Genomic DNA, 144,179 nt, shown 5'->3' on the forward strand with positions numbered 1-144,179 from the left:
GTATGCAGAAAATCTGGGATCCACTTATCGATCTCCTGTCTGAAGAAACCGAAGACCAATGACTTTCTGGACAACATACTTGCTTCTGGACCTTTGAGTGCTCCATGGACGTTTTGGATTGTGTTGTTTCACTTTGAGTAGCAATACAGTGTGTATTGCATTGTCTCTGTTAGAGAGCTTATTCCTTCACTCTCCCACTTCCCTGGTCCTTCTCACAAGAACAGAGAGCAACAATACCCGAAGTCCGAAGGTGCAAACAATTTGATGTTTATTGGGGTGAACTTCCAGCAAGCTTAAATCCAAGTTCCTTTTTCCTTATTTTCGAATCCCAACTTACTTCTGGTTTGCCCCTAATTTATATAGTAATATTCTTAGCTATACCTTAACCAATCATTCTACTGAAGTTTAACTAACCAATCCTAACATATTGCAACATGATTAGCTAACCAATTATATCCCACCACCTTAGTTTACACCCAGCAAAATTAATTATACAGCAGACAGAAACAATCACAGAACCAGACAGAGACCATACCAATAAACAATAGCAAAGTGGGAACTATAATGACAAAACAATACAGAAGTGAGGATTTCACGACTACATCTATAAAGACATAAGGGTTTCCCAACTGTGTCTATTGATAAGTGAGTTCTTACCAGACAGAAGACTATCAACTTAAATTTCTTTTTACATCTTCTAGGCCCTTCCCTTTCTCTGGAGGTGATAGATCGGATCACCTTCCTCACAGTCCCATATTGACTAGTTCGGAATGCGAGGATGTGACCGCTCGCTTCACAGCTTATGGCTGCCTCTGCTGCTTAGCCAAAGGTATTGGCCTAAGAATGGACTGTGACAGTGAGAGAAGGCCCTTACACAGATTCTTTCTTGTATCTAGCTAAATGATAAACATATACCTACATTCTTAGAGTATAGGCCTTTACAGACAGGCCTGAATATGTATATCCTAACAGTCTCCTTTGCATTGCCTTTTACTGTGAAAAGCTTACAGTTGTTCACAGAGTCTGGCTCCTCACTGTGTTACTCTAACTTCAGTCTTGTGTCACTTCATTGATTTCAATGGCCTGTTGAGTTCCTGCACTCTTACATACATATAATTCCAGTGATTTCAATGGAGTCACATGAGCAGAGAACTGGAATGCCACAGTGGTGAAATCAGACCCATAGATTTCTTATGACTTCTTTAAAAATGTGGGGTGAGGGGAGATTTATTCATCAAAACATTTTAATTGACTATAAAAAAAAATGTTTTTTAGTATTCACAGGGGATTTCCAAAATCACTGACTGACTCACTGCCCACACTAACCATTTAAACAAAAAATAGGAGATGCAATGACATCCACTGTGATTTATTTTCTGTGGATGAGCAGCAGGGAAACAGGATACACAGGACATGCACTAACTTAACTCTCACTTTCCTTTGATGATTAGGACTGAATTTTCATTATGGATTTAAGTGTCACTCTAAATAGCAGGTGCTTTACATCCAAATCAAAATGCAACTTTCAAAGTCAAAAGTTCAGGGATCCAAAACTGCAGGGTTAGCAACAGAAATAGAATGTTACGATTGCATGCGGAAAGGAAAAAGTCCCAGTAAGGCTAGCGTTGTAACTGTACAGAAGTAGAAGAGTACAAAATGAATGTTCTCAGACCAGCCTGGTTTGTACGCACATTACTAGAAGGTGTTAGAGATAGTTAGAACCGATCTACTGACCTGTTGGAATCTATAACAATTGATTAACTGTTTAATTAAACATCTAACCAACTAACTATTTATAAATGTAACCTTTAAACACAAAGTGTGACTGATTATTTTATTACATGGTGACTGGGCACATCAGGAGAGGAGGACTGAATGAGTGGACGTAATTAGGGCTTACACTAATCTCAACAAACTACTAGGTCTACATTGCCCAGTAATGGAATGTCATTAGTTCATAACATAATAATTCTTAGCATTTATATAGTGCTTTCAAGTATTATCAGCATTTTACAGGTGAGGAAAATGAGCCAGAAAGGTGAATGACTTTCAAAAACCATTTCTCTTTGGCTTTCAGAGTATACCTGGCAATTATCAGGCCAAATTTTTCAAGCAAAAAAGTTATGGGGGGGGGGGAGGGGGCGGGAGATAAAATAAGGCATTATCATGGTCTCCTGCGGCAACTATAGTATGAAAAGGCTACCTGCCACTGCTTGAAAATATTTTTCATTTCTTCATCGAATTTAAAGTGACTCAAGCAATAGAGCTTCCACCACTTCCACTGGGAGACTATTCCACAATTTTGTAGCTCATCGTTACGGATAGTTTTTGAGGGTAATGAGCACCACACAGGATCAGGCCATTAGAGAGCTCTTCAGAAAGCGACAGCAATACATTGATGGGTTCCTAAACAGCTCCCATCACTTCAGCACTTGGGCAACTTAAGATAGTTTAAATACAGAATTCACAAAACATAGCCGTCTTTATTCTGTGTAGAACCTGCACCTAAAATAATACACTTAAACTCTTGACCAAATAGATGTATCATACTGCACATTGAAACTAGCCAAACGTGTTTCTAGTGGACCAGTGGATGGAGCAGACGTGGGCCCTCCACTGAGAAAGCCCTGATAACTGGACCTGGAGAGTTCACCCACTGACAAGTGGGCCCTAGAGAATTGTAACAGTCATGATACAACATAGGGTCTGACGCATTATCTCAGATAGCTGGGCTCAATACGATGAACTGCACCCAGAAGCAGACAGGTAGTCCATGCCAACTCACAACAGTTATAAGCTCTTAACTGCTCACCTATTTCAAGAGATTAATTGATGCATTTATTCTCCTTGCAGGAGCTTTGCAATGGTAGCCTCAAAGCTGCATATTCAGTTAACCGTTCGTGACCAGCTCAAGAATGAGTGCTTCTTTGTTCAGTGCTTTGTGATAACTGGGGAATCTATATATGAAATTCAATTGTTCTGTATTTTAATCTGTCCAGAAAAGGTGCCAAGTCCAGATCTGGATCCAAACCTCCCCAATGTTTGGAAGCATTTGCATCCCAGGTTTTGGTTTGACCCATCAGGAAATCATGCACATAGTCCAAAGCTGGAAAGTCAATTCCTGCATCTTTCAGATGAGCCAGGGAATGTTTAAAAAAAAAAGGCTAGGGGGAAGAAAGAAAACGCTGAAAATTTCTTAGCCAGACACTGGCACACCACAGGGAGATAGGACGGAGAAATGTTCCTTGTTTTCTTTCCTTGGCACAAAGAATTAGGATTGTCTGTCACTAAGTGCTAATGCTTTAGAACCTTTCAATGGGAGCTCTGGATTGCTCATGGACGGCTATGGGTTAACCAAACATGAGTCCGATAATCCCCACACACAATTTCCACACTGGAGTATTTCATATCATAATTCCCAGCAGACACAGATAAATCCCTGTTGGAAGGTTAACACAAAAAATCATTCCAACTGAGCAGACGGTTTGTGTCCTGCCTACCGTCATATCCAGATTGAATAATACACTCGGAGGATGCCGCTACTTCAGTATCTTCAGTGAATACCCCACTAAGAGGCTCAGTGGAGATTCTTACATTAGACAAAGTCCTGAAGGTCCCTCCACTACACATGAACCAGGGATAATTTGGGTCTTCATTGGTATGGGCATTCCCTACAAGTCCACTGCATCCATGCGGTCCAGCTAGTGTCAGACTGCTGCTTTCCCTGCCCTCTATAACTCCAATATACCCTTCTCCTCCCTGTAAAAAGATTCCCTAACAGCTCGGACTCTTCCTTGCTGGGTCTGCTCCTCAGTGGAACCCCAAATGAAAGCCATCCCACTGCCAATGCTGTGCCCCAGTGGAACCGTGCTAGTAGGGTGACCAGATAGCAAGGGTGAAAAATCGGGACGGGGTGGGTGGGGTAATTGGCATCTACATAAGACAAAGCCCCAAATATTGGGACTGTCCGTATAAAATTGGGACATCTGGTCACCCTACTTTCTAGCTTCTCTAACAGGCCCTTTGGAACATTTCCCCCCCCTCTGACAGCATCCCCAATGGCTCTGATCCCTGGGACACCTCTCCTGAGATGGCTCAGCTGTTTCCTCCCCACCTCAGGTTTCCTTCCAGTGAGTCCGCTTCCCATCATGCCAAGCTGGCTCCATTCTAAGGAGGCACAGGAAGCCAGCGGTTTTTCCTTCTGTGATGATCCCAGCTCTGCCTAGTGGGGAAGAAGCAGTAAGAGTTATAAGACAGGGAAGAGTTTAGGGGCAGATGCTCTGCTGATATAAATGGCCACTGACGTCAACGAGCTAAGGAGACAATAAATGATGAGTCTGAAAACTATTTGGGGATATTTTTGGGCATCACTAAGAGCCGCACTTATTTGTCTCAGCCTAAGGCCCAGCTTCCAGTACTGCTGCAAAAGAATCAGTTCAGGTGGTTTTTGGAGAGAATGGAAGGTGAAAAAGCAAGCCAGCTGAAATACATGCTTTGTAAGAGTCCCATCCATCTGCATGATTTGTGGATCACGTCGCTTGTAAAAGTTTTATAACAGAGTGCTGTCGAGCCCTGAAAGTCTCATTTGACAAAAAAATTGTTGATTTAAATTATGAAATGTCGAAGGAATTTCAGGAACAAGACAGGATTTCAAGTCAAATATTGACAATCCCTACTAAACATGCCAGAAAAACTTGTTTGTTCTTTTCCTTTCTTAATCATTTTCTGCGCAAAGTGCACAATTAGACTGTTTAAGACAGAGCATTTCTGACAGATTACTGCAATTGCAGGGGTTGAAAGCTCTTGGCCTTCAGCCTCGCGTCTCACAACATGCCTCGGGCCTCTGATAATCCTTCAGAAATACACTGTCCATCAAGTCTTGCTGTTTGATTAGAAACATATTATGTGTCTGTCTGCTTTCCAAAAATCTTTCAAGACATCCAACAGTTGAGTGGTGAGCCACTCAAAACACAGGTGGGTGCCGGGCTGGTAAACAAGACAGAAGCAGAAACAAGAAGGAAAGCCCACAAACATCTACTATACATCTTTATAATTACAATTATCTCTTCCTCTTGCCCTGACTTTCTTTCAGGCCTTCACCAAAGAGTAAAGTTTGCAAAAGCATCTAAGTTCCATTGAATGTCAGTGAGATGTAGGCTTCTATTTCACAGTGGCACTTCAGAAAATTTTACCCAGGTCACTTCACCTCTTTGTATCTATTTCTCCATCTCTACAGGGACAGGTGCTACTGACCTGCTTCATAAAGAGTGTGTGGAGATTATTTTTTTATTATTATTTTTAACCATAATGGTTCATATTTGATCATATTTCAGGGATTAGCAATAGCTTAACTGAAATTACAAAAGGTAAAAAAAATTCATACAGAGAATACAATTGTATTAAAGTCCTTGCACTAATTTGGACCCAGACTAGAAAACTATAACTAAGGATTCCAAGAAACCAGCCAAAGAGAAGAATGAAAAGTGTACCACAGATTGACTGGCTGTAAGACATTTTCAGGCAGGTATAAAGAAAAACCACCACCACAACTGATGACTCAATGGGAGGGAGAATAGATGCTGTCATAAGAGTGATTCTAGGAGCCATGCAAAATCTCAGAGGTGGTTTATGTATAATGAGTTTGTATTTCTGCTACCCAAACCTTCATGTTTGTTTCACCCACCTGTTGCACCGCCAGTCATCCTGCAGGGAGAACAGTGTCGCTTCCCGTGAACACAGGAGTCCACTCACATGGAGCTGACAGCAGGATTGTGAGAGTTTTGGGGTAGGGATGGTTTTATTATATGTTTGTGCAACACCTAGCACAGTGGGGCCCTGGAATGGTCGGGGCGTTAGACGCCATCCTAATGTAAGCAGAGTCTGAATGAGCTCTCCCCTGACATCTAATGATGAGCCGTGGAAGAGGACTTCAGGAGCTGATCTCGTTTGCATGGGCACACCCACTCTGCCTAGGTGCTCCGCATGATGGGATCGCTTGCCCAAATGGTCACTTTGGGCTGGTGTTGGATTGGTGTTGTTCTAAGTCAGCCATAAAAATGTTGGCATACTGTGGGGCCATGCAGGTACCCATAGCAGTGCCACTGACTTGAAGGTACAAGTTGTCCCCAAATCTGAAATGGTTGTGGGTGAGGACAAAGTCACAAAGCTCAGCCACCAGGTGTGCCGTGGCCTCATCAGGGATACTGTTCTTGACAGCTTGTAGTCCATCCTCATGTGGAATATTGGTGATCAATATTGAGCTCCCTGCCCGGCTTCTAACCAGCAACTGATCAGTTGACACTCTCTAATCCACACATACCAAAAAGTCCAGCCATCAGCTGCAGTGAGGTGACATAAGAACAGTCATTTGTTGATGCTACAATTATCACATAACATTTCCCAAGGAATTTCAAAATTTAAATAAGCCCCCTTTCAAGCATTCTCCAGTGGGTTATGGCAGAGGGACAGAAGTCTCAAAGTAATGAGAATTTTGTGGTTCCCAACTTTTCTTTTGTAATATGGCTAGTACATTTACTGTTTCAGTCTTTCATGGATTTTAAGGCCAAAAGGGACCATTATAATGATGATGAGAGGGCCTTTCCTTTTCTGATTAACTCCCAGATCAGTCTATGGTATTGACATTTCTCAGACCACCATGTGACAGGGCGCTCACGTAGAGGAAGCCAAAAGTTTTCTAATTCCAAAGTTCCAATAAAATGTTTAAATCAATGAAACTTTAGCAATTTCTCTCGTTTGATCATCTCTATGTGCCAGTCTTTCAGTGGCCTCTGCAGGAAGCCCCACACAGCTACAACACAACCCACCCCTGTGGTGCCTCTGAGAAGAAGGCCCATCATAAAAACAGCCATACTGGGTCAGACCAGTGGTTCATCTAGACCAGTATCCTGTGTTCTGACAGCAGCCAGTGCAAGGTACTTCAGAGGGAATGAACAGAACAGATGATCATTGAGTGATCCATCCCCCTGTCGTCCATTCCCAGCTTCTGGCAAACAGAGGCTTGAACTTTTGGAGTTAAATCCCAGCAGGGAATTTTAGAGGGAGCTTAGGGAGGCACTCTGGAAAGTAACTGGGTACTGGTGACTCTAGTTAGGCTCAGAACCTTTAAGAGATTGGTCTCCTCTCAGGAAAGAGAATGGAGTTGCTGGTTAGAAGCCAGGTAGGGAGCTCAGATTAGGCTGCCAGTGTTTAGGTGTGGTTCTGTTTTTTGGAGTTGATGGAGATCAAAGCAGAACCTTCCAAGAGGCTGAGAAGCCACCATCTTTTTGTCAGCTCTCAAGCTACTCTGTTTCCAGATGTAATTGGATGGTGTTGAACCTTTGCGTGTTCCCAGGCCACCAATGCATACACAAGACAGATATGCAGCTTAGCCCAAGAAATGAAAACTAAATTAACCCATTAGTTTCTGGGCTACATAACATAGTGCCAAAGTACATATCTAACACTAACTTCTTGCATTTTTTTCCAGCAGAGTTGATACTAATCTAGTGTCACAAAATACATAATCTTCTCCAAATATAATACTATGCACCATTTATTATCCTCTGCTCTATGTCAAGGTGCTGGGATCTGGGAAAAAAAAGGATTGCACCACCCTTCTTCCTCAATGCCTTCAATACTCTTCCTGTCTTATTGTCAGCTCCAACATATATCATAGTCCTTCCATCACCTTTCAGTGTTGCCAACTCTAATTATTTTATTGGGAGCTGATGCTGCCTTAAAACCCCAATTCCTGGAATCACATCATTACACAAGAATCTCAGCTTTCATTTTAAAGAAGAAAGTTTCTAGCCCTCACGATTGCACAGAAAAGCTTGAAACTGGGACCCAAATGTACACTAAAGGATCTAAAGCAGAAGACAGACAAAAAGAATCCAACACTTTAAAAAAAAATTAAGGCCATCTGATTTATTTTTGATGCCTGACTCATAATTTTTGAACACTTAGGGTTGGCAGCACTGCTAAAGTACCTTCTCTGTGGGACTCAATAGGCACTCATTTACTACTGTGATGGGTGCCATAGAAATGGCTCTCACTAATTCTCCCAGTGTCAGTGGATTATCCTCACTACCTAGCACTTTAGGTAAGAGTTTTTCCAAAGACTCCTCAAGCACCTTCAGGTATTTGGTCTTCATGTATTTTCTCCCCCATCTCTAGTTTTCTTACCTGGGAACCTGATCCAAAGCCCAATGAAATCAAAGGAAAGACTCCATTAGCTTCAGTGAGCTTTGGATCAGGCCCTAAGGTACTACTATTGCTCTGGTTTATATAAACAGAGAAATTTACAAATCTAATTTGGCTGCCATCGTTTATGCTGGTGGTTTATGGTTTTCATTTCAGAAAACAGGGAAAGTAAGGCTAGAGTGGTCAGTTTCACTTTAATTTCCAGTTCTATTCCATTTAGGTTCTCACACTGTATCCATTCTCTGCATGCCTCTTGCTTTCATGTTCGCATGCATTAGCTCACTTTTCTCATGTCTGCGTTAGCAACATTTAAATTGTGTCCCCTGTCATTTTCCATGAGAATAAAATAAAGTTATATTCGTGTTCTGTTTTGAAAGACTTCCCCACTCCCAAATTTTAGGTCTAAATGATATGCCCCTTTAAATATTAGGTGCATGTGTGAAGCAAGGTTATCTATATACTACCTCGTTATTATTGTTATTGGAAATTAAGGACATTCCCTTTTCTGAGTGACAGGTCAGATCTAAGGGTGTGTAATGTGCTAAGAAATTACAATAAGAACTTCACTTTCTGTTGTGAAAATAATGGCTCAGTTCTGAAGGTTTGGGACCTTGACCTTGGCTGACTGCGTGACAGTGCCGAAAACTGAGGCCACAGAGATGATGTGACTTGGTCAAGGTCACCCGGCAAGTCTGTGACAAAGTTAGAACACAGCCCATGCTTTTAATCTGTAGCCATCCTTTTGTAAGTCATCAGACTCTAAGGAGCTAGTAAGGTGTATCTGTGCAATCACTCGGTGTATAAACCATACACTTGCATTCTGGGGCTTCATTCTGAGATTACGTAAGGCCCCCTTACATAGAAAACGTAGCGTGAACCCCTCATGCAGTTCAGCTGAAATTGTAAATCACTGGTAGGCCTTACTCACTGTGCAACCATTCACTTTGCAGGGTGAGGTGGTGTGTCTGGAAAGGCAGGAAAGGGGAGGGAATCACTTATGAGCCAATACATGTATTTTAAAGCAAACATATTTGAGAATCCGTTTCTTTTTCTTTGCCTGCCGAGAAAGAAATCCTGGTTCAGGATTCTGTGTCCTTCTGCTGCAGCTGATGATATTTCAGACACGTAAAACAGCATTTCCTAAGGGTATTTCCAACGCCATCACCAACCCCTGTGCAAGCCATTCCTCTCAGTCTGGTTCTTTTTATAAACTCTATCTAAACACAATGCGCTCGAAAGTCTGGATATCCTGGGAACTTTCTCTCCAGTTTTATCATGCCAGCTGGAACCAGCTATGCTTCCCCCTCATCTCCATGCACATTCCAGAGTCACTTAATACAGCAGCTCAAAAGAAAAAAAAAAGGGAAGGAAGGAAAGTAGACAAAGAGCAGGGATGTACTGTACCGAATACCCCATTCAGATTCCCATCCAAACAAGGAACACTTCAACTACTTGACAAACAGCATAGAGGATTAGACACAAAGACAAGCCTGCCCTGAGAGAACATCTATTCACCTCTGATGGGTCCAAGAAGTGTATGTAGGTGACCAGATGTCCTGTTTTTAAAGGGACAGTCCTGTTTTTTGGGAATCTCTCTTATATAGGCGCCTATTACCCCCCATCCCCTATCCCATTTTTTCACAGTTGCTATCTGGTCACCCTAAATCTATGGATCAGGTTCTGAATTTATCTAAAGTCCAGGTGTGCTTGGGTGTGGTTTTTTGTTTCAAGCCCCTCTCTAGTGCTCTACAGTTTATTTCTGGAAATCAACTGTGATTCAATAAATGCCAACATCTAAATACCTCACACACTCTCCATTGCTTTTCCTTCCTTTGCTGGACAACCGAGGTGCAGCTGCATCCTGATCCTCAGAAAATATCCAGTTCAGCAGCACCTAAAGAGATAAAACTGGGATTGAACTCGCACCACGGAAAGCATTTGCTCTTCTGGCTGCTGGGGCAGGCACCACAGGAAAAGGTTAAATCACAAGAGAGATGGACAGAGCTCTGTAAAACTCAAACCAGAATTTTGGTTTATATAGCACTGTCATGGGGAGCACTCACCTCTACGGTGCCTCCTCCTAGCAGCTCTAAGGATTAGCTCCTTCCACGTGTTGCGTCCTCTTCTGGTGGTCTCTCCACCCATCATCCTCTCCACGTCCAGGGACTCATTCTTCATGACTTGGCCCTCCGGCCAGGTCACTATGTGTGATTCCCCCATTCCAGGGTATCAAAAAGTCTTCCATCCAGCCCAAATTGTCCCATGCAATCCACTCTCCACTGCCTGGTCTGTGCCACTTCCCCACTGGCTGGTAGGAGAACCCAGCCCTGTCCTCTTCTGCAGGTTCCAACTCAGGGCCCATCTCATCAGCAGCCAAGGTCTTCCCTATCCTATCCGTGCTGCTTTTCCCCAGAGCCTTTCCCACCTTTCCGACTCTCTTTACAGGGTTTGTCAGCCCAAATACAGTCCTCCCAGGGAGTAACTTTGGACTACTCTCTATAGTCCTAAACACAGCTCCCTTCTCCCAGGGAGTGGTAACAGAATCCTTCCCTACAGCATCCCACATCCTCAGCTCCTGGGCTTTATACAGGCCCTTCCTGTTCCCATCCAGCTGAGTCTCAACAAATTAATCCCTGCTCCCTGGCTCCTCCTCCAGGTGCAGCCTCTACAGTTACTTGGCCTACCTAGCTACCTTGACCCCTTCAGGCCTTGTGCAGTGTGTACACCCCCTCCCAAACACCTTGCATTCTCAAGGTAGCTAAGAAAGCAACAGTTTAAACTTTAGACACTAGTCATTCGGAAACTACGGAGACAAGCATTAGTGCACACCACAGCAATTGTTCAGACCCTGTTCTGGAAATCAGAATCTGTTTCATTTACATATTCAGGCTCTCCCATAACGTATATAATATTGTGCTGTGTGCCTGCAAAATGTATATTATAATAATTCCTCTAAAGCATAGAGAATGCATCAGAGAGCACAATGGCATTGAGCTTCCTGGAGTTCACACTCAATTTACAGATACATCACCTAATGCATGAATGTTTGCAGGACTGGATCCTAAATGCCGATCCCATGGGGTTTAAAGTTATAATATAGTTCTAGAATGCCAAGTGCTGTCCAACGTGCCAGTCTCAGGTGTATGTGTGTGTGTCACTTCTCAATCTGACCCTTTCCGCTTCCACTGTTATTCCAAGATCAGTGTTGGTATTGTTGTTAATTTAGAATTTTGACAAGAAATAATATTGGGGAACCAGTCTGGGAGTCTGGAAAAAGTAACTAATTCTAATGCAAACATGAAACATGAAACAGCTGTTGCAGGCTTCCAGTCAGACTGATGCTAGCCCAGCGTGCTTATAAACGGGCAGACAAAAAGCATGCAGTTTATTTCACTTGAAGCACGCAGTTAACACTTAGCTCATAAACTTCAGCAATAGAGAAATCTGAAGGTGATCACACTTTGATCTTACCAAGTCTTACTGTTACTGCACTAATAAAAACGGCCTGGGAGGAAAAAAAAAAAAGCAGGGGGAAAAAGACCAAGGCCAAGGCGAAGGCCAAGGCAGAAGGAGAGAATAGAACACGGTGTGTTGGGTTCTCCTCCTTGTGATTACCAGTGTGCAGCAGGAGCAGATCAGCTATCGCAGCAGGATTACAGTGCAGGAGATGGCAAGGCAGAATGAGCGGAAATCCAAGGATATCAGCCAAACTAGTCTTTCTGTGTATATGAGCCTACTGCTATGAGGAGGAGAGAGACTTCAGGCCAAAACATGGTGCCCATATTTTAAGAAGCTCCCATGAAAATGTATCCATGTGTGATGAGAGCCACATCCCACAGGTACTTGTACTCACAGAAAGGCAGGTTGGGGGTGGGTGAGTCACTTTCATTTGATTTCCTATTTAAACAAAAATGCTTTCTTATAAACCTAAACAAGGAATGAGGCAGCATTCTAGGCGAACAAACTTATGCTAAAAGCATATGTGGAACGGGTTAGATTTTGTTTCCAGAAAGACAATCCTGAGTATTATAGTAATAGCAAAGCATGGAGTTCATTGTGTTTAATCTGGCATGGAGGCAGAGGCAAGAAATGAAGACCTTGTACAGCATCGATGGTTTTCCTTCCCTAGAAGAATATTTTGAAAACATATTGGAGGCCACAGCCTCAGCTTCTGCAAATGGTCATCGCTTCATTAATGCCGGGGTAGCTATGACCATTTATCCCAAGTGAGGATCTCATATTTAGTACAACCTGGAGAATTTCAAAAGCAAAATAGTTGCTCTTAAAAGTTTGTGTGTGCTCAGAGGATAATAATCTGCCTTGGAGACAGGAGAGCAGTATCCAGGGGAGTTAGAGAATCCTCTCACCCGTTTGGTGGCAGAATTACAATAAAAAGTGCCCTCTTCCTGCACATCCCTGCCCCAGAGTGGAATAGGTAAGTGACAGTGATACATAAATTTTCTCTCTCTCTCACACACACACACACACACACACACACTCGAGAAGTTCACCTGAAAAATAATTCATTCATCTCATTTAAAGCACTAAGACTTTTATTCTACACTGTTCCTGATATTCTCCATAGTCTCTTGCGTGCTTTCTTTAGCTGTACTGCTGCATTTTGCTTTTGCAGCTCTTGGGTAAGAGGTTCCTTTTAAATAGAGTGATCCTACCCCTCAAGAATGCAGAGAGATTTAGCTAGGTGGCCAAATCTTGGAATTTTGTAGGGGATATAACTTTTAATCAAGGAAGTGATACGTTTCCAGATATTTTATTCCCCACTGGTCAATATAACTACTATTTCCTATTTGTATTATTCTACCTACTAGGGGCCCCCAACCTGCACCAAGCCACACTGGCACTAGCAAACGTTGTAAGATAAAAAACCTCTGCTTTTCCCCATACCCACACATGAGAGTTTAACTCTTGCCTGTTTACTCCAGTTCAACTCCATCTGCTGGTCAAAGCCACAGACTGCATTTTGGAACATTCATTAAAATACGGGTTTAAAACGATGGGAGAACTATTTCCCAGGAATTGTGGAAATTACTTACCTTGAACAGATGTTTCTGAAGCTGGAGGAACAGCCTTTTCCTCTCAAAGCAGCAGTGTTGTTCTTGTATGGATAGAGGAACTAGTCCAAACCTTATCTTTTGAAGGCAATGACAACTAGAAAGGCCAGCCCAAGTCCAGTCTAATCTGACATATTCCAAAAGCGGAAGAAATTATGGTGATCAGCTAGTCAGAACTCCTGTACAACACAGACCATAGAACATCCCCCAAATCATTCCTAAAGCAAATTTTAGAAAAATCATCCAATCTTGATTTAACATTTGTCAATGATGGAGAATCCACCACAACCCTGGGTAAATTGTTCCAGTGGTTAATTACTCCCACTGTTAAAAATGTGCGCCTTATTTCCAATCTGAATTTGTCTAGCTTCAACTTCCACCCATTGGATCATGTTACACTTATCTCTGGTAGGACTGACATGCCCATTATAAATATTTGTTCCCCATGTTGATACTTAAAAGACTGTAATAAAGTCACCCCTTTACCTTCTCTTTATTAAGCTAAACAGAGTGAGCTCCTTGAGTTTATCACTCTAAGGCATTTTTCTGATCCTTTAATCATTCTCATGGCTCTTTTCTGAATCCCCTCCAATTTATCAACTTCATTCTTGAACTGCAGACACAAGAATTGGGCACAGTATTCCAGCAGCAGTCGCACCAGTGCCAAATATAGAGATAAAATAACCTCCGTACTCTTACTTGAGATACATAAACAGGGGTATCCCAGGATCACATTCTGTAGGCCATAGCACCAGCCTGAGCTCATGACTCCCAAATCTTTTTCAGAGAGTCACTGCTTCCCAGGACAGAGTTCCCCATTCCGTAAGTATGGCCTACATTCTGATGTGCCTTCCTAAAGAATGTCACTAGCGCTGAGACACAATTTGGGGAATCTGTCTATGTACAGCTTATGAATTTCAATTTGAAATAATAGGCTTTTGTATCCTCATTTTATGACTCTTACTTGTGCACCTTGCACTAAGACGTGCTGGCAGCACTTCTCCCTATCTGTGAACCGGCTAATTGTTAAAGACTATCAAACACCTGAATAGATCTTACCTGTGGCGAACAAGAGTAACTGTATCCTAGGGAAAAATCCATTTTTCCCCAGTAACTTCTCTGCAAGGGTCTGAACGTGGAGAGCGTAAAGTGCCCAGAAACAGAACAAAAGGAACCAGGTGTTGGTAGTGGGACTTACAAATTCAAAGAACTCACAAAGCAAGTGAGCAGGAGACGGGATCAGAGGATTATGCTTTTGTAGGAGAGGGGTCCTGTTTAACTGTAGTACCAGCCGAGGTCAAAGGAAGCGAGAGAGAGCAGAGAGAAAAATTGAGCAATGATTCAGAGAAGCTATGAGCTGCAGGAGGATCCAGGACATCCAAGAGGGCTCTGACTGTCCTTCCTGAGCAAGCTGTATCCTTCTATACCAATATTCCAGTCATGCATATTAACCCACCAGGTCTCGGTGGATGCCAACTATGTCATAGTTGTGTTTATTTACTAGCATTTCAAATTCTTCCTGCTTATTTCCCATACTTCTTGCATTAGTATAGACATTAAGATACAGATTTGATTCCCAGCCACCTCCCACCAGTTCTGTCTTGTCTCTCCCTTATCCCTGCTAAAACAGCTCATGCTCCCCCCAAATTCCAACCCTTCTCCCATGTTTTTGACTTACCTGTAGGATTTTATCTATTTTGACTTACCCTATTTTGATTTATTATTTTTGCCTTTATATAAAGTAATGGTGTTTAGTATCCTCTTCAAAGCTCAGCTGTGTCTGAGCATTTCACCTATCACATGCCCCTGAAAAGGTGAACTGTGAAGCCAAAGTGCTCACATGGTGGAACTTCAGGGAGTGGGTGTACTTGAACTACAGGAGATACTGGGCAAGGTATGTGAGAGAAAGCACAGGTCCACCTAAGGCAACCAATCCACATGGTCCCATATCTGTGAAGGGTAACAGACAGAGACCAAGCAAGGCCAAAAGCCAAGGAAAGAGACAGTGCTGAAGTCTACTGAGATGCAGGGAAGCTCAAGAGCACAAAGGTTTAAGGGTAATGGACTCCACCACAGCAACCATGTGAGTGCCCAGCAACCTTTATCAGAGCTATGTGAGAAAAGCTAATACTCACTTTTCTAGGGTGCTTGGCTGTAGAACTCCAGTAATACATCTGTAGCTGAGATCACCAGAACTTTGATTATTATTTATTTATATTATGCTGCCATCTATAGGCCAGGCTCCCACTGTGCAAGCACTATTCAAATAAAGAGGCAGTTCCTGCCCCAGAGAGCTTTCTGTTTCCACTCACATCAGAAATATAATTTGACCAGATCAATGAATAAAATGTCCTGGTTGAGGTCTGTCTGGGTACCAAAAAGTATCAGTGAAATTAATGGAGAAACTAGACTGATCTACACTTCTGAGACCCAGACTGCTGTCCAGTTCCAAAAGCAAAAGTCCCTGCCTCAAGAGGTCTCATGTTTTCTGCAATTGCAGTGGAGGTTCCTTGGCTGTCTATCAAGTCTGAAGTGCCTTCTGGGCCAGCAGCTGACTAGGAGGAAGACTTCAGCTCTCTGATTTCCTCTTTTTCCGGATCCTTTATGTCTTGGGAAAAAAATTCATTTTTATTGCCAGAGAAGCTCTGACCTCTGGTTACTCCCTGATTTTGGAAGCGATACAAAGAAACATTCATGCTTCCTTCATAAGCAAATATCTACTAGGAAATGGTTCCATGTCCCCAGAAGAAATTTCTGGAGGCACATATTGAGAAATCCCATTCAGGGGTTAACCAGACAGATGGTATCTAGCCACTGGAGATAACCTGCTAGAGATGATCACTGCCAGGAAATGGCTGAGGCAGTGAAGATTTTGTTCTTTGTTAAAATCTTTTAACCAGGGTTGTAAAATTGTGGTGAGAGCCATGCCTGCTTTGAGCACTGAACAAGTAATGCTCCTGCATTGGGTTCAAAAGTTGTAGAGTAGCCTGGTTGGACACTTGTGGGTGAAGGCATCTGTGCTCAGGAAAAGATTATCCATTTCCCTTGAGAAGTACAGGCTTGAGCGGGAAATTTGTCAACTTCTTGGTTACTTGTATCTTTCTGATTAAATACTTCTTTAGTTAGGGAATAGTTCTGAATAGTCAATAAAGTGCCTGATCAGGCAGTCTTCTTTCTGATTTAAACATCCCCTTTGTGGAACTGGCTTCATGGACAAGATATGAGACTGCCCAATACACAGTATACCCATTATTTCAGAGTGGAATTTTGAGCTTGTGGTCCCATCTCTCAGGTTTTTCAGGCAGCATACTAGCATTGTAGTAGATTGCAGAAGTCAACCCTGAAGTCATTGCTTGAAACTAATTGTCAGCTTCACTGCCCTTAGCAACAACATTTATTCTCCCCTTCCCCCACCCTCTACTTTTGAGAGTCTCAACCCCCTGATCTGTAAGATGTTGCACCGTACGCTCCCCATGCCAAGAGGCTTGCATCAGCTATCTGTACTCAAGTTTCTTTTAGCGGGGTACCCTCTCCTTCCTGGTTCACCATTTCAGTTACAGGAACGTGTGTTGAAGAATGCCGACATGCCTCTGCATCATGTCTGGTGAGTCATTCCAGATTCTCAGTAGGTTCTTTTGGTTTCATGTGGAGCCTTATCTGTGGTACAATATCTATTTGAGACTAGCAGTCCCAGAAGTTGAAGGCAGAGATGTATCATTGACTGTTGTCTTGCCAAGATCTCTACTCTCAGGATCTGCAACTTCTTAAGAATCTTTTCTGTGATGGGATCTCTGTTCACTCACAGGTGGGAGAGTTTCTGAACTGACTGGAGTGAGCACTCCATCAGATAGACTATGAATCTGTGTGCTGGGGGGGGACAGAAACTGAATGGGAACGTCTTATACTGCAAATGAGTTTGTGTGAACAAATATTAGGCAGTGACATAGCCTTATGGATATGTAGAGGTTAGCATCCACTAGATTCACGTACAGTCTTAGAGATATCACATCCTGAATATCCCCAACCTGAAGCAAATACCCACCAGCAACCACACAACACATAACAAAAACACTTAACCCAGGAACCAAACCCTGCAACAAACCTTGTTGTCAGCTCTGTCTGTGTATCTATTCAAGGGACACCATCATAGGACCTAACCATATCAGCCACGCCAGCAGGGGCTCGTTCACCTGCACATTTACCAATGTGATAAATGCCATCATGTGTCAGCAATGCCCCTCTGCCATGTACACTGGCCAAACCAGATAGTCTCTATGCAAAAGAATAAATGGACACAAATCTGACATCAAGAATTATAACATTCAAAAACCAGTAGGAAAACACTTCAATCTCCCTGGACACTCAATAACAGACTTAAAAGTGGCAATTCTTCAACAAAAAAAAACTTCAAAAACTGACTCCGACGAGAAACCGCAGAACTGGAATTAATTTGCAAACTGGACACCATCAAATTAGGCCTGAATAAAGACTGGGAGTGGATGGATCACTACAAAAACTAATTTCCCCCTGCTGATACTCACACCTTCTTGTTAATTGTTTGAAATGGACCACCTTGATTACATTGGCCTCATTAGCACTACAAAAGTCATTTCCACCACTTCTTGTCAACTCTTGAGAATAGCCCACTTCCACCTTAACTGAATTGGCTCATTAGCACTGACCCCACACTTGGTAAGGCAACTCCCATCTTTTCATATGCTGTATATTTATACAGCTCTACTGTATTTTCCACTCCATGCATCTGATGAAGTGGGTTTTAGCCCACAAAAGCTTATGCCCAAATAAATGTGTTAGTCTCTAAGGTGCCACAAGGACTCCTTGTTGTTTTTGCTGATACAGACTAACTCTGCTACCGCTCTGAAACACATCCTGAACGTGACTTTCACCATTCATTTGTTCAGTCGCTGTAGGTCTGGTATTGTTGTTCTTACCCCTTCTCTTATTTTCTGTAGGATGAACAATATGGACTAAAGTCCAAAGAATTTTTCTGTGAATGAAATGGTTTCTACTGCTCGTGTGTGCAATTTCCTTCTTGATAATTTCGTTTGTCTAGGTCCCTTGCTATCAGAGATGAAACGAACAACAGATGGGGTTTAGAAAACAAATCAGAAAACTCTCCAGTACCCTCCCCGTCTGTGGTCTAGTGGATCCAGGTATTTGTGAGAGACTTTGCCCCCTAGATGGCTTTTTGGCTGCTGACACAACGTGCCCTACTTATGCAGACTTTTGGAGCTGAAAAGATGCAGTAGGGATTATTATTATTTTGGCATGGGTGTTTCCAAGGTTCAAGAGTACTGCTTACTGGAGCACGAGGCATCCTTTCTTCAATATCTCTTAATTCGGTAGAGTAAAAAGGAAAGTCTCTGTCTTAGATGATTTACAAATTTTTAGAGTCCTCTAATAAGGCTTGCCAGTATTTTCTCCTACTATTTCATCCAGTTTTTGGTTCAGCATTTGACAGCCTGTGAAAACGGACGCACACAAATTTAGTGTTTTTCTGCTGAGTCACAAATGGCATCTGGCTACAGAATTTGATACTTTTGTCTAAGCTGCAATTTGCACGGCATCCACTCTTGCATCATGCAAAGGAAAATAAATGGGAAGATAGATGTATACAGAAGAGAATGAGAGACATTATTTTGCCTCCTATTTCCTATGTGCAGCCAGATCCTACATGTCTACAGTCTTTACCTGGACTGATGGAAAGGGAATCCTGTAAAGAGAAGACAACTTCAAACAGCACATCTGAATTACAGCCATAAAACCAACTGTTTAATTGAAGCTATTTAAAAAAACAAGAGAGGCAGTATAAATGATAAAATTATAATTAGGAAGGAATAGCTAGCACTTTTCAAAAAAGCTTTAAAACAGCAACAGGACACTTTACAAAAAGATTTGTAGGGATAAAGTTTTCAAACTACAGGTATTGTATAAAGGTAACACAGGTATCTTATAAAAGAATACAGCAACAGAGACAAAATGGGTACTCAAGCTCCTCTGAAACTAATAATCTTCCGGTGGTCTTGGTTAAAATGTATGTTCAAAAACTATTTTAACAATGACTAAATATTTCAGATTTTAATTTACAGCTCCCCGGTGTAGGCATCACACTATACACATCTTCCAAGCAAACTGGCAATACATTTCCATTTAACCATGAGTAGTATCATCTTCCACAAAGTCTTTGGCCATCTCTGCTGTGATCACATCAATATGACTAACCTAATGGGGGGAAAAATATATATATATATTAAAAGTAATGTCTCCTAGATAGTGAAGGCCTCACTTTGAGAAAGTGCCAAATGAGACCCAGTGATGGGACTATAATAGTGTCAATTGAGATGAATGGCTCTAGAACACTGAAGACTGGGATTCTGTGAACTGCAGGTTTTAACTCCTTTTAAAAGAGACTGATGACAACAGTCAGAACTGGTACTCTTCAAGCGCAGTCACCAACAGCTCAAATGCATCTCTGTTGTGAATGTATTACAGACATACAACAAATGAATCCTTGCTATTTTAATCATAATTCTGTCATGCAGAAAGTGGAGACTTCCAACCATGCTGCACAGTCCCAAATCAAGCAGCGGCTATGTGATGTGGACACAGATCCACTAGACACTGAGTAGCCTAAGGTCTCTGTCTACCACTTGTGACTCTAAACAAAACTGAAAATTTAATTTTCCACCCCACTGGGTTAACTTAGTCTCACCTAATGTTCAATATCAGCAACATAATTTTATATGTTATGTTTATTTATATAGACATATTTAAAAAATGTTTACCTTGTTTCTGAATTTTACACCATAGAACTTATCCGCTGACTCAAGCAGTTCAGGCCTAAAAGTTGTTGTAATAAACTGGGCGTGTTCAGCTAGTTCCATAATCATATCTGAAAAATAAGGACATCCTTAAGCCAGCTATCTTTTCAATAAACAGGCCACAATTCTTACTAAGAGGCAAATAACAGCTGCTCTTTTCTTGATAAACAAGAGTGTCCAATTTTTATTAGATTTTACATAGTAACATCAATTATGTGTTACAAGAAATACCACCATTTGGTGTACCAATGAATTGACCCTTTATGATGAGTCACGGGAGTTTGATTTTGTAAGCATTTACTCCATTTCAGTCATAAGATACGCATGCTGCAAAAAGTTGGATTCAGAAAAATCTGTTTTCTACAAGTAATTTGCCAATTTCAGAACCAGAGTAAAACTTTTCCCCAATTGTAATCTTTTAAGCTGATCTTTTAGAAATTGTATGCTATATGTAGACATTTCCTAAAATTAATTTTGCAGTGACTTTTTGAAGATAACACAGCCAAAGAAATACAATTTATATTCTGTATTCACTGCACGCTGTCAAGTACATGGAAACAATAACATATGTCCCTTTACTATGAAAAAAATATTTTATTTAAATATGAAATAAAACAAACAAACATACATCATTTTAACCAGTTTATTCTTTATTGAGGAACAAACAAACAAAACCTTTACCTGAAACAGCCTTTCTGTGCTGAGCATCCAGAGCTTGGTCAATTTCATCGAACAGGTAAAAAGGTGCTGGATCACATTTCTGTATAGCAAAAATCAGGGCTAGGGCCACCAAGGACTTCTGTCCACCTGAAAGTTGCTGCATTTCTCTCATTTCACCCTGTTTTCCTGTAAATGACACCTAAGAACATGCCATAAAAGGAGTTAACTCTACCGTATTAGGACATCAAATATTGCTGTATGGTGTTTGAATTTAATTATTCATTATAACTGCAGTTTCTAGAGCTCATTTTTAGAAATATAATTACTGGTCTACTAAAAGAGTACCACAAATATTGAAATGCAAAGATTTTCTTTACCCTAATCCCAACTCCAGTGAACTGGTCTACAGATGGCACACTGCTCTGAGATCCAGATCCCCTCTCACTTTCAGCACTGCCTTCACCCTCATCCTGGGATTGACTGCCCTCCACATCTCCTTTCTTCATCACTAGCGTGGCTTTGCCACCAGGTACTAACTTCTGGAACACCTCACTGAAGTTTTTTGACACCTTGGAAAACAAAAAAAGTCAGTGTCAATTCAGGTTCATCTATATGCAAACAGATACAGTCTAATCTGAAAAGCAGATTAGAACAGCTATTTTTACATATTATGACAATAGATTATCCTTAAAGAACAGAGATATGCTTGAATACTATAATCTATAGCATTTACTGTAGAAATCCAGTCAACCAGAAAAATTGGCTTTTTAAAGTTTTTCATCCTTTTTGGAAGGTCTATGGAAAGGGACAAGACTCATAATATTGTAAGACAGTAAATACCATAGGATAAACTTGCGGCTTCCCCAGGGCACGATCCAAAGCCCAGTGAAGCCAATGGAAACTCATGGATGTCAATGGGCTTTAGAGTAGGCCCAAATTAAACAGGGTCTGGGAGTGCTGTAGAGAGAGTTCACCTTGCATTGTATGCAAAGTATGCCCTCACATCCTTGGCCAATATTAGGAGCAGCTTTGATGAGTTCCAAAAAGAATCTTACCCAGTTCTAAGGTGAATTCTGAAGGTAGAGGATTTAAACTAGGGGATTCTCTATAGATGGCTCTTATTCGTAGTACATAATGAGGAGTACGAGCCAAAAAGAAAAAGGTGTTTTAAAGTGCTCTGAGAATCTTACTGGCTCTTAACACACTCAAGCACTGATCTATTCCATCCTACAGAGCTACAGCATTGCAAAACTAATTTTCTTCTGACTTCATAGTCTTTATCTAATGGTTTCCAGTATTACCTGTTTGAAAGTAAGTTGGATAGCTTCATATTTTCTGAGTTCAAGGACATTCATCAGCTCCATAATAGATTTGTAGCCCCTGTCCAGCTCCTCCTGTCTTTTTATCAGCTTCTCCTTCTGCTCTGAGAAGTTAACAAACTGGTCTAAAGCTTTTTTATTGACATGGCTGTATTTTTTCAGCTCTGTGTTGCACTGCTCCAGCTTACGGAATAACTGAGGAAAAAACAACAAACACATCACAATGACTTTGGGTTCTGTTCCAGTTTGACATTCAACACGTGTGGCGCTACACTCCCAGGCAAGATCATGTTATGCTTTTGCAATAAAACCAAGCACACTTGCTACCTGTTTTAAACTCAATGTCTGATATTTTTCAAAGGCCTCCTGTGGAAGTGAGCCCAATTCCCTGATTTTCTTCATGCATTCCTCCTTCTTCTTGAGAAGCATGCCTTGCCGATTGGTCATCTTTTCAAGTTCTTTTGTGTCATGGTTAATTGCATCCATGTGTTCCTTCTCCATGTTCTTCCAGCGTTCCATACTTTTTTGGAGATCTTTAATCCCTGCTTCTGTTTTGTCAATTGAGTTATCCAGATCTGAGATGAGAAAAAGCAAAGTGGAATATGCCTGTGTAAAATTAGCAGTTATCCAGCCACTGACCTATTAAAAAAAATAATCAGAAAGCCCACAGAGTAAACATGTTTTTTTGTGGTTGTTGGTTTGTTTTTTGAATATAAAATTACCCATGAGGTTAAAAAGTTGAAAAAAGAAAAAAGTTTCATGGGTATTTTATATAATTAAAAATCTCAGTGAAGAAAGTATACAGAATTCTTAGTCAAAATGAACATACTATGGGACTATTTCTTACATTAAAGAAACTCTAGTGTAAGGCTGTGCTAAACTTGGCTATTTGGCTTCACAAGGATTTATGGGGGAAAAAATCTTCAATTTTGAGCCTTTGGGGTTTAACAAACCCAAAATCTTGGGATGAAAGCAGATTAAATCGATGAATTCTGCATGAAAACCACTGAGATCTGTGACTGTCACATGACTTCATGCAAAACCCTAAGACAGACCAGGTTTGCCTGAAATGAGGTCATGATCACAAACCTTAAAAGAGGCACACAGTGTAAGTCAGGACCCAGGTTAGACCCTTGAATCATTTAAGTACAGTATCCTGTCTAACACTGGCTAATATTATATAGTTTAGGAGAACATGTCAAGACTCCATAAACAATTACGCAAGAATGTGCCCATAAGGAAGGTTTCTTCCCAACTCCCAGGAGTTAGTGGCTGACTTGTCTTTAAGTCTGACAGCTGATATCTCCTTCACAATTACTTACTAGGATTAAAATATCATACACATTTTTATCCTTTATTGATTACTACAAAATTATTTGCTTCAATAATATTTTGTTAAATGAGTTCCCCAGGTTAATTATATATTGTGTAAAAATGTTCTTTTATCAGTTTGAAATTTGTTTCAATGTTATTTGTTGACTCTTAATCTCATGTTATGCTCAATTCTTTAACCAAAATGAATACCATTGTGATGTTACACCCCATATTCTTCATAGAAATATAGTTATGGCATATTCATATCATAACTAAGATATACTTTATGCAAGGTGGCTCATGTAGGATATCACTGGAAAGGTTATGATTTAATGAATGTGATTATCCAATCTGTATGCATGTATCATATTCTGTTAGGAATATTGACTATGTAACAATTACAAGTGTGTGTGTGTACTTGGGGGAAAACACCCACCAGACAGTAAGCAATCATCCTAAATGACCCATTTAAGAAAGACAATAGAACTCTGAAGATCCTAATCTCCCACTTTCCTGAGGTGCTTCCTGGGATGCTGCATTGACACAACAAGGTCAGGTGATAATGTCACCCGATGAAAAATACCCCCCTTGGACACTGCAGGTACTTTTCCACTGTTGGGGGATGAGGCTCAAACAGAGGATTCCCCCTTATGTAAATACTTTTTAAAGGCTGGAGAGGTGGTTGATCTGGACTGTCCTTCATTGCCTACCCAAGAAGACAAACTGCTGAAAGTACCTGAGGGGAAAGGTAGGGATGAGTCCAGACTGAGACAGGGGTCCAGTCTGTAAGAAAAGGTAACTGGAACTCTAATCTACAGAAACTCTGCATCCTGCCTAATTCAACATTTAGGATGAGAAATTGCATTTTGTAACCTGTTTCTTTAGTGAATCAAGCTTGTTTTGTTTTATTTGCTTAGTAATTTGCTTTGTTCTGTTTGCTATCCCTTATATTCACTTAAAATCTGCCTTTTATACTCAAATTTGTTTTATTATTAGACCCAGTTTGTGTGGTTTCTGGGGGTGGGGAGTGGCAACAAGCTGTGCATACCTCTTTTCACATTGAGGGAGAGGGAGAATTTGTATGAGGTTGCGCTGTGCATATTTTTCTATACAGCGCAAGACAGTATTATTTTGCTGCAAGAGGCCAGAGAGCCTAATTCAGCAAAACAGGGAGAGGGAATCCAGGCCAGTGGAGCAGAAGGGGCATCTCAAAAGGGGGGGAGGGAGGGAGAGTCCAACCCATTACAAACACATTTATAAGTACTGTAAAGTGTAGGGTATCTTCATTCCAAGAATCAGTATTACCAACCATCTGATCGTGCCAGGGTATCCTTCACTCGTTTGTTGATGGCCTCGAGTTCTGATGTTGTGGCAGTAAGAACAGTGCCCCCTTCTGTCTCTCGTAGCTCATTCAACTCCTATGGGACAAAAAATAAAACAGTAAGAATAACCATAGCAGGGAATCAAAGTATAAGCCCACACTGCAGATGACATGGGTTAGTTTCTACTACACTGGTCAATATGTCTGACTATAGCCATTAAAATTCTTTTCATAGAGGAACAGATTTTGTTTTAAATTAAATCTAAACCCCCAAAAAATCCACAGCCAGTGCTGTACAGTTCTGTTATAATGTGAACTTGTGTTTAATAATATACACTGTACTTCTGCAAGCTTGGATACACTGTCAGCCACACCTCAAATACATCCTTAAAAAATTCTGCTTCAATCCTAAAAAAACCCAAAAAACCATAGCTCAGGTTGCATGTTGAATAAACAGACGTAGAAAAGCTATATATAATTATCAGCAGTATATCCGGTGCATATTTAAGAGAAGAATAGTCTGCCAAATCTCTGAAGGTGCAAGGCAAGAATATTTTACAAAATGGATCTAAGAAAATCAATAATCTTACTTGTTCCACTTGGTCTAAGCGTTTTCTGAGATTCTCATTGAGGTACGTCTCTACTCTTGTGATGATGCCTTCCAGTTTAATCCTCTCATTCAAAAGCTGTCTATTTTCCTGAAAGTAGGAGAGAATCTTAATTGTATCAAACAAAGGCTCCCAGTGAAGGTTCTTATTTTTTGTGTGAAGAAAACTTTGTAGAATACCAAAAAAATGAAAATATTACACAATTCCTTACATGCGTGGAATTATTTTAATATGTAAGAACGTTTAATACTTAATATTTGTACAGCTATCTAGAATCAAAACAGAGCAAACAGAACCCAACTTTTACACTATTAAACATGGAAGGCTATGTGAAACTTTAGCCTTGTCCAATTCTTTACCAAGACCAAAACAGTTCCAATATTTTATGTCCTTAAAACGTCATGTTCTTTCAACTGATCCAGATGAAACAAAAACTGAGTTGGTTTGTTTATTTCATAGCACAGTTCTGTCTCCCCACACCCTGCAGGGTTTGCTGAAGGAGATGCTGCCCGTTTCAAAACCAAAGAATGGGAACGAGTCAATTTTAACATGACGACTGCATAATAAAAGGTCTTATTGAAAAGCAAAATACACCTAAGTTAAAGAAAAAGTCTAGACAGTATCTGAAAAAAGCATAAATATAGAACATACAAATATATAGCACAGACAGCAATTAAACAAAACATCTCCCTCATACCACGCAAAGATCACAGATCTACATAGCTGTGGATTATCAATGACACCTCACTTTTCCTACATAAGAAGAAAAAATTTCAATTAAAAGAATGTCTTCTCAGTAAGAAATTTTCCATGTTTAGTGTCATGACATCTTTCCTCTTAGTTCTCCTTACTTGTTGCAGTTGTCGAATCTCATCATTAAGTGCATCCACTCGTTTCTGATCATCTAGGCTGAGCTGAGACAGCAAGTCCGTTCCCAATTCTGCTTTTAACGATTCTCGAGTTGATTCCATGGCATGTAAACTTGCCTCCAAGCTTTGCAAGCTGCGTTGCTACAGAACAGATTATTGTATTAAATTGGATCATCATTCATATAAAACTGCAGGCTTCTCTAAACTTGTCTTTCTACTTGTATGGAGTAAATCCAATGTGGTAGTTTTACAGACAACATGAACAGTCCAGGCAGACCAGTCCAACTTGTAACCTGTCAGAAATGCCAGACTACCAACTCTTTTCTAATGACACTTCTATCAGCATGCATGCTACAGTCTCCAATGAGAAACAATTTTTAATTTTTTTAAAATACAGCTTATAGAAAGGAGAAAACTTCATTTTTAACTGAAAATCATCCCCTTTGATTGCCCCTCCTGAGCCCTCCATGATACTTTCCAACATATGGTTAACTAGTGCATTGTGTGTACCAATTTTTTATTTGTCTACTCAGACTAAATTCTTTGGGACAGGAAGTATGTCTACTCAGACAATAATACAATAACAATTAACTAAGAAGAAGTCACTAACAAGTTCTTACATATGCTATATACCTTTGGCATAAAGGTTTTTTCAGACTGCTGCCTCTTCTCTTTCAGCATTTTCATCTCTGACAAGATGCTGTCCCGGGAAGCTTTGAATTTTCTCTGTTGGGTCTCAATCTGCTGCATCTGATTCATCAGTTGGTCAATTTCATTATTAATCCATACAGTGGGCTAAGGAAAATTCCAAGTTTTAAATATAAGAGGTACTTTAAACCCACACTATTACTGCAGTTTCTCATTTTTGCTCACTTCCCATCATACCACAACTTCCATAGATATAGAACCAGTCACATTCAGCTGCTCTCAGAGGTCAACACAAAGCCTTCAATTGACCGGAAGAGATTAAATAGGTCAGTTTAGACTCTTGTGGTGCTTTATCCCATTTCCTCTCAGATGTCAAATATGTTGCCTCAGCAGCAACCCCAAGACAGACATATCAGTAGCAGTTTTATAGCACTGTAATCAGTAGGCTCTAGAAACAAATGCAAAGAAAAATTAGTGTGCCTGATTTATTAAGTGCTATTAGGATTAGGCCAAACATTGATGGGGGACAGATTATCCAACATCTGCCCGTTGTAAGGTTTCTTGCAACTTCCTCTGAAGCATCCGGTGCTTGTCAATGGTCACAGACTGGAATATATGGACCACAGGCTGATCCAGTATGGCAATTCCTATCTTCCTCTGCCTTAGATCACAAGGATGAAATCTTGACCCTACTGAAGTCAGTGGGAGCTTTACCAGTTTTAATGGGACCAAGATTTCACCTACGTGTCCACATTACAAATGCTACCATTTGTTAATCAGAGAGAGAGAGGGAGGGGGTGCCCAAAACAAAAAGACCTTGGAAACATAACTAGACTTTTTGATCCCAGAAGAGGTCCAACACTTTGGTCAGGAATTAGGAATACAGTAGAGAATTTTAGCGCTCTTGAACAGGGCCAGTATTAATTCGTCTCTTAAAAAAAAAAAAAAAAACCTTTTCTATAAACTGTAGTGTGCTAGTCTGGAATCTGATGCTGAAAGCAAGTGTGGGCAGACTGGGAGTCTACACATCATTAGAAGCGGGAAACACTGAGCATTAGAAGTTTAATCTTGCTAAAGCTTTTGATTCTACTCCAAGTCTTTATTTATGGCATTTCCCATGAAACTAAAAGTTTTTAAAAACTTCTTCAATGTTGCCAGAGGTGCTACTTACATACAAATGTTATTTACAAATGAAAAAATTAAGTCACAATTATTCACTCTGGCCTTAAAAGTCTCACCAATTCCTTCTGAAATCCTCCTTCAATAGCTACAATAGCATCCATGTTGTTAGTCATGTAATCTGCATCAGTTGACATATATTGAGACAGCTTGATAACTCTCTATTCTACATATCAACAATTTGAGAAAGCTATAATTTACCTGCTTATAAAGAAACAGCTGTTCTGTCATGACTAAAGAGGTTTACAAAAAGCTAGTGAAATACAGAGATTTAGAAAACTAACTTCAACTTCTCCCCTTTTCCATATGATATTCTTCTGTATTTTAAAACATCTTACTGCTATCCACCTACATATTAGTTTCCTTTCTATTATTTTAGACACGTATTACACATACCCTGTTAACAACTGACCTAATTCTATATTTACCTTACGGGTGAACAGAATATATATCTTGGCTAAATAATTACTAAAATCAGAAAAGACAGCTATCTCAAAAGCTTATTTAGAAGAATGCAATAGACACCGAAGGAGAGAAATAATTAAGGGTAGCACAACGGGGTAGAAACAGAAGAAACTGCATGAGATTAAGAAAAGACTAACTGTCAGAAAAAGCTTCCAGACCATGACATCTAGCAGACAACGAAACAGCGGGATGTGGTAGAATCCTCGTTACTTTGTGTAGTTTAATCCTAAATGCCCTAACACTAAAAATAACTCCGTATGGAACAACCTTGTAGTGACTATGGGATACATCTCAAGAGTTAACAGACCCTTCCCAGCTCTAATATCTATGAGCCTCTATATAAAATAAATAAATAAATTATATAATTCAACATAGGATTGCTTTTACTTTACAGCACTTTGCTATAGCAATATCCTTTACAATGTTATAATGTTGCTATAAGAAGCAGAGTTATGAAAACTTCACTCCAAGCACTGAAAATACTGAGGATTCTCAAAACTAGACTAAAATATTTTATTAGGACTACAATATTATGCACACAGCTTATGGTTTCAAGATTTTTTTTTTAACAATTGTTATAATCTAGTAGAGATGTTCAGAAAACAACTTTACTAATTTTTCCCCCTTTTAAATCTCAGGATGCTAGAGCAATAGTAATATTTTCTGAAAGGACATCATGCAGCTGTCTTTAAGATCTAGTCGCTAGTATCTAATAAAATTAACCTTGCTGACATTTTTTTATAGTATAAAATCATGTTTTAAGACCTAGAGATATTGGTCTCTTTATATTAAAAATACAGGTATAGTTTATAGAAAGTTAATAAATTGATAATAGAGGACAAAAGCATGTCAGACATGAGCAGTATGTGTTAAAGGTGGTTATAACTATATCAGTAAAGGTGTTATAAGTAACCTATTGACCTGTTGGTGTCTATATCACTTAATCATTTATTAAAACATCTCCTGAGCACTGACTAATGTCAAACACTATTTACAGATGTACAACTAATCAAGCGTAATTGAGAGACACGTTATATTAGAAATTAAATTCTCCAACAATATAAATCTGGCATAAAATTTATTAACAGATTCATTTATGTGGGCTCTGTTGCATTTTTAATATAGTAATTTTCCTGCTTTGTTTTTTTTTTAAATGTTGACTCTACTCTCATTAGAGCCTCTATACCAGTATATAGAAGAAAGCCTGCATAGGCAGCAATTACAACTAATACCACAGAAAATAGACAATCTGTAAAAATAAAGTATTAAAACAATTTTTCATTGTGTAATGAAGGTGGGAGAAAATAGAAAGCTCACGAGGCCTTATTACCATGCAACTTTTTCCACACAACATGCACAAATACATCAAAAAGGATATTTTCAATGTTTCTGCGCAAGTTTTCATTGAGTTTTGCTTCAAGTTCACCAAGTTCTTCTTCTGCCTTTCTAACATCTTTTTGTAGTTCAAGCCGAGACTTTCTTGTGTCATAATAACCTCCAGTCAGAGCACCACGATGGCTGACTTGATCACCTATGAACAGAACACAATTAAAATGGTACTTTTGTACTGCACACCCATAGGACATGTTGTTCAAAGCAATTCCTAGAAGCTAATGATTATTCTGCTAATATGTACTTTAAGTACTGTCAATTTCCTAGAGAGATTCTATACAATTCTGAGGAGTCATGCATGCATGTAATGTTTGCAATTAATTTACAAAATGTCACTTTCAAATGTTAACAAGGCAAAAAAAATCACATTTATTTTTGTAAAGCTTTTAAAAAGTGTATTTAATGCCTCAAGACTAGCAGATTCCTAGTATGATGAACTGCCTTCTCTCATCATCAAGCAGTTCAATTTCTTTTAACAACTTCTGAAAACATGTAATCTACATGAAAGTCAATTTATACGAACAATGGGGACATCCAAACACCATATCACCACCAGTTTTTTAAAATGCATCATGGTAGAGCACTTTTGAGAAAAGTGGCCAAAACAGGCAGACACAACCAAGGCAAACTGGGCTAACCTGAAACAACTAGTGTGCGCTCTATTAAAACACTCCACTCAAAAAGGAGCAAGATCCAACCTTCTCTTAACATTTGCTGTTACACTGCATCCTTTTTACCAAGTCTTCTGCCGTACCTTAATCTGTAATTGCCGGCCCGGTTGATCAAAACCTTAGTCTGCTTTAGGCCTGACAGATCTTATGGTTAACTGTTTTGCCCAAGAAACGTTACTTGTCACTAACTGGGATTCTTAAAGAACTGCCTCTGAAGATGCACTCTGGATGAAAACAGCAACAATGCTGCTGGACCCAGAATCTTCTATAATGCAATGACTGTTTGGGTCATGCAAGTAACATGTGTGGATCCTAACATTTGGACTCCAGGATATAAAATGGACTGTGGCCTCAACTGCCCTTAGTTTGTTCTTACACACTGAAAGATTCATTAAAGTACTCTGGAAAAATACAGGAAAGTGACAGAGTGGATTTGCAGAAGACACCCCACCACAAGAACCAGTTATTGTTAAATAATCTTTTTCTCTCAGAGTGGGTATCTGAGGAACATCTCAAAGGAGAGAGAACCTAGCAGCGTAGCCCATGGGGAGCCACTAAACAGAAGATTGCTCTCCAAAAAACAGGCAGATATCTTGTCAAGACAGACATGTGTCTAGTATACCAAAGTAGCAAACTGCACTTTGTAGTCATTAAGCGGTACATAAGCATGCCATGGAAGTTGTTTTAAACTGAGTGGAATAAGCTTCTCAATTCCTCAGGGACATCAATACCTGATAAAATTGGATACAAGTCTAATCCATTTTGTAAGTCTCTGGGATGAGGAGAAATTCCTACTGATTTGTCACTCAAGTCACAAAAAACCTAGAGAACTTACCATTTAGTTTGTTTCATCGAGCTTACCCAGGTAAATTACCATAGCATCAGGTTTTGCAAAGAACACTAGGAAAGTAATAGACTGGTTTCAATGAACCTCAATCTGCCAAAGACCCTGTTTTTCCATTAAATTCATTATATAATTATGATACATACCTTCCAAAGTAATACAATCCATAGTGAAAGCTCTGGCCAACTGGGTAGACACCTCCATGCTACGACAAATGAGTGTCTTTCCAAAAACATGTTTGAAGGCTTTGTCAAATCTGGGATTGTATCTCAGTTTACTGATCATAGGAATAGCGTCCTAAAAATGTAGCAGTCACATCAATAAAGCAGTACATACCAACAATAAGAACAAAAAGTTGCACGAATGTGTCACACATAGCCTGAAGCATCCTGAGTGCACTGTGCAATTGCCAGAGAAAAATAATTTACAGAGAACCTTTGGCAACCCAACAAAAAGAACAAAATAAAATAAACACTCAAATTTACAATAAGAACTTTTGTAATCTTTTGTAATGTAAACATTAGGAACAGGTCATTCCTATGTACTGAAAATTAATGAAGCAAGTCCATTTAGAACTGTGCATGCCATCATAATTTACATAAATGTCTGTGACTGTGAACCCAAATTACTGTCTCTGTGTATGGCCATGGTGTTCTTTAAACTGTTGCACAATCAATTCGGGGGTATCTTATTACAATTTCCCAGACACACCACAAAATATTGTACATGCAAGTTAGGCACAAATAATTCTGAAAATCTGAAGGGACTGATTTAAGGTTTGATCTTACTCTCACTGGAGCAATGACAGGTCTGCCAGTAATTTCAACAGGAACAGGATCAGGTGCTAAGTAGCAACTGAGTGAGTTTAAATGATTTTTGTTACTGTAACTGTCAATTTAACCTTTTCTGTACAAGGAATAAGATATTGTGGGTGCCACCAGAAACAAATGTATTTCCAAAGTAAACGTGTGTGAAGAATCGGGTTATTCCTATCATTTATGTTTCATTGTTTATGCAAAATTAAATAGACTGTGTAAAAAGTCTACCTGACCTACCTCACCATAGGAAATCAGTAATTTTCTAGCCTACAATTTCAAATAGATATTTACTGTTAGTATATATTTACTAGTGGAAATAATGGTCTTAACAAAATTTTCATAGTGGCAATAGAGCACAACTTATTTCAAATAATAAATTTCGCTGTCTTATACTACGTCATACTATCCTCTTGTCCAGGTCTTGTAAAAAGGCTGCCTTCCAACTTGAGGAAAGTACATTTGACAACTCTTATAACAATTACCATTTCTATTACGATAACAATGAAATTCTTCCTTTCATTCTCACCTCTGTATCTTTTTAAATGCATGAAGTTTAACATTACTGTTTTGAATCTGCCAGGTGTTAGAGATTCTTGAAGAAGTGCAATACTGAAAAAAATATTTAGTTGGACATGGCCAGCCTGAAGAAAATGGCATTATAGAGTAGCACCAGCAAGAGTACATAGCATCTATGTGACATAAACATGTGACTTATATGTAATCTACTGGGAGAAAAAACAGAAGTCAGTATCAACACAGTGACTCACATTGGTTTCAGGGTAAGCAGTATCTCTAACATCCAGCTTGTTGAGAGGCAGAAAAGTTACTTCTCCAGGAAGGTTCATTTTATTAAACTCCATTAAGATCTTTGTACTGACCTCATCGGAATCCACAATATGATAAAATAACCTAATTTAACAGACCAAAGAAAAAAAAAACACCAAGATTTTATTATGCCAAAATCATTGATATTTTCTACCCCAAACTCAAATTTCCAGGAACCACTAAACAAGACAAAACCACGTTTTATTCTCTCTACAGGTTTTGGCATTACCACACCTTAGAAAATACAAATGGAAAAAATAATGGTCACAGAAATTTTTAAAATAGGAAGATAATTTACACAATACTAAAATCTGCTGAAACACCATTTAAGTAGTTGGGACAGGGGTGTTTTTTTGTACTTGTTTTTTTTTTAAATAGTCATCTTATTCAGTTTCATCCAGATGAAGCCACCCAAGAACTTACTAGCATTGGTCACAGGGAAAGCCCAATAAACGTTTGACCTCACGTCTTTTTTCTCATCAGCTGTGCATACCTGTCACGTACCCCTGCAATAGCAAGCCTATTCAGTCTACCTTTCTTCCCTGTAAGAGTTTACACAGAAACACCTTGTCCAAGGATAGGATCATGGGTAGACAAAATTAAAACACTCTGTTCCATGCAATCAACTTTCAGCCAGGTGCTGAAAGGGTAATAAAAAGCATTTTCCCAGTGGCAGTGGGTGCTATCATCATTAATCAAAGAGAGTCAAAAAGTGTAATTTTAACTGCTTCTGAGATTAACTCTCTTCCTATTGTTTAGGACATCGAACACAGCATCCCACTACGCTTTAAAAGGAAAAGAAAAAAAATGATAAAAACCACCATTGCCAATAATTTTTATTAAAAAGGTGTGTGTTTGGACTTAAAGAAAATAATCAGGAAGTTTACAAGAATAAATACTAGAACAAATTGTGTATGGCTAGGAGATTGTTAGCCTTCTTAGGAAATGTGGACTTCACCACCAATACTCATGCCTTTGCTACCTCCAGATTGGATCATTGTGACATACTCTCCTTGAGGCTATTAACCACTTGGAAATTTCAGCTGGTCCACAGACTGCAGTTAAATGCTTGGTTAAATGCTTACTTAGTATTCTTTCTGGGAGCATATCTCAAACTCCTACTCTAAAGACAACAGTGGCTTCCAATTAATTTCCAAGTACTATTCAAATGATAGCCCGATGGTTTTGAGCCTATGTATCCTACAAGAAAAGGAGTACTTGTGGCACCTTAGAGACTAACAAATGTATTTGAGCATAAGCTTTCATGAGCTACAGCTCACTTCTTTGGAGGCATTCAGTGGAAAATACAGTGGGGAGATTTATATACGTAGAGAACATGAAACAATGGGTGTTACCATAGACACTGTGAGGAGAGTGATCACTTAAGGTGAGCTATTATCAGCGGGGGGGGGGGGGGGGGGGATATCTTTTGTAGTGATAATCAAGGTGGGCCATTTCCAGCAGTTGACAAGAATGTCTGAGGAACAGTGGGGGAGGGGGGGAATAAACATGGGGAAATAGCTTACTTTGTGTAATGACCCATCCACTCCCAGTCTCTATTCAAGCCTAAGTTAATTGTATCCAGTTTGCAAATTAATTCCAGTTCAGTAGTCTCTCGTTGAAGTCTGTTTTTGAAGTTTTTTTGTTGAAGAATTGCAACTTTTAGATCTGTAATCGAGTGACGAAAGAGATTGAAGTGTTCTCCGACTGGTTTTTGAATGTTACAATTCTTGACGTCTGATTTGTGTCCATTTATTCTTTTACATAGAGACTGTCCAGTTTGACCAATGTACATGGCAGAGGGGCATTGCTGGCACCTATCACATTGGTAGATGTGCAGGTGAACGAGCCTCTGATAGTGTGGCTGATGTGATTCGGCCCTATGATGGTGTCCCCTAAATAGATATGTGGACACAGTTGGCAACGGGCTTTGTTGCAAGGATAGGTTCCTGGGTTAGTGGTTCTGTTGTGTGGTGTGTGGTTGCTGGTGAGTATTTGCTTCAGGTTGGGGGGCTGTCTGTAAGCAAAGACTGGCCTGTCTCTCAAGATCTGTGAGAATGAGGGATCATCCTTCAGGATAGGTTGTAGATCCTTGATAAAGCGCTGGAGAGGTTTTAGTTGGGGGTTGAAGGTGACGGCTAGTGGCGTTCTGTTACTTTCTTTGTTGGACCTGTCAAGAATTATAACATTCAAAAACCAGTTGGAGAACACTTCAATCTCTATGGTCCCTCGATTACAGACCTAACAGTTGCAATTCTTCAACAAAAAAACTGCAAAAAAACAGACTCCAACGAGAGACTGCTGAACTGGAATTAATTTGCAAACTGGATACAATTAACTTAGGCTTGAATAGAGACTGGGAGTGGATGGGTCATTACACAAAGTAAGCTATTTCCCCATGTTTATTCCCCCCCTCCCCCACTGTTCCTCAGACGTTCTTGTCAACTGCTGGAAATGGTCCACCTTGATTATCACTACAAAAGATTTTTCTCCCGCCCCCGCTCCCACTGGTAATAGCTCACCTTAAGTGATCACTCTCCTTACAGTGTCTTTGGTAACACCCATTGTTTCATGTTCTCTGTGTATATAAAATCTCCCCACTGTATTTTCCACCGAATGCAGCCGATGAAGTGAACTGTAGCTCATGAAAGCTTATGCTCAAATAAATTTGTTAGTTAGTCTCTAAGGTGCCACAAGTACTCCTTTTCTTTTTGCGAATACAGACTAACACGGCTCCTACTCTGAAACCTATGTATCCTACAGAGTACCATTTCTGTCGTACCCTGACATTTACCAGGTTATGTGGGCAAATAACCTCTAGATATTTACATAATGGACTATGGGAAGGACTCAGTGAAGAGCTCTTGAGTCTGGAATTTGCTCTCCTCCCCACAGTTTTGCTCAGTACAGCCCAAGCCTACTGAGCTTTTGGGCACACAGCAAGGATTTTCCTAAGGGGACAGGTTGAGAGAAGGAAGGGTGTAGTTTGGGTAGTGAGTTTTACTTGGGTAAAGAGCTCTTTTCAGAGTCTTTTTGATACAGTGTGGATTTGATTATTGTACATACACGCAACTAAACTTGACAGCAGACCCAATGTATACATCAAAAAATAAACCCTCCTATGGCAAGCTTGTCCCAGCAACTGGCTTTCAACATGCATGAAGTTGAACGTCTTCCTCTTACCCTTTCAAACTCAAGAAGAATTCAATACGGTATAATTTACCTGTTCCCTGCAGTAACTTCAACACAAGTGTAGAAAGCAGGCTCACACTCAAAATTATTCATCACAATTCCATGGTACCCATTTAGAACATGTTGGTTTATGCCTTTCCGGCGAAAGTGCTCCAAGACTTTGTTTATGCTGTCTATACCATTTAGAATGGCCTGTCATAAAAAAAATATAATGAATAACTCATATTACTAGACTTTAAGGATCACATGACCTACAAATAATGCTAATCTAGAATTTTTTGTCCTTTGTCTTGCCAGTTTAAAACATAAACTGACAAAATATTTGTAAGCTTATTGCTTAGATTTCAAGTTTGTTAGTGATTTCTAATTGAAATCATGGGTCATTCACGATCTGCCTCTCAGCTGCTCAGTGTCAGCCATTGGGCCTTATGAAGGCCACAGTCACTGATCAATTCTTGTTAGGACTGCAGACAACACATGGCTACTCCATATGGGTGGTGCATGTGAGCTGTCACTGACTTCTCTAAGGCCACCCAAAGTTCCCTCCCAGCCACTGACAGCAAGCTCCTGCTTTGGATACAGGAACCAACAGGCACGGTAATTTGAGAGTCTGAGAGCCACCAGTTTTTCAATGCTTTGATAAACTCAAACTGAATTTCAACAAAAAATTTCTCCCTCCAAAAACTGGCTTTAGGCTGAGAATAAATAGGAGATATTTCAGCCCAAAAATCATTCTTTTTCAGAGAGCGATAAGTATTTGAAAAATAAGGCTTATGAAAAAGTTCTGATACTGTGATCTGCAGCCGTAGACTGTTTTTTCCCCTAAAAGATGTGGCAATTATCTTTAAAAGATATGAAACCTTTCCTCATGTCAGATAATCAATTAGTAACTTTCACAAATGCACAGTATCTCACCTTTCCTGTTGCTGCTCTAAGAAGTTGCTGTTTCTTCTCCAAATCCTCTCGTTTTGCAGCAAGAGCTTGTTGTTCTGCATTCTCCTCTCTCCATAGATAACTACAAAATGAGACAAAAGCCAGGTTAACATTATTAAGCACTTTGATTACCAGAAAATTCTTAGCAAGTAAAACTGGGTTAAATTCCTTCTAGAGTAGTAATTTTTTACAAATTGAAATGTAGATGTTTAAACCTCCAAAACATGACTGTATTTAAAAATACTTAAGTAGTTATGCCAAGTTAACGACTACACAGCTGGCACTCTTTACATTTTACACATAATAAAACAAATTTTAAATAAATTTACTAACTTTCTTTCACTCTGTAGTTCATCTTTTTTGTTTTTCACCTCATAATACTTTCTGTCCAGTTCTTCAACACGAGCTTTCACCTCATTAAGATCTTGGTCCAATTTCTAATGCACATAAAAAAAAATACATCTTTCAACTGTAAAACTCTAGTTTAAATCCCTCTATTATCCAATTCTAGCTTTAAATCCCTATATTACAATTCAGAATTAATTCCTGTAACTTTTTCCATGATTTGCAGTAAAATTACTCAAGTGGTAAGAAAAACAGATCTTCAGAGGTCAGCAGCAGCAGCATGGAGCCTATGAAGAAACTGGGTGCTAACAGCCAGGCAAGAAGGACAAAAGAAAATGAGATTTATTTTGTTGATTTGGATGTTCCAGCCACCTTTGGAACTAAAAGGATTAGAGAATTGGCAGAAATACTCAAAACCACCATAGGTTACACTATTAACTGGAATCAAAGAGACACATTACTCCCATCTGCTTGGAAGTTTGTTCCTTCACAACACAAAAATAATAAGCCTCTGAGGCTAAGAATATATTAGCCTAATATTGCATGTTAGCCTTCCATGCTACTCTTGCTATAATCAAGGTTCTAGTGTGTTCCCCAATAAAGTCAAGTACTGGTATTACTTCGCTGCAGGTACTCTGCTAATGCAGCATATCTGGAGAACTTGCCAGTGGATATTCCTCTGTCCCCATTGTCTGGGAATTAAGAGCTTTCATTTATTTCAGCAGCTCAATGACTAGGAATTTACAAGTAATAACTTTATGATTCTTAATATTAGTACTACTATTTTCTGCAGTCTTAAAATCTCTTATTTTTATTGCTCACTTTTCCAGTCTCCAGACCAATTTCTCCAAAACACCTCCATGTTACAAAAAAGCCAGCCAATTATTTCAGCTTGGTTAGAAGCATTTGTGTATATGTGATTTTACACACACGTACGTTTCAGCACTGACAAGATCCTTTTCACTTCCAGAAGAAACAGAGGCTTGAGAGTGGTTTATTGCAGGAACTCTGCCAGTAAAAATAGCCAGACTGGTATGCCATTTCCCTCACTCAACCAACTAAAGAGAATTGCTCGAGTAGCATGGCTCTCTTCCAAAATATGGTTTACACTGGCAGAACACCTTCTTCCTCAGTGTGACTATGTTCATAAACTTTATCAGGTTTCACATTTATCACCAAGTTCAGGAGATTTATTATGCAACAGAGATTGTAAAAGCTGCATCTGTCAGCACATCAAGCATCTGCATGGCCATGTAACTGGTTAGAACTGATTCTTCATTTGTATGGTTTCTCCTGACATACTGGGGGTGTTAAACAGTCTGGAAAAATCAACACCATTAGAATAGGCCACCGTTCAACCTTGATTAAAGGCTCCAACAAAACAGCCAGCATAGTGCCATCACAGCTGCTGTCAATTCTCCCATCCAGAATCAGCAACATTCCTTAACCCTTCATTAATACTCTGCAGTCTTGCTGAACCTTTAGCACGATATCTCAGTTGGACAGCAACACAGGACAGACCAATATTCTGCTCAACATATGTTCTGCAGTGGCTTTTAGCCACAGGACTCATAGGCCTGGGGTAAAGAAGAAATATTTGATCTTTGATCATACGATAAGACAAAATATAATGTCACTATGTAAATGCATGGTAGCCAATATAAATGCCCAAACCTTGAATACTGTGTGCAGTTCTGATCACCCTATTTCAAAAAGATATATTAGAATTCGAAAAAGTACAAAGAAGGGCAACAACAAAGAGTAGAGGAATGGAACTACCACCATCTGAGAAGAGATTAAAAAGATTGGTACTGTTCATTTTAGAAGAGAGATAACGTGGGGATACGATAGAGATCTATAAAATCACAAATGGTATAGAGAAAAAGTATTATTTACCTCATCACATAACAAGAACCAGGGGTCACACAATGAAATTAATAGACAAGTTTAAAAACAAAAACAAAAAGAAGTACTTCATACAATTCATAATCAACCTGTGGAACTCATTGCCAGGGATGTTGTGAAGGCCAAAAGTATAACTGGGTTCAAAAAATAATTAGATAAGCACATGGAGGATAGGTCCATCAATGGCTATTGGCCAAGGCGCTCAGGGATGCAACCCCATGCTCTCACTGCCCCTAAACCTCTGACTGCCAGAAGCTGGTACTGGATGACAGTAGATGAATCACTTGATGACGATCCTTTTCTGTACATTCCCTCCGAAGCATCTGGCACCGGCCACTGTCAGAAGACAGGATATTGGGCTAGATGGACCATTGGTCTGACCCAGTAGGGCCATTCTTATATTCTTATGCAGTGCCCCAGGTGGAGCATTTAGAAGGCATTGCTACCAATGCCTTCTGGAGTTGTCATATACAAAAAAGGGAAAACACCCATAGTTAGACCGCACAAAACAGTACAGAATATACTCCGCTGTATGGCTGGCCAGCTCCTGTGGCTGGTGCAAAGGAAGACAAAGTAACGATTCCTCTGGACACCCTTCTAGGGAAGCTAAAGCCCTGTGGGACACTAACATAGTGAATAAGGAATATGACTATATTTTGCTCCTATGCCAAGTATTTAAAAGATGTGGGGGGAGCAAAAATCACCTAATTTTTGAGCCTGTGTTTCAAATGCCTTGTAAAGTTTTCTAGGAAAATTATACCTTAACCTACCACATGTGAAACTTCAGGCAGATTGATTTAGTACTGAACAAAAAAGTTAGGTGTAAGTGTAAAAAGTCAGGTCTAAAAATAAATCCTTGTTTTGAAGTAGGTAGAAACTAGCTTCCCTCCACATGTGAGGGTAAAAGGTAATTTATAAGTGGTTCATATTAAATAGGCACACCCTTATAAGGCTGTAGGGCTTAAACCTGTGCAAAAACAATTACAATTCAAGAGAGACATATAAAAATGAAAATCTAACAAAGCACACAAGATTGCGGAGTGACAACTGATATTTAGCTTTAAACTGGAAACAGGAAAGCATGCAGTGCTAAAGGCCATAGGAAAGGAGAAACAAAGCAAAGAAACAGGCCTCAAGGACTAAACTTACACCAAACAGTAAACAAAAATATTCACAGAAGCTTTAAAGTCACAATGTGGAAGATAAGAATTTATTTTCATAAATAATATCCACAAAGTTATTATTAGGTGATAACGTATGCAGCGTGTCGTTGCCAACATTACACAGAAAAGGTTTTCCTCATGATTGCAAGCGCTTTGGAGGATAGGATTAAAATTCAAAATGATCTGGACAAATGGGAGAAACGATCTGAAGTAAACAGGATGAAATTCAATAAAGACAAATGCAAAGTACTCCACTTAGAAAGGAACAATCAATCAGCTGCACACATACAAAATAGAAAATGACCTCCTAGGAAGAAGTACTGTGGAAAGTGACGTACGGGCATAGTGGATCACAAGCTAAATATGAGTCAAGAGTGTAACACTGTTGTAAAAAAAGCAATCATCATTTTCAGATGTACCAACAGGAGTGTTGTAAGCAAGACACGAGAAGTATTCGTTCCACTCTACTCCACGCTGATTAGGCCTCAGCTGTAGTATTGTGTCCACTTCTGGGCACCACATTTCAGGAAAGATGTGGACAAACTGAAGAAAGTCCAGAGAAGAGCAACAAAAATGATTAAAGGTCTAGAAAACATGACCTCTGAGGGAAGATTGAAAAAATTGGATTTGTTTAGTCTGGAAAAGAGAAGACCAAGACGGGACATGATAATAGTTTTCAAGTACATAAAAGGTTGTTACAAGGAGGAGGGTGAAAAATTGTTCTCAACCTCTGAGAACAGACAAAAAGCAATGGGCTTAAATTGCAGCAAGGACGGTTTAGGTTGGACATTAGGAAAAACTTCCTAACTGTCAGGGTGGTTAAGCACTGGAATAAACTGCTCAGGCAGGTTATGGAATCTCCATCATTGGAGATTTAAGAGAAGGTTAGATGAACACCTATCAGGAACGGTCTAGGCAATACTTAGTCCTGCCACGAGCTCAGAGGACAGGACGAGATGACTTCTCAAGGTCCCTTCCAGTCCTATGATTCTATGATAACAGTTACTTAATGTATCCACTGCAAAGATACCCCACACGCTGTATTTAAGTTTGATCCTCCTCCACATGTCTTTCATCAGAGATTTAGTGAAGTGAATGATCAGACTCCATAATGGTGATAATTTCTTTATTTTTTTCTAGAGAACTTTTCCTTTAATACGAAAGCAGCACAGAGTACCTGACAGAATTTAAGGAAACTTCTTCTGCACCAGTATTTCTCTTAGGCATTACGATTCAGTGTTCTCCAAATTCTTATCCTTCCCTAAAGCATCACACAGAAGATTTTGAAAGCAGATGTTCTGAATAACAAAGGGCACACTTTAAAACACAAGATAGTCCCTCTTCTCTTTTGTGCAGATGGGAACTGATTCCTATTGCATACAAAGTGCTTTGCCTATATTAAGACTTGTATAATTATCTAACAGGGTTCAAAGGAACACTCTCTCAAGCCAAATGCAAAATCCATGCAAGATGCAGTTGAAGGAACAGTGTTTTTGTTTTAAATAAAAAATTAACAGAAATATTTCTAAGACTTAAGAAAAATTTTGGATCAAATTATCCATGAGTGTTGTTAACTGGCAGAAACAGTAATACATGGGCATGCTGTCTTAGAGGATGTTGCTGAATGCTGTCTAGCTAATTTTTTTCCTCCCTCCAAAATCAGGAAAAAAGAAATATATGGTGTTGAAGAAAAATATCTGAGAACAGGACTCTAAAATTAGTGTTAGCATGCAAAAATTTACAATAGTGCAGGACACAATAAGACCCTCTCTTGTCCTCTAGATTTTAAATAGAAATAAAACTCATTCATTGAAACAAATCCCATTATGAACACAGAGTTTTGCCCAGTGGTGGGCAACCTCTGGCCATCAGGGTAATCCGATTGTGGGCCATGAGGCATTTTGCGGACATTGACTGTCTGCAGGCACCGCCCCCCTCAACTCCCAGTGGCCACGGTACTGTGTTCCCAGCCAGTGGAAGCTGTGGAAAGCGGCACCTGCAGGCAAAGGGGCTGCAGGGACATACTGGCCGCCGCTTCCCACAGCTCCCATTGGCCAAGGAACAGAGAACTGCGGCCACTGGGAGCTGCAGGGGGTGGTGCCTAAGGACGGTCAACATCAGCAAAATGTCTCACAGCCCCCAATCAGATTACCCTGATGGGCCACATGCGGGTAATCACAGATTGCTCACCAGTGGTTTAGCCTTTCCTCTCAAAATATCTCTGCAGTAATAACTCAGAACTCCTTACACTGTATTGCTCCAGATTCTTCTCTTTATTAGCCTCTGTATCTTCTAAATCTTTGTGTATTGCTGCAATCTGTCGTTTTTTGTCATTGATTGCCTGATCTAGAGACTTGAGTTCCTTTTTAATCCATTTATCCCTCTCTTCTTTGGAAGTAAACTGGCTTCCTCGGCCTTGTTTTGCATAAAGATCTGTTCTTTCCTGGGTAGCTTGTGCTAGTCTAGATCAGAGAGAGAGAGAAAAAATAAGTTTCTTTATAATATGTCAAACATATTTCATTTGAAGATTTTATTCAGAAGATCTTCAAGAACAAAGTGCTATCAAATTAATTTTAAACTGTTAACAGTGGTCAAAAGACACTTTGAATTATTTTTTGCAAGCTGTATAATCATCTCAGAGAAAGCTTTAAAATGAGCAAAGCAATTAAGAGGCACCAATTTACTGTTGTATTGAATTTTCATTTACTCTCCATGGGTTTTTTAAAACTTGAAAACAAGTTCCTTTTCACTTATCAAGTTTGCCTTTTTCTAATAAGTAAAAGATCCTCACTTTGTTTCTTCAAGAACAGGGCAACATGGCTCTGATGCCTCCTTGTTCACTAGTAAATCACTGATTCTTTGAACAAAGCTTTAATAAGGTTCTTGAGAAACAACAATTATCTTCAAACTCAGTGCCGCTCCAAGCAACAAGCAAATATAACACAGGGCCACATAAGCACCAAATGTGTGTGCTTTTCATTTTATTTTTTTAATTTGTTGGCAAAAGGGGTATTTCTTTGTAAATAAAAAACCATTTAGACAAATGCATTCTCTCACTTTATAACAGCTATAATGTATGTACAATTTTCATTATATACTGCTTTGGCATTATTTTTCTTGCTCCTTTTAAAATGGTTTAATTCCTTTTACTGTGAGCCACAGACCTAGCAATTCCTCGCTCTTCTTTTTCTTTTACACTGTTGAATTTGGGTTCTGTTTCTGCTAGCTCTTTCTGCTTCTCCTCAATTTTCTCAAGAAGCTTCTGTCTCTCCTTTAAAAGTCTTTTCTAAAAGTAAACAAAGTAATATTTAATACCAGTAACTTAGTAGATCAACTTCGTATAATCATTAAATTAGTGAACTTAGTACGTCATTTCTGGAACATATTTTATTATCTGTAAAAATGCTAGATGCTTGTCTGACACTACACAGCTTTGTTACATGACAGAGGTAGGTTCAGGAGCAACCCTGAATCAGCAAGATTTGAGAAGGTGCAGCTACACTAGGAAGGTAACAAAGATCAGTACAGGCCGAACAGTTGTACTCAGTGCTGCTACACTGACTAATCTTCTTTCAGACAATTCACAACATCGTCCCTTTAGTATTTACCATATGCTTGAAAAAGATGAGGACAACAGCTACAGCTAGTTGATTTTACACTATGGGGGCAGAAAGAAATAACTGATCTATTATCATGTTTTACAGCACTCAAAAGTACGCTACACACTTCAGGGCACAGAACTCTTGTATTGTTGTGAAGTTCTTCCAGTGTAATTAAAACTTACATCTACCCAGGGTTGTGAGTTCAATCCTTGAGGGGGCCATTTAGGGATCTGGGGCAAAAATTGAGGATTGGTCCTGCTTTGAGAAGGGGGTTGGACTAGATGACCTCCTAAGATCCCTTCCTACCCTGATATTCTAGGATTCTATTAGTAGGTATCATAATACCTTAGTACTGATAATACACGCATAAGTTATAGCCAAAAATGTGATCCATACAAAATATTGAATTTGTACATTTTATTCTTGCAGCTGCTTCTCACCCTTTGTTCACTGTTGCCAGCTAGTTCATCTTGCAAGTCCTTAGCTTTAAGTTCTAATTTGGTCCTCTGCTTAATCTGCTCCTGTCGCTCAGCACTGAGTTGTTCCTTCTCCTCTTTCATCGCTGAAATCTTTGTTTTTAGTTCTCGAACTTGTCGTTCAATATCCTACACAGACAGAATTATGTAATTAAACACACACAAACACAGCTCGATCTAATCCATATTTCAGTACCCATTAAGGGAATTAGCACAAGACAGCTTTATTATTTAACCCTTAAGATTAAAGAGAATGTGAGAAGAAAAGAATAGTCACCACAATATGAAGTCCAAAAATCTTTAAAATTAACCTTAAAAATAAGTTGCTTCTTTAATTTGCTTTAAAATTTAGGAACACCCATAGGATAACTCAGATTCCTAGGCCAGAGGAGTCTGTTGTGATCAACTAGTCCATTGGTTCCCAAACGGCGGGGGGGGGGGTAAGGGGGGGAGAGAGAAGTGAGTAAAGAAATTCCAAGAGGGGCATAGGCTAGCTCCCGGCCCCTCCCCTCCTATCCACCTCCCCCGCAGCCATGCTGCCACAGAGGCAGCAGCTTGCGCCCATCCACCTCCCAGGCTTTCCAATAAGCCTGTCCTGCTGCTCTGAGGGGCCTGTTAAGGGGGCAGGGAGAGCGGGGGTTGGATAAGGGGCAGGCGGTCCCGGGGGGTGGGGGTGGGGGCAGTCAGGGGATAGGGAGTGCTTGGATGGGATGGAAGGTTCTGGGGGAGAGGTCAGGAGACGGTGGGGGGGGGGGGGGAGCTGTGGATAGGCGTGGGCGTCTGGGGGGGTCCTGTCGGGGGTGGGTGTGTGGACAGGGGTCGGGGGCAGTCAGGGGACAAGACGCAGAGAGGGTTGGATAGGGGGTGGGGTCCCGGAAAGGGGCGGTCAGGTGACAAAGAGCAAGGGGGTTGGATGATGGTAAAGGAGAAGTGCGGGGTGTGAGGGTTTCTCAAAAGTTAAAAAGGGGGCGTGATGCCAAAAAATTTGGGAACCACTGATCTAGTCTGACCTCCTGTAAAATACAAGCCATAGAACTCCCTCAAAATAATTCCTTTTGAATTAGAGTACATCTTTTTAACTATACAGCCTTGATTTATAAATGGTCCGTGATGGGGAATCCACTACCACCCATGGTAAACTGTTCCAATGACTAATGACTGTTTCAAAAATGTACATCTTATTTCCAGTCTGAATTTGCATACCTTCAACTTCCACCCATTAAATTGGTTTATCCCTTTCTCTCCTAAACTGAAGAGACCATTATTAAATATTTGTTCCCCATGTAGATACCTGTAAGATTGAACAAGTCACACCTTAATCATCTCTAGGTAGACTAAATATTGGTTAGTCTCTAAGGTGCCACAAGTACTCCTTTTCTTTTTGCGAATACAGACTAACACGGCTGTTCCTCTGAAACCTGTCGTCATTATGCAAGGCACTGCATTTAGCCGTATGGAGTGGAAATCTATCAACTGCATGAAAAAACTTGTACAGATACAGACAGACATCATCTTCCTTTCCAAATGCAAACAGATGGACATTACACATCTGATGAAGTGAGCTGTGGCTCACGAAAGCTCATGCTCAAATAAATTGGTTAGTCTCTAAGGTGCCACAAGTACTCCTTTTCTTTTTGCGAATACAGACTAACACGGCTGTTCCTCTGAAACCTGTAAATTCTTTGAGTCTATCACTATAAGGCATGTTTCAGAGTAACAGCCGTGTTAGTCTGTATTCGCAAAAAGAAAAGGAGTACTTGTGGCACCTTAGAGACTAACCAATTTATTTGAGCATGAGCTTTCGTGAGCTACAGCTCACTTCATCGGACGCATACCGTGGAAACTGCAGAAGACATTATATACACACAAAGACCATGAACTATAAGGCATGTTTTCTAATCCTTTAATCATTCTCATGGCTCTTCTCTGAACCCACTCCAATTTATCACTATCCCTCTTGAATTGTGGACTCCACAATTCAGTATAATATTCCAGCAGCGGCTGCAACAGCGCCAAATACAGACTTAAAATAACCTTTCTACTCCTACTCGAGAGTCCCCTGTTCATGCATCCAAGGATCACATTAGCTCTTTTGACTACAGCATCACACTGGATGCTCACATTCAGCTGATAAAAGACCACGAACTGCAAATCTTTTCCAGGGTCCTGATTCCCAAGATTGAGGCCCTCATCCTGTAAGTATGGCCTACATTCTTTACTCCTACATGTATATATTTGCATTTAGGCATATTATTTGTCTGGGCCCAGCTTACCAAGCAATGCAGATCAGTCTGTATCACTGACCCGTCCTTCATTATTTACCACTCCCCAATCTTTGTGTTGTCTGTAAATGTTATAAGTTATGATTTTATGTTTTCTTCAAGGTCATTAATAAAAATGTTAAATAATGTAAGGCTAAATACCAATCTCTGAGGGTCCCCACTAGAAACACACCCGCTCAATGATGATCCCGCATTTACGACTACATTTTGAGACCTAGATCAACACTACTACCTTTATAAATCAAACCTGTGATCTCATTTTATATATATCAAATTGGTTTGACAGGATTCATTTTCCATTGATCGGCATTAAATAATCAAATAACTCCAAATTCTGTGTTTAAATTCACTCAGATTTGAGATATCTGACTGAAATGTTCACACACACAAAAAGTGACCCGAAAGACTTTTCAAGGCAATTAGACTATGTATAGTCAATGCAAAAATCTTGAGTTGCTCATGTTAGTACACTGCTTCTAGATTTTACCTCCATTTTATCTCTAGCATCTTGTTGTGCATCTCTCAACTGCCTTGATTTTTCTCCACTTGTCTCTCGTTTGGCAGAAAGCTGTACAGAAATAATATTGCTTAATGAATAAGTTCCATTTTTGAAATCACTCATTGATTCAGAAAGAAAATGTTAATTTGGTACATTAACGAGCACAAAAATTTCACAATTTAACTATTCTATTTACAGTAAGCAAATGTCCATACAAGACTATGTACGTTTAAATATTAAGTGTTCGTCACAAAGGAAATATGTAATGAAGGGTAACAAGATGCTTTACCTCATCAAGTTTAGCACGTGTTTCATTGAGTTCCTGGTTATAAATGGTGTATTCTAATGCTCTCCTCATTTTATCCCACTTCTGATACTGAGCTAGCTCTTCTTTCTCCTCTTCCAGGGTATGTAATCGCTCTTCAATGTACTTCAACAACTCATTGATTTTCTCTCGTTTACCCTCTTTAGAAAATGAGAAGCAAGACAAAGACAGCAACTAAATTATTATTATATTCAGAATATTTGTTTTTCTTTTTACATCATTCTCTTATCTTTGATTCATAAGTAAAGCTTTTGATTTGAAAAAACAGATGGACTGAAATGAAGATCTAGGTCTGGACACCTCTTTCCAAAAATTCCCATCTTCCAAGGCTCATGCTATTCCAACTCTACTTCCGTTTCTCAGTAGGGAATAGTTAATGGGCAACTGTTCTGAGCATAAATGTAACAGAATGAAGCCATCGCTGGACTTTGCCAAAAATATTATATGTGGGTATTTTCTGGAATCAAATTATCAAAAATTGAAAGCTCTATTTATAAAGCTACTGCACTCTAGTCTCTGCTCTAAGTCTAATATAAATTCCATGCCTCACAAGTACAAGGTAACTTAAGTCAATTCAAATGTGTGCTCTACAAGCTCACACTCCAGAAATCTAACAAAGATAATTAAATTGCAAATGAAAGTTTAGTCAGAAGACTACACAAACCACAGCAACAGCCTTTTATGGACATCCTCTTCCATAAAGTAAAGGGGATGTAAAGGGACTCTAGGAGCCCTGGATCCAGCTGGGGGACAATTTCACCAGTGCAGAAACTGTAGAATACAGTCACAGGCTGCCTTCCGGGGACCTCCTCACAAACTCTGGCAGAAGGACCATAATGGGGTGGAGAAGTGTATCACTGCAAGGCAAATGGGTATGTCTTCTAGGTAACAAAGACAGCAGACTCTCAAGAGTCAACAGGTTCAGTGCCTTTTACACTTCCCATTGTGAAGAGCAAACAAATAAAACCACTCATTTAAACAGATCTCTAAAAGAAGAACAAAAGTGGGTGCTAGAATATTAATGCATGCCACAATGAAGTGCCCAAGATACAAGATTCATTCCAATGAAGCTAAAGCAGTTCACAGAATGCATAACATAGGTCTAGAAAAGGCAGCTGGTGTGCAACTTGCTGCTCGATCCATTAAACACCAGCACCAAAGGAAAAAGTTCTATCCACTTCTACAGAAGCTAGAATACGGATAAAATTTACTACACTAAAGAACATTTTGGAGATACAGAGGGCAATGGGTTCCAGCAAACTAGTTTACACTACCAGAAAGTGACAGCTCCTGAAAGAGGCAAGAGAGTATGCTAACTATGCAAACAAAATTTTCATGGGAAGTTGATTACATACATAACCATAATTTCCCAAACAGTTCCCTTGAGCAGTTGATGAGGACTTTGAATAATCATGTCAATATGTTGCTATTAAACAGAATGTTTTACAGGCTTTCCTGAATGAACATGAAGCTGCACTGAAGAGTCTTGTTTAATACACTGTTTTTGAAGCCTGGTATAAATACAACTAAATTACATAAATGAACCAACCAACTTTCAAAATCTTTAAAAAAAGAGTCAGGAATTTTCAGTAAACTAGATCAGTATTTTTGTCTGTGTTGGACTGTATGACTGCACAGACTGAGGCTTTCTAAAGGCACTCTTGTCATCTACAAATTAGCAACATACATACATCGAAAGTATTGGGCAGGTACTATTTTGGATGATGTAAGGATCGTTGTGTTTAAATTGACTTTGGTGTTAAATTCTAATACAAATCGATACCATAGGTCATTTTCAATGCATGGCAATTTTTGATACGTCTGAAAAATAAATGCTAATTCTACTTAGGGCAAAGTCTTTTGTAAGTAAAAAAAAAAAAATTTACATTTAGTCAACATGAAGATCATGAAAAGACAAAGGCCAGACAATTTGGAGATAGAGCTGTCTGTCCATTGAGTATTCCTGAATTGTTGGGGATTGTGTTTTGGATGTAAAGGTTGAACCTCTCTAGTCCGGCACCCTCGGAACCTGATCGGTGCCGAACCAGAGAATTTGCTGAACCACAGCAGGTCAATGCAGAGTGCCAGTGGGTCTCCATAGGCACGGGAAGTGGAGGTGCGGGGGGGTGCTACAGCACCCTGAGGCTTTGCAACCAGCGTGGTCCCCCGCCGCCACCCAGGGTCCCAGCCACTGGCCCCCTGCCTGGGGGCTCTACTGCCAGCCCCTGGTCCTCGTCCTCCCTCCCGGAGCCTGAACACTGCAAATCAGCTGTTTGCAGCGCTGCAGAAGTGCTGGGAGGGAGGAGGAGGAGGTGGTGGTGGTGGTAAGTGCAGGGTCACCAGCGCGCAAGAGGCATGGAGGGAAGGGGGAGCTTGGCACCGCTGGATGCTCCACACCTACTAATTTTTCCCCATGGGTGCTCCAGGCCCAGAGCACCCATGGAGTCAGCGCCTATGCTGGAGCATAGATGTTGCCAGACCAGGGAGTGACGGATTACAGAGGTTCAACCTGTATAAGAAAACGGGTAAGATAGGAAGATGAGAGGGAGAATGAGATAAAGATATCAGAACGTGAATTGAAAGTGTAACTGTTGCCTTAAAACCAGGGGCCATGTACTCCCTTGCATAATGAGACCAAATTCCATGACAACCACAGCTAAATCCAGCTGCAACATTGATCTATTCTCTCGCCACTCCCCACCACAAACGCACACAACTATGGCTCTTAGCTGAAGTCATCCATTGCTGTAAAAGCAGTCAATCATTTCCGAGGATTTTTTTTTTGCATAATGCTCATCAGGCAACCTAGCTCCAGTTCCCAGGCCTTGAATACTCTGATATGGTCCAGGCAGCCAAAAACTCAGAATCCCCCCGCTGCATGTATACCAGTGAAGGGGTCAGCTAGAAGCCATTTTCATAGATTTGGCTCCTGGGCCTCAGCTGCTGTTGTTGTGCTTTTCAGACAGTCCAACATGCCAGCCTGCACTTCTAGCTCCCCCACTCCTTAAGTGCAAATTAGGCTCCAATTCTGGCTCCATGGAACAGTGCAGGGAGAACATACAGTAATCCAATTACCTCCCACTCATGGGGAAAGCTGGAGAACAAGTGACAGCTGCAGCCAGGACCAGCTAGGACAGGGATTCTCAAACTGGGGGTCGGGACCCCTCAGGGGGTCACGAGGTAATTACGTAGGGGGGGTTCCGAGCTGTCAACCTCCACCCCAAATCCCGCTTTGCATTCAGCATTTATAATGGTGTTAAATATATAAAAAAGTGTTTTTAAATTTATAAGGGGGGGGGGTTGCACTCAGAGGCTTGCTACGTTAAAGCAGTCACCAGTAAAAAAAGTTTGAGAGCCACTGAGCTATGGAAAGAAGAACCAAACACTGGAAGTCTGTTTATAGCAAGAGTGAATTCCATTGTAAAAAAAAAAATTTTTTTATTTCTGTGGCATCTTGGGAAAAAGTGTCAAATTCTGCATTTGTGGAGTCCACAGGTGCCTGACTGAAATGAACGGGGAAGTTCACAAAATTTAGAGCTATTGTTTCAGGATTCCTCAGGAAGACATCAATGCCAGTTTGCATGTACAAGTTATGTCCACAAATAAGGGCTAGAAATGTAACTTTTAGGAAGTGAAAATTGACTCTGGAGCACAAACCGGTAGCAAATTTCATAGCTGAATATATGATACTCTGGCCCTAACTCTGAATTTTCTGGCTTTTTTAAGTTTGTAAGCATCATAACCCAAGCTTTTTTTAAACGTTGTTTATTTTAGCAGTGCCAGTGGATAAAAATTTCCCCTCCCACTGTTTTGGTGCAGCATTCTGTGTACTGGTTAACTGCCACCTGCAACCTAGCAGTAGGTTACATGTGCAGATGTTCTATAGAGTTTGTAAAGCCCTTTGGAATCTTTGGAGTGAAAGAAAAAAATTAAAATATTAAATTTATCAAACATTTACAAATAAAACTAAAGAATTAATTTTAACAAGCAAGTTATAAACCCTGAAATTAGTGGAACGATGCTGGCATGAACTAGGACATTCCTTATATAAAAGAAACACAGGGGATAAAGATAACTATTTTTACCCGTTTCTTTCATTAAGGAAATACTTTCTTCTTTACGCTCATCATACACTCTAGTACCAGCTACTTCTCTTAACAACTTCAGTCTCTGAGAGTCAGGAGCTGTTGCCATCTGGTTGATCTAAGAATTCAAGAAAACAAAGTTACAAGATTACATTTTGAACATCATGTTCCTTATATAGTAATAATGATCAACATCCCATAAGAGATCTAATATGGCGCATGTCTCTTATAATTGTTTAATTACAGCAGAACTTCATTAATTCTCATTTAGTTTACCAACAGACCTGATAACTCTTTTCAGTCAGGTATCATATGCTTAAAATCAAGCTAGTATGAAACATTCAGCTGAAAACCCACCCTGCCCAATTTCGGATATATACTTGCTTAAGGATACAATTCTTCAGGACTGGGTTTTTTCAGAAAGATTAGAAATTCTCATTTACCCTGCTTTCCCCCTTTTGAGACATGAATTACTTTTTAAGAGACAGGAAGTTGTATACTTTTATGAATCTGCTTGTAATTCATTTTTATTAATTTTCAAATGCTAGCAGCGTCAGTCAGTATTTCTTGGACTTCAAAGGGAGAAAATACATCAGCTTATCGGATTTTCAGAGAAACTTAACTATGCGCATTAATGTTCTGCTGCAGCAAGACTACCTCTTACTTTCCCTATCTCCATAAGGCCATGTACTTCAACATATCATGTCAAAAATAAAAAAAACACAACCACCAGCTCACACTGCAGTCGTCCTTCACACCACCAGCACCTGGCGCTCTAACATTACTGAAATGGTGTATGGGCTTTAAATAATTAATACCATGCCAGGTTCACTATTCTTCTCTAGAACTTTACCATTCTTCATAAGAATTTTAGTTGTTCCATCTTTATGGTATGCTTGTAGATAAAGGTTTTCAATTTATGCAGAGCATGAAGACTAGTCTATCTACTTCGACTTTTAACCGGTGATAGGATCCACGTTGGCTGACTCCTGCACTAGCACAAAGTTACTTTCTAACTCAAGTTTTTTATTTGTTCCTCAATTTGGCAAATTCAGTGCATAGCAAAAACATATCCTGTGTTGCTAAATGGGAATTATTAATATTGCTCTTATTTTTTCAGTTTTTCTTGTCAGTCAAGTACTTGCAGATAAAATGAGTTTTTCAGTAATTGGTCAAGAGAACTATGTTTAGGATTGCGAAGTCAAATTCAAGAATATAGACAATTGGCAGATTCAGCCGTTAGACATGATATTAAACGGATCTTGCCCCACAGTGAAAGTCAAACAAGTTCAATACTGACAATTCTGTAAAATGTTCTGAACTGGAAAATATAAAACATAGAAATACAAACAAAAAATGGTTCTAATTATTTTCAGGGCTCTTCTTGGAAGTCAAGGATTTCGAAAGCTACACTGATACACCTGTTATGATTCAGTTTTCTCTGTACTTAAATAAAGGTGGTAGATTACAGCAACATTATATGTGGGAACACTTATAAAATAGGGGCTTCTAATCAGAATGATGGAGGAACACAATTACTTTTCTTTATGATTACAACTACTTTATTTCTATATAAAGGAGCCGTACCTTGAGGAATCATTTTCAAAATAAGGGTGCACAGGAAGAATTAGTCATTTCTACATTGTTTAAAAGTAAAAAGAAAGCCTGATTATTCATTTGCAATAATTAAGTTAAATTGTAGTCCTCCAAAAAGTCTGAACTTTTTTTTATAAATGAGTGATTTAATTTTGCTTTGTGATAACCAATCTTACCTTTCCTTGTTTGACAATATAGTAGGGATTACTGCGAGAAAACCCAGCACTTTCAAGAAGGTTCATCACATCATTTTTTCTGTAAATAATTTCTCAAATAGTAAGTATATTTTTAAAAAACTACATATGACAAACATGACCACTCAACAAATTCAGCAAAACAGTACTAAACCTACATATATGAAAATTGCACGTGGTGCACTCTCCCCATTACGGTATCTCTTCAAATAAGTTTCTGTATATGATTTATATGATCATGTCTAATCATGTACTAAAACCTAAACTGATAAACAATAAATGAGAAAATAAAAACAGAAAGAAACTAAGCAAGACATATGGGGCTGGGAAGAGATTACAACCAAGAAAGGTAACCCACACCACCAACAGATTAGTACAGGTAACTGAGAAACTGATGCCACAAATAATTTGGAATTTAGCATAAGATTTTGCTTCTTTTCTTCTCATTTTCAGTTATTAAAAGCAAGTTGCTGAGGATTATATAATTAATGCAACAACATTAACACTATCCAATAATTAGTTAGGTCAGCTGATGACTCCTAAAACACCGAAAGGAAGTGATAAAGTAGTATGACCATTTGGACAAGTGGAGACATCAGCAAGTATTAGCCATACTGAGAAGAGCTGAGTTGTCAGAAAAATTGTAAAGCCATAGTTTAGTTTAACATAGGTATTTTAAAATAAAGTGTCATATGTCAAGATAGCTCATATTAGAATTTTACAATTAGTTTCGTTCAATTTTGGTGAAGAGGAATCTACCAGTTTTACCGGGCAATTTAAACATGAAGAGGTACTAAGAATAAAACTTAGCTCTGGCTCTGTTGGCCAACTTTGTCTTCGTGCCTGAACAATAAAACTTAAACAAGAGAAACAAGATACTGTATTTTCTTTTCTGTGAGCCAAATTTTAAAAAGGATTTGTATTGCTAATGCATTACTGTGGTTTAACTCACTAATCTTTCGACTCTGGAGGCTAAGATTCAAATTTTGGTAAAGTCAAGTCTTTTCTAGACTGTACTTATTCACATAATCCCTTGCCCCATTAATGTAGCAAGATTCGAAGTGTCCAGTCATGAGAAAGAGATGCCTGGAATAGTTGGTGAGAACTGAGGACTACTGGTAAAGCAAGTTTAGAAAGAATACACAGTGCCCATGCTATGACTGCCTCAAGCTAGTAATATTAATCCTCACTTTCATGAGCATTCAAATTCATCTTTAAGTGTAAAAAAAGTTTTAGAGAAACTTTTAAAGTTTACAGGTGATAAGAATGGCCCTTAAACTTGACAGCCTTCAAATCTCTAACACCAATGCGGGGGAAGCTGAATTCAGATAAATGAAAAAACTCAAGTGATTTATCATCTAACCTTCCATGAGTAAATAAAGTTTCATGAAAAAAAAAATGTGCATATACACACATGCACTCCCATAAAATCTCTCTACTGGATTCAATAGGAGGAAGGGGAGGAGTATTGCTGTTTGCATGCAAGTTGGAGTCTGTTTTGAAATACTCTTATCACTGTATAAAGGTTTGTTTTTTCAATAACTATTTTCTTCATACACAGATCATGTACAGGAGTTTGAGAGCACAATCGGAAACACCAGACAAGGTGCTCCACATCGCCAGCAATCATACCAAATATGCCTCTCTCTCGGCAGCTGTACATTCCTGGTGACAAAGGAGGATAAGAGAAGGCTTCAAGTGCGTAAGTGGTTGGGATCAGAGGACTGGGAATGAAATTCTGTGCTATTTACAACCTGTACAATTCCACTAACTTCACAAGATAGTTGTGTGGAACAGAAGTAAGTGCAGTTTGGTGCTAAAGCAGAAAACCTTGCCTTTGAGGAGATAGGAATGGAAAGAAGATGGAACTACTTTGTGGAAGTTTGAGGTATGCTAGTTATATGTAGTCTTAAAACTACTGAATGCCATGTGCCTAGGAATAAAAAAATTAGTTAAAGAAAAAAAAAACTTGGCATATAAAAAAAGTTATTTCAAAACAGATTCCAATTTAAAAATAGAAAAGTATTGTTCCTTCTATTGAATCTAGTGGAGTTCTTCTCTTCCTGTCCTTCGGCCTCAACATACAAGCACTAGCAGGAATAGTGAACTTACTACTAGGCCTAACCCCACTGAACAGGCCGAATGGTAAGAATTACTCTTGAAGAAGTATTTATAGAATCAGACTCCTAACTTGTCATGCAGGAAATGGCATCTTCATGTTCAAACTGTACAAATGGTAAATATTTAAATTTCAAAATAAATGTCAATTTAGTTTTTTTTAAAAAGAATGGTGACTTTTGGAAATACACAGAAGTTTTCTTTTATGAAATTAAATGGGTATCAAATTCAGCCCACTCACACAGTTCAGATATTATATAAGGACTAAAAATAAAGTTTTATTAGCAGACTCTATTAGTATTAAATATTGCTGACAAAGGAACTCATATGTTATAAATTAATTCAATCTAAAGGTATAAATAAATACACATGCTGAATGATTCCACCACACTTTACAATATTATGTATTCAGTTCATTTTGGGGGAGGAAAAGTAGTACCTACGTCACCATTTTCTTGTCTAAGAAATACTGGTCCTTTTTGGCTCCAATAACTCTGCGAAGTGAAACTTCCTCTTTATCAATCTTAAGAAAAAGAAAAAGCACAAACTCAACTGCCTGTGATAGTCATTTATGATTAATCCACAGTATTTACAGTATTTTCCACTAAGACTGAACCAAAAGGTAATTACTTTAACGAAGATTTGAATAACTAAGGCTGCAGTCTAATGAGAAGATGTGTTTTCTAGAAAAGTTTTTAAACTTACTGGTAACCTGTTGTCTGAGTTGTCAAAAATAATTTCCACAAATGCTGAAATAACACGAGGACCTGTGCCTTCCTAAAGAAAAAAAGATATTTATTTTGGTTAGATTACTCGCTCTTTAAATTGATTTTTAAAATGTATATTTTTCTTGATTTCTCAAAGACTCCGAAGTAATTGATATACACATTACTTATCTGACAATTTTCAAACTTACATTTCTGAAAATAAACTTGAAATGTATACAGCTCAAAAGGTCATATGTACATTTTGCCCTCTGTCTATAGTGCAAGAATTATGTAAGATGTATAATAATCATGCGCCAAAATGACAGGTTTCAGAGTAACAGCCGTGTTAGTCTGTATTTGCAAAAAGAAAAAGGAGTACTTGTGGCACCTTAGAGACTAACCAATTTATCTGAGCATAAGCTTTCGTGAGCTACAGCTCACTTCATCGGATGCATACTGTGGAAAGTGTAGAAGACCTTTTTATACACACAAAGCATGAAAAAAATACCTCCCCCCACCCCACTCTCCTGCTGGTAATAGCTTATCTAAAGTGACCACTCTCCTTACAATGTGTATGATAATCAAGGTGGGCCATTTCCAGCACAAATCCAGGGTTTAACAAGAACGTCCGGGGGGGGGGAGGGGGGATGAAAAAACAAGGGGAAATAGGCTTGAATAGAGACTGGGAGTGGCTAAGTCATTATGCAAGGTAACCTAAGTTAATTGTATCCAATTTGCGAATGAATTCCAATTCAACAGTTTCTCACTGGAGTCTGGATTTGAAGTTTTTTTGTTGTAATATCGCAACTGTCATGTCTGTAATCGCGTGACCAGAGAGATTGAAGTGTTCTCCGACTGGTTTATGAATGTTATAATTCTTGACATCTGATTTGTGTCCATTTATTCTTTTACGTAGAGACTGCCAGTTTGACCAATGTACATGGCAGAGGGGCATTGCTGGCACATGATGGCATATATCACATTGGTGGATGTGCAGGTGAACGAGCCTCTGATAGTGTGGCTGATGTTATTAGGCCCTGTGATGGTGTCCCCTGAATAGATATGTGGGCACAGTTGGCAACGGGCTTTGTTGCAAGGATAGGTTCCTGGGTTAGTGGTTCTGTTGTGTGGTATGTGGTTGCTGGTGAGTATTTGCTTCAGGTTGGGCGGCTGTCTGTAGGCAAGGACTGGCCTATCTCCCAAGATTTGTGAGAGTGTTGGGTCATCCTTCAGGATAGGTTGTAGATCCTTAATAATGCATTGGAGGGGTTTTAGTTGGGGGCTGAAGGTGACGGCTAGCTTACCCATAACTATTTTACATTTGGGGACAATGTATACCTTCAGATCAGCGGCACTGCTATGGGTACCCGCATGGCCCCACAGTAAGCCAACATTTTTATGGCTGACTGAGAACAACGCTTCCTCAGCTCTCATCCCCTAACGCCCCTACTCTACTTGCGCTATATTGAGGACATCTTCATCATCTGGACCCATGGAAAAGAAGCCCTTGAGGAATTCAACCATGATTTCAACAATTTCCATTCCACTATCAACCTCAGCCTGGTCCAGTCCACACAAGAGATCCACTTCCTGGACACTACAGTGCTAATAAACAATGGTCACATAAACACCACCCTATACCGGAAACCTACTGACCGCTATTCCTACCTACATGCCTCCAGCTTTCACCCTGAACACACCACACGATCCATCGTCTACAGCCAAGCTCTGCGATACAACCGCATTTGTCTCTGTCTGGGGGGTTGGAGCAAACGCCTACAAGATCTCTATCAAGCATTCTTACAACTATAATACCCACCTGCGGAAGCGAAGAAACAGATTGATAGAGCCAGAAGAGTTCCCAGAAGTCACCTACTACAGAACAGGCCTAACAAAGAAAATAACAGAACGCCACTAGCCGTCACCTTCAGCCCCCAACTAAAACCCCTCCAACGCATCATCAAGGATCTACAACCTATCCTGAAGGATGACCCAACATGCTCACAAATCTTGGGAGACAGGCCAGTCCTTGCCTACAGAGAGCCCTCCAACCTGAAGCAAATACTCACCAGCAACCACATACCACACAACAGAACCACTAACCCAGGAACCTATCCTTGCAACAAAGCCCGTTGCCAACTGTGCCCACATATCTATTCAGGGAACACCATCACAGGGCCTAATCACATCAGCCACACTATCAGAGGCTCGTTCACCTGCACATCCACCAATGTGATATATGCCATCATGTGCCAGCAATGCCCCTCTGCCATGTACATTGGTCAAACTGGACAGTCTCTACGTAAAAGAATAAATGGACACAAATCAGATGTCAAGAATTATAACATTCATAAACCAGTCGGAGAACACTTCAATCTCTCTGGTCACGCGATTACAGACATGACAGTTGCGATATTACAACAAAAAAACTTCAAATCCAGACTCCAGTGAGAAACTGTTGAATTGGAATTCATTTGCAAATTGGATACAATTAACTTAGGCTTGAATAGAGACTGGGAGTGGCTAAGTCATTATGCAAGGTAGCCTATTTCCCCTTGTTTTTTCCTACCCACCCCCCCCAGACGTTCTTGTTAAACCCTGGATTTGTGCTGGAAATGGCCCACCTTGATTATCATACACATTGTAAGGAGAGTGGTCACTTTAGATAAGCTATTACCAGCAGGAGAGTGGGGTGGGGGGAGGTATTTTTTCATGCTTTGTGTGTATAAAAAGATCTTCTACACTTTCCACAGTATGCATCCGATGAAGTGAGCTATAGCTCACGAAAGCTTATGCTCAAATAAATTGGTTAGTCTCCAAGGTGCCACAAGTACTCCTTTTCCATGTGCCAAAAGAGTATCATATCCAATTTTCTGCTGCACCGTTGTAGACATTTAATGAGGTTGAAGATATGGAACTTCAAATATTTTTTAAAAATCAAATATTGATTATATCAGTAATTTGTAGTACTGCAACTTTTTTGACTGACTGTATTACGGAATAGTTAGGTCTATAAGCTGAAAAGGCAATTGCATACTAAACAGTGAAATGCATATGAGAATTTTGTACTACTTAATTAGAAAATCAGTGGTTCCCTTGCCATGTTACAAAAAGGCAGAATTATGTTAATTTATAGCAAAATAACTTCTGCCAGGAGGCAGTGAGGAAAAGCTGCTATACACACTTTCAACAAGAGCTGTTTTTAAGTCTTTGCTTTTCAGTGAGTTGCCTACTTTACAACAACAAAATACTTTAACACATATTACATAATTTTGTTTTGTTTTAAAGTATCTTCACTTACATGCAACAAAGCCAGTCTCTGCTCTGGGCGAAGATGACTAAACTCATCACTGAGGACAAACTGAATTGCTGTAATTTAAAAAAAAAAAAAAGAGTAGTAGTACAAAAGGTCTGTTCTTTCTTTTAAGAGCAGTACTCAGTATGTTTCTTTATAACCAAATTGTATCCTTCTTTAGTTCATATATTAAAAGTAACATAGAAGCATTAAATCAGTGTCTCACTTTTTAAAATAAACTGTTCTTGGATCTTGGTCATTTGGCCTGGTCTATGCTAAATGTTGCTCTGAAAAATTTTCCATTGTTGCCAACCCCAGAGCAATGAACTGTTGAAATAACAGTAATGTAAACAGTCACCAGGATTTGCACCATGTCACGTAGACCTGCTCAGAGCAGGTTTAGATTACACAGTACTTAAAAATGCAGGAGGCACTTGGAGCTTTGTATATACTACCTCCACCACCACCACCACCGCAGCTGCTATCAGTCAAGCAACACTGGTGTTAGAAAAGGTGATAAATATTTCCCAAAAAGCCACATGTAGATGTAGCCTTGAGACAGCATAAGTGATAGTAAGCAATCTACACTATATTGCTGGTCGCACAAGTTACAGTCAAAAATGATAAAGCACAATGGGGAAGCATCACAACTGCCGAAGACTCACAGAACAACTACCTTATCTCACCTAAAATACTCTGATGTTTGTTTTTATGACACAGACAACTTAGAATTTACTCAATTAAAAGTATTAAAAAAAGTCGCTGGTATTACACTTGCCTGATTTTCCTGTCTTCTTATTTTTAAAGATTTCCCCACCCCTTCCCCCCTCTTTTGCAATGTGAAAAAAATACACAAAGGAAACTTAATATTAAATAAGTGCATAATGTAAAACTGAAAGAAAAAAAGTTTACAGCTTTTCAATCATTTAGTTGTTACATGTAGCAACAGTAATACATACCATAGAAAAAGTTACTTTTCCCAGATCCATTTCTTCCCACTAAACATGAAAGGTAACAGTTATAAATTCAGAAGTTTTCATGAATTTAAATAAATTAAATGGTATGGCAATACATGAAAATTCAGCAATGAATTTAAGAATCCAACTTTAGTAGATCTAGACAAAATACAACCTTCTAGGAATCAAAGCATCTTTTACAGGATGGATCAGGGAGTCATTACCTGAACAAGATAGAATGGCTCCTAGCCCCAGTTCCCTCCTGCCCCAAAACAGAGACATTACTGTGATCTACAAAACCTATGATAGAGCATTTTATACCCCAAACATTTATGATATTAAACCAATCCAGATTATTATAACAATCATTCTCTGTATTTTTACTACTAACTTTTGGCCAGGTTACATCAATTTTAACCCTGGAGCCATTTCTTAGATCCTTCAGTTTCAATCCCTCATATTTTACAAGATCTTGAGACTGATCCACACATACAAATATTTAAGTCCTCAACTTGCTGATGCATTCATTTCTTTGCACCTGACAAGAAGAGTACAGCTTTAATTATATTTAACCAGCATTGAAACTATTGGTATAAGCCAACAGGTCTACACCAATACATATACAATAGTTTCCTATAATCAAATCAACACCTGTGAATATTCCTATCACATTGATATGACATTTTAAGAGAGAAATAATGGTAAGACAACATTTTTCTTTTAAAAACAAATGTCTGGATGATTTTTTTTTAAACTCTCATTGAGGTGAGACTCAAGATGTATGTGACATAAGCAGGCACAGTGTTGTTTAACAAATTTTTTTAAATGTGCACGAATGAATTCACTCAGCCCTTTAAATATACAATTAAATTACCAACAGCTCATTTCTGATAGATTTTGCACTTTGGTATATATTAACACTTGAAGCATCAAATATTATTTGACCACAATATTACTACTCATTTTTTGACATTTTTCTTTCAAGTCTGTCAGTTTTTAAGTGGCAGAATACGTAACACTCCTCAAAGTATTTTAATCAAGCTGAATCTTAGAAGGTATTACCAGACATCCAGAATGTAATTCACGAGACACAGTTCAAGTATTCCACAACCCTGATCCTACAACAAGCTCCATGCAGGTGAACCTCTGTGTCTGTGTGGAGCCTCACTGACTTCAATGGAGCTCTGCACAGGTGGAGGGGTCCACCTATCCTATACTGAAGCTTATTGCAAGATTAGAACCAATGAACAATCATTATGGCAAAATTAAAATTAAATTATCTGCAAATTATAATAATTCTTCCTGTAATACATATCTGACATTACTGGAGAGAACAGTTTCAAATTTAGTTAATATGTACACAACTGCCTCTGAAATCTGAAGGCTCTCAAAAATCATAAAGACCACTGACTTGACCCTTGATAAAAAATGAGGTAATGATAGTTCATACTGTAATATGTTTATAAGAACTTACCAATGACATTGTGTTTTGAACTGAAAGGATCTACAATTGTTTGATCTCTGTAGCTTCGAAATCCCTGAATGATCACCTGATGGATAAACAAATAAAATAATCTTAAAAATCAAGAAAACTAAGTTAGGTTTGTTTGTTTGTTTTAAAGAGGTACAAGATTTTAAGTTTGTAACTCAAATGAATAGGTTTCTATTTTTTTTAAAAATCACAATACATTTAGTTATTTTTTCTTTCCGGTCTTGCAGTTCAGATCCAAGTACATTTTAAGAAATTAAGGGGGAGATTTCAAAAAACAAAACAAAACCAATGTAAGTTTATGAGTAGCTTTTCTCTATCACAGAAGGTACACTTGTACACATTTAGGTCAAAGAATAATAAATAAGGAAATATTCAAATAAACTCAACCTTGCTGTCACAGCATAAAGCAACATGAAAGGATGTACTTACAATGACAGATTAGAGTAAAAAAAGTAAAGGGCTCAGTTCTAGCAGGACAGGAATGTTTTTTTTTAAATTAATTTCATACCCCAATTAGCATATTTAGCATAAGAGTTCAACTTGCAAGCTCTAAGCAGAGCAGTGGCTGCATGTAAAAATTATAGACTACAGACGTATTTCTATATAGGAAGTAGACAAACATGCTCAGTAAGCTTTTTTGGCGTGTAGTGCTAAAACTGGTGAGCAAGATCAAAACCTCTCAGTGTTAAGAAGGCTGCCAGTTTCAAATGGAATAAAATCAGTCTTCCTTTTCTACCATTTATGTTAACCTTTTTGTGAAAATGTGCATTTACATAGTGCTAGTAGTCCAAGTATTTTCCAGCCAGGAAGAAAAAGGTCTTTGTCCCAATGAGCTCACTTAGTACATACGCACAAAAACTACAGGAAAGGGATTAACTGAAGGTGAGACACAAATCGGTAAATTCAGAAATCTCTCTCAGATCTATTAGAGAGACAAGGTGGGAGCAGTAATATCTTTTATTGGACCAAATCCTGTTGGTGAAGAGACAAGCTTTCGCTGCACAGAATGGTTCTCCACGTCTGGGAAAGGTACTCAGCTTGTTATACATAAATATTTAACATATACTCTAAAGGACCATTCAAGGAGAAGTTGCCTCTTAACACTCCAGCAGTCATAGGACAAAAAGGGGAGTTAATAGGTTACAGATTATTGTAATAAGCCATAAATCCAGTGTCGTTATTAATCCCATGATTTTTAGTATCTACCAGAGAATTATTAATTTAAGTTCCAAAGCTCATCTTTTGAAGATGTTGTGCAGGTTTCCTTTGAGGATGAGGACTGAGAGGTCAGATACGGAGTGATCATTTTGTGAAAAGTGTTTGCCCACAGGTGACATAGTGCTTTTGTCTTATATTTCTGTGAGAGTTCATTCAAGTGCATACTGACTGTCTGGTTTCACCCACACATTTTTTATTGGGACATTTAGTGCACAGGTAATGATAGGCATATGTAGGACCCATGGATCTTGAAAGATCATATTGAACTGCTCCGCGTAGGAGTATGCTACTGGTAGCAGTTACGGAGAGCAATTTACTACACTACATCGGCACAACGCTCTGGGCAGCACAGCTGTAGCACCGCCAGCCACCAGTGCTCTGTGTTGCGTGGTAAGGGGGCAGGAACCGGGGGGGGGGGGGGGGGTGGATAAAGGGCAGGGGAGTTCGGGGTGGTGGTCAGGGGGCGGGGATGTGGATGGGGTCGGAGCGGTTGGAGGGCAGGGAATGGGGGGGTTGAATGAGAGTAGGGGTCCGGGGGGGGCAGTCAGGAAGGAGGGGGGGTTGGATGGGGCAGCGGGGGGCAGGGGCTCTAGGGGTGGTTAGACGGGGCAGGAGTCCTGGGGGGAGGAGGGGGCATCAGGGGGCGGAGGCACAGCTTGGCACAGCCTCCCCTAACCAGCCCTCTATACAATTTCTGAAACCCAATGTGGCCCTCAGGCCAAAAAGTTTGCCCGTCCCTGTGTTACAGAGTGTATCGCAGACTTTCTCCTTGGAGATTATTCTGTGGTATCTCAGGGCCAGGCTATAGATGGCAGATTTTCTTCATGAATGGTCCCTTAGACTGCGTGTTAACTACTAATGCTAAACAATCTGTTCCATCTTCTATTTAGCTGTGACACTCTGGGCTCGTCTACACTGGCCACAGCGCGGCTGCAATCGATGCAGCGGTATCGATTTAGTGGGTCTGGTGAAGACACAATAAGTCAATGGGAAAGCACTCTCCCATCAACTTCAGTACTCCGCCTCCCTGAGAGGAGAGCATCTCCTGCCAACATAACGCAGTGTAGACACGCATTAGGTCGATGTAAGCTACGTAGCTCAGGGGGTGATTTTGTCACCCCCCTGAGCGACTTAATTTACATCAACTTAAACGGCAGTGTAGACCAGCCCTCTAAATACCCTTCCTAAACCTGAAGAAAAGCTCTGTGTAGCTAAAAAGCTTAAATTTTTTGGACCAATTTCTACAGGTGAAGGACATTACTTCATTCACCTTGTCTCTCTCATATCCTGGGACCAACGCAGCTACAACAACACTGCAAAATTCAGATACTCTGTCAGTTCCACATTTTTTTTCTTTGTATGTAGTAGAGATTTCAGTCTGGTAAGCTAAAGTAAAATATAGTGCATAGGGTATTTGTATCTTAAAACTGGCTCTGCATACCAGAAAAACTCAGCTTTTGGAGTATATGTCTATCTCAAGCAAACCCCTCCAATCACAAAAGCACATAAGAACGGCCACACTGGGTCAGACCAAATGCCCATCTAGCCCAGTATCCTGTCTTCCAACAGTGGCCAATGCTTCAGAGGGAATGAACAGAACAGGTAATCATCAAGTGATCCATCCCCTGTAACCCATTCTCAGCTTCTGGCAAACAGAGGCTAGGGACACCATCAGGAGACTCCTTTAACTCTCCCCAGTAAGCCTAATGTCTTTAACTCTCCCCATGTCTGCCTAATACAAGACTGGGTGAAGTGAGAGACAAAAAGGAGGACATGAGGGAAAACTATAGAGCCCACTTTTAAAAAATTACATTTCTCCAGCCTAGTTTTTAGGGAGAATACTTGTAGGAGAAACAGCGCTGGTGTTGTTTTCATCTTCCTCCCTCTAGCTTATTCCCTCAATTGAAAATTGTAATTGTGTCTCAAATAGGTAATTATAACTATGGGTAGGAGCTAGGGCTGCCAGATGTCCAATTTTCGACCGGAAAGTCCAGTTGAAAAGGGAACCTGATAAGTGTCCAGTCAGCACGGTAACCATCTTCTGCTGCCAGAGGGCGGGAAGAGCAGCAGCTGCTGCTGGAGCCTGGAGGAGCACACAGGAACGGCTCTGGAAGAGAGGTACTGGAAGCTCCCGCGTCCTGCCCCAAGCGTGGCTCTCCCTCCCTCACCCTGCCGCAGTTACCCCTCCACCCCTGTAGCATGGCTCTCCCTCCACTGCCCTGCCCCAGTCACCCCACCCCCAGAGCTCTGCTCAGCTGGCAGGGGGAGGGAGGTGGAGAGAGCATCGACTAAAGGTGGGGGAAGAGGAGCGGGGGGCAGGACTGGTTCCAGTGCTCAGTGTCCGATTTTCACAAATGAGAAAGTTGGTCACCCTAGTAGGAACAGATGAGCTATTAAACACCAATACTGTTTTCCTACTAACATTCTCACTACTGAAGAAAAGAAGAAATAGATTATATAAGCAAAACTGCTTCTAAGCAGAATAGTTTTGTTGGCATCTTCCTTTCCAGTATTCTGACCCCAGCATCCCTGCGTATTTATTCAAAATTGATAAAAAGCACCTATTCTGGGACTTAGGCACCATACATACAATCATCAAAAACGCATACAAATTCATGAGATTAAAAAGACTAGAAAAATCCTCTTGACATGCCAAAACAATCTTTCCTTCTACTACAAAACTCCCATTCAAATTCTACCCTGAAAAATCCTGATAAAAAATAATAAATGCTGCAAAGCTCATGTATTCCAGTAGCACCTAAAGACCCCATTGTGCTATGAACTGTACAAACAGAATAGAAGACACTCCTACTCCCAAAAGCTTATAGGCTTAATAGACAAGACAAAGAATTGGGAAGATGGGGTAGGGAAGAGAATGGCTTAATTCATTCTTTAATTATTTTTTTTTAAAAGCCTCTGTCAAACAGCAGGGGTAAGTCTGAGTTTATGAATCAAGGACTCTTCATGGAAAACAACTCTTGTTTAAACTCATGTGCTGTAAGCCTGGATACTTCAGATTACAACTCCACTGATATCAGACAAAGTGAAGCAATCCCTAAGGCAGACAGGACACAACACATATAGGGGCTTAGAGGTTAAGCCCCAAACTTCACAAGAAATCAGATAGTTGGCCCTCTCACAGAAGAAATTTATTCTTCATCTGCAGAGCACAAACACCACACATCACTACTGGCAACTACAGCTAGTTATCTGGATATCCAGAAAAATTGGTGATACCAGACCATTAAATTGAAAACCTGAGAAACAGCATGTATACCCTTCATTCAGGAAAAATGACACAATCTTGACCATTCCTCTGGCTACATCTCCCACAGTATAAAGTCTTCTATGGATTAACATACAGAGATACAGACATTCAGGCTTCAATCACTGTTAAGCACTGAGTAAGTCACTTTCTCATCTGACCCAGTCAATGAAGTTTAAATATCAAACTAATATTCTCCAACATACTAAGACACCATAGCCAGTACCTCCTTATTAATAGCCACATACAAAATGGGAAGGGGAGAGGTAACAAAATGGAACCCTCACACAACACATCCCTCAGGGAAGATGGGAAATAGCTCAGTACTAACTACTCTTTGGCCCATCTCAAAAAGAAAGAAATGTAGCCACTAAACATCACATGTCCCTGTGCTAGGGTAACAAGTGAATCAACACCACAACAGTTGCAAAGGTAACGGATAGATCTGAAATATTCTTTTACAGGGTTCCTAGCCAAGTGGATAGGGGAAAAGGACTAGATTTTAATCAGGCTTTTTGACACAGCCCCACAGGACATTCTCATAAGGAACCTAGGGAAATCTGGTCTTGATGAAATTACTATAAGGGGGGTGGATTTTAGTAAAGCTTCTGAGACTGTCCCACATGACCTTCTCATAAAACTAGGGAAATGCAACCTAGATGGAGATACTAAAAGGTGGGTGCAAAACTGGTTGGAAAACCCTTCCCAGAGAGTAGTTATCAGTGGTTCACAGTCATGCTGGAAGGGCACAAGCAGGGTCTCGCAGGGATCAGTTCTGGGTCCAGTTCTGTTCAATATCTTCACCAATGATTTAGATAATGGCATACAGAGTACACTTATAAACTTTGCGTATGATACCAAGCTGGGAGGGATTTCAAGTGCTTTGGAGGACAGGATTAAAATTCAAAATGATCTGGACAAACTGGAGAAATGGTCTGAAGTAAACAGGATGAAATTCAATAAGGACAAATGCAAAGTACTCCACTTAGGAAGCAATAATCAGCTGCACACATACAAAATGGGAAATGACTGCCTAGGAAGGAGTACTGCGGAAAGGGGTCTGGGGGTCATAGTGGACCACAAGCTAAATATGAGTCAACAGTGTACCACTGTTTCAAAAAAAAAAACAAACATCATTCTGGGATGTATTAGCAGGAGTGTTGTAAGCAAGACATGAGAAGTAATTTGTCCGCTCTGTTTAGGCCTCAACTGGAGTATTGTGTCTAGTTCTGGGCACCACATTTCAGGAAGGATGTGGCCAAATTGGAGAGAGTCCAGAGAAGAGCAACAAAAATGATTAAAGGTCTAGAAAAGATGACCTATGAGGGAAGATTGAAGAAACTGGGTTTGTTTAGTCTGGAAAAGAGAAGACTGAGAGGGGACATGATAACAGTTTTTAAGTATGTAAAAGGTTATTACAAGGAGGAGGAATAAAAATTGTTTTTCTTAGCCTCTGAGGATAGGACTAGAAGCAATAGGCTTAAATTACAGCAAGGGCAGTTTAGGTTGGACATTAGGAAAAACTTCCTAACTGTCAGGGTGGTTAAGCACTGTAATAAATTGCCTAAGGAGGTCGTGGAATCTCCATCATTGGATATTTTTAAAAGCAGGTTAGACAAACACCGGTCAGGAATGATCTCAATAATTAGTCCTGCCACAAGTGCAGGGGACTGGACTAGATGACCTCTCACGGTCCCTTCCAGTTCTATGATTCTGTAACTGAAAGACCACACTCAAAGAGTAGTTATCAATGGTTTGCTGTCAAACTGGGAGTGTATCTAGTAGGGTCCCAAAGTGGTCGGTCCTGCATCCATCAGAAGTCAATATTTTTATTAATGACTTGAATAATGGACTGGAGAGTATGCTTATAAAATTTGCAAATGACACCAAGCCGAGAAGGATTGCTAGCAAGCACTTTGCAAGACAGGATTAGCATTAAACTGCAAAGAATTACACTTGTGCATCTGATTTTTCCTTCTTAATTACAAAATGAGGAGTAGCTGGCTAGGTGGCAGTACTACTGTGAAGCCTCTGTGGATTCCAGGGGATCACAAATTGAACATGAGTTAATGTGATGCAGTTGCAAAAAAGGTAAATATTCTGGAGCGTATTAACAGAAGAGTTGTATGTAAGACCCGCTCTACTCGACACTGGTGAGACCTCAGCTGGAGTACTGTGTCCAGTTCTGGGTACCACACTTTAGAAAAGATGCAGATAAATTGGAGAGAGAGTCCAGAGGGAAGCAACCAAAATGATAAAAGGTTTAGAAAACTAGACCTACAAGGAAAAGTTTAAAAAACTGGCATGTTTACTCTTGAATTTTATTAACCCAGATAGTTTGGTTTTAGAACTAAGGACTCCAGGTTTTGCTGGATTTGCCTAATAATCCCCCCCCCCCAATCCTGAGACGGCAACAATTTAAGAATTTTTCAGTCTGAATAGATGGTTTTAATGAGAGAAGGCCTCTAAACACTTTTTTTCTGAAAGAAGTGGGTTTATTTTGCACTCCTGAATGGAGAGCTTGACAAACACCAGCAATGATTCCAGCACCTCTTAATGTCCTTAGAGAAGTCTTGGCCCACAAATCCCCCAACCAGCACCAGACTCTTAATGAATGACACTAGTGAACACTCAAATACATAACACATTGTTTGTTACCTCCAAACAATACTTTGTTCCCAATGAGAATAGGGTTGTGTTTTTTTAAAAGATGGTTAAAATTATTAGCTAGTATATTTTGTAAAAATCCACCTTTTTATCTTAGTCTATCATATTTTGGAAGAATAACTCCAATCTAGACATCCAGCTACTTTATCTATAAAGTAATCTGAAAACACTCACGGTCGTCATACAGACTAAGCAAGTTACTTGCCATCTGGAATAATTCCCCAGTCAAGACTTCACCGACTCTATGGGGGACGCACAAATATTCTTTAGCTCTTGCCCAGTCACATAAAATTTCAATCACTGTCATGCTCAGAATAGAACTTGTCACCAGTATGCCTCACACTGAGGCTTCACACATCTCTATTTTCAAGGGCCTGAATGATTTTGCTCCCACTAACATCTGATGTTCTTTTCTCAATGTCTGCCTCCTCTTCACCCTTAGCTTTGTGCCCTTCTTTTAAACTGCCCTAAAAAGCTTGTCTCTCTCACCCACAAAAGTTGATCCAATAAATCATCAGTTCTCAACCAGTGGTCCGGGGGCTCCTGGGGGGCTGCGAGCAGGATTCAGGGGGTGCTCTAAGCAAGGCCGGCATTAGACTCACTGGGGCCCAGGGAAGAAAGTCAAAGCCCCACTGTTCATGGCTTAAGCCTGCGGCCCCACCACCTGGGGCCCCACCACCTGGGGCAGGAGCCAAAGCCTGAGCAACTTAGCTTCATGAAAGCGCCCCCCCCCCCCCCCATGGTAGCGGGCCCCGGGCAAGTGCCCTGCTTGCTACCCCCTAACACCGGCCCTGGCTTTTATAGACACAGGTGGGCCATGGTGTTTTTATAACATTTCGGGTGGGCCTCAGAAAAAGGTTGAGAACCCCTGCAATGAATACCATTACCCCACCCACCTTGTCTCCCCACTACACGGGGCACAGTCGGCCACAGCTGGGCCACCTAGCATCCTCCTTATCCCTTCAAAGGCACATCTTGTCGGCTGCCCGCCCCGCCCACTTCTCCTTCTTTTCGCAGACGTTAGTTACATCGAGCTATGGGGAAGGGCTGAGCTCCGGGCCCGGGTACAATTCCCCCCTCTTCCCGCCAGCCCTACCTCCTTGCCGAGCAGGCGTGCAGCAAGCTCTGAACCGACCCACGCGGGCTTCGGCACCCGGTGGGCCCCAGCCGGCAGAAGACACTGGGAGGGCCCGGAGGCGCTCTCCCCTGCCAACAGCCCTCCAGGCCCCCACAACAGGGCCCGGCATTCACCCCAGAGCCGCTCCCCCCTGCTAGGGCCTGGGCCCCGCCGCCCCCGGCTCCCCAGGCCAGGCCAGGCCAGGCCAGGCCCTCTCCCCGGCAGGGGGGGCCGCGCGGAGCCCGCCGCCTTACCTGCTTGATGTACATGTCTCCGGAGGATGGGGGCGGCGGCGGCTGCCCCCGCCGCGCTCGGCCTCCCGGCTCCCTCCCCGCAGCCTCCCCCGCCTCCTCGCGGCGCGGCAGCCCGAGCCCGCTCGTCAGCCCACACACAAACAAAATGGCCGCCTCCCCTCGGAGCGGACCACTCGGGATGTGGAGCAGGGGCGGCAGGGGCAGGGCCGAGACGGGCACGGCAGCGAAGGTTGCGGGGGTGCCGCTCACTTACACCCCAAGACTGCGCTCCCGTCCCAGCCCAGCGCTGGGAAGCGAGCGAGTGGGCACATTCAGGTCCGCTCCTCGCACCCCCGCCCGGGTGCGACAGGTGGTGCGGTCCGCTAGGGTCAGGGTTGGGCGCCAAAGGCAAGTGCAGGCGGAGCCGGGGGCTGAGAGAAGGGAGATGGAGATAGGGCGTGGGCGGGGAGGTGGCAGGAGATGGCTGTAGGGGACGGTTCCCCCAGGGGGCGCTATGGGGTGGGAGTGACAGGGGATGGCTGTATGGGGGCATCGCCTATGGGGTGGCAAGGGGGTAGCTGTATAGGAGGGTTCCCATAGGGGGGTACTATGGGGTGGCAGGGGGATAGCTGTATAGGAGGGTTCCCATAGGGGGGTACTATGGGGTGACAGGGTGGCTGTATAGGAGGGTTCCCATGGGGGGCAGTTTGGGGTGACAGGGGGATGGTTGTATAGAAGGGTTCCTATTGGGGGGCCACAATGGGTGGGGGCTTGGCAGGGGGATGGCTGTATGGGAGGGTTCCCATAGGGGGGTACTATGGGGTGGCAGGGGGATAGCTGTATAGGAGGGTTCCCATAGGGGGGTACTATGGGGTGGCAGGGGGATAGCTGTATAGGAGGGTTCCCATAGGGGGGTACTGTGGGGTGACAGGGTGGCTGTATAGGAGGGTTCCCATAGGGGGGCAGTTTGGGGTGACAGGGGGATGGTTGTATAGAAGGGTTCCTATTGGGGGGCCGCAATGGGTGGGGGCTTGGCAGGGGGATGGCTGTATGGGAGGGTTTCCACAGGATGCACTATGGAGTCACAGGGTGATTGTATGGGAGGGTTCCCATACCGAGTGCTATGGGGAGATGGGGATGGCTATATAGAAGGGTTCCCATAGGGGGGCACTATGGGATCACAGGGTGGCTGTATGGGAGGGTTCCCATAGGGCTGCTATGGGGTGACAGGGGGATGGTTGTATAGGAGGGTTCCTATGTGGGGGCACAATGGGGTGGGAGGTTGGCAGGGGAGTGGCTGTATGGGAGGTTCCCACAGAGGGTGCTGTATGGGAGGGTTCCCACAGAGGGTGGCTCTATGGGATCGGGTGGTAGGGGGATGGCTGTATGGGAGGACTCTCACGGGGGCGCTATGGGGTGCGGGTGGCAATAATAAGCAGGCACCAGTTAGAAGTAAACTGAATGTTTGACAAAAATGGGGCACATTAAAGGCACTTGACTGCCTCAGTTACTACCGAAACCCAGCAGTGAACTGACGGATGTGACTACTAGAGTGTTAACATTGGTTCCCGTAAGCCCATGGTATGGGTTGGTAACAGCTTGTCATGTCTATGACACTTCAATGAAGTTTCACTGAATGGAAAAAAAAAATAAATAATGAGTTTCAGCATAAATGCTATCTAAGGATTGTATACTGCTGCCCTGGTCTCTGATATCTGAGCACTATCCATGCAAATTCAATAGCAATAGCCAAGTCCATAGTGAACTTCAGGGAGTCCCTGCCACTTCTCCTTTGCTATGAAAGCTTTGCACGCAGCTGCAGTAAAATGTATAAAAAAAGATGAATGAGTACCCACTGTTGAAAACTACACTTGTTTCATTACAGTGGGTACAAAATGAGCCCAAGTGTTACATGTGGCTGTAGAAGGACAGAGGCAACACACATTTGATACAGTGGAAGAGTAAGTACTAGGTGTGCTTGGCTTGAACAGAAGGCTCCAAATACACATGGTAAAGTGTCTATAACTTGTCTAGGGAACAAGATGCAAGATAGATCTGCTGAGGTGTTCAGTGGAATATCTACAAACCACTATAACTCCACCAGGTTTATAGGATCCTTCCAGTCAGTGATGGCAGGTTTGTATAATTTTTGGTGGTGCCCCAAAAGGGTCCAAGTCCTGCCCCGCCCGCCTTGTAAGCTGATATATATTTTTGTATATAATGTAAAAATGGACTGGAAACAGTAAGCATGTAACAGTTTCTTATATTGCACAATATCACTATCGTAAGAAAAAATTATTTAACTAAAAATATCAACTTTATTAATACTCTTGAATACGGAAACAACCAAGCACTTAGATCAATAACCCTCAAAAGCAAAAAGCTCTAAGTAGCTATTGTACCCCAACCACGTAGATCTTGATAGCCAAGACTGATGAAAACTCCTTATCTTTTAGATTTGCTGTATCTTTCTTTTGTATAACTTCAGCTTGCAAGCTGGGTGTCGAGCTCAGGCCGTCACTTGATAACGTCGCTTTTGTTCTTTTTCTCTGGGTAACTTTATTAAGAATTTATCCATTGATTATTATTTCACAAAATTAATGGGGTGAGGCTGCAGGGTTTGGCGTGTGGGAGGAGGCTCGGGTAGGGCAGAGGGTTGGGATGCAGGGGTGAGGGGTTCACGGTGCAGGAGGGGGCTCAGGACTGGGGCAGAGGGTTAGGGTGCGGGCTCTGGGGTGGGGGTGGGGATGAGGGGTAAGATTCCTTTTCTCTCCCAGGCTGGAGAGCAGGCAGAACTGGATTATTGACATGGCAATGCAGAGCATTACTACTGGGGATGGACACTGATTTAACTGGATTTGTTGTTTTAACTATTATACAAATATTTCAGACTAGTAACCAAGATGAAAGGAATCTAAAATTTTCATTAATGTGCACAGGGAGGTAAATGCGAAACTGTTATTGGGGACATGGCCAGCTGAAAGCCATATATTGTAAGCAAGTATTTATTTGCCTATTTATGACTCTCTCACAGTCTGCACATCTTTTATCTTGGACAATGAAAATCAATTAAGGTGCTACCAAGTTCTCAGTTCTGTAATTTTTGGGTTGCGAACACTTGATGGAAATTTGACCTTGCTGTAAAACCAGTGTTTTCAGTGGAATTTAAAAGAATAATAGGGGGAACATTTTTCTGGCTGTCTTAAGGGTTTCTTTTTATAAAACTAATTTTTTAGATAAAGCGAAGTTGTCCCCTTACTAAGGGCTTGTCCACAATGGGGTTTCACACTGAGAAACTGTGCCAGCACAAGTCATGGTTAACTGGGCATGGATTGTCTACACTAGGGGCTTGCACAAATGCAGCTATGTTGGTGTAAAATAACCCAGTGCAAGCAAGGCCTACAAGTCAGATGGGGTGCATTGCTGTGGGTGCTAGACTAAGAACCACTTATAAAGAACAAAGGAAAGAAATGCCAACTCCTAAGTAAAGAATGGGGCCAGGGATGAGGGGTTCACAGTGGAGGAGGAGGCGGCTCAGGGCTGGGGCAGTGGGTTGGGCTGCAGGAGGGTGAGGGCTCTGAGGTGTGGCTGGGGATGAGGGGTTTGGGAGGGGCTCAAGGCTAGGGCAGAGGGTTGGGGTGCAGGGGTGAGGGCTTTGGGGTGGGGCTGGGGAGGAGAGGTTCATAGTGCAGGAAGGGGCTCAGGGCTGTTGCAGAGGGTTGAGGTGCAGGGAGGCAAGGGCTCTGGCTGGGGGTGTGGGCTTTCTTTCCTGCAAGTTTAAACACTTTAATAGGCTTTAGAATCTTTTCCACTCCTACTAGATGTTCCTCCTGTGTTTGATGGAAAGAAATGAAGTCATCCAAGTTCATGAGGATGTCTTCATTTCTCTGAACTTGGGCTAGATCATTTACTACCCTCTGAAGCATCCCTAGTGCATTCATGCGTCTAAAAAGCATGCTTCAGAATTGAAACAATCCACAGGGTGTCAGAGGGTCTGTTTTTTCTTGATAGTCAGTTGCTACTTTCATCTGATGTTATCCAGGTATCAAAATGATACTGGAGTATTTGCTCCTGACATTTTATCCAGGCTGTCTACTATGTGAGGAGATGGGTACCTATCTTGACTACAGGAGACTTCATTTATAGCCAGTTCAATGCCTATCCTCCAGTCTCCATTGGGCTTTTTCACAATTACAACTGGGGATGCTTAAGGTGATTCAGTCAGGCAATCCTGCAGCATGTGATTTACCTTCTTTCCTGATATGCCAGGGGAATCTGACAGAGGGGTTGCCTCACAGGAACACACTCTGGCTTAAGTACAGTCCAATGTTGCACCTGATCATATCTCCCAAATTCTTCATCATTCCTAGAGAACACGCATGCATACCATAAGAGCAGCTATTGTAATTGCTTCCTTTTGTTGCCTTCTACAGATGCTTCAGTCAAGTTACCCCCTAGCTCTTTTAGTGACTGGTCTGCTTCACAGTTCTTGACCTCTGCCTCGGCGAGAGGGTTTGAGACACCAGCAACTACATTGATCTCCAGTCTCCAGAAACAAGTAATCTGCAAAGACCTTCTCCTCATGGTGTAGCTTCAACAGGCAGGATTTTTGCATAACCAGAAGTGGGGAATTTGCATTAACCTCCCCCTAGGTATTCCCCAGGAAATCCATTTACCATGTATTATTCCAGAAGTCTATTATTGACTATCACATTTTCAATATTTTAACCATGTTTTCAGACCTGAAGGAGAGCTGTGTGGCTCAAAGGCATCTCTCTCTCTCTCTCTCTCTCTCTGCAGAAGTTGGTCCAATAAAAGATTCACCCACCTTGTCTATATTGAAAAATGTGAGACCTTTTAACTTCCAGGCCTTGGATCACATCTCCCCCACGAAGAGGTTACATACTATCCTGGCCCACAATAATACATAAGCTTTGCCTTTAATACAAGGTACCCCCAAAGATATTTAAATGTAATTCAATTAGGTTTTTCAAGGATATTGCAGGAAGTTGCCATCTCGGTCACAATCATGATATCGAAACACTAAGAGAAAGATATAGCACCACTTACTGGTGGAGCTGCTGTCTGCACGGATCATTACAATAATACATCACATTGACAGCTGTCATTGTTCCACCGAAGTTTTATGCCTCAAAGACCCAAGCCTAAGCTTGCATACTTTATTTGTGCACCCAGATATCTCTGAACTGAATGGAAATTTTGAGATCCTGATAGAAATTTTTACCTTTACTGAGTCATTGGCTTACGCGCTATAAACACAAAATATTTGGTACCAGTATAACTTTGTTGATGAGAGGCATGTTTTTTACCAAAATAATTATATGGGTAAAACCCTTAGTGTATAGGTGCCTTATAGCAGTATAGCATATTGCCATATAGAAATAAGCCGCTCCAGCATAACTGAATCCACACTAAGGCAGCTGTCCCACTTCAACCACACAAATAGGGTATAGTGTTTAGACAACACCTTAGTATCGTAGGAAACTATGTAGCCTGTAGTGTATTCACATTTATTTTATAAAAGGTAAGAATGAGAGGAAAATACGACTCCCTTTCCATCTCCTACAAAGCGTTCAGAATTCTTCACTAAATGATTCTGAACACAGAAGAAAGTGGTAGATCTGTAAGTATCCTTCTTTGTTCCTATGCTCTCCATGTAGCTAGTTAGAAAATACCATACAATTTTAAACCAATAGCATAAAATACTTTGAATTTATACAGAAGCTTTCATCCAAGGATCTCAAAGCATTTATTAAACACACACACACATTCTCTCTCTCTCTCATTTACTTGTCAGGCCTCTAACATCCCTGAAAGATAATCATCATCTCCATATTACTATTGGAGAAACAGAGGCACACCTGTTAAATGACTCACATTCGTACAGTGTATCATTAACAGGCTCAGGACTAGAACGCAGGAGAACGGCATATATCTTGCTCTGGCCAGTAGTAAATACTGCTTATCTGAATTTCAGACCCTAATACAGTTGAAACTGGATACTATGTTGAGAATTTCTAACAGCAGTACTTATAAAGAACGAGAAAAATCTATTAGAATTTTTTGAGAGAGTATCAACAAACGTGGACAAGGGTGATCCCAATGGATTTAGTGTGTTGTATTTTCAGAAAGCCTTTAACAAGATCCCTCACCAAAGGCTCTTTAGCAAACTCATGGGATAAGAGATAAGGTCCTCTCATGGATTGGTAAATGGTTAAAAAGTAGGAAACAAAGGGTAGGAACAAATGGTCAGTTTTCACAGTGGAGACAGGTAAATGGCAGGGTCCCGTAAGGATCTGTACTGGGACAACAACATATTCATAAATGACCTGAAAAGGGGTAACCAGTAAGATGGCAAGATTTGAAGACAATACAAAATTACTCAAAATAGTGAAGTCCAAAGCAGACTGTGAAGAGTTATAAAGGGATCTTACAAAATGGGGTGACTGGGCAACAAAATAGCAGATGAAATTCAGTGTCAATAAGTGCGAAGTAATGCGCATTGGAAAAATATAATGCCAACTATATATACAAAATGTTGGGGTCTAAATGTTACCACTCAAGAAAGAACTTGGAGTCATCTTGCTTAGTTCTGTGAAAACATCTGTTCAATGTGCATCAGCAAATCAAAAAAAAAAAAGCTAATAAATTTTTCGGAACCATTAGGAAAGGGATAGATAGCCAGAAAATATCATAATGCCACTTTATGAATCCATGGTACACCCACACCTAGACTACTGTGTGCAGTTCTGGTCACCCCAGCTCAAAAACAGATATATTAGAACTGGAAAAGGTTGAGACAAGTGCAGCAAAACTGATTAGTGGTATGGAGCAGCTTCCATGGTTGGAGAGGATAAAAAGATTGGAACTGTTCAGCTTGGAAAAGAGATGACTGATGGGGAATAAAATAAAGATCCTTAAAATAATGAAAAGGTATGGAGCAAATGACAAGTTATTTACTTCTCAAAACACAAGAGCCAGGAGTCACTCAATGAAATTAATAACCGTTTAAAACAAACAATGCACAGTCAACCTGTGGAACTCGTTGCCAGACGATGTTGCGAAGGCCAAAAGTATAACTGGGTTCAACAAAGAATTAGATAAATTCATGGAGGATTGGACCATCAATGGCTATTAGCCAATCTAGTCAGGGATGCAGCCCAATGCTCTGAGTGTCCCTAAACCTCTGACTGCTAGAAGCTGGGACTGGACAACAGGGGATGGATCACTCAGTAAATTGCCCTATTCCATTCATTCCCTCTGAAGCATGTGGCAGTGGCTACCATCATAAGACAGGATACTGGGCTAGATGGACCATTGGTCTGACCCAGTATGGCCATTCTTATGTTCTTCAATGCTTGTAGTTGTAAGCAGCTTCCCTTCTACAACAGGAATAAAGTAATAATACATTTTCAGAGAACAGTGCATTAAATTTAGAAGTTTTGCAACTTCTGATTTGAGAATACTACCATTAACACCAAGAAATCAGACTCCCTGGGCTAATTCTATCTTTGTAACAGCATTAACTATTCTGGGATTGCATCTACTTACCCCAAGTCTTATGTGAGGTACTCAAGTTATTCCAATGCCAAGGTGACAGAAGCAGGATAAGATCATCTTTAAAACAGCCCTTTTGGCTTTTCTGGGTTCTTAAAACCAGAAGTCCCTTTTTAATGTAATAAGTTTAAAAATATTTACTACAGCAAGGCTAGGATCTGAATGGCTAAAGAGAAACTCCAGAAGAGGCCCAGCATTAGCAGCTCAGAGCTCCCCCAGAACTTTCTGAAGTACTAGGATTCTTGTTAAACCAAATACAAAACAAAGTCTGACTATAACCATATTCATGCATCTCAACAGGCTGTATATTCCCAACAAACAATATAAAACCAGACAACACATACCAGACACCTGTTAGGTCTCCACAGCTCCCTTTCCCTCCAGGCCAACAAATCCCCAATTCCCACATCAAAAACAATCCAGCTCCACTCTCCTCTTCCACTGCCTTAAAGGGTTGAGTCCAAGTTGTCACAGCTGCACCTTATTGATTCAGCTCAAGAAAGTACTCCCAGCTGAGACACTGAACAGCTCTTCCTGAATAACTCCATGTGTGGGCACTCTTAGTCCAGAATAAGAGTGACCTGCTCCTGTTTCGCTTAACACATATAGATTGAGCAAAACAGGAACAAGGCACCTTTATTCCGGAATAAGGGTGTCCACATGGAATTATTCAGGAAGAGCTGTTCCTGAACAGCTCCGAGTGTAGACAAGCCCTTAACCCCCCTGCTGTGATTTACCCTCCCACACAGCCGCAAAAACTTAAAACATACTGCTGTCTGGATCAGTGGGATTTCCTGCTAGGAGCACTACTGGTGTGGGACGAACTGGACTGGAACCTCCTCCCCAGAGCACTAACAACCCATATACCCTGTCATAGTTACACAATGGCTGCAGCTATACTGGCAAGTTTCAGAACAGTAATTCAACAGTAGGTGTGTACGTGTAAAGATATTGTAAAACTAACTTTGCATTTCCTTGATCCTGGGCAGCTGCATGTTGGGTCAGCTCCCTTGACATAAATTAGAACAGTGTAATCTACACACGCTGATAACACAACCCTAGGAACCGATACAGCAACTAAGCATTGCCAGCATCCCAGAGAAGAGCTGGCTGAGGAGCTGCTGCACCATCTCCATCCACTAGAGGATCCCCTACACAGGGGTGATCTTCCATTAGCAGGTTAGGCTAGCTCTACATTCATGGTCCTCCAGTTGTGCACTGAGAAGCAATGCAGAATATGATATTTTCCACGGCATGCATCCAATGAAGTGAGCTGTAGCTCACGAAAGCTTATGCTCAAATAAATTTGTTAGTCTCTAAGGTGCCACAAATACTCCTTTTCTTTTTGCAGATACAGACTAACACGGCTGCTACTCTGAATCCTAAGAATATGATCTGGTAACTCCTAGGTGTTTTGAAAGACAGTCCAAATGCACATTCTTGGGAAAGGATTTTTTATGTGTTGGGGGTTAAGACACTCAGAGCTGGAAGCAGTGACCTTCAATAGTGTGGATAACCAGATTGGTTGACTGAAGATGTTCAAACATATTTGCTTTTACCAGTGTTCTGAAATTGAAGCTCTACATGTGAATAGCACGCTTGGCTTTGCTGCAGCATTTGCTGTTAATCCGTCTTTGTTCAAGGCAATAACAGGAATGATACGCATATTCTTCGGAAAAATAGATCAAGCAAAACTAGCCTGAGACTATATCCACTCATTTATCTCCCAGAGAGCAAATGATCCACTCAACAAAGTGTTGTCAAATGCACAAAGTAAACAAACCAAAGAAAGAGAAAAAATAGTTTTCTTCTAATCTCTTTCAATTACAGTAATTTTAGACGTTACTTGTAACAATGGGGGGGGGGCGGATTTTCAGAAGGAAATGTCATTTGCAACTTGACAGTGCCCCTTCAAAAATTATAACTATTATCAAAATTAAAGTATCTGTATAACAGAATCCCTACTGCTATCCTCTTTCTCATTAATAAAAATTTGTTCAAAACATAATTGGCTGGTTCCTGCCGCTCCTAGAATAATAGTTTGGTAAATTACTTCCTCTGATCAATGTCAACATCTCCAGTGCACCTAGCCATCTTAACTTCCCCTTAATTAAGTGTTTGTTAATGAATATCCATCAGAAGTACATTTTACCTATTCCTTTAAAAGAAATTGTCTATTGCAGTTTCTGCAGAAAATAGAACACATTGCCCAATAAACAAAGAACGAACAATTACAGAAAGAGATGTTAGAAAATGACACACTCAGCACCTCTGCACTGCATGCTCCTAACACACTCAGATTACTACTAAAATCAATGGGACTAAGAAGCAAAAATTAAGTTTGCACAAGTTGCACTTGCGGAAGCACCTTTCATTTGGATTTCAAAGGGCTTTAGGTACATTATTAAATTCAAAGAGTCTCACAGAACCTCTCTGAGGTATGTGCTACTATAGTTTTTAATCCTTATTTTACAGAAGTGTGAACTGAACTACAAAGAGGTTAAGGGATTTTGCCCGAGGTAAGTGCCAGAGCCTTGGATCCCAACCCCCTGATCAACCCAACAGATCATACAACACTAGAGCTGGTTGGGAGGTGGCGAAGGTTGCAGACAAGACATCTGATGAAGTGAGCTGTAGCTCACGAAAGCTCATGCTCAAATAAATTGGTTAGTCTCTAAGGTGCCACAAGTACTCCTTTTCTTTTTGCGAATACAGACTAACACGGCTGTTCCTCTGAAACCAGACAATACAAAATTACTCAAGATAGTTAAGTCCAAAGCAGACTGGTGAAGAGTTATAAAGGGATCTTACAAAACGGGGTGAGTGGGCAACAAAATGGCAGACGAATTCAATGTTGATAAGTGCAAAGTAACGCACATTAGAAACCATAATCCTAACTATACATACAAAAGGATGGGGTCTAAATGAGCTGTTACCACTCAAGAAAGAGAACGTGGTGTCATGGTGGATAGTTCTCTGAAAACATCTGCTCAATGTGGATGAGCAATCTAAAAAGCTAACAAATTGTTAGGAAGCATTAGGAATGGGTTAGATAATAAGACAGAAAATATCAGTGCTATTATATAAATCCATGGTATGCCACACTTCTGGTCACCCCATCTCGAAAAATATACATTAGAATTGGCAAAGGTAGAGAGAAGGGCAGCAAAACTGATTAGAGGTATGGAGCAGCTTCCATGTGTGGAGAGATTAAAAAACAGGTACTGTTCATCTTGGAAAAGAGATGACTGAAGGAGAGTATGAAAGGTCCTTAAAATCATGAATGACATGGAGAAAGTGAATAGGGGAGTGTTATTTACCCCTTTATATAACACAAGAACCCGGGGTCACCCTATGAAATAGGCAGCAGGTTTAAAACAAACAGAAGGAAATACTTTGTCACACAACGCACTGTCAACCTGTGAAACTTGTTTGTGAAGGCCAAAAACTGGGTTAAAAAAAGAATTAGGTAAGTTCATGGAGGATAGGTCCATGAATGGCTATTAGCCAAGATGGTCAGAGATACAATCCCATGCTATAAAATTATCCTATTTGTAAAAGAGCGTGATGAGTGATAACTGGAGTAAGGGCGTGGTGGGTTCAAACACCCAATTCAAACACCTGGGGAATACAATTTTTCTGCTCAGTGCATGGAGCTTTAGCTACACACCTCCCATTAAGATGAACTGGAGGTTTGTGACTAAATTTTGTTTGTAGAGCATGCTGGAAATGTACCCACCCTCCCCTCCCCCCACACTCCCATTGAAATATGGTGTGTCACTTCTTTATTCTGTCACGCTGCTGTTGCTGTAGGAGTACAGCAAAATGGCAGCTCATACTACAGCACACTTTAATAAGTACCTGCAAACATATAATCAGCGCTTACTACATGTGGAGTTCACATCAATGCAGCTCTTTCAATACATGCTGTGGTGCATACATCTTTTTTCATGGTCCTATTTTATAAGTGGTGGTTTTCTATAAATATACGAGAACTAAACATTAGCATTAGAAAGGGGACAACAAGTAGGCATGACAATTTAATTCATTCGGATTCCACAAGTGAAAAACATACACTCATTATCCCTTTCACCAATCAAGTTCAGTGCAAAAGAATGTAAATAGGATTTCTCTTTTCCTGTGTTTATTTTTTTCCCAGTTCTGGTTTTTATTGTCAAATGTTTGAGACACAGTAAATATCTTATAAAAACAGTGGATTTTGTGTGTGTGCGTATTTAGATAAAAAGCCATCAAAATTCATTATTCATACATTTTAAACCACCTAAGATATTAAAAAATTATTTTAAAACATTGATTTTAAAAGTCAGAACTTAATAGTGTCACTGAACAAGGGTTAAGGCTAGATTATTCAACTTTGTTAAAGCCAATCATATTTTTAAGGGAGTCTTTAGTCAATCTTGCTTTCTCTTTATTCATTAACAACAGATTAGTTTTAGAAATTCATCACCCCGTGTAGGCACTTGATACAGAAAGCGTTAAGATCCTCTGTGCGCAATCCACCAACTCTGGCCAGCAAAGATCTGCAATTCAACACTATTCAGAGAAAACTTAGCAAAATAGATTAAAAATTTTAAGAGCACAATATTAGTCTCATTAAAATGATCAAACAGAAATATTCAATTTCCATAATTATAGAAAATTCTCCCTGCTGAAGAGTGTTAAATATCTGAATACATTACCACAATGAAGCTTGATTGGCAGCACAGGGCATGGGCAGTGATGGTACACTGTTATGGGGCATCATTGCTGACCATTTATCATGCCCGATGGAAAAAAAAGAGCAAAAAGTTTCCTCCAGGAGCTGCTGCTTCTTAAATGGCAAGCAGACCACTGAAGCACACGTTGATGAAGCATACTTACAAAAATTGCCCTTAAGGTTGCTCTTAAGCAATAGTCTGGTATGCTCCCCAACCATGTTAAAAATCTGATGTACAAAGATGTATTCTCATTCTAGCTGCTTCTTACTATCCATAGTGGAAGTCATACTTTCGGTTAATTTTTCATAGAATATAGTATACGGTTATTCCTTTTTGTCCAGAGCACTTTGCCAAAATTTGGGGTGCTGGGGGTTGTTCTGGTTTGGAGGAGAAATTGATGATGGAGACAGATATCTTTGATGCACTCTTGTTTATTTACAATAAAAAATGTTCATAGTCCTGTTTCCCTTAACACAGGAGGAATCAAACAACAAGAGACAGTTTCTTTGCTCACCATTCCAAATCTCTTTTAGCCAGAACTTAGTCCAAAAAGTTCTCTCTCCGATTTTCTCAGGGCCATGCTCCCACTGCTTGGTCAGGTTGTGTCTTTGGCTTTCTACTCCTTCTTTATCTCTGTCTCTATGGTGTTTCTCAGGGTTTCTCTCTCTCATACACACCTCTATTAACACTACCCAGTAAAACCCTCTCCACCCAGGTGTGTGCCTTGAAGGTATCTTTGTTTTGGGTAGAGGCTCCTATTTGTTTCAGCTATCGGGTTCCATAAAGAAGCTTAACAGTTTCTTACATTCATCCTACATGAAAGATGGTTGTTGCTCCCCGCCCCCACCGCCCCACCCAGTTTCAATGAGGTTTAGCCCAACCTATCATGGCATTTTTCTTCAGCTGACTGTTTAATGGCAGGGTAAATCTTCCCACTTCTTTCCTATGGCCGCCTCCCTTAGTAAAAACCTTAGAAACTGGGCTCCACACAATTTGTTTAGTGCGTCCAGCACAGAAACTCATGTGTCTGTGAAAACTAGTGATATCGCTATTATTTTGCCTTCTCCCCTGCTGGGTGCATACGTATGAGTTCACGTGTGTAGTTAAGTTAGTGCCCTCGACTACATCAGGAAGTTAAGTGTATTTTGAAAAAATGGAGATTATTGCGATGCAGACTTAAAAATACCATCCAGTAGATAGCAATGGGCCACACAACAGACAGGGTTGGTATTAATTTGAATTTCCTCATGTGGTTTTCTGAGTTGTGGCAAGTGCAAGCAATGTCTTCCCAGTTATTCCCCCTGGTTTGGGATTACCTGGGTTCCAATTCTGCTTACACCAGTATTTACTTCTAATGCTTTTTAAACAACATTTGCAATAGCATTTAGTATACTTTGGGAGGGGTTGAAATAATAATTAATTACATATTAGGGAAATAGTTACTTTTAAAAAATGACATATTGTATTGTCAAAACAACGTGGAGTCCTTGTGGCACCTTAGAGACTAACAAATTTATTTGGGCATAAGCTTTCATCTGCTAAAACCCACTTCATCAGATGCAACCCACTTCATCAGCTGCATCTGATGAAGCAGGTTTTAGCCCACGAAAGCTTATGCCCAAATAAATTTGTTAATCTCTAAGGTGCCACAGTACTCCTTGTTCTTTTCGCTGATACAGACTAACACGGCTACCACTCTGATTGTATTGTCAATGTCCAAATGTTTTGAATGTTTATTATGGGGAAAGCAATGTTTCTGCGCATTGCCTTTGAACACAACCTCTTTATAAATAAAATATTGCTTGTGGATGAATTAAAGTATTGCATGTTTCCCTAATTTTATGAGGCAAACCATTCACCAGTAAGAAATTAAATACAGAGCTCAGAGATAATTCTGAACACATGTAATGGATTTCTACCAGCAGGTGGCGCAGGTGAAATCTCACAGCATATTCCCTGCACAAAGTTGATGTTTAAATGACATTAGAAGACCTGATGTTAGCCGGCAAAAACCAAAGGCGTTTCTATAATTTTTCTAGACTTGTAAATTAAACATGGACAAAAAGTTTGCAGCTTTGGTGAAGGCGAAGCTATTGCTCCAAGTTTTGACCCAGAGAAATTTTTTTCCACTTAGAGCTCTATAAAAAAAACAAACAAATGAAGGCCTGATCCTGCTAAGTGCTGACTAAGCCCCCCCCACACACACACTTTCCCCGACATGATAGTGCATTGAGTATACACAAGATCCTCAGCACCTCATAGGATCAGACCCAAATAGTATGAGCCCCTACAACAGTGGTTCTCAACCCTTTTGGTCATCTCTAGCAGATGATCGGACTGAGGACTTATCTTCCCTGCAAAGTTAACTTGCGTTATATCTCAGCTGCTGCCCCTAACTTGAGGCCCACCCACACCTAAAACCTCTTAGCTCAAGTGCGGTGGTGCTTTTTACTCAAGTTGCCTGGCCCAAGGAGGTTACAGGCTAAAACCTGAGTGGATACCACTCATCAGTGGCTAGCACAACCATTCAGTATAGAGACACTACGCTAATACCTTACCACAATTCCTCTTATGTGCGAGACCGGAGAGACAAGCTCTCCCACAATTCCCTGGGAAAGAATTCATAAAGCGTCTCAGCTGAGTGGAGAGCTAAGAACCACGGGTTGTGCCCATGTATTTTAGTGTCACAGTCCGTCTGAACCCAGCAGCTCTAGTGTTATTTCACCGCATGGCCACTTGAGCTAATTCAAGTGAACGCTGCTGTGAAGACATGCTCAAAGACTGCATCTGCATGAGCTATTTCCTTCACTCCTCCCATTCATTGTCTCCCCCACTACAGAGCCTGGGCTGCGCCAACCACCTCTTCTGCCATTTGCGAGACGTATGGCTCATGGGAGAGGCAGTGTGGTCCAGTGGCTAGGGAACAGGACTGGAACTCAGAAGACCTGGGTTGTATTCTCAGCTTGGCTGTGAGTCCTGGGGCAAGTCACCTCACCCATCTGTGCCTCTACCCCAGATGGGAGGCATGCAGCAGTGCATTGAGCTCAGCCCGGAGGCCTATTATTAAGGCAGACAGGAGGCGCCTAGAGTAACATGCACAAAAGACTGATGTATTTATGCATTCAGCAGTGTACCAGCATCCAGGCAAATATCTGCATTACTGACAGGTCCTATATTTCTGGAGATTGGATTTGTACATCCGCCATTAACTTGAGTGTACTCAGGGAGTGCCCCGGGGCTGGGAATGGGGATGAGCTGTTCCTTGTCAGAATAATAATGATGCTAACAGTAGCCTTCTTCACTTACAGAGAATTTCCCCACACTAAGGTGCTCAGCAAGCTGAACAAGCAATAACAAGTCTTCCTGGTATAAAGGAGAGAACTAGTGAACATGAATGAAAACATTACAGAGGCATGATCACTGCTTGCACTGAAACCACGTCTGGGAAAAGACTCATTTTCAGAGACTGGGGAACGGTGGGCGAAGGCCTGTGGGAAATCCAGTAACTATTTGAGGGAAGGACAGGCACATTTCAAGGTACTGTAGGTGTCTCCTCTGGGCTGATGTCAGCTGAAAAACCACCGGACAGTGGGCAGCTTAACCTAAGAGATATTTTGAAACCCCTATCCCCCATTCCTGGCTGCACAGGGATATTCTCTAACAATGGGCTGCGGTGACACCTCAGCCTGTAAGGAAACCAGCATGCTGCCACAGAGAAGTGTCTGAAAATCCCTAGGAGTCATATGTCGTAAGCTGAGCTGTGGGAGGAGGAGGAGGAGGAGGAAAGTTTATGTGCATGAGCTCAACTGGTGCCATATAATTAAAGGGCAGAGTTTTGATTGTTTGTTTGTCTTCAGATGCCAGCTCATTCCTTACTGATTCACTAACAGGGCATTTGACTTCCACAAAAAGCTAAGAAACACAGAAAAGTCCCTCTTCCCATCCCAGTGCCCACTTACTGGCCCCTTGAATGGAAGAATTTTGTATTAAGGTTAAATCTGAGGTCCCTCACCAGAAGCTCTTAAGCAAATAGCACTCAGGGATAAAAGGGAAGGTCCTCTCATGGGTCAGTAACTGGTTAAAAGATAGGAAACCAAGGGTAGAAATAACTGGTCAGTTTTCACAGTGGAGAGAGGTAAATAGTGGGGTTCCCCAAGGATCTGCACTGGGTGGGACCACATATTCATAAATAATCTGGAAAAAGGGGTAAACAGTGAGATTGCAAAATTTGCAGACGATACAAAATTACTCAAGGTAGTTAAATCCAAAGCAGACTGTGAAGAGTTACAAAGGGAACTCACAAAACTGGATAACTGGGCAGCAAAATGGCAGATGAAATTCAATGTTGATAAATGCAAAGTGATGCGCATTGGAAAACATCATCTCAACTATACATATAAAATGATGGGGTCTAAATTAGCTGTTGCCACTCAAGAAGAAAATTCTGGAGTCATCATGGATAGTCCTCTGAAAACACCTGCTCAATGTGCAGCAGTGCCAAAAAAGCTAACAGAATGTTAGGAACCATTAGGAAAGGGATAGATAAAAAGACAGAAAATATTATAATACCACTGTAAATCCATAGTATGCCCACACCTTGAATACTGCACACAGTTCTGGGCACCCCATCTCAGAAAAGATATGTGAGAATTGGAAAAAGTACAGAGAAGGGCAACAAAATTTATTAGGGGTATGGACCAGCTTTCCTCTGAGGAGAGATTAAAAAGACTAGGATTGTTCAGCTTGGAAAAGAGACAACTATGAAGGAAGAGACGTCTATAACATCATGACTGGTGTGGAGAAAATGAATAAGGAAGTGTTATTTCTCTCTTCACATAACAGAATAACCAGCGGTCACCCAATGAAATTAATAGGCAGCAGGTTTAAAACAAATGTAAGGAAATACTTCTTTGCCCAATGCACAGTCAACCTGTGGAACTCCTTGCCAGGAGATGTTGTGAAGGCCAAAACTGTAACTGGATTCAAAAAAGAATTAGATAAATTAATGGAGGATAGCTCCATCAATGGATATTAGCCAAGATGGCCAGGGATGCAACCCCCATGCTCTGGGTGTCCCTAAACCTCTGACTACTAGAAGCTTGGACTGGACAACAGGGGATTTATCACTCCATAATGGCCCTATTCTGTTCCTTCCCTCTGAAGCATGTGGCACTGGCCACTGTCGGAAAACAGGATACTGGGCTAGATGGACCATTGGTCTGACCCAGTATGGATATTCTTATGTTCTGAGTTTCAACTTCAAGCCCAATATTGGGTCACCCGCTTACATCCACCAGAATGTCAGATTGGCCTCTACATTACATCTGGAATCATGTTATTCTACCTGGATCTAACTCCCCTTTTGATCAAGTGATGATCACTACACCCAGATCCGTAAAATCACAAGCTTCCCAAATCAAACATACAGATGGTACCAAAGTCAGCATCATGAAAGGGTAGATAAAGTTTTTTTAGGCGTTTTAATGCCAAGGCAGAGGCGCCATTTTAAAATTGGCACTAACTGGCTCCCACAAACAACAGCATCCTTTATGGGCAGCTGAGTGGTCCTCAAAATGAGTGAAATTTATTTTCATCCTTTGAAGATCAAAGGGAAACAAAGATGACTTGCAGTCTGATCCTTGCAGCTAACTGCCACACAGTGTTACACCCAGGAGCGCTTGGTCCTCTCTCTCCCTGGGCCCTGATGGCAACACTACTTAGCACTCTTATCTCACTACTCCTTCTCATGGAAGGCAATGGAAAGAGCAGCTTCCTCTCTTATCATGTGAACATTGCCCCTGTCTTACCAGTACTGCTGAAAGTGACAAATTTCATTCAATCCAATTCATCATAGGCATCCAAATTACTTTTTCTGGTCACTCTTTCACCTCTGCAAGGAAGTGAGTTACCACAATCCACATGTGTTTGTACATTTTTCTATAGCTAACTGGTAATACAGCTTTATTTTATAGAAAGACTCTCACACAAATTGTATCTCAAAATGCTTTACAGAGTTAACTGGGACAAGGCAATTTTTGGTAATAAATTACAGAAATCAAAAGGTGTTCGCTCCAAATTCTGCCCTCTTTTACACCGACTTCCGTGGGGTCCCCTCTGGAGTCTACCGCGGAGCTATTGATACCTTCCAGCATTGCAATATTGGTTTTTTCTATAGGAATTGTCTCTCTGCTGAGTTAGACCATTTCAGGGAGTCAGGGATTGCTCGCTTTGTCTTCTCACTTTATTGGTTTTATTCATTGGTTGTTGCCTCATTTTCTGAACCCCTTTTCCCACTCCTTCCTCTTTGCCTCCATCAAAATTCCCAGCCTCCTTCCCAAAGCAGGAATTGCCACAAAAGGGGATTCTCTGTTCGCTTTCAGGAGAGGGCTGAAGAAGAAGGCAGTGGGAAGGGAGGCCAGATGGGAAAAAATATCTGTAGTGGAAGACTTGGCACCTTTCTACTAATGTCTGTAGGCATCTCTCACTCGTCCTAGTGACCCTTCCCCACAAACCAGCAAGTCAGACATTCAGGCGATGCAATGCAAGGTTACTCAAAAGCATTCAGTTTCTCTCCTCCTTGCAGGTTCCCCGCCCCCACACACACTTTCTCTCTCACACATTTTTTGAAGCACATCCTCACCAGCCATCATGCTAAACACCAAAAAAGCAAGTACTCTTCACAGCTGGGTTTAGTCATCAGAACCGTGAGAAGCCACTTCAAGCTTCATAGCTCACAGACTAATACACTCTCCCATTTTAATTCCCCCCTACAAGTGGCCCCCTGATCAATTCTCTGAAGCATATCCGCCTGCGTATGTCATGCTGACAGCCAGAAAACCAGCTGCTGTTCACAGCTGGATTTAGGAAGCTGAACCATGTCCATGCTTTAGCACTCTGTAGCCCACAGACTTTTCACTACCCACCCAGGGCTTTGCACTGTCTACTTACTGGTGGAGTGGTTGGCAGGCCCTGTAGTTTATTAAACTATTTTATAAAGTGCTGCCTGCTGGTTTTGATTTGAAGTAAAACATATACTGGAAAAATCAGTTGAACATTAACAATCTTATCTCTTATTGAACGTATGGGTTCAGGGAGGACAGAACTTACTAAATAACAGTACTTTACACTTCTGTAGCACCTTCTGTCTCAAAGTGCTTTGCAAACATTGACGTTTTTCTAAAAGATAGGCACCTATTCAAACAAGGATTAATTCAGGGAAATCCTATGGCCTGTGCTGGACAGAAGGTCAGACTCGATTATCACAGTGTTTCCTTCTGGCTTTATAATCTATGAATAAAGCTTCAAAGCTCCGCTCAGAAATAGGTGAGTATCACTATTATGAGATGAGACACCGAGTCTGAATGAGATTCCCCAAGCTTGCCCAGGGAATCAGTGGCAGAACCCGGAACTGTTCCCAGCTCACCTGACTCCTAGCCCTGTACATTAACCACATAAACAGCCTCCCTCTTTGTCAATTGTTTGAGGGCGCTGTGAACATTGCACAAGAGACCACAGTTCGTAGGATTCAGAACATCCCTAAAAGTAACGAGCACAAGTTTACTCCATCCTTGTTAGAAACCTACACACTTAAGCAACCATGTTTGTTATTAAATCACTCCTTGGAGTGCTCAGTTCCAGGCTTGCCTAGATGACAGCTTTTCGTTATATTATAAATCCAGTGAATTGCTTTCCAATTAGCTTGACTTAACTAACATGATTGCAAGTGCTAATGTAGACACTCAGAAAACATTGACTCTTGGGTGTGGTTCTCTCTAGTCTGAGTTCTATAAAAAGAAATAAATAGAAAAATACAGCACAAATTGGAATTCTAGTTACAGTGACCCACTTTTAAAGTAAAGCTATTCTGGGCCTGGGAAGAGATTCTTTTGCCATATGCCTTACCCAGAGCCCAGTTAAATCAATGGAAAGACTCCCACTTCCCACGGTGGGTTTTGGGTTAGGCCCTATCAGTGGAATCCAGTCCAGTACAGTTTAAGGACTATTGCTGTCTTGTTATCCAATCCTGTCAGCCTTGCACAGAAAGCTCAGAAACTGAGTATCACTTGATGACAGACATAAACCACAAGTCATTCGTTTAACAAAAAGAATAGGTACATGAAAAAAACTACAATCCAGCTTTGCTTTGGGGACACGGGGACCAGATCTGTAAACACTCACCCACGTGAGTAACTTTTCTAATACGAGTAGCCCAGGGACTTCAAGGTTGGGAACGATGACCACATAACATACTTTGCTGAAAAGTTAATTGAGGCAAATGGAGAGAGAAGTATATTTGAAGGGTGGGATTTTCACTTGCTCAGCATTGGCCTAACTCTTCTCCCACTGAAAGAACTAATAATGTGCTGCCCAGCTGGTATACTGAGACCACTGCCTATCATGCAATACTGTTTCCATGTGCTCCTTCCTTTGCTGGTCTGTATCCACCTACTGTTTCTTGTCTTATACGTAGATTGAAAGCTCTTTGGGGCAGGGACCGTCTTGTTCTTCTGTGTATGCAGAACTTAGCACAATGAGATCCTGGTCCGTGATTAGCGCTCTTAATGCAAATAATTAGTAATAAAAAAACCTCCCACTGATTTCAATATGAGCTGTGAGGCCAATCCTGAGTGCTTCTGAAAGCCCCACCTGAAAGGGATATATTACTGACACAAACCCTCATGAGAACAAAGTTGAAACAACAGCTGAACATTTAGGACATGAGCACAGAGGCTGTTTCATTCTGTAGCCTTTATATTCATTGCATGTACCTGTACCAAGGCAGAGAAATGCATCATAACTGGTAATGGAAAACTGAATTTATCTCATAATCCTTAATGCCTCATGAATGGCTGAGCACTTACAATTTTTAAGTTGAGATGGAATCGGAGCAAAATGGCCCCATAATTTATAATATGAATATGAAATAAAGTGGGACTTCACCACTGAAAGTCAAGCACCAGCACTTCCTTTGATTTACTTCAATGACTCAACCTATCTCATGAGCTATTTTTCATATTCCTTATTTAGAGGCCTTACTCATGTCTCAGAGAAAGCCTGCAATGTGATAAAGCAAATGTCAGGGAAGTGTAATGGGTGGCGGTGGTGGTAACACCTCCGGTGCCAAAATCTTACTTCCACATTCATGTGGCTCTATAAATTCATTCTTGCTTTTCCCCCAAAAAGAATGAGAAGAAACTTTGTCTCTCCCTTCCAATTAGCACAGCCCATGAAAAAGGGAGGCACTGGGTCACATTCCTCCTGGGTGGCACTCCATTGCCTTTCACTGAGTTATGCCTAGCGTGAATTTGGTCCTTTGAATTTTCAGTGCTGTGAGTGTTATCTTTAACATACAAATTACAATATTGGCAGAGAACCATGTTCATTCAGTTTTTGTCTCCTGAAAATTGTCTCCAAGGGAAAGCAAGGAATTAAAAAATAAAAAAAACTAAAGTAGGTCACTCTTAAGCTACGGCTTCTCTGCAAAAAGAGTGGAATTATAGCTAATTTGATGTAAAATCCCAGTGGAAACCAAGTGCAGGTCATTTTTAACTTTGATGTAGCTAGTCCAGTTCAACTCTAGACCCCTAACCTGGGGTTTACCTCAACGTAGCTAGTCAAGGTAAAAACTACAATGCCCTATCTATTTCCACTTGGATTTTACACTGAGATAACTAACTCACTGCAAAAATACACCTGTTTTCCAGTGAAAACAGCCTCAGTGGAGTAGCTTCTGCAATGAGAAGGCCCTTAATCATATAAATAGGGAAAAAATCTATTACCGCCATCCCCACAGAACAATAGAGACCTTCCTTAAAACCAGTTAATGAACATCAATGCGAGAGGTGCAAGAACTTTTACCAACCTCTCTCCATAGTCAGATTTCTAACCCTTTTAAAAGCCCGGGGAGTTGCTAGAGTGTGACCTGGATTGAAAAAACAAACAAACCACCTTATTGGCAAGCCAAACAACAGTTCCCAAAAGCTTTTCAGCATAGCTGTTGCTTGCAAGTTTCAAAGACCAAACTCAAAGGGGGTGGGGATAAGCATAGTGTTGCACTTGCTTACACCAGGACTTGATTTGGCTCACTGTTAACAGGGGCTAAATCTCGCCTGCTCAGAGGGAGTAACACGTATACCTCCTGAGCTGCAATGTGCGCTCCTGGTACCACGTCACACTGGAAGTGAGGATTAATGGCTCTAGAAGATAACAGCTTATGTTTATAAAGGATCCTTCTCCCACCAGGCCAAAACATGCCTCACACAACCCGTGCTGTGCTAAAGAGGAAAAGGAAGTCTGATAGTGCCATTTGGAGAGAGGCTGAGACTCAGAAGGGGTGAAAAGCTCCAGACAGAAGGGACAGCACCAGTGAAAGAGTAGCCTTTGACTGTGGAGAATCAGCAGGATCAGCCTCAGCCTGAGGTTGCTGAGCGTGGGTGAGCAGGGTGTGAATAGGATTTGGAGACAATAGGAAGCCAGTGTAAGTGTTGGAGTTTGGGGTAGAGGCAGAGAGTGAGACAGTTGTCTGGGACCTCTGGGGTTTCGAAAGCTGTGTCTTCAGCAGCTGTGGAAGCGTCAACCAGGTACCAGTATGGAAACCAACAGATTGATTATGGGGAGGGAGAGGAGTGGCAAACAGAGGAAGACAACAGCTGTGCTGTAGTTCTTGCTTCTGGTGTAGAACAATAGTGTCCCAAACCATTTCTTGGCTTAGCTTTTTTCTGACAGCTTGTAGATGCATTTGCCAGTAGTAGCTCAGATTGGACATCACGCTTTCACTGGGGAACATAAAATCATCTTCTTTATGTGAGTCACTGGGGAGGGGGAGGCTGGGGAGGGGAAAGTGGCCTTTAGCAAAGTGCCTAATGCACAAAGAATACGTATGCGCGCCATATGGAGTTTTGAGCTAGGAGAAATACAAATGACTAATAATACTGCAGAGCTTTCGCGGGAGGCACGGGCTCTATTCCCTGCCTTGTCACTGACACACACTGCGACCTCCAACAAATTATCTAACACTCTGGGCCTCGGTTTCCTCAGGTTGAAGGAACAGTTCTGGGCCCTCTCTCATAAAGCATTCTGACTGCCTCTGATGAAAGTTGCCATAAAGGCAAAGAGTTATTACTAGTACTTACATTAAGGCCAGAGTCAGAGACTCCAGCCAGTCGGGACAGAAGCAGCCAAAGGAGGGGAGCGAGGGTATAATGGGCCCCAGCTGGGGTCACCCCTTTCTCCAGTACCCCACTGGACCCAGAACTGTGTGGAAGAGAACTCCCCCACTCTTAGACCACTAGGACCCAGGTGGTGGCTCCCTGCTGCTCCGTGGAGCCAGCCAGAGACTCCAGCTGGAAGGAGCAGAAACAGCCAAGGCAGGGATCTCTGGACATTCAGAGCTTTGACTTGACTTTTTCTGCCCTGAGCTGATTGGCTGTTTGTTCCAACCCTCCCCATCTCTTCACCTTAGATTCACTCCACCCCTGTCTGTCCGACCCTCTTCTTCCCCTGCGCCCTGTCCTTCATCCCCTTTCCCTTTAGTTTAGCCTCTCCTACAGATGGATAAGCCACACAGCATTTGGAGGGTCTGTAAAGGAGCCAAAACGTTAGATTCTGATAACTTGGAGAGAGCAGGGTGTAGTGCTGAGCCAGAAACATCTCCAGGGCAGCTTCATGGCAATTACCACTTGCAGCTGGTTCCTAAACAAGAAATGGCTCAGAGACTCTGACATTTCACATGAACTTCCGGTTCCAAACATCATAAACCCACAGTTTGCTGTGTATTACATGTCCCTGTCCCCACCCCTTTGTGCTTGATTCACAGAACTCTTACATCTCCCAAGGAGAGGACATAAGTCATTCAGTTGAAGATGTAAAAGGCTCATGGTTTTACTTTGGGAGTCCCCAGTTCAGTCCCTGCTCACAAACAAAATGGCAGCTATCAACCAGGAGTGTTCCCACAAATCACCTGGAAATAAGCCACCGTGTTTCAGGCTTCTTAAATAAATACATACTTTTGGGGTCTTCTGCAGGTAGCCCAGGTGCTTTTACTCTCTCCTCTTTCAATATATCTGCTTCGGGGTTCCCATGGCCCAAGACTGCTTTCACTACACTCTGTGGTACAAGCTGTTTATGAGCCTAATGGACTTGTTGCAAGTAAAGCAAGCAGAATTTTTTCAACAGTTTTTCTTTTATTTGACACTCCATAAAAACATTTCAGTTTTTCTTTCACATTCACAAGATCTTCAGGGAATTATTGCTATTTCCCATATAAAAAAACAAAGGTCAACGGACAAAGCAGCAGCACATACCGAACTCCCTGCAGACACAGAAACTCAACACAAAAGACAGTCAGTCCCCTTGTGAGAGACAATTTTATCAGAAGAAACATTAGGTGGGAGTGACCCTACATATGACAGCAAGCCATGTAACACTGAACAAGACCACTTTTCTCCACATAGTACGAACCAGTAACACTTTGAAGGGGTCAGAGGATGGGGCTGAGACTTTTAGTCTAAATTCCATCAATTACAGTTTCAATGGATGGAAGAGTAACTTTGAGGAGGGTTAGATAGATGTTCAAGTATTATAGGGCAGTTCTTAAATAACAGATGAGATATAGTAGCTCAGCAGGATAGCCTGATCACTTCATTTAAAGTCCCTGGTTCTCTGTGTTAGGTAAAAGCACATACAGTACAAAGGCAAATGCAGAAACACAGGAAACGCCACACCTAAATAGATCGATGGTCCATGTAATTAAATATCTTGTCACAGAGAGTGGCCCAATGCCTGATGCTTCTGAGAAAGGTGAAAACCCCCTGTAATGCCCCTGATTCTGCAATAATAAAATCACAAAGGGAAATTTCTTCCTAACCCTAGCTTCAGATCAGCTTAATCCCTGACGCATGAAAACAAACAACAAGGAAAAAGGCAAAACGAATATTAGAGTGCTTGCCTTCCCTGTCGTTTCAAGGATTGTGCTTTTCATTTGACTTGATCTTTCCTGATACAGTTGTTTATTGCTTACCCTTTAAACAAGGCTGTTACAATTTTTCAAAGAGACAGGAACTGAGAGACAGTTGTATGGGTCTGACCCGTTTACGTGGAAGGGGTTCCATTGTTCCCTAGGGGTCTGGAAGTACAGTAGTGGTTGCACTCTATTAAAAACTTAGAAAAGCAGTGTTGTTTTGTTTTTAAAGAGGACATTAAATCTTTAGAAAGCCAGCCCAGTGTACATCACTTTTGTTGGTAGTCAGTGTCCATATACACAAGTTTTCACCCACTATGACTATTCTGTTTTGGAATAAATCAGTGAGGCCTTCTGTATTGCACGTTCATGAAATGTTCTTATTGGAATCACAGTTGGTAACAAAGGAACATATTATTTCTAATTTCCAATAGGGCTTAGCATGATGAAGATGCAGTAATAGGACTAAGTTTTAGCTGATGGACAGGAGAACGAATGGGCACAGAACTCAAGACTGAGGTAGGAAATGTGTAACATGAGCCTTCAAAGTTTTTGCTTAAAGTCAGTTCTTCTGCAAAAAAAGACACAGCTTCTCTTTTGCATGAGGCAACAGGGGGACTAGGAGTGGAAGACAGGATCTCTGACTCATACTGTAGTAATTGGCCCATGAAACCAAAATTTGGTGAGATCAGACTCCTACGTTGTTTGATGTAATCAAATGCCTCCTCCAGGCGGAACTTTTTCGTTTTCATGAGATAAGCCATGCAGATGGTGGGGGAGCGTGAAATTCCGGCTTCACAGTGCACCAGGATTTTGCCTCCAGCTCGCCTCACGCAGTCTGGAAAGAAATAATTCATTACAGACATTAGTTCTCATTACGGACAAGAAGGATGCTGCAGTTCTCATTTCAAGGGACACTGAAAACAAAATGCATCATCTAGAAGAAGCCACATGTCCAGTCATCCAGGAGGAGGGTGAGTCCCCCTCTTATTTGATACACAAACAATTCATGATCAAGCAGAGATTAAAACAACAAGCAGAGATGGGTCTGAGTCAAAATACAGATTGGGATCTGCTTAAGAGCTGTCCCTTTGGCCCAAGCTCTAATTTTAAGAAGGCTTTTCCCCTTCTCTTCCGCAAAAAAATTAAATTATCTTTTCCTACAAAGACAAGGTGGAAAGTATCAGCAATTCCACAGCAATCAGAATGCTGTATTCGTTCAGCTTTGTGGGACAGAGTTTGGTACCCAACAGGCACTTGTATGATGCTGCCCTTGCAGCTAGCGTAACATTTTCTTTGTTAGCGCTCAAAGTCATCAATGCACGGGCCCAGTTCTGCTGTCCTAACCCCGACAAAGCTGCAGTCATGCTCAGCAGGAGTTTCACTTGGGATAGGACTTCAGAATTGAGTTTGATTGGGTAAGTTCACCTGGGCAACTAGTGTTTTCAGAAACGATGAACCTGAACCTCACTTTGGTTCTGAGACACAACATTACACGTATTTGCCCTCATTTGACAGCTGTGTTGCAAAAATACCCCCAAAACACCAACCTACAAACCCACGTTAAATGGTCCCAAACTGGAAAATAGAAAGTTATTGGGTTTGCACTGGGCAAGTATCTCAACCCATCTTCGAAAGTCTCTCAGGGAGCTGTCAACCGCAGTGGGTGAAGATACAGAACTGAGGGTTCATCTACACAGCAAAAATGACTGTTATAACACAAAACTAGAGGAGAAATACAGCACCATAACAGAGCATGCACCTGTTTGCTGGCAGGGCAGAACTGCTGTATAATATGGCTGGGTCACTGCTATGTTATAGCAAGGTCTCTCAGCATTGCTGAGATAGGCTCTTAGCCAATGTGAAATACCATCTCTGTTCCCTTACCCAGATCTTTTTGGTACGCCGCCCCCTCTCCCCACACACACACACACTTACAGTTGTATGGGGATGCCAAGCTTGATTCCTGCGGCTTCCACCACAAAGTGCATAATAAATAGTATAAAGTCTCTAATTATAGCCCAGTTAAAGGATACTTGGACTTAAGTCAGGCTATAAATGGCTTGTGCAAACTACCATTTTCCACATCAGGAGGCATGGAGGTTACTCACACAACACAATTATTGTTATTAGATTAAAGAAAAATGCTTAAAATAAGCTCCTTCCATAAAAATCTAGTTTGAAAATAGAAATTCTCTGGTCAGGCTGGCTTGAGAAATATGTTCCCAAGTTTACTGAGAAATGGAACATGAGCGTGTGCTCTATACATAACCCTGAAACAACATAAAAAGCTGAACACGTTATCATTTTCCTTTCCCCTTTTGTCATCTGATGAAGGACGAAATCCTCGGCAGTTGGTTAAATTTAGTTGTTGTACAAAATAATCTATGTGTGTGAACCGCTACAGAAATCTACAGTTCCCACTACGTTAGAAATAAAAAGGAAAACCAAAAGTTAAGCCATCCTCAAAGTGTTTGGTGAGTTCTAAGTGACTAAACTTCTACCAGAAGAGGGGGAAAATCATAATAAAAAATCCCTACTGATTGTGGTGCACTGGAGTTCCCCCTTAAAAATGTAAAAAGCCCCATAAGTCATCAGCACCAGAAAGCAATTAGAGGCTAGAAATATATGTTACAACCTGCAAGCTACCCCTCTCTTTTTAAGAGTCCGCTGAATCTGAATGACCCAACTAAACCACCAGCAACAGACAGGCAGAAAAAAAGAGAGACTTCATAATTAACTTTGTGATTCCTCTCTGTTTTCCTTTCAAATGTTATTGATAGCACAAGTCTCCACGCACAAGTCTACGCCCATCGACTCTGTGTTTTACATTGTGGCTTCCTTCTGTAGTGCTCCACAGAGTTAATTGCCATGCCATTAACCCTATCTAGGTCTGTCCAATATCCTGGGGGTGAGAGGGGAGGACTGGATCTTTCAGAAGGCCTCCCAATTTGATGCAAGACAGGGTTATTTAAAAGCAAAAGTTAAAGGGTGTGTCTACAGAGGGACAAAAAACCCTTAGCTGGCCTTGGTCAGCTGACTTGGGCTCACAGTCAACGCTGAAAAAATGCTGTTTAGATGCTCCCCCCGCCCAGGGTCCCAGAGCTCAGGCCCCGGCCCACGCCCAAAAGTCAACACAGTAATTTTCCCTCATGCCGTCCATGCCCGGTGAGCCCAAGCCAGCTGAGCCAGGCCTACCGCATGTGGGACACGGATCTTTTCTCCCTGTGCAGACATACCCTAAGTTACTAAGCACTTGTCTACACGTAAAATGCTCTAGCGGCACCAGTGCGTCAATGCAGCTGTGCCACTGTAGCACATCAGTGTAGACGCTGCCTACTCTGATGGAAAGGGTTCTCCCATTGGCATAGGCAATCCACCTCCCCGAAAGGCAGTAGCTAGGTCAATGGAAGAATTCTTCAGTCGACCTAGTGTTATCGGCACTGGGACTTAGGTCGGCTTAATGCCACCTCTCAAGGGTGTGGATTTCTCACCCTCCTGACTGAGATAGTTGATAGACCTAATTTTCTCATGTAGACTAGGCTTTAGTAATCAAAATGATTTAAAGGACAAAGCAAGGCCAAAATGGCTCTGCAATAATGTGGACGTGCTGTGTTTGTACAGCACCTGCCACAATGGGGTTCTGGTCCATGACTGGGACTCCTAGGCACTGCTGCAATACAAACAAATAAATAAATAAGCTAACCCTGCATTCACTCGGAATCATGGGCCTTATCCAAAGGCCAAGGAAGTCAGTGGGAGTCTTTCCATTAACATCAATAGGCTTTGGACAAGGCCCGATGTGCAGAAGACACCCCCATACGAAAGCTAGAAGGAAGACCATCGTCTTTGGAAACATTCCTTTATTGGGCTGAAATTACATGTGTGTTTGCTACAGTCTTACAGACACCGAATTATATAATATAACTCATATGAGTTATATATATATATAACTCATATAATTATCTCCAGCACCATCCCATTGCCCCTGCCCTATGCATGCCCGTGGTCTGTGCAACTTGATACCACTGAGTTGCTTTGTCCCGTCTTCCCCCTACAAAGACGAATGTAAATCATATTTATCCTCAAATTCTGCTCTCTACACAAATCTGGAAGAGAGACCTGGAAAGAAACTATGCTCCCAGTCCACATTTTCCGTATTTGCCTGCTTTTAATTCATCTGATGAGAAAAAAATATCAGTCTAATTTTATACATGATTAAAATAAGCTTGGGCATTTGCAATGACATCTGGGAATACATGAAAATAATTTGTGCTTTCCCTTTTCTAGGAATGTGTGTAAATTAGTTGCTGCATTTAGCTAGAAGAGATTTTTTCAAAATGAATCTCATTTACAAGAAAGAACGGTTAAATGCAGTTTTCCCTTTCAAAAGTTAATTTGTATGCCAATTCCATATGGATTTTGCACATAGATCTAGATTTAGTATTTAAACAGCAATTTTCATATTCAGACACAGATATAGATCTAGTTTTTAGGTGTGTTGTCTAGTGGTTAGGACAAGAGAAGGTGATCAGATTGCTGGGTTTTATTCCTAACTTTACCACTGATTTATCATGAAACCTTAAACAAAATCCTTAACCACTCCATATGTCAATTTGCCCTTAAGTAAAATCAGTATAATACTTGACCGCATCATGGGCCTCTCATGATTTGAAAAGCGCTTTGAGTTCCTTGGCTGAAAGATGCTATAGAAGTATAGACTATTTGAGATTTTTTAAAATTCAGTGACTCTTCAATCTTTTTTAAAGATACAGTAGAATAGCTATACCTACCAATGAAATCTATGGCTTCCTGGAAGTGAGAGCTGATGTCTGCCATGTGACTGTCCTCCACTGGGATCCATTTATAACAATATTGCTCTTTAAAGGACTCTGAACCTTTCCTGGAGACATTGAGCAAGGCTGTGATGTGCAGGTTGGCTAGGAACTCACACTTAGAAGCATGGTAGGCACTGCCAAGGTAAAGGAAAGGCAGGATTTCAACTGGACCACCCTAGAAGTTAAAGATAAAAATATGTTATTTTGCTTTTTCCCACCCCCCCAAAGTGAGCTTTGTCTTACGTTATGGCAGAATCATTGAACAGAGAAATTCAGCAGAGCCAGCGTGGGTGCTGACTCCCTGTCTGGTGGTTTTAGATCCTGACCAGTGAATCATTGTAATGGCAGAGCCCACACAGAAAAAGGCTTTCATTTTCTTGTCCAGCCACAGCTGAGGTCCGAAACCAGTTCCAGCCCACTCACACACATGATGTTTCCTGCTTTCTTTAAAGTGCTATGCTTCCCCTTAGAACTCACCCAAAGTGCTTTCATACGTGAAGCTAATTTCCCTGGAGAGTTTGCGGAGACAAAAAGGGTGCCATTTCAAAGCAGTGCACAAAGGTGCACACAGAAAACCAGTTTGTGCGATCAGTGCAGGGCTTGGAACCCACGCACACCAAGTATGTTAACAAGAAACCTCACAGTACCCAATTTGTAACCAAGAAAAAAAAACCAAAAAACAACCCAAACCTCCCCACACACACACACACTAGACTTCCGAATGCCTAGATGTGTGTGTTTATTGTATGGCTGCTTTGAAAGCAAACCTGAAAACATAAATGGATTGAAGAGTAAAGCACCTTTTTCACCCACACCTAAGAGAGACTTGCACAGTGACAGCTGGTGTCTGTTTGCAGAGCCTCCCCCGACCTCAGTGACAAAGCTTAGCTTAGCTGCCTCCATTTCCTGCATGCCTAACAGCAGTAACATGGAGGCACAGAACTCTGCCACGTCATATGCACCGCACACTCACTGCTGCTGCTCTGGGCCACCCACAGCTTTCTGCCACCAGAGGTGTAATTTCTGTTCCTTCTTCCACGAAAGGAAGTAAATAGTAGATGCGGGGGAAGGGGGGAAGAAAGGGAACAAAACCCAAAACACAGCCTAACAGAGAAGCATTTCAAAGACTCGGCAGGTAACTTTCCCATGGTGCGCTCACTGCACAGGACCTAGGCTGAGCGGCACTGCCTTCATTTGCAGTACGCTGAATACCTGCCTTAGTCTGGCTATTAATGCCGTTATTCAGCACATGCTGGGAAAGCGGCTGGAATGTGAGTGTTTTCCCTTTGCAGGTCACCTCGAGACACCCCCCAAAAGAGTGCCTTTTAGTCAATGTTTTGTTCAGCGGTAAAAAGGAATGAACATTCTCAGCCTGCTCAGGACAAAACCGGCCTCCAGGTTCAAGAAACAGAACACTACTGAACAAAATCATCTCGACCCCAGACTGAGAGCTGTAATCAGAAGTGTTCCCCTGGGTGTGTTTGTTGGTGTGAGGATTTCCCCAGGGGAAATCCCACAAAGAGGAAGTACCACAGAGAAATTGATCTTCTAAACAATATACTATTCACAGAACCTAGTCCTCCCACTCTCACTCTTAAGAACGGCCGTAGTGCATCAGACCAAAGGTCCCTCTAGCCCAGTATCTTGTCTTCCGACAGTGGCCAATGCCAGGTGCCCCCAGAGGGAATGAACAGAACAGGTAATCATCAAGTGATCCATCCCCTGTCGCCCATTCCCAGCTTCTGGCATATGAATAGCCCCAGTAATTTCAACTGGGCTACTAGGGGTCCCAGTCCAACAAGATGCAGGGCACCCGCAGGTCCCTTTGGTGTCTTGTTCCTGTTAAAATGAATCTGCATCTGTTGCGGATTGCAGGAGTGGTTCCTTGCATGTCATACAGGGCAGTAGCTCTCAACCTTTCCAGGCTACTCTACCCCTTTCAGGAGTCTGATTTGTCTTGTGTACCCCGAAGTTTCACCTGAAAAACTACTTGCTTATAAAATCACACATAAAAATACAAAAGTGTCACAGCGCACTATTACTGAAAAGTTGCTTACTTTCTCATTTTTACCATAGATTTACAAAATTAATCAACTGGAATATAAATATCGTACTTACATTTCAGAGCAGTATAAACAAATCATTGTCTGTATGAAATTTTAGTTTGTACTGACTTCACTAGTGCTTTTTATGTAGCCTGTTCTAAAACTAGGCAAATATCTAGATGAATTAATGTACCCCCTGGAAGACCCCGGTGTACCCGCCGGGGTATGTGTACCCCTAGTTGAGAACCACAGATACAGGGGACTGAAAAGCATTGGAGATCAAAGGTAGATAGATGCATAAGTCCTTAATGGCTGATGATACATGTGGCGGTTCTTTTCCTGTCCCTGCTTTAAGATTTAAGTCCCCTAGAGTGACATTTGTTGCTTAAGGATTTTGAAAAGGAAAGTCTCCTTTTGCCGACTGTGACGTACTTGTTAGTGTAATGAGAAAGTCAACAAAATATAATATTTGCGCTAGCTGTGTTGGTTTGTGGTTTTCCTTGTTTTGAAAACACTAGTACAAGGTACTACTGAGCAGTATTTGGAACAGCTCTTTACTCGACATGTGGATTGCCGATTCACACTACAATGGCTTTTTTACTAGCACCCAGGTTTGTTTGCATCAGTAGTAGTATGCAGATATTTCACAAGGTAGATCGATAACAGATGCAGCTATCACTTGTGATCTACTTAGGGGCTTTAATTCAAGAGGCATCATGATTCCTTTGGCTGGCAGTACCTCCAGAGGAGTGGCCAAAGTTTCTCAGATCAAGATTTGGTTATTTCTCAGTGCGGGGGGAGGGGGGGGAGGGAAGAGGAAGAATCAGATATTTACAAATATTATTGTCCCAAGATACCACAAAGACTATCTTGCACATCTGGAATTATGGATTTTTTAAAAGTAAGACAGATGGTATTTTGCTTTTTTTCCTATTTCTTGGGATAAGTGAAAGCTCTCTCTGTGGGCTTAATCCTGTACCACGGAAGTTAATGGGAGCAGAAGCTAGCTCTGTGAAAATATTACGTATCACACATATATGTATATTTGATATCATAAATAGTTAGATTCTAAGGTAACTAAATTGTAAATTTTTTCCAACTTTTTTTTTTTTTTTTTTTTGCATAAATTGGAGGCGTTGCAAAAAGAGGACAGAGGATTCCCTACTGCCTTTCCCTTTAAACCCTTAAGAAATAACCTACAACTAATCTGAACCTCAGAAGTGCAGCAAATGCTATGTTCTCCTTATCCCTGTTTCCCTTCCCCTGCAGCATTTGTCAGATCATTTTGAATGTGTTTGCTCTGTTAAATGGTATTTGCTGGCTCCAGTCCTGGTCTCAAGCCCTCAGCACTTAAGACCCCAGGAAAACAGGAAAAACCACAGACCCATTCTTTGACAGCTTAATTGAAGCACCAGATGAAAATAACAGAGTGAATAGTCAATTATAACAGGAAGCCCTGGAAAATGTCTATGTGGGGGAGGGGACAGGGAGAATTATTTACAGCTTCCCCTAAACACACCTGATCATAAGCCGGTTTGTGGTTGGTGCTCTGCTTCTCACAGTGGCTGTTGAGGTTTCTCTCCATTTCATTTCTCTCTGGGGAAATGGGTTTTACATCTACACAGCACTCAGGATATTGAGAGTAAAAGGTTTCATATCCCCCTAGGAAAAAAGAGAGAGAGAAATATGAATTTTCAGGTTTCTGAAAATTTAGTTAATTAAGCTGGCTCAGAAGTTAAGCTTCCAATAAATCAGAATACTGCATAATAAATGACCACTCCCATGGGGTGTTCAATAACAAAGAAAGTTCCATTCAGTCAAAGTGTTTGTTTAAAAAGGCTTTGTGCTCTCAAAGAAAAACTGCACTATAGCTAACAATTATTAACTTGCTAAAAAGCTGATGGATACAGATTAAAACCGTTTGTGAATGTAAATCTGTTGAATCTGGCAAATATTAACTTCATGAGGACTAACCATTTAATGTATTTTATAAATTATCAGAATTTCTAGCACTTGAGACAGAAAAGGAGATTGCTAGCTACAGTTTTCATCCTCTTAATATCAATTATTACTCTATGCAGTGTGCCAACATAAATAACATAAATGAATTCCATATATTTGCATTTTTATACGAGTATAAACATATAGGAGGTGTTTGCACTGTGATGATTAATTACACAATCACAAGGGATTGAAAGTTAATGAAGATGTTTTGAATGAAATCGATCCATTAAATAACAGCCATAAAACTTAATGAAATCCTGTGATAGCCTTTGACAACTGGATAGCCTCACATGAGCTATTCTGCACCGTTTAAGTACAGTGTTATATTCATTGCGTTGCTAATGAAAAGGAATTAATCCTATTATTACATTGTAACTCAAAGTTTGTCATTAGCTAAACTGACATCTATTTCACCACTGTGAATATTCTGCACGTCACTTTCAAGCGTGAATGTGAACAGTTGGAACAGAAACCATTTAAAAGCCATTTTTTGTACTTTATTAATTGCACCTTTTAGTGAGTTTCCAGTAAAAGAAAAAAGGAAGAATAAGTCTTAACAGTAAATTTAATAATCCTCAGGAGTGTGGCCCTTAAGTAAATAAGGCCCCCAGACCAAATAAATGCAAGATATGCTTAGCTGACTTGCAACCGTTTATTACTACTATACACGATGTCAGTGCAGGGTACCACATTAATGGAATTCCTCAAGAACAAACAGAAGTGCTAAAGTTTTGAATGACTGCATAAGTAATATGGATGTATTCGCATGGTAGGTGTCATGCTGACATTTTAACCTGTGTCTCAGATGTCTAATAAAAAGGACATATGCTGAAATTCATGTTGCTCTTAATAACACGGGTGCTTGAGTTGCAATATTTTTTCTATTTTCTTCAATGGGCTTTAGATCAGGCCCTAGAAGAATAGTAATCCCATCCATTCATAATTCAGAAGTATACCTTTCCACCTACTGCAAGACAGTGCAACCCTTTGCCAGTGAGCACACAGTGAAAGTCACTAGGTCAGGAGGCAAATTAATAAATAAAATACAGGGCTTTAAAGGGGCTAATAAAACAATATCCAGGGCAAATAGTGTTGGCTCTTTAGGTAAGTATTACAAGCCCTCAAACTCACCCACAACCATGCCTTGAAATTGCCTCTCAAACCCCCTGCCTCTCAAAACAACCCATACGCGGGGCAAGGTTTTGATCAGTCTTCCTGACGGCCTTGCGTAGGAAGAATCTATGTTATTTATATATTTAACCATGATATCTATTTATGATCCATATTGTTGTTTTTCCTCTTGAATAAGCATAGAAATCCACCCAAGAGAAATCTAGATATGTTTTCAACAGAGACACAGATTTCTCTTGGGCAGATTGTGGGTGCAGCCGGCAAATGGTTAATTGCAAGCCTTGGGGATCAAGATATTTGCAGACCATTCTTAAAATGAGTCATCCTCTCCCCCCCTCCCCAAACCTAACTTCCTTGAGGTCATTTCTGCAAATACTACATTGCTCATCACATTGAAGCACAGTACACATCTCTATTTTCATCAATCATTAACGTAATTCTTGTTATATGAAGCTAGTACCACTACCCAGTGGTAAGTGATTTATTGTTTTACCTTTCCATGACCCCCCCCCCAGTAACTGCTCCTCCACACATGGAAGATCTGACACATTGAACTCCTAGAGCTAAACAAGTAAGGGAGGCTTACAAAAAACCCACCCAAACAGGCATGACGCTACTCAGTACTAAAAGCAATTCCCTATAGAATTGTACAGGGCACTGTGATTAGCTGACAAGAGTCTGACTCATGCCTCAATCGCATCATAACTCCCTGGTTCAGACCCCAATTAGCCACACTTTCCCCAGTGCCCCCTCTCTTCATGCCACCCACTTGAATGGTAAACAAGGATGACAGGGAGAAAGGTTAAGAACGGTCTCTGGTCTCTCTTATGGCTCTTCGCATTTATGTCCTCACACTACAGTCAGATGATTTTTAACACAGTTCAAAATACAGACAGGCTTTAGGACAGCCTGCCTACCAAAGCCAGCTGCAGCTTCCAGGAAAAAAACCCCTCCAACAATCAACAGGATAATCCATTTCACATACCTGGGGTTAGGCAGCAATGTTAATGTTACTGAAAACAAAATTAAATTGTTTTCTGACCAGTGATCAGAGAGTTTCAAAAGTGATTCTTATTTCCCCCTGGCATTTCGGAAGAAGGCATCTTCGAGAACCACCATGACTTCTAAGGGTCTGTCTCCCTACTGAGTCAGCCTAGCTGCCCACTGAGTCAGCCTGGCTTGTTTCAAACCGCACCATTTCCTAAATGCTGCTACATATTTTATGTTCCTGCGTGGTGGACTCAAGCTTCCAGTGTGTTTACTGGAAATGAAACAGGGTTGAGGGGGAAAGAGGAAGAGAGTCTGTAGTTTTACTAATTAAGGGAAAGTACTTCTACACTGAGTGGATAGAAAACATTTTGCAATAAAACCCCTACATTTCACTCTTCCTCAGATATATTACATATCCCACAAACACAACTTCAAAGGGAGGGGCAGTGCATTAGGAGGGAAAAGATGGTCTTGTGGTTAAAACACAAGACTGAGAATCAGAAGATCTTGCTCTTTTCCCAGCTTTTCCTGAGTGACCTTGGACAAGTCACTTAACCTCTACCTCACAGGGGTGTTGAAAAGCTTAACATGGCATTCGGAAAATGCTTTGAGCTCACCCAAGGGAAGAGGATATAATATTACTACATATTCCCATCTCCGGTACAAGGGTCTTCCTTCAGTCTCGTACCACGGAATATATGCCTGTATCTCATGCAACTAAACTCCTCTCTGTTGTGTTGTTCCTTATATGACGCACAAATTGCAATGAGACTATGTGAACAGAAGAGCTGATCAGATTACCCTGTGGTCACTAAAAGATTACACTTCATGCTTATCAATGGGTTTGTAATTCACACAGACACCTATGATTTAAAACTTATCCGCTCCTCACTTACAAATGCCCTAGTTTCCCAGCATTTGCTGCAATCATTTATTTGTTTATTGGGAGGGATTGGAAGCATTTTTCTTTGTTTTAAATTTCTACTTTACATTTTAAAATCCTTTCAGGAATAAAATCTTCTGCTGTTTTCTGGAATAGAAAACTGCAGCTTAAGAGCTGCAAAACCACAAGATGAAGTGTTACTGGAAAAGTATGGAACAGGGCTTCTGTTTCTTTACAGGGATCCCTCCCTCCCCTTTACTAACAGCATTGAGAAGAGCACAGGCAGACAGGATTTTTGAAAAAGGGAATGAAAAAGCAAGGATAAAAAAGACAAAAGCGTTAGGAGGAGAAATGAAGGAGAAGGGTGAGCAGGGCGGACAGAAGAAAGGGCTGAGTGCTCATTTTTATTGTTTTATGACCCATGCATGACACAAAAGACAAACAAAAAGGAGCAATGAAAATGCTATAAATAGTCATTGGGAGTACTGTATTGGTGACATCAGCCACAGGATTCTCACGCTGGGGCAATACTGCGGGCCCCAGGGAAGTCTTTATAGCACCGTTCTTCACAGATTACTTAGGTGTTCTCTGCTCTGCTGAACCCGGGAACAGACTACTTGGGGTTTGGGTTTTCAGTTACACGCAGGAGTTATGACATGTCTGACTGAGATAATTTCCACCATTGTAGAGGATTTCAGACACTCGGCAACACTGCCAAGCGAAATAATCCATTGTTCCCTTTTGATAGAAAGAGGAATTCCTCACTGAAATAGGGCATGCGGGTTGGAAACAGCCCAGCATACTCTTACCTGTGTGACTCATTAACCCTGCAGATCGCTCAAATTCATATCCATGCTGAAGCCACCTCGTTCCATGGTAATAACCCCCCCCCACACACACACACACGGTTCTTATTCCTCAAAAGGTGGCTTCGGCCACCCTAACATCAGCCCCTTAAACTCACGTCTAGTTAGGGACAGACAGGCCGGGGTCTACCAGGGGGTGATTTGCAGGGCGGGGAGAATAAATGAAATGAAACTTCCGCGTGACCTCCCGTGTGTCAAATATTGCTCGTGCCCCCAGCCCAGGGGTGGATGCTGCGTATGTTGCTCTGCGGGGACCGCCGCTGTTACCTGGCTCCACTGGCCGGAGGCTTTTGTCGGATTTCGTCGCTAGAGAAATACCAGAGCGGGGCCGCTTTCCCTCCCTCCCCCTGCTCTGCGCTCTCATCTCTCCCCTCCCCTCCCTTGTTTTCTATTCTACCCACCTCCCCCTACCTTCCTACGCCCCGATTCTCCCCCAGTCCCCCGGCCCATCGCCCCGCTGACCTTTCAGGAAGCAGACCCTGGCCCCGGCCTCCGGCAGGCTGGACAGCAGGGCGTTGAGGACGATCTGCGCCGTGCTCTCCTTCTTCAGCTTCTGCCAGTGCCCGGTGCCTTGATCCAGGACGACCACCGCCGCCAGCCGCGCCGCGGCCGCCCCTTCCCCCGGCAGCAGCAGCCGGGTGCGGGCCGCCTCGTCCGGCACCACGAAGTTGAGGGGCACGGGCCCGCCGCGGGCCCGGCGCATCACGACCGAATTGAGGTTGACATTGAGCGCTCCCCGCAGGCGGGAGGCCGAGTAGGACAGGTAGGGTCTGCAGTCCAGCACCAGGCAGCGGGAGGGCTCCTTCCGCAGGAGCTTCCGGAGCTGGCGGCAGTCGAGGGCCGCCACCTTCTTCATCGCGGTCTCCGGCCGCAGCCCCCCTGGGCTGAGCAGAGCCTCTCCTCGAGCGTCGCCAGCGGCGGATCAGGCTGCAATGAACTCGGGGGTGGTGGTGGGGGGGGGTCCTCGCTTTTGCGTGGCTTAAATTGAGGATGGGAAGAGAAGGGAGGGGGGTCCCCTCCGCTACAAGGGCCGGGGGCTTAAACGGGTTGGGCTCGAGCGGCTACAGCCGGTCCCCTGATCCCCCCTGCCTGCCGCTGCGGCGCGCCCGGCTCCGCCGTCGCATTTCCACCGGAGCAGCAGGGGATTCCGTTCGCCGGGGAGGAAATTTATCTGAATGGAACGCCGGCTCCTGACGGCACTGCCCATATAAGGAGAGTGACGCCACCAACGTTCTAAATATGGGCAACCCCCGCCCCCTCCACGCTGGGGCCACGGCCACTGAGGCGGGGTGGGGTGGGGGGGAGGGAAGGAAGCGAGCCCCGCCCCCGTGAGCGGCGCCGGCGGGAAGGCAGAGGCGCTGCTCAGTAAAGAGTTAGTCAGAGCTGAGCAGAGGAAGTTGAAGAACGCCTCAGAAATTCTCCCGTCATCAGCCTCCTTCAACTCACTCATCACCGCGGGCCCCGCTGACTTAGTAATGAAAGCGAGGAAGCGGGATGGGGGGGGGGCGGGCGGAGGTTGCTCACCTTTCTTAGAATCTGGCCCAGGGAGAAGGGGGAGGCTGCAAAGGGTTGCAGCTACCTCAGGGGGCTGGTTTTAAAACCGTAGCTAGTCTTCTGATGAAAGACACCCACAGGGATGTAAATCGACAGCCGGGCCCTGGTTACAGACATCAGTGCCGAGCCCTAAAGCAGAGGCAAAACTGATAGAAACTGTGGCCAAGTGCAAATGCTAGGAGGGGTACGCTACCCCCGTGAGAAGAGCAGATTTGTCGGCCTGCACCCCGGGGGTTGCAGCAACAGTGGTGGCTAAAAGCAAGGCAGACCCCCAGTGTAGACAAGGCCTAGGATACAGCACAGTCTGAGACAAATGGCAAAACACAGGGTAACGATCAAGGAGAATTAGTGGTAGGATAGGTTTGCAATGGTAATAGGTTTTAAACGGGGAGGAGGTGGTGGAGGGGTGGGTACGACGTGTGGAAATACGTCCTGAAATACGTCAACCTCACCCCTTTTTTGCTTATTACTCTTACTTATATCACGACTAGATTCTAGATTGTAAACTCTTTGAGGCAGGGGACTTATTTTACACTCTGCAAATCACCTAGTACACTTGTGGAGGCTATAAGAATCATTATGTACTTAGATCATACCCTCTGAGACAGTATGGGTGAGGAGTGTATCTAGCACAGTGGTTCTCAACCTATTTACCATTGGGGGCCACGTCCAATACCACCTCTATGGCCCCGAAGGAGGTCACATGGGCCACAGCTGTGTGCTGATTGGGCCACAGGTTGAGGACCACTGACTAGTACAATGGGGCCCCAGATCCTGACTGGGACCTCTAGACACTACCCCAGTACAAGTAATAACCACCACTTAGGGCATCTGATGTGCCATTTTACTTCATTGTACATATGTTTTTTGTAAGATGACCAAATGGGCACTGGCAATACCTGAAACAACCGATACACAAAAGCATGCGCTCAGAACCAAACTACAGCAGCCGCTAAAGATGATACGGACACTAATTCAAAACATTATGTATGTATGTCATTATTTAGCTGATGCCTCAAAAGTGTTCCAGGCAGCTCACAGAACATACTGAAGATGCCGTCCCTAACCCAAACTGCTTAAATTTTAAATAGATAAGAAATTATAATCTACCTTCATTTTTTCAAATACTACAAATATACCAAAGTACAAGATTCATCCTAACGAACAAAATAAGTAAAGAGGGTTATGATAAAGGGATAGGAGGGGAAGCGATATATCTGTCTCCAGGGGGACTGCATTAGTCATATACCTCTGAAAAGTCAGCCCAAATTGCTTTCAATTTTTCAGGCATTCTCCTATGGAATGCCAGTTGTTCGTTAGCTGTGAGGTCAGCCACATCACCAAGCCACGTATCAGTGGTTGGTGGGGATCAACTTTTCCATTGTGTAGGATTAATTTTTTAGTGACAAAAGCTGCACATTGGAACAACACTGCCAGGTAGCCTCCAGGTATCAGGAATATATTCAGAATGAACCTTAGGGGGGAAGGCTCTAGTTGAGCCTCCAATATCAAATTGGTCCTTTGACCTACCTCATACCAGAAGTTCTTGATACATAGATAAGATAGATTTTATGAAGTAGACAGACAACGTGCAAAGAAAATGTTTGAGGTGGTGTTAGGTACATGCTATGATTATTTTTATAGTACCCCCTTCCCCTGCCTCTTGTAATCTCTCCACATGCCCCAGACGCCTCCATCCACCCTGACAGGTTTCAGAGTAGCAGCCGTGTTAGTCTGTAGTCACAAAAAGAAAAGGTTTCAGAGGAACAGCCGTGTTAGTCTGTATTCGCAAAAAGAAAAGGAGGACTTGTGGCACCTTAGAGACTAACCAATTTATTTGAGCATGAGCTAAAAGGAGTACTAGTGGCACCTTAGAGACTAACCAATTTATTTGAGCATAAGCTTTCATGAGCTACAGCTCACTTCATCGGCTGCATTCAGTGGAAAAGTACTCCTTTCCATCCACCCTGACATTCCCCAAAACAGCCAGCCTTATGATGAGACAAAAACAGCCAGTCAGGCGGTGCCGATGATGATGAAAGTCTCTGGTGAGTGGGTCGAGGCTACATGCCCCTGCTACCTCTAGCAGCTTGAATGTAGGCAGGCTTTGCATTCCCAAAGCACCTTCTACCCCACAGTCTCAAAGCCTCATCCCCAACCCTGAGGTAGGTAACTATTATCACCATTTTGCAGGTGGGGAATCTAACAGAGACGTGAAGTCTCAGGCACAGGAAGTCTAAGGCTCAGCGTGATCAGAACCCACATTTCCTACCTCCCAGCCCTGAGCTTTAGCCATGGACCACTCTTCCTCCCACTCAGGGAATCTCATCTGTAGAGAGTGGACTGTGGAAAGACTTCCCCCCTTAACATTTACTCCCCCTGACTGAAACAGTCAGTGGGTGTGAAGCTCGGAAGTTTGGAGACCAGGCAAGTGAACTCACCCTCTCCAACTAATCCTTCCTTATTCACATCCACAGAACACAATGGAAGAGGAAGAGAAGGATGCAGGAAAGAAGATGCAAAGTTCCCCTGTCCAAGAAGCGGGGGAGGGGGAAAACCAGTCACCCGTCTTCTCTTACTCTCAGGATGGAAGCACAAGAGAAAAGTGAGGGGATAGAGGAGGGAGCCTGACTGCCCCATTCCCCAGCCCACCCCAGCCATCTGACTAAGCCCATGGTTACTGTGTTAAATGACTGGGACTCTTTCCTATAACACCCCTCTCACATTTAGGAATACATCAGCAATACAGGATCTGATCCTGTAATTTATTGAGTGCATGGGGTTAGTCACGTAGGGGCTGCAGGACTGGACCCAGACTGTTCTCAGTTTGGTGTGAGGCATTGGTGTGGTTCCTTTATTTTGCTATTAGCAGGTGCTCAAAGTGAGAAGAGAGAAGCAGGTTGGATTCTTGTAAAGGGAAGTGGTTGAGCAAGCCAAAAACCACCCTGGTTTAGGTAGGAAACTCCCCTCCCCCATTCTGCCTCCCTCCTGCACCTGCCATCATTACCTCCTGCTGCTGTGTTGTCTCTCCCCTCCTCCCCCTTGTTAATCTCTCTGGCTATTTCTTCCATTGTTCTGGGCTTTTTTATCAGCCCTCTGGGAGCAACTGGTCTCTTTCCTTTTATTTCAGACTATTTCCTTTACATTATTTCATTCTTTCCCCCACAATCCGAGACTCTTTGTTTCTCCTTGTTCTTGGGAAACAATGAGAAACTTTTCCTTTATATTTCAGAAACGCTGGCACTTGGCTCCTGCTAGAGAAAAGGGTCAGAACAAAGCTTAACTGTAAATACAGGTAAAAGCTCCCACACGTGCAATATCCAGGGTACACTGTTCAAGAATAAAATGCTGCCTCTTGAAAGACCTAGTGTGCCTTTATTAAGAATATAATTAAAAAAACAGTTTTAAAAAGGCTTAGTCAAATAAATAAACACTGCTCCTTTGAGCTCTGCATATTTAAAGGGAAGAGATACGTGATCAGCCAGATTTTCATGACCACCTGTTGTGTTTATTAGTATAATTATAGTGCATAAAGGCCCTATTGTGCTAGGTGCGGTACATGCCCATTGTAAGAGAATCTTTGCCTCAAAGAGCTTACAGGCTAAATAGAGAAGACTGACAAAGGATGAGAGAAAGGAAGTGCTGTTAGCCCCATTTGAGAGATGGGGAACTGAGGCACAGAGAGTTTAAGTGACTTGTCTGTGGTTACACATAGAAATCTATGAGAGCTGGACCTAGATCTCGATTCTCAGTCCAGTGCATTTAACCACAAAATCATCCTTCCCAAAGCAAAGTCCTTAAGCTGCTCTACCCCAATTTGTGAAGCTAAATTTCAAATGTGAGAGAGACTCAAAATGAGGGACAAAACCGCAGAGCGGACAGCTTGACATTTCTTTTAAAGGCATATGAAGTTTTCCGTAATCTCCCTTTCTAAATTCAAAATTGCTGATGTCAAATACAGAGCAGCAAGCAGCGAGATGGCAGGTTTGTGTCCGTGATGCTGGTAAACTGAGGTCTAGAAATGAAGGTAAATACATACCTAGGATTGAGAGATGGCTGGAAGACACCAAAAACAAAATTGGAGAGTTAAGAACACAGAGATTTGACAACTCTAATTCTCACTGTTCATAATCCTAATAAAACAGAGCAAATAATGAATTAATAATCCCTGCATTATAATTTCTCAGTCTGAATATAATAACATTGTCAAGGTCTGATTTTTTTTATTGCTATATGCAATCAAAGATAAATGCATTCCATTACAATCTCCCACCTCGCTTAACGGCACCGCCAATGTGATTCATTGTTGAATCTGACCCTCTTTTCAGGAAGGTGTTACTAATTTGAGGACTTGTAATTGCACATGCATTTGTGATAAACTGAGTTAGTTGATCTCTGAAAGCAACATATGTAGATTCCAGCAAATCTGCCATCGTAAATGGCTATTGCCAAGGAATTATGCAAAACTGAATTGTAAATTGTAAAATTAGGCACAACCAGCTGATGGAATTGGGGTTTTATTGTGGAATGAGTGTACCAGACTTGGAATCTATTCCCAGCTCTGTCACTAACTTGCTTGTTCACCTTGAGCAAGTCGTAACCATTCCGTGCCTCAGTTTCCCCACCCATTAATGGGGACAACAACCACCACTTTTCACAGTGCTTTGAGATCTGAGGATTGAAAATGTTTCTGATAACACAGATAGGGCTGGATTTTCAGAGGTGGTGAACACCTGCAGCTTCCACTGAGTCTAGTGGGAGTTGTGGGTGCTCAGAACTTTGCAAAAATCACGCCATAAGTGGTTTTATGCACCATAGGCCTGATTTTCATCTTGCTTATACCCACATAACTCCATTCATAGCTGTGTAGTAACTCCTGATTTACAGCAGTAGAAATGGAGAATCAGGCCACCTGTCTTAATTTAGAAGGCGCTTTTTTTCTATTACACCTGCTGGTAATTACTTCCACCTGTGGCTTTAAATTGAGAAGAAATTTTATAATCAGTCATTCCAAATATATTTAGCAGTCAGACTAACTCCTGGGTCAGCTGCTCTGATACTTCACAGAGCATGGACCCTCGCTGTTTGTGTTAATGGAGTACCTTCTAAACATCTCTCCTGCCACTCATGAGTGCATAATCTCACCTGACTTCCTATTTCTGATCCCATAAAATCCCTCGTGCAACTACGGCAATTGTGTACATGGAGAAGTATTTGTATATTTTAGTTGTCTTCAATGTGGTATAAAGCCCTTTTGCTTTCTTCATTGACTCTTCAAATCCTATTGATTCTTTTCCTCTCTCTCTCTCTGCCCCTATTCCACAGCACATGTTACTCTTCCTTTTCACCTGGATGTATTTCCCAGTACCTTAGTCCTCCTCTTCCTCCAGCACATGCTCCCCTTCTCCCTTACTCACCTGCCTGGTCTGCTTTATTCATACTTCCCTGGACATACAACCTGGCTGTCTCTTTCTAGTCTTCCCTGAACATTTGTCTGCTGCAGGTGGCCATAGTCCCTCTGAGTAGACTTTGCTTCCTCTCTATAGTGTAGTATATGATAGGGAGTTGGCAGATGACATTATTATAGTTTTACACGTTCTGTTTGACTGACTGCATAGGCAATTAGATCTTGGAGAAATGGTAGTATAGTGCAAGTTAGTGGGGGGACTGGGTTTTTTTGTTGCACTAGCTTTTAAGCAGAAATTAAGCAGACAGTAAAGCTTGTTCTCTGTGCCTTGGTCTTTCTGACTCAATTGCTTCATCAGTGCCAACCTGTTGGCTACAGAATATAATTATGCAAGTTTAACGCACTGTACAGAATGTGTTCCGCATCCCTCTCGGTGCCTGATCCACAGAGAATGAATCTATCACAGTCCCTGCCTAAAGGAGCTAGCTCTTTAGCTCAAGATGGAGACTCTAATGGTTTTAGAGTAGCAGCCATGTTAGTCTGTATCCGCAAAAAGAAAAGTCTCTAAGGTGCCACAAGTATTCCTTTTCTTTCTAATGGTTTTAGCTCTGTATGTCCCTGGTTCAATTCTCAGACAGAACCAAGTTGGTGGCGAGCAAACAAATACAGGAATCAAAATATTGCATCCTCCTCTTGTAGTATCAGAGGCAGCGAGGCTGGCTCCCGCTCCTTGTTCTTAGGAGTTTTACAGATCCCCAGGCTTTGTACAGACAGAACAATATGATCAGCCAGCTTCCCACAAAGCGTTAGTGCGCTATAGACCACCATTTGAGACCTGCCATTTCTAGACCATCATGAATTGAACCCTATACCATACAGTGCATCTTTGGAAAGACACTTTTTCCCCTAGATCTGCAAAACGATCTAGGCCTTTTTCTACATTCTGTAATCTTGATTTCAGCAGCTATTTATGATCTTCTGCAGAACATATGACCCTTTCTTGGTAGATTATCCTTGTAATGTAATAAATTATAGAAAAACTCTACTAATAGAACCCATCAATTTCCAGGATATAACTTACACTGAGTATAATTCCATTAGTGCAGTAGCTCTATTAATATTTCTAAGGTTTTTCCCCCAGTGACATTTTGAATTGTCTAAAAGGAGGAATCAAATCATCTGAATTTTAAAAGCATTTAGTTCCAAATAATCTCAAACACACATTTCTCATGAAGGGAAGGAAACTTATAAAAGAGTAGAAAATAATTTACATTCCTGAGCTTTCCTCATTTCTCCAAGGCTCCCACCTACTTAACCCCAGGTAAACTTTGTAGCAGCTTATGACATCCGGTGAAAGTACACTACAGCTTATTAAAATTTAATGCCATTGCTCCAAGGGAAAACACTGAAAGCTATTTTATGGATTAGCCAGTGGTCAGGATGAGGCTTGTACTTTGTATCTTTTTGATACAACCAAGGGACGGTTCTCGGGCCAGTTTTGTTCAATATCTTCTTTAATGATCTGGAGGATGGTGTGGATTGCACCCTGCGCAAGTTTGCAGATGACACTAAACTGGGTGGAGAGGTAGATACACTGGAGGGTAGGGATAGGATACAGAGGGCCCTAGACAAATTAGAGGATTGGGCCAAAAGAAATCTGATGAGGTTCAACAAGGACAAGTGCAGAGTCCTGCACTTAGGACAGAAGAATCCTAGGCACTGCTACAGGCTGGGGATTGACTGGCTAGGCAGCAGTTCTGCAGAAAAGGACCTGGGGGTTACAGTGGACAAGAAGCTGGATATGAGTCAACAGTGTGCCCTTGTTGCCAAGAAGGCCAATGGCATTTTGGGATGTATAAGTAGAGGCATTGCCAGCAGATTGAGGGATGTGATCGTTCCCCTCTATTCGACATTGGTGAGGCCTCATCTGGAGTACTGTGTCCAATTTTGGGCCCCACACTACAAGAAGGATGTGGAAAAATTGGAAAACGTCCAGCGGAGGGCAACAAAAATGATTAGGGGGCTGGAACACATGACTTATGAGGAGAGGCTGAGGGAACTGGGATTGTTTAGTCTGCGGAAGAGAAGAATGAGGGGGGATTTGATAGCTGCTTTCAACTACCTGAAAGGAGGTTCCAAAGAGGATGGCTCTAGACTGTTCTCAGTGGTAGCAGATGACAGAATGAGGAGTAATGGTCTCAAGTTGCAGTGGGGGAGGTTTAGGTTAGATATTAGGAAAAACATTTTCACTCGGAGGGTGGTGAAACACTGGAATGCGTTGCCTAGGGAGGTGGTGGAATCTTCTTCCTTAGAAGTTTTTAAGGTCAGACTTGACAAAGCCCTGGCTGGGATGATTTAGTTGGGGACTGGTCCTGCTTTGAGCAGGGGGTTGGACTAGATGACCTCCTGAGGTCCCTTCCAACCCTGATATTCTATGATTCTATGATAGTATAGCCTGTTAGAACATCTTTATAAAATAAAAGTCGTCTTCCCCATGCAGTTTCAGCTAGTAATATTTTTCACTTTGTGCTCTCACTGCTGTGTGGTGCTAAGAAGTTTTGCATTCCACTCCAGAAGTGGCTACATTTCATTGATGGGTGAAGTAATCATAGTTGATGCAAAGCACTTAGAGATCCTTTAGACTAATGTGAATGTGCAAGGATAATAAGAGTAACTTACAATTTAAAAGATGATGAAGGGTAATTTAAAATTTGAAGGGTAACTTCTTAGGCATGTGTTTGGTTCACATATGTACTGTGGGAACAGAGGACACAACTAAGGGCTTGTCTATACAGAAATGTTTGACCAGTTATACTGGTGTAGTTAAATGAATATAGTTATACTAGAATAAATCCCCATGTGAACACACTTACTCCAGCATAAAACTAGCTTTTTTCAGTTTAGGTTACACACCTTTCCCAAGCAACATAAGTGAATTTAAAACTAATTTTAAAAATAGGCACTCCTATACCAGAATAAGAGTCTCCGTGAGGGGGGTCAGACTGATATAACTATGCTGGTTTAAGTTCACACTGTAATATGTATTGGTATAACTCTTCTCCGGTAGACAAGCCCTTAAAAACCCACTTCTCTATTTCCCTAACTTCAAGTACATCATATGCAACTTCTCTGCCTATAACTGAGGGTTTGGGAGCGGAAGGGAAATAAGGTGTCCCAAACCTGGCAGGGATTTCCAGATTTATTAAGAAATTTGCGGTCATAAAAAAAAACCCTCTTGAGTTTCTCAAATTCCATCTGGGAAATACCCCTGCGTATGTAAGAATGCTGCAGAGCTACCACAAGTTCTTCAGAAAAGGAAAGTGTTTAGCTCTGGGCAAATATTCGTAATGAACAATTTTTCCAATTAATTTCACTTTTGATTTCTGTTTCCAGGTTATCTGCAAACACGTGAAATTTCTATAAATCTGGCATCTTATATATCAGCAGTGTCTAGAGGAGGCAGCTAGACTGGCCCCCTCTTCTCATTCTAAACGGCTTTCATCACAGGCTTTGGGGTCCTGTAGAACCCGAAATATATTTTACACAAATATTTCAGCCTAAGGATTGTTCACAAATTATGGACATCCACTGTCACTATTATTCATAGTTTGTAAGCGGGGAGGGAAATCACATGGTATCATTTCTGCTCCCTGATTGGCTGTCTGAAGGTTTATAAGTGTGTCTGGGGAGGAAAGCTTCTGGCACAAATAGCAAGTGATGGTGTCAATGCACCAGGCCTGTCAGTGGCCTGAGAATATGGGCACTAGGCTTATGGGATTTGTCATGCTGACAAATATTGTCTCATTGTTTCCTTTGCGCGTGCGCGTATGCACACACACACCTCTCATGGGTCTGTCCATCTCCTTCTGCTGTCTCTTGTCTTATATTTTGATCATAATCTCTTTGGGACAGGGACTATCTTTTTCTTCTATATTTGTACAGCATCTAGCACAATGGGATCCTGGCACATGACTGGGACTTCTAAGTGCTACGCCAATACAAATAATATTCATGCAATGAATGGCCATTCCCCCAACATTTGTATGAACAAAAATCTATTCACAAGGAAAAGGGAACCAAAAAGGCAGTGGGAACACAGCTTAACTGGGGAGTGATTCAGCATTTGCCAAAATGTTTATGAAAGATTTCCCCCATTATTCCCTCTTCTCTAATGCTGCCTCACTTGAATATATCATCCTCCAAGCACAGCTTGTTGGTATTGTAGCTAACATGCTACATTGTCTGAAATTAGCTGTGATTTACAAGCTTTCAGTTTGCACTTCATACAGGAGCATTTCTATGCTCTTTGCACCACAGGCATTTCCAAAGGATATGTTCTATCTCACCCTGCCTTCGAGCCGGATGCAATGCGGGTGCTAGAAACACAGTCTGGGATGTGGGGGTGAAGAGATACTCTATAGTCCGCCATTCCCAAGGCTCTATTCACTCAGAAGTGTGTGTCACAGATGTGCCTATTTCCTTTCCTGCAGCCCACGGGATTCTCACAGAAGCCAGCATAAGAACCACAGCCCTAACAGAGACCAGTATCAGGAATATTTTAAAGGGTCAGCAACCTTGATAGGCTCAACCTAACTGCCTCCTTTCAGAACAGCCTTACCTTCTTTTGGGGAAGATCACACAAAGTTTTCCCCCGACTGCCACTTCTTCACCTTAACATGGCTTGGGTCTTTCGCAATGTTGCGTGTGGATTACTAAACAACCAACTGATGTGTCCCCCACACTGAAGTTTCTGAAATTCTTACAGTACATCCACTGGCAAGAAAAAAAGTGTCCTTTTGAACTGTTCTGGACACAGCAACTGGCACCTCGGAAACTGTAGATGTCAAAAAGTGGCTTTGGCTTTTGAAAACATACGTTGAAGAAGGTCTATGTGCGAAAACTTTGGCATTGCACAGCCCCACCACGCCTGTAAAACAGCTTGTGCCCACAAATCACATTTGTGACGGCTGATTTTCGCATTTGTTTTATTTAGTAACAAAATCAGACTGGCTACCTACACACTGCACAAAGCCTGCCTATCAAAAATATACTTGTAATACTGTTCTAGCCCATTCTCCCTTTCCCTTGCTGTGTCTAGTATTGTACTTAGCTTGTAAATTTTTGGACCAGGGATTGTCTCCTCTATATGTTTACACAATACCGCTCTTAACTGTCTGGGGCTTCTAGATGCTATCATAACATAAATACATAATTATAGCTGCTAGAGTGGTGCACTGATAGCCACCTAGCATCACAGATTTCTCACCATGAAACAACTTTACTTAGCATAACTCATTTGAAAACATGTTTCCTTTGAAGGCAGTGAGTAGTGTACAGCAAGTGGAGTTTTCTGTCATTTCCCTCTTTCCATTTTCTTCTTTTGGTGAACAAAGGGGATGAAAAGATCCAATGCAAAAATACACTAACAGACTGGACAGTGACCCATAGAATTATGCCTGGACATGCAGAATAACCATAAATGTTACATGATTTATTGACCACTCCTCCTTGTCATAAGATACAAATACAAAAGCTTTGTACCTATTTTTTTTTCCATTTACTGATTCTATATATGAAGAGGAGAGAAAAACAGCACACATCTTGCAGGGATACTACATAGGAAATACCTGTATATTTTAGGATCTAAAGAAACTGACAATGTCCCAGAGCAGTTTCCAAATTTGGGTTCAGTATTTGCTTCAATGCTTACTGGCTGGGCAAACTGTATTTAGGCAGAGTAAATCTGAAGTGGTAAAAACAGGTCTGGTAAACATGGTTTTGTAGTCACCACAACTGGAGCCAGGTGAACTAAATCTTCCCCCATAACCAGGGCTTAAATTCAGCCAGAGGTTTCCAGAACAGAGCCCCGGCATGCCCCGTGGGGCTGAAGCCCTGAGCCCTGAATGGGGGTGGGGGGAGAAATGGGGGACTCCGGGAAATACTCTGAGAATTTAAGCCCTGCCCATAACAGATTATACACCAGATTTTGCTCAGGGCACAGGTACGATATCATTGGGATGGGTAAGAAACTCCAGTCCAGGATTTCACTCTGATTGACATTAGGTTATCCTAATGGATTATGCAAAGGGAAGAGACTGAGGAAGTACTACATCTGTCTGATGATAATGCAGACTCACAGTTAGCTTACATCCCACCTAGACAAATCAGCATACAATTATCCCCCAGGGCAAATGCTTCTTTACGCAAACAGTTGGGGTTCCCAAGCAAGAGCTAGTTAATGAGTTCTGCAGACACTTGGTGCTTAAAGTGGCCTTGGTAGCCTGCAGCCCATCTGCACTCGCTTTCTCAACATTGCTAACACCTAGGGCTTGTCTAATTGAGGACAATAGGTGCATTTAAAAGTGCACAGAGAGAGCAAGACGTATTTTAACATGTTCGTTGGTTATATGGTAGCCTAAGCTCCGCACTAGGGTTCACCTTGACCAGCTCATGTGTTGAAATGCAATTTACCTTGCCTACACTGAAGTGTTAAACCATGGTAGTTAAAACATGTTAGCTGATGTGTTTTAAGAATAAATTTTTTATCCTAATCTAGACAGTGCCCAGCTCTGATACTATGAGAGTCCTCAGCATGCACCTGGCAGGATTGGTTCTTAACAATACAGCATGGTACTTCCCAACAGGAAGCCCAGCCACATGCTGCAGGGTCAGACAAAGAAACCAACTTTACCCTCTGAAAAGGGTTGGAAAATCAAGAAAAGGCCTGAGGCAAGTAGACCCTACTCCCCCACTCTGCTGCCCTGTGGAGTTTGGTGCAATCAGGTTGTTTTAAAGGAGTAGATTAGCTGCAAATGCAGCTGAATGTGTCTTTCTGGCTCCATCAGGATGGAAGTGCATTGGGACAGGGTGAAATGGGAGGTCTATCAACCTTTGCTCTGGCCCTCTTTGTTCCCTTTAATCAGCACTATCACAGCTCTGGCCATGCCAAACAAACCAAGTGAGCTAGAGAGACATATTTTATATTAATTTGACATTTAATGAAAGCCATCATGCTTTTCAAATGGAGCCCATAGTAACCAACTGTGAAGGTGAAGTCAGACATCTTTAAAAGCTCTCTGTGGCTTCCCGCTTTTGATACTGGAAATCTACTATATCTGCTCTCGAGCCTATTCTCAAGAAATCTCCAGGCCCATCAGACTTCATAAACTAACACCTGGTGTCCAGCCTCTCCATTCCTGAACAAGGTAATGAAGAAAGTGGCCAAGAGGCACCTCCAAACACCTATGCAAAGAAGTGCCCTATAGAGGTAGAGAAGGATGCCCATAACTGTACACATGGACCTGTCTGCGGCATTCAATAGTTCTGATCAGAACACAGTGCTATCCTCTCTCAGACGTGTTACTGGATCAATGAAGAGCACTGAACTGGTGCCAATGGACGGATGGATGGCTCTAGAGAGTGCTGCTGGGCAATTTGTTCTTCCGCCTCCAAACATCAGCACCTGGCTGGAGCTAAACCAGAGCAGAAGCAGAGGTGATATTAGTGGGAGGCAGGAAAATGGTTAGCTACTACCATCATCTCTTCCATTAAAGATTGTGAGGCGCTAAGATATTACTGTGATGGAGACTGTATAAGTATCTTAGATAGAGTCTCAAAATAGCTACAGCTGTGAAAAATACCTTCCTCCAACTATGACTGGCTAGAAAACTGCCTCATCCTATCAGGCTGATCCATCCATTAGCAACCATACTACAATGCACTATGTCAAGGCATGAGCACAGAGACCTCAAGAACAGCTTAAATTAGACCGGAATGCATCAGTCAGAATTTTTCCACAACAGGCAACTTTATCCATTTATTCAGCTTCCGTTCTTTGCCTGAGTCTTGGGCTGAAAAACCACTGCCTGAATAGAAGACAGTTATCCAGTCCAGTGACGATCAATAGCATATTTAGAATACATGCTTATTGCCTTGTACTTTAGCTCTCAGTGTATATCAAATCAGTCTGGACACACTGTGAGAAGCTGTGCTGAAATACACTGAGCCTCTGTCACGCTGAATGCCATGTGGAGACCTATCAAGGGAGGCAGGATGCAGTCTGACATGCCGAGCTCAATGCAGAAAGAAGTGGTGCACATCCAGAAATAAATCCTTATTCCAGTGGACACTAGTTTACTAAAGGCAAGTACCTTACTGCAAATAATTCATTCACTCACTCACTGATGGATGGGCAGCGTGTGCATCCATTCAGCATTTATTTGGGCATGGGGGAAGTGGTTATCAGGAGATGTGAATCAGACACACGGGACTATGAGATGCATTTTATTGCCGTGGCACGTGATTCTATCCTGTTAATTCTTTACGTGAGCACAGTTCAATGGGAACCAAAGCCCATTAGCAAACAGAGATTGTGTGTTGATATTGGCTTGCTGTTAAATGGAACGGCTCCAGCAGCACGCAAAGTAGCAGCAACAGCAACATCTGCATATGGGCGTTCTCCTGTTTCTCAGGTTAGGCATCACCATAGCCACAGTGCTCAGGGTGTGAAAAATTCACACCCCTGAGTGCCAGAGTTAAACCAACCTAACTCCTGCTGTAGGTGCATCTAGGTTGACAAAAGAATTCTTCCTTCGACTTCGCTTCCACCACTTGGGGAGGTGGATTACCTACAGCGAGGGAAAAGCCCCTTCCTTCGTCGTAGGAAGTATCTGCACTATGGCATTACGACGACACAGCTGCTGTGATGCAGCAGCGCCCACAGCATAGACATGCCCTCAGCCTGGTTTCTTCTCTTCCACGCAGGGTAGAGCAGAGTTCCAGCAAAGTAGAAGGATGCTGGTTTTGTTTCCAGCTACAGTAATCGTCTAACTCCATGATGATGAATTGCAAAACTGTTTTACCGGAACCCGTACATAACCAGGCATCTGTACCAGCTTTTGGGCTTAATACAGGAATAAGAGGACAAAATTATACTCTAGGTGTCTATTAACAGGATTTTAAAACACTGAGGCAACATGGCTTGGGCCACGTCCACATATGTCCGCCAAGCCATGTTGTGAACTAGCTCTGTTGAAATTGGGAATCAATGGTGTTTAAAACACTAACAAATGGTCTTTTGACCATTGTGAACCAGACAAGACAGGGCTTGTCCCCATCAGAGCAATGTACATTCTAGTTGCGTACGAACTGGCCCATATGGACCCTGCTGGTGTGCACTAAAAGTTCCCTAGTGTGAGTTAATATAGTATTGTTTGAAATGGGACTACATTAATGTGCACTGGGGAACTTTTAGTGCATGCCAATAGGGTCCATGTGCACTACTCGTGCAATGTGCTCGTGCACACTGGAATTTCACACTTCTAATGTTCACTAACACACTGTACAGACAAGCCGTAAGCAGCATATCCTCGGACCTGCGAGCTGAGGTGTTCTCAGGAGGAAGTCATTCTTTTTACTAGCTCTAGCTGTTTAACAGTGAACAAGGGCTATTGACACCCCAGCGTTCCAATCACAAGAGAATGCTGTATTTTTAAGACAAAAATCACACCATTCAAATAACTGAGCATGTGATAGATGTGAAATAAAGAGTGTTGTAGTAATTGGCTTTTACGTTGCAGTCATAGATCTCAACGTTCTTTACAAATAAAGGCTGGGATCATATATCCCCATTTTTCAGATGTGGAAACTGAGCCCCAGAGAATGGAAGTGCCTTGCCAAGGTTACCCAGCATGTCCAATGGCTGAGCTGGGATCCCCCCTCTCCTGACTCCCAGGCCAGTGCCCTAATCCTAACCCTAACCCTGTGCAGCTGTTTAACGTACTAGCCTTTTTCTGTCAGACAGCTGGGCTTTCTTATCTTTATATCAAAACTGATACGTGTTATCAGCAGTGCAAGTTGGGCGGTCCGGTCCAGTATGCCATACCAGCAAGATACTTATAGCTAGTACGGCACACCGGAAAGACACAGGGCAGGAGGAGCAGAACATAGAGCTGCTGGGAGGCCTCATGCTGGAAGCTCCTCCAGCATAGCTATACCACCCGCAGCCCTGTCCTCCGGTGGGGCTGCTGCTGTACAGAGGGAGGAGACCCTGCGTGAAAGGGCTGAGGGTAGAACCACGACTTACCTGTGCCAGGCTACAGGCAGGCTGTAACTGTGTTCCCTTCATTCAGTTGTATTTGTATGTACACAGGCCCTTCGAATCTCAGCACTAGAACACCACGGGTGCTGCATGGTCAGAAGGACCCAGGTGCAGTAGAGAGCTGCGTGGGGAAGCATACAAGGCACTTACTTACGTCATGCCTAGCTGTAGTCATTTAACAGCTGGCTAGTCTTGAAAACAACACCTAGAAGCACAGTTTAACACCTGTGGTTCCAAGAGACTCTAGGTTGCTGAGAGCATCCCCATTCTTCCGGCTTGCAGACTGCCTTGCAATTTCTTAAACCTCACCTTATGTCCCTTGAATCTGATGTAAAGACTTTGTAGTCCGTGAAACACAAGAAACCACTCTCTGTCGAACGGCAGAGATAAAACCTGGGCCAAGGAGGAAGATTGCTGTTTTGTTCTGTAGAGACACTCAGGGATTCTTCAATTAAACTGTTTTTAATCAAAAAAGTCAATCCATTGAAACTGAAACTTTTCACGGGAACGCATCAGGGGAAGATTTCTCACGTCCAGGGGTGGAATTTTGGGTCAAAGAGTGTGCACACCCCAGAATAACTATATGGTTCAGGCCCTCCCTATGATGTGGGAGAGCCGGGCTCAAGTCCAGAGGCAGGCAGAACAGGCATTTGAGAGCCTTGGTTATTCTGGGTGTCTTGTTCTCTCTCTTGTTTTCCACAAAACATTTCAAAAGGTCTCTAGTTTATCTGATGAAGAATGGGAGAATTTTTGAAAGTTTTGAAAGTTTTCATGGGATGGGAAAACTATTTCGCACCTGGCTCCATTCTAAATGTTTTAGGGGATCTAGTTCTTGTGAAAGGCACTGGGTTGACAGTGAAATCCTCTCCACATGGAACACGTACAGCACAAGCCGCAGTAGCTTACAGTTTCCACTCTAAACAAGAGAGAACACTTCTAGGGCTAAGAAGTTAGTTCTGTCTTCATGCTTATTCTGCCCTTCGCCTGTCTGTCGAGACTGCCAATAAGGCTGTTCATTATAGTAACATTTTTTGGAACATGAAGATCAACCCATTAGGACCTGTACTAAGACCCACCAAACTCATTTCACACGGGCCACCAAGAAGCCACCAGGTAGTGAGTTTCAATCACTGTCAACCTGAGCTGGATCCATCTTCCATGTCCAGTGCAGCTCCCTTTGCTAGGTTATATTGGTGTCTGTGTCAGGGTCCAAGTTAACATTATTCAGCAATCCTCTCCTTACGGGAGAGAAACAATTAGACCATTTTTATATCAAAAGCAAAACCAATCAGTGTGTGAAGTCAATCATACATGGGAAAAAGAATCTTACTCTTACATTTCAAATGCATACTTTCCACCTTTAAATGACTGCATTTCAGTGATCAGGGATACACTGACATACTGGACTAATTTGCCTTGATTAACACCCTCTGCAAAAGACTCAAAGTTACTAGGGTAAAATAAGGCAGACGTCAGCACACTATGTGGGTAAATCACAGAGATCATTTGGGATGAAAAAACGATTGCTCCTGTTTATAGACTTCAAAATCAGGTGAAGAGCTTGGCTGGGTTGTACTGCAAGTCACCTTGTGATCTAGGTTGATGCGAAAAGCACTACCCACATTGAACTGATTATCAACGAAAGTACACAACACCAGCACAGAGGCCCATTGCACTATGTGCAGAGCGTACAAACACAGAAGCTAATTGGCTTCTCCCAGCCATGCTCCAACGTGACGGAAACCCGGTCCTGAGACACAACGTGTGGCCTCTCCATGCCAGCAGCTTTGATCAGATTTCCTTATTTAGTAAAACTATGACTGATGCTTTGAATTCACTTAGGCAAATACAAGAAGAATTTGAACAATGGGATTGCAGCCATACTGGCCAGCCACATCTTAACACCGAGAGTGTCTCATGACCTTCCTCCACCCCCATTCCCATTTGCACAGACCAGCTCCCAACCCGTTTGCAATCACATCACATCCCTGTAACAGCTACAGCAACTGCTTAGCATGTAAAAATTAGTATTAGGAAAGTACTCCATGTATTTTAGCACCTTTTAATGCAATTTAACTGCTGGAAACAAGGAAGAGTCATCCCCATGAGCCCAGTCAACTTCCCATGGATCCCACCACACACCATGTGGGGTCCATGCACGAGGCTTTGAGAACCACAGAACCGATATTTCAAACGGCAAGAGAGTAATGCCCCAACAAAATTAAAAAAATGTAGCACGATCATGGGCCAGATCGTGTCCACTAAAAATTCCCATTGCCTTCTGTGGAAGGTTTGGACAGGCAAAATCAGGCCCACAGCATGCGATGGTATCAATTTCTCATGGCCATGGGCTTGGGAAGCAGGGCATAATTGAGGCAAATGAGTGTTGTCCCTCCCCCCGACTGTATTCCATACCACCACATAGTTTAGATGTCTACATATCTCTGTCCACATATCTATTCAAGTGACACCATCATAGGACCTAATCACATCAGGCATGCCATCAGTGGCTCGTTCACCTGCACATCTACCAATCTGATATATGCCATCATGTGCCAGCAATGCCCCTCTGCCATGTACATTGGCCAAACCGGACAATCTCTACGCAAAAGAATAAATGGACACCAATCTGACATCAGGAATCATAACACTCAATAACCAGTAGGAGAACACCTCAGCCTCTCTGGTCACTCAGTAACAGACTTAAAGGTGGCAATTTTGCAACAGAAAAGCTTCAAGAACAGACTCCAAAGAGAAACTGCTGAACTAGAATTAATTTGCAAACTAGATACCATGAACTTGGGCTTGAATAGAGATTGGGAGTGGCTGGGTCATTACACAAATTGAATCTATTTCTCCATGTTAAGTATCCTCACACCTTCTTGTCAACTGTCTGAAATGGGCCATCTTGATTATCACTACAAAAGGTTTTTTTCTCCTGCTGATAATAGCTCATCTTAATTAATTAGCCTCTTAGAGTTGGTATGGGTACTTCCACCTTTTCATGTTCTCTGTATGTATATATATCTTCTTACTATATGTTCCATTCTATGCATCTGATGAAGTGGGCTCTAGCCCACGAGAGCTTATGCTCAAATAAATTTGTTAGTCTCTAAGATGCCACAAGTACTCCTATAGTTTAGATGGTTACACTTCACTGTTAGTCCCAAGCAGGGCTGAAATCCTGCCAGCAAATTCTTGGTGAAGGGTCACTGGCTTTGGATTTCCTTTTGCCATCCTGCAGGAACCATGTTTTGTGACTTTCAAACCAAGCTGCAAGGCTCACCTATACTAAATCCCCATTATTTGGGCAGTAAGCTGGGGGTGTGGGAAAGGGAAACTAGTCAGCACGTAGGATTAATCAGGCTCAGTGCCAGCCACCGGCAGCACTTTTGTCATTTTTAATTGCGTGATGCACCCACACGTCAAGCTGATGGTGCAGTGATTTCATTATATACACACACACGTGTATACCACATAGATATCTTGGCCCTGATTCGCAGAGGTGCTGAGTGTCTGTAGCAGAGCTGACTTCAGCTGGAAGTGAGAGTGATCAGCACCTTAAACCATGCCTGTTCTTATCATACAGATCTATATGTCGGCAGTGCTATAGTCATTAGGTCACTTTCTCACCCCAAGATTCTTTTTTTTGTTACAAATAGATCCTTTAAATTAAGTGGTTAATGACAGTGGTGTTTTATATACACAAATACACTGATAGAAGACACACAGGGACAGAGCAAGAAACAAATCCTGCTCCCTTAATCATATTTGTAGTCACACACATATTTGAAATCAGTGGGACTGCTTGTGTGAGTTAGACAAGCAGTATTTGGCTCCATGTCTGGGTATATTTATAATGCCCACATTCCTACACACACAGTAATATACCATACATCATTAGTTTAGTTTTCAGTGAGTAGACCTTTTAACTCCCCTTCATCTTTATTCTTCAACAGGAATTGCGGGACTGCTTTCACTGGCTTAGTCAGTGCTGAGCCAGGCAAGACATTCTCGGGTGCTCAGTCTAAACCATATGACATCATGAAGGTGTAGTAGGAGGAAGCTCTGCATATTGTTTACCTACTTGGTTCTCAGTAATACTCCAAACTGCTCTAGAGCAAACCAGTGTTTTAAACATTTGCCTCTCAACATCAAAGACATGAAGGAAGAAAATAACTTGATTGGATTTCCCTACAGTCAACAGGAACCTTTACCTCTCAGCTGCCTCCCTTTATATGTTAATCCAGCCCGCATTTTCTATCCAGGTGGCCCTGCAGCCTCCTGGATCTGATAAAAACCACACCATTTGCTGCAGTAGTTAATTATCCATAGACCCAAGGAACTAAAAATACAAAAAGAACAGGAGTACTAACATGACTCTGAAACCTAAAAATACAAAGGAGCCTCATTTCCCTTTTCAGCCCTCATTTCTGCGTGGAGTGTCAAGTCATGGGTAATCCTTCACTTTGGTCTTTCTCCCATATCTGTGTTTCCATTAATGTCAATTTCCCACCCATCCCCCACTTATCTTTGATAAATTTAGACGGACAATTATAAGAAGTGACAGATTGTTTGTAAGGCTGGTTATGTGGAAAGCCTTTGCAGGCCCATTATGGACTTTCTGAGCTCCGCAGTCTGAGGATGTTCTTTGCGGGGGCGGGTGTCCCCGTAGTCTAGCATTCCATGGCAGGCGCAGAGAGCCCTCCAATGAGGGGCTGAGTCAGACTGACTGCCCAGGCAGATTATCAGATGGCATTTGGGTTCAAAGGAATGACTTCGGGACAACGCAGTAGTGAGTGCTTATTGTTTTCCCTGGCATGTGGTGGGGCTGGTGCTTCCCTTAGCTGACCAGCAGTCTACCAGCCAGGTAATTTAAAGCATGCTCTGGCCCCACTGTAGTATTTTTGTTGGAGGGGGACAGGCTCCAAGCTATGTCTTAAGGCCATAGAGCAGTAGGAACTCCCAGAGTCAGTACTGGTCCATCAGGGATGGAACATGGCATGGATCAGAGAAGGGAGTTGTAGAGCACGGCAGATGTTGCTCTCCTCCCCACAGTTATATACAGAGCTGGGGTTTTTTTTGACCTCATCTCATCTAGGCAACATTTCTCCAGAACAGGTCTGTCTGGCATCTACAGAATCAGCTACATTCTGCTGGACTGGGTCCCTCTGTGTATGTGTTTTAAAGCTTCCTACCCTAACATGGAACAAAGAACAAGTATTCAGTTCATTAGGAGGTGTGACTAAGGTCTGACTTAGCACCTAGCACTGAGCAGAATGCAGAGGAACCAAGTCCAGATCTTGATCTTGAGCCCTCATTCCCAGGCAAAAGAGGGGTGGGAGGGAGAGATCTCAGGCCTTCACATTGCTCTCTGCAATATTTGCTTTGGCAGAGCAAGAAGCATTCTTGACTGCCCCCTCCAGAATCTATGTCCTTTGCCTGAAGGACAGTTGGCCAGATATGGGGTTAGGAGCAATGGAAAAACAGATCTTTGGAACTTGAGGAACTCAGTGTGTAAACAAAAGTTTGAAATAGGAGTGAAACTACTGGCTGCCTTTCAAACTCTGCCTCTAAAGTGAATAACAAAACAAAGCCAACAAGCTACTGTGAATACCTGGTTTCTAGGCAGTTGTGTGTACAAACTAATAGAGTATTGAGAGCCACTCCAGAAGAGTTTGATGCTAATTTAGGTCAGGGCTGTGCAAGCTCCGCAGGGTTCAGTTAATGAAAAGCTTTGAAGTTTGAACCCTACAGTTTGCTTTGCAGCAAGTGGACGTGAATTACCACTTGCTGATTTCAGTTTGACAAATGAGAACTGCCTAGGGGACACCCCACATGGAGTACCCTTCCTCAGTAAGGGATGTGTCTATACAGGTATGGCCTCCTTCTTCCCAACAGACCCTGTTCCAAAGACAGCTAAGCCGAGAAGGTGTGTCCCCAACGCCCGATGGGGGAGTGAAGGTGACCAATAAACTTTGCCCATGTTCACATGGGCTGAGATTGACAAACGCCTCACAGTGTAAACCTGAAACGCGAAGTCTGGGAGAGCCTGCAATTCGATGGGTTACTGAGGGGACCTGAGGTTCAATGTGATACTATATTTTATAAGGCTCTGATTTTGCTTCCCATAGCTATTCCATTTTCATAGCTCAGGATGTGCTCTGCTTGCCACGGGATTCCTGCCAAGCTCCCCAGCCTTCCCCACTACACTGGTGCAGGCAGAAAATACATTTACTGTTTCCATCTTATGACATACAGGCATCAGCACTGGAATGGTGGGGGGCCAAGAGGCCATGGCCTTCCCACTTTTTGCCGTGGGCCCCCCCATCTCTGCTCCGGCCCCCCCAGCCAGGCCGGCAGCTGGACCCTGGCCAAGGAGTCCAGGCAGCGGGGGCACCGTCTCACAGACCCTCCACCTGCCTGGGATGGGGGTTTGAGAGCAGCTTCCCGGTCCATGTCGCTCACCTCGGACCCCCCCCACCCAGGGCAGGTGGAGGGTCCGAGGATACTCACAGCTGCCTGGCCGCCCAGCTGTTACCGTGACTAGGCTGCGGCTTCGACGCCCCTTCCCCTGGCTGGAGTCAGGTTGGAGTAAGAGCTGCGTAGGCAGCTGTGGGGAGCCATGAATCCTCCACCTGCCCTGGGCAGGGGGCCCGCAGGGCAGGGACATGGGCCGGAGGCTGCTTTTGGCCCCCGCACCCCAGGCAGGTGGAGGGTCCGTGGCTCCTGTCCCGCTCTGGCTTCTGGCTTGATTGGAGGCAGGGCCTCGGGCATAAGGGGTGAGGCGGGGCCATGGAGAGAGTGGGGCCCCAGTCCCCCTCACTTTGAGGAAGTCTCCGCCAGGACTGCATGCAGAAGACTGGGTAGTAACCAGGAGCACAATTACAGAATCCTCTTGCGCAGTGTTTCTCAACCTTTCTGATACCAGGTACCTGCTTGCTGCCTTCCTAAACTGTGTCAGGAACATCTCAGGGACCGGCACGGGTCCACAGACCAGTCATTGAGAAACACTGCTCTAGAGAACCAGAGAAGATGTACATTGGGGGTAGCCAATAGGCAGACTGCAGGCCAAATCTAGTCCACCAGACACTTTTGAACAGACCGTGAAATATTTTTATTTACTTATTATCATTGTTATTAATTTATGCTAAATCCAGGGTTGTGAGTTCAATCCTTGAGGAGACCATTTGAGATCTGGGGCAAAAATTGGGGATTGGCCCTGCTTTGAGCAGGGGGTTGGACTAGATGACCTTCTGACGTCCCTTCCAACCCTGATATTCTATGATCATTATTTTCTCTGAAGTCTGGACCTTGACCATGTCTTGACCAAGAAATCTGGACCTTGACAAAAGATAATTGTCTATCCCTGATGTACATACTGTACTCTTATGTATTTCCTGCTTGGGCACTCTTTATGTCCTCTACAGGGCTGGGGAGTTACATGTACACTGTAGTCTCTGCTACACTCTCTATAAAGCATGACATCCAAACCAGACTTTAAACACAGGTTGTCACTGGAGGCTTTGCTCTTTTGGGGTTCTCCACAAATCATGGCTCAGCCCAGCATGGGCAACGGGTGAACTCTCCCCCCAATTCGGTGAGGCTAGCCCCTTTTGCCCACTGGAGTCCTGATGCCTCCCCGCACCACAGTAGGAGGAGCCCCAACCAAACCACCCTGACCCCCAAGCCACCAGCCAGCCCAATCCCCGAGCTCCAGGCCACTGGCCAGAGCTGAGTCCCCGCTGGCTTTGGGGAAGAGAGGGAGTGAGGGCAGGGCCTCGGGGCAGAGCATGAGTGGTGCCTCGGCCTCGGTTAGGGGAGGCTTAGCCTCCCCTGGCCTATTATATCCACCACCCACGCAGCTCAGTTTCCCTCAGGTTGCAGCCGGGAGGAGTATGAATCACCTCACTACCAGAATGCCCGCTGACCACAGGATAAGAAACTTCAAGGCCCTGGTTCCCTCCTTTTGGCAGCAAAATGTGCTGCTGTCAGCTACAGGCCCCCACAATGCAATACTTGAGAAAAATGACCTTACAGATTTTCTTGACTCTCTTCCTTTCATTTTTGCCTGCCAGTTTCCTGGGTTTTCTGTACTTTCTCAGAATTGTGGGTGAGAAAAGAAAACAGGCAAGGTACTAGAGCTATGCGGCCTTTCCAAATCAGTAGCTGATGGTTTCATTCATTCAGGCCCGGGAGGGATTTATACCATCGAACTGGAACTATAGAAAGTTCTGAGACTTCAGCTCAAAATTTAGGGGGGAAGGCCCCTGTCATAAATATAAAGGGAAGGCTAACCACCTTTAAATCCCTCCTGGCCAGAGGAAAAAACCCTTTCACCTGTAAAGGGTTAAGAAGCTAAAGATAACCTCACTGGCACCTGACCAAAATGACCAATGAGGAGACAAGATACTTTCAAAGCTGGAGGCGGGGGGAAGCAAAGGGTCCTCTCTGTCTGTGTGTTGCTTTTGCCGGGACCAGAGCAGGAATGCAGGTCAGAACTCCTGTAAAGGGTTAATAAGCAATCTAGTTAGATATGCGCTAGATTCTGTTTTGTTTAAATGGCTGATAAAGTAAGTTGTGCTGAATGGAATGTATATTCCTGTTTTTCTGTCTTTTTGTAACTTAAGGTTTTGCCTAGAGGTATTCTCTATGTTTTGAATCTGATTACCCTGTAAGGTATTTACCTTCCTGATTTTACAGAGGTGATTCTTTTACTTTTTCTTCAATTAAAATTCCTCTTTTAAGAACCTGATTGCTTTTTCATTGTTCTTAAGATCCAAGGGTTTGGGTCTGTGTTCACCTATGCAGATTAGTGAGGATTTTTATCAAGCCTTCTCCAGGAAAGGTGGTGTAGGGTTTGGGAGGATTTTGGGGGGAAAGACGATTCCAAGCGGACTCTTTTCCTGTTATATATTTGTTAGGCTCTTGGTGGTGGCAGCAATAAAGTCCAGGGGCAAAAGATAAAATAGTTTGTACCCTGGGGAAGTTTTAACCTAAGCTGGTAAAAATAAGCTTAGGGGGTTTTTCATGCAGGTCCCCACATCTGTACCCTAGAGTTCAGAGTGGGGAAGGAACATTGACAGCCCCAAATGAACCACACCTGCTATGTGCTCTATTGCGTGTTGTAGGATATAAAGCCAGGAGTGTGAGCTGAAGAGACAGAACTAGGAATGTTAGCAGGTACTACTAATGTTAGAGGGTACAAAACACATCCCAATTCAGGACAATGATTGTTGCATTAACACTAATCGCACTTACCTCTCCTTTCCCCAAGTCGCCACTCACTCACTCCAGGGCTTTTTGTTGCTAGGGGCAGACTTGGCAGGTCACAGTGGGTGACAGTTGTCTCTCTATTCTCTCTTGCTTTGATCGATTTCCCCTCACTGAACTATCACAGCAGGGTGGGTCCCCTTTAATAGTATTTGCCTCTTGTCTGGCATTTTTCATCAGTAGATCTCAAAATTCTGTGTACCAAGGAGGTCACTATCATTCCCCTTTTACAGATGGGAAAACTGACGCACAGAGATGTGACATACCCAAGGCCACCCAGCAGGCCAGTGGCAGAGCTGGAAATGGAACCCAGGTCTCCTGAATGTCTGTTAATACTCTGTCTACCTGGTGTAAGTGGGCGAACCTCCACTGACATCAACAAATTGCAAGCACTTACACCAGGTCTGAATGTTGCCCTATGGCTATCATTGGCAATGGATATAGATAGACTAGTTCCTGATAAACCAAGGCTTTTAAAAATCTTTAAAGCTTCTTAATCAGCAACAATATTCAGAAGGGGAGCTTTATTCTCCACCATGGCCTACAGAGTCTGCATTTATGGTATGTCTACACAGCAAGCGAAAGAGTGATTGCAGCACAGGTAGTAGGCACAGTGTTAGCTGTAAATCTACCTAGCATGGGTAACAATAGCGTTGAAGATGTGGTGGCATAGCCTTCAGCACAAGCTAGCAACCAGAGCACATACCCAAGGTCCCCGGAGATTCTGGTTGCTAGCCTGTGCCACCATGTCTACACTGCTATTGTTTATTATTATTAAAGCTAGCAAGGGTGTATGCCTACCCATGTTACAACACACCTTCACCTGCAGTGTAGACATACCTTTAGAGGGCAAACGCAGTGATATATCTAACTACTAAGTGCCTGTCTAGGTTACAACCCCCAGCCACACAGTTCTGGGATCTTCTGATCTACCGTCCAGCAAACAGAAAAACTATTCTCTTACATAAAAAGAAAAGGAGTACTTGTGGCACCTTAGAGACTAATCAATTTATTTGAGCATGAGCTTTCGTGAGCTACAGCTCACTTCATCGGATGAATGCATCCGATGAAGTGAGCTGTAGCTCACGAAAGCTCATGCTCAAATAAATTGGTTAGACTCTAAGGTGCCACAAGTACTCCTTTTCTTTTTGCGAATACAGACTAACACGGCTGTTACTCTGAAACCTGTCATTATTCTCTTACATGTAAACTATAGAGAATATAGAGTGATAATAATACCTAGTCCTGCCTTGAGTCCTACAATTCTATGATGGCTACCAGAACCTGATGATCCAGCATTTTGGTTTAGCCTATTATATGGACAAGGGCAAATGCCCTTAATCCGCACTCCCTAAAGATCCTCAGATGGAAGGTCCTATGGAAGTAAGAGCCAGTCAGTCTCTCACTCTGTCTTCCCACTTCTCCCCCATCGCCCAGCTGCTCCCTAGGTGTGTTTCCGGCTTCTCACTCGTCCAGGATCAGACTAGTCTCTTCCATGGAAGGGGATGCACATCTTCCTTCAAAGAGAGAGCAGCTGCCAAGCGTCCACATGAGCCCAAACCATTCTGCCAGAAGCTCTTCTAATCTCAGCCCACCTCAGCTGGTGGCCAGCAGCCAATTGCCATTACCAAATCCTAGCAAGATCTTTCAGCAAAGCCAGTGCAGCGTCACCACTTCTGGGGCTTAAAAACAAAAAAGCCCCTATGTCGCATGGCCAGTCTAACAGCAGTTGGCTGATCTGATTTCAGCCGTCTGCTAAGACGCAGCATGCCTATTTATCATAATCAGCTTATTGCACAAGGACAGTGTTAACTAGGCTTTGCTGGACTAAAGCCTGCCAACTAATTCATAACACCTCACCAATCAGTACAAAGTGCTGATTCCCTGTTTTGTTTAAAAATATTTTATCTGGCATTAAAAGGGGGAACACAAGGGGCAAGGAAAGGGAGAAGGAAAGAGATACTTAAAGTGGTAATGATCTGTGACTGGTACAAACAGTTCCATAATAATATGGTACAGGAAGTAAAAGGACTTTCTGCCCAAGTACCGACGCGATAACACAGCGTAGAGTCCTAACAGAACTGAACACAAAGACCATATCCCAACAAATGCATCCTCTGGAGTTCATGACCCTTTCTAAATACACCAGCACTACCAGCATTCTGCTGAGTTTTGGTTGCAAAACTCTGATCAAATTGCAATTCACGGGCAAAACACATCATTAAACTGGAGGTTAGGCTGTAAATACAGATAAATTACTTAAAGGGAGGAAAATCTTAACACAGCATTGTTATTTTTAAAAAAAGGAGGTGGGGGATTTCTCTGAGTGGACTCATTCCGGATCTTACAGATGTAAATGAAAATGGAACTTCACTCATACTTTCAAAGCAAGAAAAAGCAAAAATAAAGTATCCATAGCACTGGAAAATATGGAATCCTTTAGCATCTTTCTATAAGTAAGCACGCATTTAAGTCATGAATGACCGCTCTCTCCCAGGGCTGTACAGCATTACACACAAAGTAAGTTTTAACTTTTACAAATTATTGTGGAGCCTCTGTCATGCACGGTATATTTGCTTTAAACCATGGAGATGTTCTCTGTGAAGACTGTCTGTACATAGTACAAGGTCCTCTCAGCCATTCATCATAGAAGTTCTCAGATCATTTGGGACAAACATCTGTCTGGGATGGTATAGGTATATTTAATCCTGCATCAGCATGGGCAGACAGACTAAATGACCTCTTGAGTCCCTTCCAGACCTACCTTTCTATGATTCTGTGATATCACTGGCCAAGATAACAGTTAAGCCACTCCTAAATCCTCCCCAGGACACTTGAAGTATTCACCCTGGAAAATGTGATCTAATCTCATTCCTCTTCACACAACTCTGACCACGGTCATTATCCTCCGTTCCTGCCTTGCACATTCTGCTTAATGACCAATAGGTAATGAGAAAAAAATTAGGATTGTGTTTATTTGAAGCCCGGCTCTTCATGACACATGGCTTCTCAGGTCTTATGGATGCAAGGAGAAAGATAAAAAGTTACTAGGTTAAAATAATGCAGCCAACTGTTGTGCAGCTCCTGTACAAAACCTTGTGTGTGTAACCCACACACCTCCTGGGTGTGGTGTTCTGTCCCATCTAGTGGCACCGAGACCACTTACAGAACGATTAATGAGTCTGCTCTACAGTCTTAGCTAACAGCCATGAGGCTCATGCATTTAGGTCCAGAGGTCCCAGGTTCAAACCTGCTCACTGACGACCGGCGTCTATCAGTGTTACATGTGCACATACAGTCACCCTGGTGGTCATTCCAGGTCTGACCATTTGTCCCCTGTGTTGTCTTCTTCTCAGTAAGGTTTGGAGACCTTGTATATAAGCTACTTCAGTGTTGCTGGCTCTTGTGATTTTATTTCAAGTCTTGCAATATTTGGTTTTCCTTCAAGCCCCCACTCCTGGAGTCATCTGATTATGTGAAAATATCCGTTTTCACCTACAAACCCTCATGGTTGTAGAGGGAAGCTTGAAAATGTGGCACCCCGCCCCCCCAATCCCACCCCAAAAGGCTCTAATGTTGGAAGAAAACAAAAAAAACCTCAAAGTTTATTTATTTTTAACTCATTACCTTTAAAAACTTTGGGCTGGCAATACTGAAATTATTTCACTCCAACCTTACAGAACAAACCGCCACCAGAACTGGGTGTTGACTGCTGCCTGCCGCTCCCTTCAGGCTGGTGCCCCACCTTGCACGATTGAGGATGACCTTTGATCTCTGCAGCTACACCCCAGTCCTTACGTAACAATGGCAGCTGTTGCACACACTGTGGATAGGAAGCACCACACCCTGAGGCTGCACTGGTTCGGCCAGACCTCCTAACTTAATTCGACAAAGGAATGCCTTGTACGTGAAAGCTGCCCCACACAGCACCAGCGCCCTCAGCGGGTGCTATGGAACAGCCCCCCAGGAATCCCAGGATGCAAAGATACAACCACAGGTGCAAGGCATTATGCATGTGGATGCCCTGAAACAGCTCTGTCAAGAACAGTGCCCCACGGAGGCACAAAGCCCTAGGACAAGCAAGACTATTCCATGCAGCCAGTGTCCCATATCTATCCACCTAGGTTCTTCTATCGGCAGCCATTGCCTGTGATAGACAAAGGGATGGTAGCAATGGTGAGTGGGAAGGTCAAAACCAAGTGTTAACGCTGCGATTACACCGCCTCTATTATGCTAGATTGGCGAGTTGCAAATTCCAGACGCAGCTTTGTGGAAAGAATTCCCAGACGGGGCTTCCTCAGGGATAAAGCATTTGTGACTCACTTACCCCCCACCCCACGGTGGATACTGTGTGACGGTCTCGGGTGGATAAAATTAATGTACTGCCGACTCCCCAGTTACACTATGTCTGGGCTTGCCGAGGAGGAATTTTTGCTGAGATGCTGCTGCCAGTGGCTTCCCACTGGATGCTGCTCTGCTGAGGCTGGGAAGAGCAGTGGAGAGGAGGCAGGGGCCTGGGTTACAGAGGCAGAATGTAAGATGAGAACCAAGAGTGGTTTTCCCCTCCCACCCATTTTTGCAGCAGTAAATGAAGCAGAACGGCAGGTCTGCAGACACTGATCACTCATCACACAAACACCAGACCCACGAGACTCCCCCAAAACATCCACATCAAAGACTTTCTCAAAGGAAGTCAGTCCATATGTGAGGCCCTTTAAAAAGCACTCTCCCGCCCCCCCATAGTCTGGTAACCCTCCCACAAAGCCCTTGCTGTCATTCTGATTGACCGGGCAGCTTGTCAGCAGTGGAACTGAAAGGAGGACAATACTGATATCTAAAGGTACCAGTGCAGAGCTAATTTATAGCAGCAGTAAAGATTATATTGTTCCTGACTCAAAACAGGGCATGCAAAACCCATCACAAGGGTGTTGTGAAGAGTCATTAGTGAACCCAATGACCACTTATAATAATAGTAATAAATAATAATAATATCTGTATTGTTGTAAAAAGAAAAGGAGGACTTGTGGCACCTTAGAGACTAACCAATTTATTTGAGCTTAAGCTTTTGTGAGTGAGCTGTAGCTCACAAAAGCTCATGCTCAAATAAATTGGTTAGTCTCTAAGGTGCCACAAGTCCTCCTTTTCTTTTTGCGAATACAGACTAACACGGCTGCTACTCTGAAACCTATATTGTTGTAACATCTAGGCTCGGACAAAGATGCCATAGCGCTAGGCGCTGTGCAAACGCAGACCAAAAAGACTGCCCTCACCCTAAAGAAATTACAATCTTAGTAACAATCTAATATTGTTAGAGGGTGCACTTTTCAAGGATGAAGGAATTCCTGGCAGCTGATGCCATTTTGGGAATAGCGTTCATTTCCCCAGGGTATCCAAACCATTCACGTCACCTCTGCCCTCGGAGAGACCTCAAGTAGTGTCCCAGCTGGGGAGGATAACTACAACAATGCAGCCTCCCATAAGGTTGTTTCCGCTCCTGTGCACAGGAAGCCATGGGCCGAGCAGAATAGCTGGGTGAGCCCATCTCCGTTTAATTGACGAGGGCTGTTGATGCAGGCAGGCTTCTCTGCGGCAGAGCTGAGGAAGGTGTTCTGCCTACAGCACATAAGCAGTGACAGATGTAGGACTGTGCGCACCCAGATACAAAGATTTGTACTACTCATTTCAGGCCTTTCTGACGTATTCTCAACTGTGCTAGGAGAGCACAGGATTGTTCTGTAACTAACGATAACCTTCGGGCAACCAGTATTTTAGCCTTTGTGTAAGTGGCCTAGGCTGCTACGTGACTGCTACTAAAAATAAAACAGATGCAGCAGTAAGATAGACTCTAAAAGCTTTTACGTCATCCGTAATGCTAGCCGGAGTTGTCACTCGCTATCGTCTAACTGCAAACTACAAAAAAAGAAATACTCGAGACGGCATCGCTCATTTTTGAAAGAGATTCCGTGTCTTTTCGTCACATGAAAAATGATTAAAATCTAAGGCCTGTCCTTCTCTTAAAAATTAGGTGGACACAGCTACGGCTCTCATGGGAGTGAAAAATTCACACCCTTGAGCACCGTAGTTAAGCCAACCCTAACCCCTGGAGTAGATGGGGCTAGGTGAATGGAAGAATTCTTCTGTGGCGCGAGCTACCACTGCTTGGGGAAGTGGCTTAGCTACAGCTATGGAAAAACCCCTTCCATTGCTGTAGGAAGCGTTTACAATATAGTGATACAGCAGCATGGCTGTTGTAGTAGAGTGTAGAGTAGCACACATACTGTACATATGGCTTAAGGAGGGAGATTTGCAAAGGTGCCAAAGGGATTTAGGAATGTCTGTGGGCATTGTGCTTCTAAATCCCTTGGGCACCTTTGAAAATCTCCCCCTAGATTCTTTTTAAAAAAAATCTGATTTGCTGTTTGCCTTTCATGCTGTTTGTTTATTTTCTTGGCATTTCACTCAGCTTGGACAGGGGCACAAGACTGGTCAGTTTCACTTGCTGGTTCTCATGCAGGAACAGAGTGCCGTGGCATGGGGTGTTTCCAGCACTGCAGGGACACGCTGAAATAAATAAATATGTAATTTCATTGGCTTCTTTTAAGAAAAGCAGTGATTCATGAGATTTTATGATTCTGTTAATAATGTTTGCATGGTCTAGCAGATAGGGCTCAGGACTAACAGCTAGGTGTACTAACAGCTTATGTTCATAGCTCTGCTACTGACCTGCAGTGCTATCTCGAGTAAGTCATTCTACCTTTCTGAGCCTCAGCGTCCCCTCTCACCCTTTGTCTGTACTGTTTGTTAAGACTAAGTTCTTCTGGCCAGGGACTTTTTCACACTATGTACTTGTACAGCACCTAGCACAGGGAGTCTGCAATTTTGGTTGGGGCCTCTAGATTCTATCATATATCCATCTATCTAAACAAACATAAAATTTGGTTTTGTAAGAGTCCTTTCTCCCAGCCAACCTTTAAAATAAAATCTCCAATTTAGAGCAAAAAAATCAGCCCAACCCCTTTGACATTTCATGCGTCATTTTACTACTACTTGTTTAAAAGCTGTGTGATTTATGTGATGAGCAATATCATGAAAAAGGCACATATACACAACTGCATAGGTAGGTAAGTTGTTATTAAAATCAGGATGATGGGGTTTCATAATAATTTTAGAACTGGCTTATTGCAAGAGTGTGTAACACCATTTCCTCTACTGAGAGGATTAATTCGTGCCTGAATATATATTTTAAGAGTGGATGCGTGGAACATTTTTCAGAGAAAGTCCTGCTCATTGATATCAACTTGAGCCCTTTGCTTTTCTCCAGGGGTGAGGGTGGGGATCCAGTGCCCCAACGATATAACATAAGGAAGTGCCTGAGGCAGAAATAGAAGCTGTTTTTATATAAGGAAGTATCCGAGCTAGAACATTTTTATGCAGGGTGGGGACCACGAGCCATTTATTATAGGGAGGCACCTGAGGTGGGCTACTGTTTGTTACAGACCCCCTGGAGCAAATGTAAAATAGGCAAGCTTCAGGGGTGGGACTCAGGATATAGCAGGCTTAGAATCATAGAAGATTAGGGTTGGAAGAGACCTCAGGAGGTCATCTAGTCCAACCCCCTGCTCAAAGCAAGTCCAACCCCAACTAAATCATCTCAGCCAGGGCTTAGGGTAATAGCGAGGTATTTATAGCATTGAGAACAGGCTGGGGATGCATAAGAATCCTCCCTCTTACTACACAGAAGAGACCGTCACCTATTTAGTTCTATAAGGTCTCTTAGAATAAAGATTGCCTGCAAGATGCAGCACTGGCTAAGGCCACGTCTACACTTACAAGCTGCCAGCGGCACATCTGCACCAATACAGCTGTGCCGCTGTAAGAGCGCTTGTGTAGCTGCGTTATGCCGACAGGAGCGAGCTCTCCCGTCAACGTAATAAAACCAGCTCAACGAGCCGCAATAGCTGTGCCAGCGGGAGAGCATCTCCCACCCATAGCGCTGTGCACACGAGCACTTATGCCGGCAAAACTTATGTTGCTCTTCCCCCCCCCCCGCCCCACCCCTGAGCAACAAAAGTTTTTCCAACATAAGTGCTAGTTTAGACATGGCCTGAATAAGGACCCGATCCTGGAAACACTTGCTGGGGTGAACAGCCCCAAGGACTCCAACGGGACTACTGACTTGAGTAAGGTCTGCTCATCTGAATAAGGATTTGCAGGAGAAGTCTTTAAGGTTTTATTCAGTGCATGCACATGACTGGTAGGTTAACAATGCCTCCCACACCGCCACAATGAAGGGACCAACACAGTCAGGAAAATATTTAGGGTGGCATTTTCAGGAGGCTCTCAGTACTGGCCTAACTCTTCAAAGGGGGCTGAATTAGGTCAATGCCGAACACCTTTGAAAATCCCACCCATCATTAACATAAATTTATGATATTGGCTCTTCCTGAGTCATGACATAACCCTGCCCAGTAGCCCACATATTGTACACAGGATATAGTGACACTGCCATGAAAGAGAGAATCTTGGAGATGTTTACTGCAACCAGACAGTGTATAATAGCTGTGGCTAGTCTTACTGGCTACATTGGTCACATAACTTAATACTTTCATGTTGACAATATAAGAGCAACAGGAAGTAAAAAACAAACAAACCCCATCTCTAAACAAAGTCAGATATTGCATTTCTGCCCTGAAAACTAAAAAGAAATATCTCTTTGGATAATAGCACTTGCTGACAACACTTAGGGCCAGATTTTTAGAGTTATTTAGGCACCATAGGATGCAGAAAGCACCTAGAAACCTAACATTTTATGGTGCCTTTTACAGATGAGGAAACTGAGGCACAGAAGTAAAATAACTCATCAGCTTGGGCAAAATTTTCAGAAATTTCAAAAGCACCAAAGTGTCTTTGTAATCAATGTTCCATTTTCAGATTAAACTTGGGCACTTAGGAGCTTAATTCTAATTCAACGTCAATGGGCCTTTGGTTCCTAAGTCACTTGGGTGCTTTTGAAAGTGTTATCCCATATGTTTCTTGGGTGGAAGATCTTGTGGCTGAAGAAGAGAAATGGCAAGAAGGAGATGTGGGTTCTAGTCTCAGCTCTTCTGCAGAATTTTTGTGC

General features: G+C 42.1%; 2 protein-coding genes and 1 long non-coding RNA gene across 3 annotated transcripts; all 3 read right to left on the bottom strand.

The window, feature by feature from the left end:
• Positions 1 to 243: 243 nt before the first annotated feature.
• On the bottom strand, positions 244 to 11,653 carry LOC142072836 (uncharacterized). Its single transcript, XR_012669433.1, has 2 exons — positions 10,005 to 11,653; positions 244 to 4,222 (listed from the first exon to the last, which is right to left on the bottom strand). It is a non-coding gene; the product is annotated as an uncharacterized LOC142072836 (long non-coding RNA).
• A 7,451-nt stretch (positions 11,654 to 19,104) lies between these two features.
• On the bottom strand, positions 19,105 to 70,856 carry SMC3 (structural maintenance of chromosomes 3). The gene is made up of 29 exons (XM_048856273.2): positions 70,736 to 70,856; positions 62,197 to 62,272; positions 60,726 to 60,764; positions 59,773 to 59,840; positions 56,470 to 56,541; positions 56,208 to 56,287; positions 53,629 to 53,707; positions 51,857 to 51,974; positions 47,736 to 47,911; positions 47,435 to 47,515; positions 44,630 to 44,794; positions 43,752 to 43,873; positions 42,836 to 43,049; positions 37,508 to 37,611; positions 37,157 to 37,256; positions 36,273 to 36,433; positions 32,992 to 33,133; positions 31,553 to 31,703; positions 29,878 to 30,030; positions 26,841 to 26,992; positions 26,190 to 26,348; positions 25,321 to 25,428; positions 24,719 to 24,827; positions 22,423 to 22,670; positions 22,078 to 22,290; positions 21,154 to 21,345; positions 20,798 to 20,975; positions 20,081 to 20,187; positions 19,105 to 19,517 (listed from the first exon to the last, which is right to left on the bottom strand). Exons 1-29 carry the CDS (start codon positions 70,748 to 70,750, stop codon positions 19,446 to 19,448), a joined length of 3,654 nt encoding a protein of 1,217 aa, XP_048712230.1. The 5' UTR covers positions 70,751 to 70,856; the 3' UTR covers positions 19,105 to 19,445.
• A 24,316-nt stretch (positions 70,857 to 95,172) lies between these two features.
• Positions 95,173 to 109,908, bottom strand: DUSP5 (dual specificity phosphatase 5). Its single transcript, XM_048858690.2, has 4 exons — positions 109,188 to 109,908; positions 104,371 to 104,513; positions 100,762 to 100,981; positions 95,173 to 96,806 (listed from the first exon to the last, which is right to left on the bottom strand). Exons 1-4 carry the CDS (start codon positions 109,579 to 109,581, stop codon positions 96,406 to 96,408), a joined length of 1,158 nt encoding a protein of 385 aa, XP_048714647.1. The 5' UTR covers positions 109,582 to 109,908; the 3' UTR covers positions 95,173 to 96,405.
• Between the last annotated feature and the right edge of the window lie 34,271 nt (positions 109,909 to 144,179).

The sequence above is a fragment of the Caretta caretta genome, chromosome 7, assembly GCF_965140235.1.
Source record: "Caretta caretta isolate rCarCar2 chromosome 7, rCarCar1.hap1, whole genome shotgun sequence".
NCBI classification, from domain to species: domain Eukaryota; kingdom Metazoa; phylum Chordata; order Testudines; family Cheloniidae; genus Caretta; species Caretta caretta.

Coding starts and splice junctions, on each gene's coding strand:
- DUSP5 (XM_048858690.2), bottom strand. CDS start 109,581: ATGAAGAAGGTGGCGGCCCTCGACTGCCGCCAGCTCCGGAAGCTCCTG. Junction 104,514..109,187: donor CAGGGTCTGCTTCCTGAAAG/GTCAGCGGGGCG, acceptor CTTTTTTCCTAG/GGGGATATGAAACCTTTTAC. Junction 100,982..104,370: donor ACAAACCGGCTTATGATCAG/GTGTGTTTAGGG, acceptor TTTAACTTCTAG/GGTGGTCCAGTTGAAATCCT.
- SMC3 (XM_048856273.2), bottom strand. Junction 24,828..25,320: donor GCTTAGACCAAGTGGAACAA/GTAAGATTATTG, acceptor TTTGTCCCATAG/GAGTTGAATGAGCTACGAGA. Junction 22,671..24,718: donor TACCCTGGCACGATCAGATG/GTTGGTAATACT, acceptor TTCTCATCTCAG/ATCTGGATAACTCAATTGAC.